The sequence below is a fragment of the Heterodontus francisci genome, chromosome 34 (genome assembly GCF_036365525.1).
Source record: "Heterodontus francisci isolate sHetFra1 chromosome 34, sHetFra1.hap1, whole genome shotgun sequence".
Taxonomy (NCBI): Eukaryota; Metazoa; Chordata; class Chondrichthyes; order Heterodontiformes; family Heterodontidae; genus Heterodontus; species Heterodontus francisci.
The window spans coordinates 43,504,296-43,648,474 of NC_090404.1; the positions used below are offsets into that span (position 1 = coordinate 43,504,296).

General features: G+C 42.6%; 1 long non-coding RNA gene and 1 gene segment (V, D, J or C); one reads left to right on the forward strand and one right to left on the reverse strand.

Moving 5' to 3' along the window:
• The first annotated feature begins 30,172 nt into the window (after positions 1-30,172).
• Positions 30,173-49,440, forward strand: LOC137349422 (Ig heavy chain C region-like). The segment is given in 8 exon segments: positions 30,173-30,295; positions 30,436-30,727; positions 32,053-32,099; positions 40,503-40,817; positions 43,180-43,482; positions 43,558-43,875; positions 48,004-48,324; positions 48,723-49,440. Coding segments are annotated over 8 exon segments (2,022 nt in total).
• LOC137349423 (uncharacterized) lies at positions 38,501-67,953 on the reverse strand. The gene is made up of 3 exons (XR_010969396.1): positions 67,785-67,953; positions 60,321-60,409; positions 38,501-38,579 (listed from the first exon to the last, which is right to left on the reverse strand). It is a non-coding gene; the product is annotated as an uncharacterized lncRNA (long non-coding RNA).
• Between the last annotated feature and the right edge of the window lie 76,226 nt (positions 67,954-144,179).

The window sequence follows — 144,179 nt, forward strand, 5'->3', positions numbered from 1 at the left end:
TGAACTGCCTGTAATGCATTTTATATCCTTTCTTAAATAAGGAGACCAAAACTGAACGCAATACTCCGATGTCCTCCAACCAATACCCCATACAACTGTAGCAAAACATCTCTATCTTTATATTCCACCCACCTCCCCCCCCCCCCCCTTGCACTAAACAACAGCATTCAATTTGCCTTCCTAATCATTTGCTGTCTCTGCATATCAACCATTTGTGATTCATATGCCAGGACACCCAGATCCCTCTGTACCTCAGAGTTCTGCAATATCTCTCTATTTAAATAATATGCTGCTTTATTATTCTTCCTGCCAAAGTGGATAAGTTCACATTTTCCCACATTACTCTACGTTTGCTAATTTTTTGCCCACTCACTTCACCTATCTATATTCCCTTGCAGACTCAAGTCCTCTTCACAACTGATTTTCCAACCTATTATTGTGTTATGAGCAAATTTAGCAACCATACATTCGATCCCTTCATCCAAGTCATGGATATAAATGGTAAATAGTTGAGGTTCCAGGCCTGTCGCTTTTGCCACATGCTGGAGAGCATTGTTTTCATTATCAATAACATTCACACTGTTCTCAAGACAAATAACCACTGCATGAATCTATCCCTTATACCAATGCAGGTAGGCAATCCATACGAATTAGTACTAATCCCATTCATCCATTACCTGCTTTTTCACAACCATAGAATTATACAGCACAAAAAGAGGCCTATCAGCCCATGATAGCTATGCCAGCTTTCTGCGAGAGCTAACCAGTTATCCTCACTCAATTGCTCTTTCCCCATAGCCCTGCAAATATTTCCTTTTAAGCGATTTCCAATTTCCTTTTGAATGCTCCTATTGAATATGTTTGAGCCGCATGTCAAGCAGCACAAACTAAATCATAACAGCTCACTGTGTAAAAAGGTTCTCCTCACCTCTCCCTTCAATCTTTTCCATTTATCTTAAATCTGTGTCCTTTGGTTTCCGACCCTCTTGCCAGTGGAAACTGTTTATACCTACCTACTTTACTAAAAACCCTATTCATTTTAAACACCTGTATTAAATCTCCACTAACCGTTTTTCTAAGAAAAATCCCAGCTTCTCTATTCTCTTTACATAACTGAATTCCCTCATCCCTGGCAAATTTCCGTGGCATCATCTTCATCCTTTCTAAAGTGCAGCACCAGGAATTGAAAACAAGACTCCAGCGAAAGCCTAATCACTAACTTATAAAGATTTAGCAGAACTTGTTTGTATCTGTACTCTATGCCTTTATTAATAAAAGCATCTCGTTTGCTTTATGAATGGCCTTCTCAACTTGTCCTACCCTTTACAAAATTGTGTGTGTGAACCTCCAGGTCTCTTGTCCTTGTTCCCTCTTTAAAATTCATCTCCTAACGTTATGACAACAATCTCCAAAACACCCCCAGCAGTGTCGCACAACAGTGTTTCTATCATTTATCGATTTGCCATTATTAACCATATATCAGCCTTCGTGGAGATGTCAGTCCTGATATCTTTGCACTGCACCTTTCGTTGTTTCCTGTTAGCTTTTCATCTCCATCAACCCTCTCCAAGTTTGCATGGTTGAGAAGTAAGTTGATCAGATATATCAATTTTAGCTGCAGCTGTTTGAACTGCTCAACATGGGCCGGGTTCACCCCCAATTTACATAATGTCATGTTTTGATGCCTGCAGGAAATCAGAATTGAGAAGTTAGTTAGAAGTACTTCCTCACCTAAAAAAAAATCCGAACAGAGATCTGTACACCAATCAATATTCAGCTAAAGTGAGAACAGTTGATCGACAGACGACAAGATTTATTAATATGTAGCGTTACAGGTGTGTCTTTAAGTACAAATACTTATTCAGGATCTAACTTTTAGATGGAAAACATTATTAGTTTGCTGCAGAATAACGCTCAGCTCGTAGAATGCCAGTCACTGAGCCATAACTGAGCATTGGTCCCATACCAGCCATCTGTAGCATTTGGGTAGATTGTGACCTAGAGCCGAATAATACCAGTAACTGGTGCCAATAAACTTTGGAAATGTTGGTGCATGGCGGGCTGTCTGATTTATGTGAAATGCTTTGAGCTATTTATCAAACTTGCTATTACTTTAATAGTCATCAGTCCGTATTCTCTACCATTAAAACTGATAGATCCACTTTAACTGCTTGCTGAGTAAACTTCTAATTGGTTTAACTTCGAAATATGTTATTCACTTTTCTCAACCATTGTCCAAGAAGAAATAGCAGAAATGAAACGTGTAACAAACGACAATTCTAACTTTTGTCCGACTTTATTCGACCTTAACATCTAATACTTTGAGAACAAATTCTGGCTGAGAGGTTTTGAGAGGAATTGAAACACGGGGATCTGAATTTGGATCTTGCAGTCTCAGCTTTAACTTGGAATGTGTAATCTCCAAACAGGTCAAAGTCGGACTTACTATAAACCCAGTGATAAGGACAGAAAATAGAACAGCTTGAGATATATGACATCATCTTATTCCGTGCCTATTGCAAGTCGATTAATTCATTGTGGAGATTGTTCTGAACGATGACTGATGTGAGGAAAAGATTATTATTACTAGTTGGTGATATGGAAATGGGAAGGTAAAGGTGATCACACACAACGACTCAGTTAGTTCCTTGTTTTAGTTCCCTTATGATACGGAAATTTCAGGTTATAAGTGACACGGGGGCGAACCCCGCCTGTGTGCTGCGGTGAAAACCGTCAACATTGATTGGCTCAACTCAAGCCAGTATTTGCTTGTTAAAAACCATTAGGATCGAAACTACTTCGATGCTATTTGTGTATCTCAATTTATTCTGCTATATTATAAAGCATATATATATATATATATATATATATATATATATATGAACCCATGAAAATGGAGAAATAAGTGTCATTATCCGTAAAATAAAGAACTTGCATTTCCATGGCACCTTTCACCACCCCATGACATATCAAAGTGCTTCACAAGCAATGAATAACCATGTTGATATATATTGTTTAAGGTTAAGAGGTTACATGGTGGCTCACTTGGACTTGCATTCCCTCATTTACATTCCCGGAGCAACATTCAGAAATCAAAAGTAATCGGTGTAACTTGACCACTCTAATGAATATTTCTGAAGTAAAGGTCCTTATCTTTAGCCATGAGGCCAGCGCCCTTGCACCAGGTTCCCTGCTTGGCTCATGCATGGAAACTGATTAGTTGTAGTAGGGATCCAAGAACTGGGAGAGGCCACATGGAACCCCAGTCCAGCCAGGGTTAGAGTGCTGTGGTGCATGTGGGAAAACTCTGCATAAATATTGCTTTGGACTGATGTGACTGTTGACACTGGTGTTCGGGGTGAACGCTGCAAGGAATGGTCCTAACTATGGTAGTTAATGTGTGTCAATTTAATGTTAGTGCCAGTGTGATCAGAAAACTGAGGGGATTAACAATACTGAGCATGAGCCTGCAGAATGTGTCAGTGATACTGACTGTGGGATTAGTCATGAGAGTGTAAATGTTAATGTAATAAGTAAAAGTGATAGAGGAAGTTTATCCTCTAAGTCATCCTTGGAAATCTCAACAGTCTCTGGTAAGTTTGAAAGATTTTGCTTCCACTTCCCTGTCAGAAGACGATTCCAAAGATTGGTCATTCTTTCTGTATAGAAGCTCAATCTTACATCAGTCCTGAACGTCCCTTTTCCAGTGTGTACCTGCATCTTATGTACCTGCAATCACAGTTGAACTTGAATTCGAGCTTGTATTTAACCTTTCCTATTCCACTTATACATTCTCCTCTTTCAAAGACCAAATAATCCAAGACTTCCTGACCTTTGCTCATAAGCTAGCCCTCTGAGGGTAGCGATGCTCTCAGAGACCCGTCCTTGCTCTAGTCCCAGGGCTTGGCTCTTTCTATTGCTCAACTGGGGCCAAAACTGAAATCTATATCCATGGCAGGGCCTGAAGGTTCACTATGTCACGTCAACGTGATAGTCTTTGAACTGTGCCTTTGAACTGAGGTAGCGATGCAGCTGAGCATCCAGTCTCCTTCTTAAAAATGGCTCTGTTATCTACTATGGTTCCAGGGTCATTGTTAATCTTTAGCAGCTGCCTGCTGTGGGAACGAGAGTCCGCACTGCCTGAATATCTCAATGTTCTGAGTGACCCGTAGGACTGGCACACAATGAGTTAAAACAGTTTGCTGCTGAACACAGAACTGCAAGGCTGAATATCGGATTGTCAGCCATGTATACATTGTCTGAAAGGAAGCACTCAACAATATCTTTAAGGATCTAGAATATACCTATGAGAAATGGCTCTGAGCTAATTAATGTCACATCAACATGATAAAGGGTCAGTCAGAAGGGATTGAGCACAAAATCTATTTTCGTCTGTACATGTATCTTTGTTTAACTTTGTTTCTATCACCTGCATTAGAACTGATGCTAATCAGACTGTTCTGATGGAAGATCATCGATGTGAAACGTTCACTCACTTTCTCTCTCCACAGATGTTGCCTGACCTGCTGAGTATTTCCAGCATTCTTTCTTTTTAATTAGCAATTAAGGCTTTAGTGTTACAATATCTACTGCTGTGGACTCAGATATTTGTGGAAGATGTTGAGACCAGGGATAACGAAGAGCAGCTCGCAGCAGCCAGGAATCACGATCCAGATAACAGAATATTAAACTGCAGCATGCGAAATTGACAAGAGACCCAACAGGCAGATGAATTAGAGAGACCCCTACCACCCACACGCTGTGAAGTGGATGGAAGGACAGCAGGAGTTGGTATTAGCTTGGCCAGTGGAGACTGACACTGATGATGTCTAGTGGTGTTCGGAAGTTTCTCCAGGAACAAAGGTTGATAAGGGGACTTTGGGACAGGACGCATGGCTGCGGATTTCTTCTGCACCCGCTTTAAGTTCCCTGAATTCGGGTTCCAAATTCAAGTGGTTCGAGTGGCGAGGTTTGATATGGACGAGGAACAATCCGGTGCCTTTTCAGCTCCTCAGAGACTTGCCACCCCACGACAGTTCACCCAACCCCAAGGTAATGCGGGGAGAGGGAGGAACATGTGTGGGCGAACAAGGCAACAGCAAGGACATAAAACTTCCATTCTTTATAGTGGTTGGGAAGGGAATGCTAACTTTGGTGGTTTGGGGGATTCCTTTCATAACAAAATGAGGGAGAGAGTTACAGGACATGACAAGAAGAAAAGAGATCATGCAGGAGGACATGCAATTAAAATATTAACAGAGTTTATATCAGACTTTTCCGAAAAAAAGAAACCTTGGCTGCACACTTGGGGCATAAGAAAAGAGCAATAGAAAAGAATTGGGCATTGAAAAAAAAACACAGCAAGTGCTAAAGGTGCCGTGAGGAAGAAATAGGCAGCAGGATTCTGTGGTTTTATCTTTTCTTTAAATAAGTGGTTTCAATTTTGCTTTTAGTTTCTTAGAATATGTATTTGTATGGAGAGGTTTCCTGACCTGCAAATGAAAGTCTTACAAGTGTCTTTGTTGTAACTCCTTCTTGATGTCAACACCACCCACTGTTCTGTTCACAGAGCGAAAATGCCTTCAATACATTGTCATCTTGTTTTTAAAGTTGGAAGCATTAAGAATTTTAATTTACTTCCTTCCTGTAAGTGTGCTTGATAATCGCTTGCTCCATCGATGTAGATGCATGTACATTATTTGTAAGATACTCGAGTCATGCATTTGGAATGATAGGGCTTGAGACTTAGGAATAGCCATAAAATTTAGTAATTTGAGTCTGTAACCCATTATAGGGATCAACATTTCTAAGTTGCATGGAAATATGAAAGTATGAATTTGATTGTTCAACATGCTTATTTCAATAAAAGATTGTCTATCCAGAATTGTGGAGAATTTTGGATTACATTTTAAGCTAAAAATGCTGCAGTGAATTTATTTGACTGACCTTTACCGTTTGCACGATAGAAAATATGGGATTTTAAGAATGGTTTCAAAACTTGCAGAATGGGTTTGAGATGTTGAAGTATTGCAAAAGGCAATTATAGTGGTTGCCGAGGATGAACTGTCAGGACCCGATTTTAACTCACTCAAAATCGGGCCTGGGAGCCCCCGGCTGGGTCTCCAGTGATCCCTTGACATTTTATTGTATATTATTAAACCTCTCCCATATACCATAGAAAAGTATTCAGAACTTTACAGGAGGCAACAGGCCTGGGTGAGGACGCAGACTGCAAATTTGAGATTTTGAATTAGTAGCACAGATCAGGAATTGAAAATTGGTTTAAGTGAATAAAGGATAAACTAATCTGTGATGGAATCAGGGAGAAAATGAAAAGATTATGTTCCCTTTCTCCTGCTACAAGATACAGGAGTTTTTGTAGGAGTCCTACAGCCTATGTTTATTTTAAAAAGCCTGTAGGAACGTTTGGAACCCACAAGCTTTGGGAAGCTCCGCCCTCTTTAACCCTTTTTCTAAGAATGTTGAGGTTTCATTTCACTGTGAAAGCTAACGTTTTCTTCAGTTATATTCAGCATTTCACTGTCATTTGGAAATCAATGCAAGGAAAGAAAAAAATGACATAATTTACTTTTATTTTAAGCACGTGATTTTATCTTTTATGTAATGTGTTTCCTTAATAAAATATCCATTTGGATTAAATTGGAACGATTGAGGATTAATTAACCTGTTAAATTGTGGAAACCATATTTTTATTGTGGCCACTGTGTTATTCTGGTTGTTTTAAATTGTGTGGTAGGCTTCCTGCATTACAAGAGGAACTACACTTCAAAAAGTACTTCATTGACTGTAAAGTGCTTTGAGACTTCTGGTGGTCGTGAAAGACGCAACATAAATACAAGTTTTTTTTTCATTCTGAATATGACACTGTCACTTAAACAATTGCCATTTCTTTGTGAATTCCTGGCTAATGCTAAGGAGTCAGTGATCTGAGGTGATTCTGATTGTTAAATTATCTTCGTAGTTCTGGAATGTGTGAAGAGGAAAAGGGAACAGGTGGGGATGTTACTGCTATTGAGCAGTATGATAACCATCTGAAGACATCTTGTAGTTGGATTGACTACAGAATTGTTTTACAGAATACTTAAATTAGGTAGTGGGCTTGTTAATGATTCATACTGATTTAAACTGATTTATAGTTCCTAGGGATGGATAAAAATGTAATATTTAAATAAAAGAAGCTGGAATTTATTTTTATATGTAATTACATCAGGATCTTTGTGAAAGCTGTAAAGCCAAAAAGCCATTGTACAAGTAAAAGATTTTGCATTTTATTTGGCATTTAAAAATACTTGAAAGCTACGAGAAACTGTGTAATACAAGCTGGCATTGATTAATGATGCAAAATATATACAGAAAATGCTGGAACTATTCAGCAGATTCAGCATATGTGGAGAGAGAAACAGAGTTTTGAAAACAGAGGGCAGCATGTTGAAATGTCAAGTCTGTTCCTCTCCCCACAGACGCTGTCAGAGATGCTGAGTATTGTCTGCATTTTTTGTTTTTATTTCAGATTTCCAGCACCCATACTATTTTGCGTTTGTATTGTTGATAGATGATGTCTAAGTTTGTCTTTCTTTGAAATGCAAAGAAGTTAACTTCACAAGCATTTGTTTATTTTTATTCTTTTGCTTACCAGTTTTACTTGATTTGCATTTAATTCACCATAATTGAATGTAACTTTATATGGGGATTAGGTGTTGTGTATATATAGTGTTCCAGTTAAGTGGGCGATGGAGTGGCTTGTTCCCACTGTTCACCTCCCAACTGACCACCGCAAGTGTTTTTATTACCGAAGTAAGGCTCACAGGTCTATAATTACCAGGGCTGTCTCTACTCCCCTTCTTGAACAAGGGGACAACATTTGCTATCCTCCAGTCTTCCGGCACTATTCCTGTCGACAATGACGACATAAAGATCAAGGACAAAGGCTCTGCAATCTCCTCCCTAGCTTCCCAGAGAATCCTAGGATAAATCCCATCTGGCCCAGGGGACTTATCTATTTTCACACTTTCCAAAATTGCTAACACCTCCTCCTTGTGAACCTCAATCCCATCTAGCCTCGTAGCCTGAATCTCAGTATTCTCAACAACATTTTCTTTCTCTACTGTAAATACTGACGCAAGATATTCATTTAACACTTCCCCTATCTCCTCTGATTCCACACACAACTTCCCACTATTATCCTTGATTGGCCCTAATCTAACTCTAGTCATTCTTTTATTCCTGATATACCTATAGAAAGCCTTAGGGTTTTCCCTGATCCGATCCACCAGTGACTTCTCGTGTCCTCTCCTTGCTCTTCTTAGCTCTCCCTTTAGATCCTTCCTGGCTATCTTGTAGCTCTCAAGCGCCCTAACTGAGCCTTCACGTCTCATCCTAACATAAGCCTTCTTCTTCCTCTTGACAAGCGCTTCAACTTCTTTAGTAAACCACGGCTCCCTCGCACGACAACTTCCTCCCTGCCTCACAGGTACATACTTATCAAGGACACGCAGTAGCTGCTCCTTGAATAAGCTCCACATTTCGATTGTTCCCATCCCCTGCAGTTTCCTTTCCCATCCTACGCATCCTAAATCTTGCCTAATCGTATCATAATTTCCTTTCCCCCAGTTATAATTCTTGCCCTGTGGTATATACCTGTCCCTGCCCATCGCTAAGGTAAACCTAACCGAATTGTGATCACTGTCACCAAAGTGCTCACCTACATCTAAATCTAACACCTGGCCGGCTTCATTTCCCAGTACCAAATCCAATGTGGCATCGCCCCTGGTTGGCCTGTCTACATACTGTGTCAGAAAACCCTCCTGCACACACTGGACAAAAACTGACCCATCTAAAGTACTCGAACTATAGTATTTCCAGTCGATATTTGGAAAGTTAAAGTCCCCCATAACAACTACCCTGTTACTCTCACCCCTGTCGAGAATCATCTTCGCTATCCTTTCCTCTACATCTCTGGAACTATTCGGAGGTCTATAAAAGACTCCCAACAGGGTAAGCTCACCTCTCCTGTTTCTAACCTCAGCCCATACTACCTCAGTAGACGAGTCCTCAAACGTCCTTTCTGTCGCTGTAATACTCTCCTTGATTAACAATGCCACACCCCCCCCCCCCCTTTTACCATCTTCTCTGTTCTTACTGAAACATCTAAATCCCGGAATCTGCAACATCCATTCCTGCCCCTGCTCTACCCATGTCTCCGAAATGGCCACTACATCGAGATACCAGGTACCAACCCATGCTGCAAGCTCACCCACCTTATTCCGGATGCTCCTGGCGTTGAAATAGACACACTTTAAACCAGGTTCTTGCTTGCCAGTGCCCTCTTGCGTCCTTGTAACCATATCCCTGACCTCACTACTCTCAACATCCTGTACACTGGCACTACAATTTGGGTTCCCATTCCCCTGCTGAATTAGTTTAAACCCCCCCGAAGAGCACTAGCAAACCTTCCCCCCCCCCCCCGCCCCCCAGGATATTGGTACCCCTCTGGTTCAGGTGAAGACCATCCTGTTTGTAGAGGTCCCACCTACCCCAGAAAGAGCCCCAATTATCCAGGAAACCAAATCCCTCCCTCCTGCACCATCCCTGCAGCCACGTGTTCAACTCCTCTCTCTCCCTATTCCTCGCTTCGCTATCACGTGGCACGGGCAACAACCCAGAGATAACAACTCTGTTTGTTCTTGCTCTAAGCTTCCACCCTAGCTCCCTAGTTCATGATACACTTGTTGAATCTTCTTGAAGGAAAGTATCTTTAAAGTTACAGGCTTGGGTGTTTGTAGTTTTCTGGTGGTTTAGACTTTAGGCTGGATGTGCTGGCCACTTTCAGTTCTCTGCTGCAACCAGTTGAAGAGCAGAATTCGCAGTCGGGCTCTTTCCTTGTTTTTTGCTGGTCATCTTTTCACAGACCTTGGCCGAACTGCTTTTCTGTGATGTTCTCATGATCTCTCACCCTTCGCCCTCCACAGAGCCACCTTTCCAAGGTACGAATCTCTCACATTAACCTCGGTTCGAAGACTCATGACTCCCTCCCCGCTGTGACCACACAATGCGCCAGTATGTGGCGACTTCATACCTTTTTCGTTTCAGAAGAACCCATTCAATTCAAGAATGTCACTTGATGTTTTTGGGACACCTCTTAGCCTGGAATGTATTCTTTTGTCCTTAACAAACAGTGAGGGCTTGAATAACCAGGCCAAGTCAGCTGACCTTCGGCGGCCATTTTGCAGTGCATTGTCCACTTATTAAAAGAAAAGCCATTTTTTATAACTTTTCAATTTGATTCTGTATTTTCATCGTTGCAATTCTCGTGAAAGTTGCAATAGTTTAAGTACTTGTAACGGTTTTGGTGGCACTAATGACCAGATACAATAAGTATATGCGTCTGCAAGTTGACTATTATTGCGATAATAAATCCTTTCTAATTATGCGGTGTGGTTATTTGCAATTATATCTGCACAAAGTGGTCATAGACCAACAGAATTTAAAATGGTATCTGGGGAACCCGAGTGTGCAGCAACCCTAATTGTGCCATTTGGAAGAAAGGAATGTGGAAGTAGAGAACAGTGTTTCAACCGTTGAGTATTTGAATCAAGCAATTATCAACATCACACATGAGGATGTCTATACAACTTTAAATCAGATTGGACATGTCAGCTGGTCAGAGTCTTTGTTCGGATGCAAACCGACAGCTACAACTGTGATGAACATAATAACACAACGGGTGCTGTTTCAGTCAATTATGTTTGTAATTTTAATTTACTACAAATGACGTGTTTGAAAACATGGATGACAACTGGCTAATCATTTTGAACGGGCCAAAATGACAGTATAAATGTTACCCAGATAATTGCTGCTGGAAAGGTCGGAAAAGAATTGGCAGAGTATGAGAACGAGAATGAGAACGAGCTATTTGAATAGCTTCATGTCCTGTACAGCGTGTAGGACGATCACACATTTAAGTAAAACCATCGCACATTGAGCTAAACAACGTTCTGCTGAACATGGCACTGAAAGGCTGAATATGAGATTGTAAGCCTTGTACTGTATAAGGGGGCGCAGAGAACGGACATCTCCCACAAATAAAGGGGATAATGCAATGTCTGAAAGTAAGCACTCAGAATTTATGTAATCATCTGCAGCATGCTATCTGATCACTGATGCCTATGAGAAAAAGCACTGAGCTAATTAAGACAATGTAACTATGATACTGGGATAGTTGAAAGGAATTGAATTAAGTGTGAGTAAATCACTGCAGGGGCCATTCTACTGGGATGGTGAAGTGTGATGTCTCAATAACGACTTGATCTTTCACTTGTATAACTACAAGTGTGGGTCCACTTTTCTGTTAGCGAGTTGCTGTCTATCAAGTCCGTATCTACTACAGTTTACTTTCAGTGTCAATTATGTGTATTGCATTTCATATGTTGTAATCCTGTCCACGATAATATATTATTTAAAATATTCGTGTAACCCACGGGTTGTGCATTTAGATTGTTCCTTTAATCTGCAATTTGGAAGTTATATTATTTTCTGAATTGGGACCATGTGTAAAATGTAACAATACCTGACTCCCAGCCTTAGGGCACTCCACTCATCTTCTAGACCTTAAATCAGACACAAACTCGCACCAGCTACTTACCCTCTGTCAACAAATTGCTTCCTCATCTTCTGGTTTACCGATGACAACAACGGAAAATAAAGCTGAGACAGATGTTAAACAGGCTGCCGGATTGTTACTACCCAAGCTTCAATCAACAATAATGGGGAAAAAACCCTTCCCTTGGTGTTTTAATTCAGTGCCACAGCCTTTGCTGTGGACTTCATGGAAAGCTCTGCGGACGTCGAGTATAGTATAGTATTAGTATATTTAGCAGATTTAATTCCATTGAATGCATTGCAGTAAATACTAGGTGCTGTGTATAATGAGCGGTCAGTCCAATAGTGCCCGTTTCGTGCCACATCCTGACATGAACTCCTACCTCCCAGAGTGTCACCAGAACAGTTTTCTGAAATGTCGAGGACAGGGCGCAGGCCATATTAGATTTAGTGATGAACAACAAGCCAAAATTAACTAAGAAACGGTCATTGGAAATCTTATCAATGGCTTTAGTGACCACAATACGATAGCTTTTGATATTAAGTTTCAGGAGAAAGATGTGGCATAAACCAAGGTTTTAACTTTAAGTCAGTCTGAAATCAGAGGAATGTGGAGGGCTAAGCTCTTAATGGGCAAACCTGCAGAAAAAATGGGAAGCATTCAGACAAAGATTTAGAACAATAAAAGATCAATATATACCCCGAATGAGCAACCTTCCACTTACATTGTGTAATAATCATGGCCAACATATGAGTTAAGACACAGTATAAAAGTAAAGGAAGCTGTGAACACAAATGTCAAGAGAAATGGCAATCAGGAGGATTGGATGGAATATAGAAAACAACACAAGGACACAAAGAAAATATTAAAAGCCGCAAGATGGAAATACGAAAACACTTGCAAATTTTATATAGGCAAATAAAAATGCTTGTCTTTATAAATATGTTAAGTGTAAGGGAGTGGCTGAGTGAGATATGGACTAATTAAAGACAGACACAGGTGATTCTGTAATAGACAAGAAGGTAAGGATCTATTTATTAAACAAGTACATTGTGACAGTTTTCATGGTCGAGGAAGAGGGTAAAATACCAGCGAGAGAAGGGAACGAAAATAAATCAAGTGAGAACTTTACTACATTCAGTAATGGTCAAATGATGGTAATTGTGAAAATAATGGAACTTAAGATAAATACATCTCCGACACCTGAAGTTTTCCATCCCAGTGTATTAAAATAAGTAGCTGAGAACATTGCAGAGGGTCAGATACATCTTCTCAAAGTTATCATCATCTAGGAATTGTGCCGTTAGACAGGAAAATTGCAAATTTCACTCTGTTAAGAGTGTCAGCCTCAGTTGGTAGCACTCTCATCACCCAGAGTTGAACATAGAAATCTAGGCTGACACGCCAGTGCAGTACTGAGGGAGTGCTACACTGTTGGAGGTGCTTTATTTGGATGAAATATTAAACCAAGGCCCTGTCTGTCCTTTCAGGTGGATGTGAAAGATGCCAGGACATGATTTCTAAGATGTACAGCAGGGAAGTTATCCCCTGTGTCCTGGCCAATATTTGTCCTTCATTCATCACAAAATGTAGACAACCTGATCATTATCACATTGCTGTTTGTGGGAGCTCGCTGTATGCAAACTGTCTGCTACTTTCCCAACATTGCAACACAGCAACAGTTCTCCATTGGCTGTTGAGGCGTCCTGAGGTGGTGAAAGGTTCTCGATAAATTCAAGTCTGTCTGTCTGTCTTTCACTCACTCACTCACTCACTCATCTCGAGCCGTGGTGCAAAACGGGCGATTTGAATGGCTGTTCCTTGCATGCAACACCTAAAATTCAGTTCCATTGACTGGCTGGTATAGCTCCGGTATTGCGCTACAACCCGCTATAAAATTCTACCACTAAGTATCTACAGGCCTGTCAGATATCCGTTACTTTTGTGGAAGCTGCAACAATTTATTATCAGGGCCAGAATGACTGAATACCTGAACAAATAGCAGCTCATCAGAGAGGGAACCAACTTGGCTTTATCAAGGTTAAGTCTTGTCTGAATAATTTATTTTATTTTATTTAGAGATACAGCACTGAAAAAGGCCCTTCGGCCCACCTAGTCTGTGCCTACCAACATCCACCCATTTATACTAATCCTACATTAATCACATATCCCCAATCACATCTCCAGTATTCTCCTACCACTTACCTGCACTAGGAGCAATTTACAATGGCCAATTTACTTATCAACCTGCAAGTGGGAGGAAAACAGAGCACCCGGCAAAAATCCCACGCGGCCACAGAAAGAACTTGCAAACTCCGCATAAGCAGTACCCAGAACTGAACCCAGGTCGCTGGAGCTGTGAGACTGCAGCGCTAACCGCTGCGCCACTGTGCCAACCAGCTGATATCCTGTCTAGTTGATATTTTTTGATAAGGCGGATAAGGGAAATGTCTATGGATATTACCTGAATGGATTTCCCGTAAGCATTCGAGAAGGTTCTGCATATGGAATTGGAGTAGCCTTTTGACATAGATTGAAAATTAGTTTCCTCATTTCGCCTCTCGTTCTTTTGTCAATCATCTGATATATTTCCCATGGTTACTGATCGTTTTAACATTGGAAACACTTTCTTCTTATTTACTCTACCAAAACCTTTCATGATTTTGAACACTCTAACAAATCGCCTCTTCACCTTTTCTGCTGCAGACAGAACAATTCGACGTTTCCAATGCCTCAACATTACTGCAATCTCTCATGCATGGTATTGTACTGTCTACAAGGCGTTGACATCCTTCCTAAAATGTGGTGACCACAATTGAACAGAATAGTCCAGCTGAGGCCTAACCAGTAATTTATAAATGTTTTGCACAACTTCCTTGACTTCTATTCTATTCTTCCATTAATAAAGCCAAGACCAGATATACATTTTAACATTTTTAACATGTCCTGCCTACCTTCAAAGATTTGTTTAGATACAACCCCAGGTCTCTTTGTACCTTCTCCCTTTTAATATTGTACCATTAATTGCATATGACCTCTCATTCTTTCTATCACTTTGTGTCACTTTATACTCTTCTGCATTAAATTTCATCTGTCATGTCTCTGCCAATTTCACCAGTCTGTTTATGTTCTTTTGATTTCCACTATTATCCTACTCATTGTTTGCTGCATTCCAAGTTTCATTTCATCTTGAAAATTACACCCTGGAAAACACCAAATATTATATTATATGTGTGTGATATATATATATCTATATATACTTCCTAATATCGATTCCTTCTTCCAGTATATATATAGAAAAACAGCCATTCACCGATACCCTCTGCTTTCTGCCACTTCACAAAATCTGTACCCATGCTGCCACTATCTCTTTAATCCAGGAGTTTCAATTTTGCTAACAAATCTCTTATGTGGTAATTTGTCAAACATCTTTTGAAAGCAAATATACACAAAATGAACCACAGTACCCTCATCAACGTCTCTGTTACTTCATCAAATAACTCAATTCTGTCAATGAAACACGATTTGTCTTTAACAGATCGTTGCTGCCTTTAATTTACTAGACTATAACTTTCAAATATGAATTAGGTTTGTCCTGGATAATTGTCTGTAAAGGTTTTTCCACTACCGATGTTACACTGAAGGGCCTGTTGTTGCTGGGTTTATCCCTCTCCCCTTTCTTTAAACAGGAGTATAACATTTGCAACACTCCAATCCTCTGGCACTACCGCAATATCCAAAAGTATAGGAAGATTGTGGCCAGAGCTTCCACAATTTCCAACCCAAGATGCATTCTCATCCGGATAGAGTGACTTTTATACTTCGAGGATTGCCACCATGTAAAGTACATCCCCCTTATCTAATATTTCCTATCCAACATCACTACTGCCTCCTCCCTTATAGATTGACAGGTTCTTCTCTATTGAAGACAATTGCAAAGTATTCATTAATTACCTTAACCATGCCCTCTGCCTCTCTAACCAGCCTCACCATTCCTTTGACTATCATTTGACTGTTTGGGTTTATAAAAGATATTTGGGTCCCCTTTTATGTTAATCGCTAATGATACTGGCCTGCCTTTCTCCCCTTTTTAGATTCCCCTGTAATTTCTATATTCAGCTTCATTCCCCACTTACTTTGAACATTACATTTGCCACAAGTGCTCGTTTTCTGTCTCATTTTAACCTCTATATCTTTGTTCATCCAGAGGACTCCAATTTTTTTTCCACTTCCTTTCTCCCTAATGGAATATACCAACTCTTTGAAGGCCTCTCATTGTTCAATTGCTGTTTTGCCTGCTCGCTTTTAATTCAGATCAACAAAGGGCCGCTTTTCAATTCATTGAAATTAGCCCACCTCCAGTTGAGTATTTTATACTTTATTATTCATTGTCCTTTTCCACAAATATTCTAAACCTTATGATATTGTGACCACTGATCCACTACTGCTCTCCCACTGAAACATGCTCCACTTGCCCCATTTCTTGTCAAAGAACCAGTTGCAACGCTGCTTCTTCCTTGTTGAGTTGAAAATACAGTAATCAAGAAAGTTCTCTTGCACACATTTCATAAATTCCTCGCCCTCTTTATCCGTTATATTGTTACTATCCCAGTCTATATTAGGCGATTTAACGACCTCTTGCTCTCCATTCAGTAGTACTTGCATGGTTTTGTAATTGCCTGAAAATTTGCTCTGAATGTTGGAAAGCATGGAAAATTAGGAACTGTAGAGATTTGGGAGTCAAGCATAGAATTAAAACAAAAGTTATTAGACAGGTGGAGAAAACACTTAAACTAGTTAATAGAACATTGGCCATTTCTCAACAGGGCTGAAATATAAAGGGGTGGGGAGAAGACATTATTCCTTAGTTTTACAGACCCTTGCAGGAAGTATTGGTGCACCGGGGAGAATAGCTATAGTAAGCGTTTAAAATACATATCCACATATTACTACTCATTGTGTAATGGCTAAACTATGTCAGACCTGGGGTATTGGAGACAATAGTCTCCAAGTGGGACCAGTAGGAAAATATTAGTCGATTATTTAGCATCATGATACGTTAACAGTCTTAGAAGGAAGATGCAAGCACTGTTGTTTTGATAAAACCAGGGCATGATGGGATACGTGGCAATGTTTATGGAAAGCTGCACAACTTAGAAGTCTAATTGCCTTTACATCTGTGTAAACATAGCGTCCTTGAGACAAAGCAGGAGACACAGGATATTATAGACAATGAAATACCAAGCCTCAAGAATGGGGAGGAGGCAACGGGGGATGATTGGTAAGAAAATATACTTAGTTTATTGATCAAGCTGCAGCTTTGGAATGTGTTGGGGGCAGGGGGTGGGGGCGGTATGTGGACAAATGAGTAATGGTTATTGTACTCTGTAAATTTGTATTACAGACTCTGTTTCATTGAGAAGCCTCTGGATGTTTCACCTGACACTTCTCCCTTACTCCCTTTATTTATTTTAATCCTGTGGACTTGAGACATGTTATTTTCTCCACAGTAATTTGGGGCAGTCGGCAGGATCCCCAAGGCTCAGTCATGGTGCCCGGTCGAATGTTGGCCTCAGAGAGTGGGTGAGTATATTTACTTTACCACCCATTCGATAGGGAGGTCGGCGTTCGGGATAGGAGGCTAGCGGGCCAATTTGAGGATCCGAACCAAAGGATAGGCCCATGGGTGGAGTAACCTAAGGCAGCGCAGCGCCATTATCGTGATACGTCGGGTAAACGAGGAGGTAATATCGTTCTCGGGGTTAACCAAGTGAAGGGTAGTGAGGGGTCCGCACCCACACAAAATAGTAAGTAAGAACCTTCAGAGAGCAAATGAGAGGTCCGTTTCCCACGTAGGAACGATCGTACGGGAGCGAGAGGTCCATACCCACACAAATAGTAACAATAGTCAGACTATAAAACATCAGCCATGGCAAATAAGGATCCAGAGTAGGAACCTAAAGGGTCGCTCACCGAATTTCTGGCAGCCAAAAACAAGGAGAACTTTAGATAAAATGAGCAGGAAGGTTGGGATCCCTCGAGGACCCTGATAAGTGGAAAGAATGGTGGAAAGAACAGACAAAACGCAATAAGTATATTATGCAAGTGCTATCTTACCACGTGTCAGTCTGGAAAGTCTGAATTAGCTCGGCTAGCTCAGGAAAAGAGACAGGTCACACGTGTTAGAAGGGTGAGAGCTGAGGTGGGAAAGTGAAAGGTATCAGGCTGAGGTAGGAGGGACAATTTAAGCTGGATGTTTTAGTGAAATTTAAAAGTCATCAAAAAGAAGTTATTGTTTCTTTGTTCGATTCTGCATGAATGCTGGAAGCTTCCAATGTCTGTGTAGTTGTGTGATGTGGAGCTGACGTCGTTAACTCTTTGTTGTCCAGCTTAAGTGTTGAAAGTATAAGTCTGTTACTTGTTCTCTTGTTTTATTATTGCAGATGTATATTTTTGTGGGAACCTTGAGTCATGTTTTAGGTGTAAACTAGTTGATGTGTGTTTTCCATCGGCTGGGAACTGGGAATTTAATGCAGATTTTTGGTACTTTGAATTCATAACCCATTACAGGAATCAATTTTTCTAAGTTGTTTGGAATTGAATAGTGTGAAGGTGATTGTTGAGTGTGTTCGGTTTCAAGTTAAGACTGTGCACCCGGAAATGGGCTATAAAAATTTAATTATATTTTAAATTAAAGTTTTTATTTTTATTTTAAAAGTTGGTTTTGCAGCTGTGAAAAGGCAATGAACAATTTTCTAAGAGATAAGCTTCAGTCTTGAATGTCTGAAGATGTCTGGCAGATATCCAATTTGAAGTTTAAAACACTATTTTAATTGGATCTAACATCAGTGATTGAGAAAATATTGGAACAAAATTCTGAGGGACAGGATTAATCTCCACTTGGAGAGGTAGAGATTAATCAGGGATAGACAGTATGACTTTGTCAGGGGGAGATCGTGTCCAACTAACTTGATTGATTTTTTTGAGGCGGTGGCTAGATGTGTAGATGAGAGTAAGGCAGTTGATGTAGTCTACATGGACTTCAGTAAGGCTTTTGATAAGGTTCGCATGGGAGATTGGTTAAGAATGTAACAACCCATGGGATCCAGGGCAATTTCGTAAACTGGATCAAAAATTAGCTGAGTGGCAGGAGGCAGAGGGTAATGGTCGAAGGGTGTTTTTGCGAGTGGAAGGCTGTGACCAGTGGTGTCCCACAGGGATCACTGCTGGGACCCTTACTGTTTGCAGTGTACATTAATGATTTAGACGTGAATATAGGAGGCAAGATAAGTAAGTTCGCAGATGACACGAAAATTGGTGGTGTCATAAATAGTGGGAAGGAAAGCCTTAGATTACAGGACGATATTGATGGCAGGAGCAGTGGCAAATAGAATTTAATCCTGAGAAATGTGAGCTGATGCATTTTGGGAGGACGAACAAGGCAAGGGAATATATAATGGATGGTAAGACCCCCGGAAGTACAGAAGGCCAGAGGGAACTTGGCGTAATTGTCCAAAGATCACTGAAGGCAGCAGCACAGGTAGATAAGATGGTTAGGAAGGCATATGGGATACTTGCCTTTATCAGCCGAGGCATAAAATATAAGAGCAGGGAGGTTATGATGGAGCTGTATAAAACACTAGTTAGGCCACAGCTGGTGTATTGTGTACAGTTCTGGGCACCACGCTGTAGAAAGGATGTGATTGCACTGGAGAGGGTGCAGATGAGGTTCACCAGGATGCTGCCTGGGCTGGAGCATTTCAGCTATGAAGAGAGACTGAAATGGCTAGGGTTGTTTTCCTGAGAGCAGAGAAGGTTGAGTGGGGACAGGATTGAGAGATACAAAATTATGAGGGGCATTGATAGGTTAGATAGGAAGGGACTTCTTCCCTTAGTCAATAACCAGGGGACATAGATTTAAAGTAAGAGGCAGGAGGTTTAGAGGGGATTTGAGGAAAACAATTTTCACCCAGAGGGTGGTTGGAATCTCGAAAGCACTGCCTGAGGTGGTAGAGGCAGGAATCCTCACAACCTTTAAGAAGTATTTAGACGAGCACTTGAAACGCGATAATATGCGAGGATACGGACCAAGTGCTGGAAAATGGGATTAGAATAGTTTGGCGCTTGATGGCCAGCACGGACACGATGGGCCGAAGGGCCTGATTCTGTGCTGCATAACTCTATGAGTGTATGACTCTATGGACGGAATTTTAAAATCGGTTCTTGTTTTATTTTGCAATTTAAATTAAAGGCATGCCTTAGTGACTGTTTTTAAGTAACAAATGTCATGAACTGGATATTGGTTTAAGGGAGAGAAGGATAAACAAAGGAGATATGGGAAAGATTCTGTCTGTTTAAAGTTTGTTTAAGTAGCTGGTGTTAAATCTTTTGTTTTAAGAATGTGAAATTTTAAAAGAGCACGTATTTTATGTGTAGTTAATGAGCATTGGTTTGAATTAAGTTGTAATTATGAAGGTTAATGGACCTGTTATGTTGGGAAGACTGGAATTCCATTAATGGCCTTCCAGAGATAAAGCTCGCTCATAAATAACATTGGCAGTTTTGACTTTAAATTGTTTAGTGCTGCGAATTGGAATTTGGAATCATCTTTGTTGCATTAAAAATTGCATGAGGTAGGAGCCTCTTACAAAATGTTAAAAGTTGGGAAACAATTGGAGTTTAATCTAAAACGCTGTCTTCCCTGACAGAGATGTTTTGAAGTTTAATGGGAAAATCAAATTTAGACAAACTAAAAAAAAAACAACATAAAAAAACATTCTAGTCAGTTTCTCTGAATATAGAGAAATATTCTAGGGAACAAATCAATGGAATGAAGAAAAACTTGTCACCCAAGCAACACTGTTATTTGACTTTGGAATAACTCTGAGATGCAAAATGTTACTGTCATTTAGAAAGTTACTTTTAAGAAACTAAAATGTCATCTAAGATAAAGAACAAACAAATAGACGAAGGACACAAAGGAAAAGGCAACTGTGCACTTTGTCATGAGCACACAAGGCCAAGAGGGTGGGTGCATGGTGCTAGCAGTCATGAGGAAAGATAAATGATCTCAGAAGGTCGGCAGTAAATAATTTGGGGTTGTTTTATCATTTTAGAGAACTGTCTTGAGCAGACATAGACAGGAGTCAGAGAAGGGTTAGGAGAAGTTAAATTGGAAGCACCACAGTAAATTAAAATGCTGTCAGAAAAGATGAAAAGGAAGGAAATTTGTGTGTGCATAAGTTTCTGTTCGTGTATTATATTAGTGTACTGTGATTTCCTTGTCGGCCTGTGTTAGCTTTGTCTGTGTCATCAAACTAATGGTTTATTAACCCTCAGTGGCCTGGTCTACATGATGTTCTAAAGTTTTGATATCTCCATAAGTTGATGACAAGCTGTAAAAGTACACACTTTGTTTTGGCAAGGGGAGTGAGAGAAGGTTTACATTAAGGTGAGGGGGGGGGAGGGGGGGTTCACAATAGGTAATGATACTCGGAACTGTCAATTCGATTTTTCCTGTGGTTGAAAACTCGACCACCCTTTCCTTCCCCCATGCCTGTGAGAGGCTGCTGTTTGAAGTTTAGCAGATTTAAATGAAGGACCAAGACTACTGATGCATTTTATTTCCTTTCTTTTATTTCTTACATCTTAAGTTAAGATGTATGAGTATTACACAAATTGTGTGGATAATGTATGTGTGTAAGTCTTGATATGCTTTCTTCCCTCAAGGGTGCTTGTGCAAAAGGAGTGTCAGCACATTTTTTGAAAAGAAGGATGTCACAATGAGGAATATGAGTTGGATAAAAGGAAGGTGTCAACAAACTAAATGTTTAAGTTATAAGATTCGATTTGAGATTTCTGGCCAAGAATCATATCCCGACTGTATTTTGATAAATGCGGGAATTTTAATTCAGATATAAATTCACGCATGTGAGAATAGGGTAATGTTTAATGTCGGATACTGATAATTGGGAAATGTCTTATTTGTCTGAAAAGTATGAGCTTAGACTACTCCATAGCGCATGGTTTGTTCCGTCTTCATAGGTAAAGGGCTGGTGACATCATCACTGGTCCATCCCAGAACATTCGCCCCACCCACTTTCAGACCATCAGAAAGTTAACCCTTTCCACCAGCAGTTTAAGCTGACCATACAACTTTCAAAATCTATTGCAACAGCATTGCTGACAGCTTCAGGAATTTGATTAGATATCTGCAATGAATTGAAGATGATGAATTAAATTACATTAATTTGAGTTGGCATTCTAACCTGAAATTTAAAGAGATTCCAGGAAAACAATAAAACCACACACAGTCTTGGTGGTTTCTGCTTGGACTACATATGAAAACAACATCACTGTGTGTCAGCTCGGAGGTTTGGTACAGGTATATCCTGAATAGAATACTCTTAAAGTGATGGGATCGATATTTTATTTTCCAGGAATGCCGCACAGGATGACACCACTCCCAGGGTCTCAAGTCAAACCACATGACTGACATTCTGTTTCTGCCAACAGGAGGGTCAGCAGCAGATCTCTCAACTATTTTGTTTCAGGTAAACCTCCAGAGCAATGGCAGCCCGGTGGGTAGCAGTAAAGGTGATCATCCTCCTGGTAACAGTGGCAACATGGGAGGCACCCACCATAAATATCCACAGAAGCACTTGCCTGCATTCAGGACAGTACTCAAAACTACTGAAAGGAGGGAGCAACTCGAGGGTGTCCAACACCGTAGTGAACATCACGGCAGGATGGACTAATCTGCCTCCATTTGTTTGTGAACTCAAAAGGAAGGACCTGTGACATGTTGGCTCAGGACCTGGTAGTTAACGTTGTTTCAGATATTGAGGATATAAGATTTGGTACCCCCATCCCCCACCCCACCCCGCCACATACATCAGGCTATGAATAGATTAGATCTTATCAATATACATGAGAAAAGACAGCAGCTGGTAGTCACTTATAAACACTTGATATCCTTGTATATTAAGCGGCATTTTAATTCATCTTTCCATTATTGTCACCACAACATACCCCCAATACTGCTATTTATGCTTGTAGCTCACTAACCTTATTCACCACACTTTGTGCATTGTAATCCTGTCACTGCATTCTTCATCGTCCTTTTCATTCTGCTCCCATCCAATACAGAACGATACTCTTCCCTGCTACTGTCTAACACTCTCACAATATGCACCTTAGTCTTCTTTTCTGTTGCTTTATTTTGGTGCCCATTCCCCTGCCAATCCAGTTTAAACCCTCGCCAATGACACAAATGAATCTCCCCGTGAGGATGTAGGTCCCAGTCCTGTTGTGGTGCGACCTTTCCCTTTGAATAGGAATAGTAAGTAATATTCACGACACACAAATGCCAGGCAATGACGATCGACAATACGAGAGATTCAAACCATCTCTACTTCTTATCCAACAGAATTACCATCGCTGAATCCTTCAGTATCAACATCCTGGGGCTACCATAGATCACAAACTGATCTAGACCAGCCACATACATACTGTGGCTACAAGAGAAGGTCAGAGGCTGGGAATTCTGTGGCATGTGACCCACCTCCTGACTCCCCAAAGCCTGTCCAATATCGAAAAGGCACAAGTCAGGAGTGTGATGGAATAATCTCCATTTCCTTGGATGCGTGCATTTCCAACAACACTCAGGAAGCTCAACACCATCCAGGACGAAGCAGCCTGCTTGATCGGCACCCCATCAACCACATTCAACATTTACTCGCTCCACCATCAACATACAGTAACAGCAGTGTGGACTATATACAACAGGCACTGCAGCAACTCACCAAGTCTCCTTCGACAGCACCTTCCAAACCCACGACCTCTACAAACTAGAAAGACAAGGACATCAGACGTGTGGGAGCACCACCACCTGCAAGTTCCTCTCCAAGCTACACACCATTCTGATTTGGAAATATTACGCTGTTCTTTCTCTGTTACTGGTTCGAAATCCTGGAAATCCCTCCCTAACAGCACGGTGGGTGTACTTGCACCAGATGAACAGCAGAAATTCAAGAATGCAGCTCACCATCACCTCTCAAAGGAAATAAGGGATGGTCGATAAATGCTGGCCTTGCCAGCAATGCCAACAACCCATGAGACAAGTAAAAAAAAAAATCTGTGTCCCCTACTCCTTGTGCCATCAGATATGGGAATAGCTTTTCTCTTTCTGCACTATCCAAACCGATCAAAATCTTATCCACCGCTGTCAGATCTCCTATCAATCTCCTTTGCTCCAATGAGCACAACTCCAGCTTTTTTAAAAATTCATTCACGGGATGTGGGCATCGCTGGCTCGACCAACATTTTTTGCCCATCCCTATTTGCCCTTGAGAAACTGAGTGGCTTGCTGGGCCATTTCAGAGGGCATTTTAAGAGTCAATAACATTGCTGTGGGTCCAGAGTGACATGTCGGCCAAACCGGATAAGGACGGCAGATTTCCTTCCCTAAAGGACGTTAGTGAACCAGATGGGTTTTTGCAACAATCGACAATGGTTTCATGGTCACCATTAGACTAGTTATTTTTTTAATTCCAGATATTTTTATTAATTAAATTCAAATCTCACCATTTGCCATGGTGGGAATTGAACTCATGACCCCAGAGCAATAAATTGGGCCTCTGGCTACTAGTCCAATGACATTACCACGACACCACCACCTACCACTTCACCAACCTAACCTTGTCGTTAAGTTCCCTCTTCCCTAAAACTATTCTGATAAATCTCATCTGCACCCTCTCAAGGACTCGAACATCCTTCCTAAAGTGTGGTGACCAGAACTGGATATAATTCTCTCGTTGTGGCCTAGCCAGAAGTTTATAAAAGTTCAACATAATCACCATGCTTTTATACTCAATGTTTCTATTTATGAAACTCTAAATCCCATTGGCTTTACTAATCACCCTCTCAATACATCCTACCACCTGCAAAGATCGATACACCTGTACCCCCATGTCACTGCCCACTAGTGAAGTCTGTGCCATTTAGTCATATTGCCTCTCCTATGCCTTTTTTCCAAAATGCATCACATCACATCTCTGTATTAAATTCCATCTGCCACTTGTCTGTCCATTCTGCCCTCCTATTGATGTTCTGTTGCAGTTGATTGTCATCATGTTCATTGTCTGTCACATTTCCACGTTTTGTAGCATCAGCAAATGTAGAAAGTTTTACTCTGTATTCTAATTCCCAAGCCATTTACGTATATAAATAACAGTGCTGCTGGCTCTGAACCTTGGAGAACACCACTGCCTACCATCCACAACTCGATTTTTTCTGTCCTTGAGGCAATTTTTGATTCAAGCTGACACTGACCCTTCTATTCCATGAGCCTTAGTTTTGGTAACCAGCCTTTTATGTGGTAATTTATAAAAGGCTTTCTTAAAATCCCCATATAGACAATATGCATTGCTTTCCCTTCATTAACCTTCTCAGTTACGTCATCAAAATATACAATTAGATTAGTAAAGTACGATCTGCCTTTTACAAATCTAATGGACGGGAATCTGTTTGCAGCTGGTGAGATTGAAATGCACTAAAGAGTTGTAAAACCAGCTCCAACCAGCAGCTCCGGGTAATATATAACTACAGCCCAATGCAAAGCCAGGGTTTAACGACAACTGCTTTAAATGTGGAACACCCATCCTCTTTAGCCTAACATTGCAAAGTATCTGTGCAGAGAATGGAGCTCACGCAATGTTGCTTTGCCCCTGATCTTTGAGCTAAGGTGCAGGTGGCAATGTCTCTGACTCAGCCAGCTCAACATCAGCCCACCCGTGGTAATCTGACACTGCTACCTGTCGTATAACTGCACTCATTGACTCATCTCCGAGTTTTACTTCCTGAAAGTTATATGAGAATCTCAGACTATAAATAGCCGGGGACAAACCCGACCTTTGATGTTGCACTCCCACGCTAACAGATGGTTAATAATTTGCACTAGTATTGAAGATAGGAGCATAGGAAATGCGTCGCAGTGACATTCCTCTTTCCATTTCTTAATTGGAATGCTCACAAAAGTAAAATAAATTAAATAATGTCTGAATTAAATCAGCAAAAGTGGAAATGCTTCCAAATGCTCGAAATGCTAATTCACGAACTTCATTAACACTAATATCAGGCGGTGATGTCAGGCAGAATGAATGCTTTTGGTAACAGACATCGAAATCAGACTGAATTAATATCAGTAATAATCAAATGGGAAATAACTGTCACACTGTGAATTCTACCTTGATCGATTAACACTTGCATGCTGCCAGGTTAAGTAAATGACCAAGATTAGGAATGACAATCCCTACTGGTTAACACCACTTTTGATTTCTTGGTCATTCCCTTGGTGTGAATTCTATCACTGGACCCACATTCCAGCAAATATCGATCACAAATACATTTGTTTGAGAAGATTATCGGCAAATGTGCATCAAAGCATTTCCAGACAGTGGTTTAATGCCCATTAATTTCTGGGAAAAATAACGCGAAAAGGAGCGTAATTTCACGGTTTTCATTCGAAGAGCATGGGCACAGGGCAGCAGCAGAAAATGCACTTTTGACTTTTGCAGAGAGACCAATATTTGTAGGGTAACTTTTCAAAATAGGCACTGAGGGCTGATAGACTTGCCTACCATGAAGGGTTCAGAGAGAACTCGCCTCTGCCCTCAAGGGAAAGTTACACATATGCCTTCCAACGGGAACGTGGTTTGGTCCTTTTCAGGATGTAGTGCATGTTGCTTCAGTCAGAGCGATTGCAGCTGAGTCATTGTGTATTATCCATGAAGATAAACCAGGAGTATGAACTCCAACAGATGGTTGGAGAGCGCTTGATCAGATAAACACAACTAACAGCTGCTGGAAGACCTTTCGGATACGAAGATCACCTGCCCCATTAATCGTAAGGCACATAGTCGGATGAGTAATTCCCCTTCACCAGCAGGGATCCATAATCTGCTAGGTCATGTCACTGTTACACAAAGACAGCCAAAGTCTCAATGCGAAGTAACGAAATTCGATGATGACATCGAATGAGGAGAATTATGGAATTCGCTAACACAATCAAAGTATTACACAGAGAGCTCTCCCGCTATGAGTCATAGTCATTTACGACCATAATGAGGTCATTCTTCCCATAGAGTCCATGCCAGATTTCTGCAGATCAATCCAGTCATTCCCAGTCCCCTTGTAGACAAGCTTGGGTTGTTAGATTTTAGTTTAACCTGACCATTTTTATCCTGTATCCACTGGAATGATTAACAAGGTCAAGGAAGCCATTTTGTAATTAACACGTGACTAAAGAAGCTACCTTGTGCTCAGTGCTAACATTTGTATCCTGTACTGATTATTAAATTGCTACTCATCATGAAACCAATGATTATTAAAGTGATGAATCTTGATTGAGTTATAATTAATGAATCAATCATCATTTTAGAAAGACTGGGTTTTTATTTCAAGTGTGTTAAATCTAGTTACTATGAGTTTCTGTCTCTGTGTGGGAAAAAGCAGTTTCAGCTAAATGTATTCAAACAATGGACCTTTCCAGATCCCCGATAAAGTCCACTGGATGGCACATCAAGGCCTTCAATTGTCTGGCTTTAATCAATAGAAAACGTGTTTAATATCAGAATCAGATTTTATATTAAATCATTTCATTCCACTCATGTCCGAGATTCTGAGACCAGGTGGCTGTTAGGAGAAGGCATCAATAAGAAACAATTAAATTTGCCTAGCAACAGCTAGAGCCAATTATTGTTTTACACGAGCCTGACTCTGAGATGACCTGCTGACCACACGGGGGTTAAAAACAGGGGTCTTGTAAGGTTTCGTTGCGCAGAAACACTAGAAAACTTTGGAGATAGAGGCATAAATAATCAGCTAAGTTCTCCATCTGAAGAGGGATCTAGATGAATGAAGAGGACTGCATCACTTTACAACAAAACTCGACCAGTCCGTGCAACTGCTACAGCTGTAAAGTTATATTCCCAAGTTTGTTAAGTACTATTTCACCTCCAATCATTAAGTACTATTTTACTGTCAATAGAATTTCTGGACTTAATAATCAAGTATCCTGTTGCTTTAACTGGTAAAGGTATTTCCCGAAAAGATTGTCCACAATGGTCTTTCCAGACTTGAGAGAAATTTACATCCTCTGCAATGCCCAGGCCCTGCAAGTTTATTTCCTTCAAGTGACCATACAATTTCCTTCTGAAGTTATTGATTGTCTCAGCTTCAACCACCGCCGTGGGCAGTGAGTTCCAGGTCATTATCGCTCACTACGTAAAAGCCTTTTCCTCAGATTCTCCCTTCAACTCTTGCCCAAAATCTTCACTCCATGCCCTTTAGTTCTTTTATCATCAATTAATGGGAACAGTTGTTCCTTGTCTAACTTATGTAAGCTTGTCATAATCTTGTCCACTTCTATCAAATCTCTCCTCAATCTCCTTTGCTCCAAGGAGAACGACCCCAGTTTTTCCAACCTCACCTTTTAGCAGAATTTCATCACCTCTGGAAACATTTTGCGAAATCGCCTCCACACCCTTTCAAGGACCTTCGCAGCCCAGTTGTCGCCAAATCCGGAACTTTATAACGGCTCAGCATAACTTCCCTGTTTTTGTACTCTATAGCTCTATTTATGAAGCCCAAAATCCCACAAACTTTACTAACCACTTTCTCAATGTGTCCTGCTCCCTTAAAACGCTTTAGAACTATGCCAATAAGTCGATATTGTTTCATCCTATTTCTCCTGCCAAAATGCACAACCTCACACTTGTCCGTATTAAATTCCATCTGCCACTTATCTGCCCATTCTAGCAGCCCAGCTATGTCCTGTGTAGTTGATTGTTATCATCCTCACTGTTTTCCACTCCTCCAGGTTTGGTGTCATTAGCATCTTAAAAATATTCTACTTTGTATTTCCTGATCCAAGTTATTTATAGATAGCAAAAATAAAACAGTGGCCTTAACACTGACCCTTGGGGACACCATTAGCTCAACCAGTCTGAATCGTCCTTTACCCCCGGGCATGTAAATATTTCGAATCACATTTACCTGCTTTAATTCCACATCCCTTCAACCCCTTTCCTTTATGCAGTTATTCAATCTAATCGTGAATGTTGGCATAGTATCTGCTTCAATCACTAATCCAGGAAGTAAATTACACAGCCTGACAACCCTCTGTGTGAAGAAGTCTCTTCTGCCCTCAGTTTGAAATCCCTTACATATAATATCCTGCTTCTAGATTCCTCAGCGACTGAAATCAGTCTGCTTCTATGTAACCTGTCCCATCTCCCCTATCCCATTTCTTCCTAATTTTAATCATGTCTATTATATGGACACATATTCGAAGTTGTTCAAACAAAAAAGGCTCCATTTTCAAGTATTTGCATTTCCTCATATCAGGCAACATCCTAGTACAACTTTGAAACCTCATTATCCATAATATACGGTTCGTCAGAATACTGCACATAATACTCTAATTGAAATATATGAAGATTTTATATAGGTTCATCATTATCTCTCGTTTTCTCTGTCTGTACCACTTATGATAAAACGTTGGGTCACATTAGCGTTTTAGAGCCTTAGTAACCTGAGGTGCTTCCTTTAATTTCCACTAAACCTTTTTCCTAAAATCACTCTGCCATTCCACAACACCAAGCTTACTTCAATTCAGAAGATAATTACCGTTTTATTTTACAAAAATGCATCAAATCATATTTACTGATATTGACTTCAATTTGCCGATTCACCATTTTATCACTATCCCTTTGTTCTTCTAAATAATTATTTTGGCATTATATTTAAATTTCTTAACACTCTCTTTCGGCCTTGATCTAAATCATTGATGTAAGTGTTCCAAGAACATGAATCCTGTGGGATACCACTGCCCACTTCCCACCACTGTTAACATAATGAGTTCTCTGTTTTCACTCTTCTAGTCAATTTCAATCCAGTTTACTCTCCTCTCAATTCTAAACTTCTTAATCTTTACGTAATGTCAGCTGCAGTAACTTTTCAAAGACTTTCTTAAAATCTACATACATTGCAAACTATGTTATGAAATGTCGAGAGATGACAACACAAATCAAAGCTGCTGGTATGTTTCTATTAATGCAGCGGAAGCCAAACTTGGGGCTCATGGTTACCACGGGGTCGCGGCTCCATTTGCCACAGCAAAGGAATTAGAGTTTTCAGTCGTAATTATTTGAAAGAGCGGTTTTTACTGCATTCGCTGTGTCAAGCTGATATACATGCATGGATGCTGTTACTATTATAGTATTAACATATCACCATTTCTTTAAACTGAGTAAGGATGGAAATGCGATCAGCTTGAATGCAAACAAACCCAACACAGCTAACGTGAAGTCTGTTCTGTATAACTCTACTGAACTGTTCATGTTAATTGGATGCAGATTTTCCAGTGTGACTACGGATGTGGGAAACAAAATGCAACAGCCCATGGTGAGTTATACTCACTGCTCATGGTCTCTCAAGCCGCCCTATGCAAATCAGCCGAGTCTCCACAGGTTTATAAGGTCGGTGTTCAGACACACACCGTTACACAGAACAGTCAGTGCTGAGGTCTGGAGCTCACTTTGTTTAAATTGTTCCCTGCTGGTGAACAAACCATGAATATTGTTTGGGTTTCGGTCCTTTTAACCTGGTTACCAAGTAAGTGCTGTTTATTAAAGAGATTAAATGTTAATTGCATAAAACTGCGTGGCTGTGTGACATTGTGGAAATTGTCTTACCTTTAAACTCTTGTATTGTTTCAGACAAGCGATGTACTAAATATATTTTTCTCCATTCAGATGCCTTCACTACAAGAGTGGACCAAACACCAAGAACGGCAACGAGAGAGACAGGCGAATCCCTGAGCATTAACTGCGTCCTCACTGATACTAGCCATATTTTGTTCGGCACAAAATGGTTCTGGAATAATCCGGGTTCAACAGATTGGGAAAGCATAACGATTGGCGGACGATATGTTGAATCAGTCAACAACCAAGCAAAGTCATTTTCTCTGCAAATCAAGGACCTGACAGTTGAAGACAGTGGCACCTATTACTGCAAAGCGCAAACCATAGGAAGACGCAAACCACAGTTATGTGTCTGAGCTTTCACCAATACAAAAACATTTTCCAATCTCCAAGGGAAGAAAATACGAATTGTTTCGCTCTTTTCACTGAAACTTAATTTGCAGCATTGATTCTGAGACTGGAGATGATTTGCAAATAGCTGGTGACAGACCGCGCAGCAAAGACCCCCAAACGGGACAGTTGGATATGCAGAGCCGCTGTTGAACTTACATTTATGCAAGTAAACCTGTTTTTGCACTGAGCTGTACCACTGTGTCGATACTTCAGTAACCACAGCAATCGAAGAGCTGGTTCCTGTCATACACAAACTATGAAAACACTATTTTCATTGGAACAAGGGCAATATTTCTCTGATGCTGAAGTATGAAGAGTAGATACTCAGTATTTTGGAGGGATAACACTCTTCATTCTCAGAAAACCTTGGCAAAATGTATTATTTCGGGAATCCGGATTGCAGCATGCATCTCGACCTGAGTCACTTGTATTGATGTACATGAGACCTTTTTGCACTGATCTCTGTGACAGTGTGACTTGGTGAACACCACAGTAATGAATCTTGAATTCCCGCAATACATAAACTGTCCCCACTCTTCTTATTAAGAAGGAAATGCAAATTACCCTCTGAATGGCCAAGAAACCTCACGGTTAAATATTCCTTGTCTCTGTCAGACACTGGCTTGTATATTAAAGCCTTTTCTTTATTCATTGAGGTGATTATTTTATAATTGTTATCATATATTGATAATAGAGCATTGATGTTTCTCCAGGATTTGTATGAGTGGCTGAGAGTTATAAACGTCTAATGGGATTCCAATATAGAGGCAATGATTTAAATCATATTTACTGCATCTTTCAACCAGTACCTTGGAATATCTGAAGGATTTTCTGTGATGTTTGCAACATTGGATTTCTTGTGCTGGTGTGAAATGATGTGTAGCTGCGATGACACAGTGATTCAGGCAACAGCACAAACCTCTCAGACAGTTATTTCCTTGACTATTAGTGAATGTGGCTGCATAATGCGATTTCTTCCTCATCGTTGCTACTACACAGAGTTTGAAATCAATTTTAGGTCGACCTTTGTTTGAAATCTATCCTCATTCTCCGATGTTAAATCAGCGGATTGTTTTTTTCAGAGCTACAGGAGTTTGCATTGCACATAGAAAATAGCTGGATGGATAGCAACTGACAGGAAAATGAAGATTTATTGATCACTAATATATTCGAATGATCCTTTTGATCGGTGTTACTTTGTTATATTTATTAACGGACATTTGGTTCATTGACCCTTTTTGAACAGGGCTGACTGGGAGCTGACTGACTGTGTAGCTCCAGTGACTACGACGGAGCTGGCACCGTGCTGACTGTGAACTCTGGTAAGTCACCTCTCTTGCTACTTTATCACTAAAATCTTTTCGATAGAGGATTAGAAAATTCAGTGCTCTCGTTCAAAATCGCCTGAACATGAAACGCAATAGCTATAGTTTTTCAACTGACTCGGTTAGGTTAGCTCTCAGTTAATTTGGCTTAAAATTATAATATATTTTTCAAAAGCGATTTTACCCAAGAATAAATTGAACATGGATTTAATTCTGTAATTTACCTCTCATGTATGACTTTAGGTACTGATTTGAATAGATGATGTTAGTTTTAACAGATAAAGCTGACCGAGTCTTCTGAAGTTACTTCCTTACAGAGCTGTCCCTGTATATCCTTAATGTAAACTATTTCTGATTCATAAATTAATGCAATTCTGGGGCGAGAGAAATTTTCTCCAAGCAAGGAGTGGATGAAATTGTATAAACTGCTGTTTACGAATTCCGTGCCGCTTCTAAAAACCTTTTTGTATAAAAGAGTATCTGTTCAGTTAATATCGGCACACAACCTGCAAGTACGAATTCTGACATTTGTGACTCTGGATTAAAGGCGCACATGTCAGCGACCTAGAAAGTGACCCATTGTCGGGACGAAATTGATCTCATCCTGTCGCGCAAAACGGGGGATAGTGAATGGACAGCCTGTTAAACAAGGCGGCAGCTATTTTCACTCATTGACTTGGAAAACGTTGCCAAGGTTTTAATTTCAAACTAAGAAAAGTATCAACGAAACTATCGAGCTTCCAAAAGAGCTTGAACTGTGAACCACAGTGGAAAGTCTGAGACCTGGTGAAAAACCAACTGCCGATTCACGATGAGCCGCTGTTGCGCTACTGATGTAGACAATTTCACCCCCGAGACTGTTATTCTGTTGGAATCCTGTGTACATGGAAACCACTTCCCTGGACACCCATGTTTCAGCTAATAGGAGGGCTCTGTGTATAAGACTACAGTAGGTTACTGTGTAAAAAGTAGGTTCTCTTTTAAAATATGTGTTTGGAAATGAAATAAGTGGTCTCTTTATTTACTGCTTTAAGGAGAATAGTGACGTCTTGATTTACTTACTTATTTTAAATTTGAGGAAGCAGTCTATTTATTTGGAATCTGAGTGCTCCATATTCATGTTGGGCGGTGATGTAAAACGAGTGGGATCGGATCGGCCGCCCGTTCTATGCAGCGCTTGATATTAAATTCCATTGTCAACAATGGAACTGAATATCAGGCGCCGCCTTTAACAGGCGCCTGATCCGATAAAGCCTGTTCTGCGCCATCACCTGAGAAGAATTTCTAGCCCATTGTATTTGAAGGTGAACAGTGAGATACAGATTAGACTAGAAACATTGCTAAGGTGCAGCTTTTATCGCAGAGTTAGAACATGTCACTTATCAAAAGGAAAATCTCTCTAAGAAGGCAGGAGAGTGGATGGTGAGAAAAGCCGATTGGGTCCATTTCACGCCTCGATACATGATGTTCCACAATGGAATTACCTCCCAAAACAACCGATACCTCCCAGTTTAAATAAAAAGCAAAAAACTGTCAGCTTTCCGATGTGATATTCCAGGACCAACCACCTAATTCTGTCCGCTACATTAATTCAGAGGTTAATCTGTTTATTTAAAAGTGGTTGCAGAATACTGAACTTAGGAAAATCAAGCGTTAAGCGTGGTTCCCTGAGATGAACAATGGTGATATTTCGAACTAATTTCATTCTTTGCCTCCTCGGCCTGAATACAACAAGTAAAGCAATGGTATTAATATCTGTCAATGGTATTCACATTCACACTATCATAGGCAAATCATTTTATGTGATCTTCCAACTTGCCCAATGATTAAGAATTTACTACTTGCGTTGTTGGTGTTGGTCATTTTCCAGCTAATTAATTTGTTTATTTCCACTTTGTCATTTTATTACTTGCTCTTTGATTGTTTTAAAAAGATGTATATATTTTTCAACCAGTCTTTTGTAAAAGAAAATCACATATGATTGGAGATTTATCGATTTTTCCGTGATTTTATTTTTCGCTGCCAATATTTTCTAGACTCCTGAACGAGCCCCGCCCAACTCTGCCTATGTTGTGTGCCTTGAATATTTAAATTATATCTGCTTGTTTGTATATTTCACCCTAACACAGCAGAGCACAAAATCTCTCTGGCTCACAGCACATATTGTAAATTCCATTGGGTGCTTCGGAATGTTTTGAACATATTTGTTTTACCGATTGCCAAATCCTCGAATTCTGCCGTGATTTTACTGAACTAGTCCCAGCCTTCCACTGTCCCACAGACCAGTTTGCTCTGTGTCTCACTTTTCTTCATTCAAATGAACGGGAACATCGCACTCCCAGTACCCGCTTTTCAGTCCATTGAAACTTATGGCGTTGGGATTGTGCAAATTCCAGATCTGTGCTAGAAGTGCATAATCGTAAATCATGCCCCATAGTTAATTTCTTGGCCACCTGTAACAGACTGATGCAGAATCCATCTTTTCCCATTGATCCAGTTCTGAGGAAAGTTTCACAATTTATTTTCACTTCAACACTTCCTATAGTTCCAAAATAAGTTTTATTCACAATTTCTTGAAACCCACATTGTTAGAATTCTCAACTATAACAATATTTATTCAGCAATAGTCAAATTATAAACAGATCCCTCAAATCAGCAATAAGGGCTTTAATTTATGTCGTGACTTTAATTTAATTCGAGACACAGGGTTCAGTACTGAGGGAGGATTTAGAAGTAGGAAAAAGCGAGATGAAGACAAGTAGAAAAATTTTAAATTGGAAACATAGGGAAGTAATGAATATCAGCGAGGACAGGACTGATGGTTGATTGGAACTTGGTGCAGCTGGTGACTGTTGGGTAAACTGATGTTTCTGCATTGCAGGAAATAAAGCTGATAAAGGCATGCAGGAAGGGATCAGTTGCAAATTGTCTGTGGTAGTATTGCGGGCAGGTGATGATAGAGACTGAAGTGGGCGTTCATTGTGTTGAGAGAATAGGGGGTGAAAGGATATGAGGTTCTGGTATGAAGAGGATGTAGAGACTGTGAACAGTCTGCTTGTGCCGAAGACAGTGGTCAGGTAGGCCGATAGAACCAGTGGTTAGGTAACAGAGTTAACGACAGGGCCAATTAACAGAGCTAAATCTAACCTAAACAGTTTGTTTAATAGTGTGTCACATTTATATTGAGAAGAAACAATCCCAAACTAGCGTAATAAAGAGATTATCAGTTCCAACCTTGCTTTTACATTATTCCTAGTATATTCACTGAAACGGTCAGAAGTGACATCAAATTAACACTTTGTAATTTTATAATGTTTTCCTCATTTGACAGAAGATTCTGATTTACTGCTGATGAATGAATTAACAATTCATAAATGGCCACTCTTCTCGGTCACGTTTCTCCATATTGGTTCGTTCTGAACCATCCTGTTGTACTATGTATACCTTGCATCATTGTCTTTGTCGATAACCTGCAAGCTTGCAATGACTGAATGTTAGATGTGAGGATTCCGAAAATCTAACGATTAGTATTGGAGATTAGTTTGAACAGAAGTAGATATTGGATTGTAATCAAAAATTGGTCGGTAAAACAGTAAGCATAACAGGAAGTCTTCAAAGATGGGATGTTTCGGCAATAGGGTTGGTGCATTTCCAAGAGAGGCAAGGGAAGAGCATCCAAAGATAGAGCTCCATGAAAGAGTAAAGCTGCAGTGTTAAAATGATACTAAACCGGAAGCTTATGATAATTCAGTAGAGAAGCAAGCTGAGTATAGGAAGTGCAGGGAGAACTGAAAAAGGGAATGGAGGTGAAAAGAAAGAGTATAAGATTAACAGCTAAAATAAAAGGGAACTCAAAAGTCTTTTATAAACTTATGAATAGTAAAATGATTGTCAAATGAAGGGTGGAACTGATTAGGGACCAAAACATATATTTTTGTGGAGTTAGAGGGCTTGGCTGAGGTACTAAATAAATAATTGCCATTTATCTTTACTAAAAATGAGGATGCTGCCAATGTCATAGCAAATGAGGAGGTAGTAGGGAAAATAGGTTAAAATAGATAAAGATGTGATAATTAAAATGTTGGCAAAGCTTCAAGTAAAAAGTCACCTGGACGGAATCCAATGCATCCTAACTTGTTACGGGAAATAAGGGTGAGCATAGCCGAGGTTCTGGCCGCAATATTCCATTCCTCCTCAGATATTGGAATGGTCCCATAGGACTGGAGAACATAAAATGTTAGACCTTTGTCCGAAATGTGAAGAGTTATAAACCCGACGACTGCAGCCAGTCAGCCTAATGTAGGTGATTGAGAAATTTTTAGAGGCAATAATGTGAGGCAAAATAAATTGACACTTGGGAAAATAAGGGTTAATAATTGATAGCATCTCAGATTTGTTAAAGACAAATCGTGCTTAACTAATTTGGTTCAGTTCATTGATGGTGTATTGGAAAATGTTGATGAGGGTAGTGTGAATGATGTTGATGTAAATTGAAATTCAAAAGTTGTTTTGATAAAGTACCACATAATAGACTTGTTAACAAATTTTAAGTCCATGGGATTTTGGGGGCAGTGACTGCGTTGGTACGAGATTAGCCAAGAAACACAAAGCGGGGAGTAGTTGTATACAATTATCTTTCGAACTGAAAACTAGCATACAGTGGTGCCACCCAGCATTATTAATACTACTGCTCTTTTGGATATAAATTAATGACCTGGACTAGAGGATACAGGGCTAATTTCAAAGTTTGGAGATGACTTGAAACTTGCTATTGTAGAAAACAGTGACGAAAATATAGACTGATTGATCAAAAAGGCAGACACATGGCAGGTACAATTGAATGAAGAGACGTGTTAAGTGCTGCATTTTGGTAGAAAGAATGAGGAGAGACAATATAAACTAAATGATACAATTTTTAGGGGGTGCAGGAACGGAGAGACCTGGGTCTGCATGTACACAAATAGTTGAAGGTGGCATTTATCATCAGAGATATAGATTACAAATGCATGGAAGCTATGCTGGATCTTAAAAGTTAATGGTTAGGCCCCAACTGGAATTATGTGACCATTTTATGAACCGCACTTAAGGAAGGATATTAAACCCTTAGGAAGGGTGCAAAGGAAATTTACAACAATGGAACCAGTGATGTTAGTTATGAGGAAGCTTTATTGAAACTGGGATTGTTCCTCTTGGAGCAGGGCATGTTAAGGCAAGATGTAATGGAGATGCTAAAATCCCGAAGTGTTTTGATAGAATAGTTCCGGACAAACTGTTTTCAGTGGCAGAGACGTCAGGAACACGTGGACACAGAGTGAAGAAAAGGAACTGGAGGAGAGATAGAGAGCTTTTTATGCATTGAGTTGTTACGATCTGAAATGCACTGCCTGAAAGCCTAGTGGAAGCTGATTCAATTGCAACTTCCAAAGGTAAATTGGATAAAAACGTAAAGGGAGAAAATTGCAGAGCTGTGGAGGAAAAGCAGGGAGGACTAATTGGACAGTTCCTTCAAAGAGCCAGGCACAGGCACTATCATGGAATAATCTCCTTCTGTGTTGTATCATTTGGTGTCTCTATGATTACAGATGCTCTAAGTTTTATAATGTTGCTTCTTATCTGGCTGCCAATGGTGGGACGATGGAAATCAGAGATGGGCAAGAGACCAGGATTGTAGAAGGACAGAGATCGCGGAGGGTTTTAATGTTGGAGAAGGTTTCAGAGACGGTCATGAGAATTTGACCACAAGGATGATAATTTTAAATTCGAAGTGTTGTACAACTGGAAGCAAATGTATGTCACTAAGCACAGGAGTGATGCATGAACAGGACTTGGTGCGAGTTAGTATCCAGGCAACAGAACTTTGGATCAGCTCAATTTTATGGAGGATGAAAGGTGGGGGGCCGGCTTGGAGAGATTGGAATAGGCGAGGCTGCAGATAGGCGGAGGCAGGGGCGGAGGCAGGAAATCTTACAGATGTGGACGTAAACGGCGTTTGCAGTGATGAGGATATGGGATCAGAAGTTTATCTCAGGGTCAAATCTGACATCCAGGTTAAGAACAGACTGGTTCCACCTCAGACAGTGACGGCAAAAGACTGAAGTCAGTTCGGGAGCAAGTGAAATTTGGGAACTTTTCATGAGAACAAACTATAACAGACATACAAATTATGAGAGCAAAATACTGTGGATGCTGGAAATCTGAAATAAAAACAAGAAATGCTGGAAACACTCAGCAGGTCTGGCAGCATCTGTGGAGACAGAAGCTGAGTTAACGTTTCAGGTCAGTGACTCTTCTTCGGAACCCAGTCTTTGGCTGTTGGAGGAAACTGGAACACCCAACTGAAACCCACACGGTCACAGGGAGAACTTGTAAACTCCACCCAGGCAGTACCCAGAACTAAACCCAGGTCGCTGGAGCTGTGAGGCTGCGATGCTAACCATTGCGCTGCTGCGCCACCCGCTCTGTTTCAAAAACAATTCCCTGTAAAGTTAAGAAATCAAATTGCTCCATAAGCACACAAATCAAAACAGATGATTGGTAACAAACAACAACAACAACAACTTGCATTTATATAGCTCTTTTTAATGTAACAGAATGTACAAGGCACCTCACAAAAACGTTATAAACCAAAATTTGACAACGACCCACATAAGGTGATATTACAGTGCATGGCCAAAAGCTTGGTCAAGGAGAAAGGTTTTAAGGAGTATCTGAAAGAAATAAAGAGAGGTAAAGAGGCAGAGAAAATTAGGAGGGAATTCAGAAAGGCAGCTGAAGGCATGGACACCAACTGTGGAACAATTAAGATCGGCGCTGCTCAAGAGGCCAGAATTAGATGAACGCAGATACCTCAGAGTGTTATGGAAATGGAGGAGATTAGAGAGGTAAGGATGGGCGAGGCCATGAGGGACTTGAAGGCAGTGATGAGAATTTTCAAATCAAAGCGTTGGTTGATCGAGGCACAATGTAGGTCAGCCAGCACAATGATGGTGTGTGAACAGGACTTGGTGTGATTAAGAAACGGTCAGCAGAGTTTTGGATGACCTTACTTTTAGGGAGAATGGGCAGGAGTGCATTTCAACGGTCGAGACTATAAGGTAACATAGGCATGAAGGACGTTTTCAGCAGCAGAAGAGCTGAGGCAGGGGCGAAGTCATGTCACGTTATGGAGGTGGAAATAGGCGGTTTTAGTGATGGAGAGTACAGATATGTGGTCAGAAGCTGATCTACCAGTCAAATATAACAACAAAGTGGCAAACAGCTTGGTTTACCTTCAGACGGTTGCAAGGGAGAGAAATGAAGTCAGCAGCGAGGGAATGGACTTTACAGCAGGAACTGAAGACAATGGCTTTTGTCTTCCCAATATTTAGTTGGAGTAAATTTCTGCTTATTTACTATTGGATGTTGAACTAACAGTCTGACAACTTAGAGACAGTGAAGGAGTCAAGAGAAGTGGTGGTGAGGGGGAGCTGGGTATCGTTAGCACACATGTAAAAACTATTGTGTCGCTGAAGGGCTGCATGTAGATAAGAAATACGAGGAGGAATGGGGGAAATAATAAAGGATATACATTCAATATCTGACCATCACTGCACCCACATCAAGGGTGAGGATAATTTTGCCCCAGCGCATTGATCATTCTTTATTCAGAAATTAACAACTTATAAAAATAAATGAACGTTCATTCAATATCTAAACTCCTTTCTCCCAACACGTCCACTGTGATATCCCTACATTTCTTCCCAATTTCAATAGCCACAGCCACACCAACAGAAAATTGCAATGTGATAAACACAGAGGCATTGGATAAGTCGCAATGGCCCCTGGAAACCTCCTTTATCAGACTGGGGCCTTGGACTTGTCCTATCCCATAATATGTTTTCACGAACAAGCAATCCCTGTATAACACAACTCATAGAACAGCAATATATTGTGATCTTGAATGTAAATGGATCAGTGACATTTCAGAAGCAGTATTTTTTTTTTTTAAAGTAATCTCTTATATGCCATCTATTTGTATTAAACTTTGCTCAGGCAGTGCTTGCGAACCAATCATATTATCTTAAGAATCAATAGCTGGCCTCTAATTTTGAAAATATTTCACAGCAATACTAAGGAAAATAAAACAAATGACAATTAACCAGAGACCGTGATTTCAATAAATAAATGAAGATTTGAATTTCTATCGGGTCTTTCACGTGCTCAGTACGTCCAAAGGCTTTTTGAAGAGTAGTCACTATTGGAATGTATGAAACGTGCACAGCAAGATCCCACAAATAGCAATGTGATAATGACGAGATCATTAGTTTTAGGTGTTGGGTGAAGGATAAATGATGGCCGGGACATGAGGGAAATGGTCTTTTCATATTTATAGAAGGGAGTAAAATATCCTTGTAATTCTAGGACCTGCTCCACCAACCATCAGTCTCCTCTACTCTGCAAGTGACGAACAGAGAATAAAGGGGTTGGTACAACTGTTTTGCCTCATCAGTGAATACAAACCAGAAAGCATTACAGTGAGCTGGGAGAAGAATGGAAACTCCATACAGTCTGGCTTTACCACCACATCCCCAACTAAAACATCGAATGGAGATTTTAGCTCCACAAGCATCCTTAAAGTGCCCCTGCAGGAATGGAGTAGCGGTTCTGTGTACAGCTGCCAAGTATCCCATTCTGCAACCAACAGTGTACAGCGGAAAGACATTAGATCAAAATCAGGTGAGGAAATGAAACCAATTCAGAAGCTTGCACGAATGAAGTATTCCCACTTTCTTTATCAATATTGGATTAGTTGGGATGTTTTTGTGACAATTTATCGATGAGGATTAAACATTCCTGAACTGGTCCAGTGAATGACATCTGCACCAGTTCATGGTGTACTGGAATTCTAAAAATTGTTGGGAATGTTTCAGCAGCAACGTCCGAGCGACCTGAAGCTGCTCTTTCAAAGAGCCAGCACAGGCACGATGGACCGAATGGCCTCCTTCTGTGTTATATCATTCCCTATTTGAGCGGCAATGACTGAGGTACTGGATGGTGCTCACTGTGAGGCTAGTATTGCAAAAGGCACTAAGATGTCTTGACATGAATATGAAGATGTGGCCAATGTAATGCATCGAACATAATCTTTTATGATATTAGGAATAATTTATAAAGATCGTCTCACATCCCATTTAATTAGTTCACCAAATCAATCCAGGTGAAACAGGACAGAAATACAGATCAAAAGTGTATCTTCAGAAAATAATGGATCAAATTTCACAGTACGGTTCAGTTACTCGTTACATTTCTGAGGATTTATTATATCTGCTGCTGCATTCGGTACAAAATTGTGTAAATAAAATGAAATAGGTGAGAGTGGGACAGAGAAAGTAAGAACAGTGAGTGAGAGAGGGATAGTCATTGAGAGAGAACTGCTACTAAATTAAAGAGACAGATATGATCAGAAAACCGAAATAAAACAACAAACGGTTCTTTCTTTTAAATATTTTATTTAAAACGACATGGGTAAGAGCCATGGAAATACGACTATTTGGACAACAATTCTAGGGAGTCATCAAACACGATCGGCCCAATTTATTTGTCTATTTCTCTCTTTCTTTCCCTCTCCATCTCCCTCAGCTTTTCTCTCTGTGTCTGTCACTCTCCCACTTTAGAACCCACTGTCTCTCTCGCACACTCCGTTTCCATGTCGCTGCATGTTTTTTAAAAAATCTCTGTTGGTGTCTGGCTCTTGGACTCCCTTTATCTCTTTCTCTCCCCTCTCTCTTTATCTCTCTGCCTCTCACTCTTTCTCTGACGGTCTCTCCATCCCACTCTTTCTGCTGTTATCTCTCTCTCTGCTGCTCTGTCCCTGCCTGTCTCTCCCTATCGATTTATCTCTCTCTTGTCCTGTTCCTGATGCTCATTATCTCTGTGTTGTTCTCTGTTTTTTCTGTTTGTCTCTTTGTATCCAGTTCTCTTTTTGTCTCTCTCCCTGTCATTCAGTATAAATTATTTTTTCAAATTAGTGATTCACTCAAACTGCACGAAAACAACAGAATGATATTTTAAATTCAATAATAATCAGTAAAAATATGTTCATCAACTATCAGTTGTCACTGAAATTAAATGCTTCCTAAACAAAGAGATTGGTCAACATAAAATTTGCAGATGACACTAAGGTCGGTGGAGTTGTAGATAGTGCCGAAGGATGTTGGAGGGCACAGAGGGAAATAGATAGGCTGCAGAGCTGGGCTGAGAGATGGCAAATGGAGTTTAATGCGGAAAAGTGTGAGGTGATTTACTTTGGAAGGAGTAACAGGAATGCAGAGTACTGGGCTAATGGGAAGATTCTTGGTAGTGTAGATGAACAGAGAGATCTTGGTGTCCAGGTGCATAAATCCCTGAAGGTTGCTAACCAGGTTAATAGGGCTGTTAAGAAGGCATATGGTGTGTTAGCTTTTATTAGTAGGGGGGTCGAGTTTCGGAGCCACGAGGTCATGCTGCAGCTGTACAAAACTCTGGTGAGACCGCACCTGGAGTATTGCGTGCAGTTCTGGTCACTGCATTATCGGAAGGATGTGGAAGCTATGGAAAGGGTGCAGAGGAGATTTACTAGGATGTTGCCTGGTATGGAGGGAAGGTCTTACGAGGAAAGGCTGAGGGACTTGAGGTTGTTTTCGTTGGAGAGAAGGAGGAGGAGAGGTGACTTAATAGAGACATATAAGATAATCAGAGGGTTAGATAGGGTGGATAGTGAGCGTCTTTTTCCTCGGATGGTGATGGCAAACACGAGGGGACATAGCTTCAAGTTGAGGGGTGATAGATATAGGACAGATGTGAGAGGTAGTTTCTTTACTCAGAGAGTAGTAAGGGCGTGGAACGCCCTGCCTGCAGCAGTAGTAGATTCGCCAACTTTAAGGGCATTTAAGTGGCCATTGGATAGGCATATGGATGAAAATGGAATAGTGTAGGTCAGATGGTTTCACAGGTCGGCGCAACATCGAGGGCCGAAGGGCCTGTACTGCGCTGTAATGTTCTAAATTCTAAATTCTAAACGCATTGTCCTGTTTCTGTATCTCTGGTTTCTCAGTGACAGAAATCACAGTATTTCTCAGAGATCCCTCCATTGAAGACATCTGGATCAATAAGACTGCCACCCTGGTGTGTGAAGTGGTCTCTACAGATCCCACTGAGATTGCGATCTCTTGGACAGTTGATGGTAAGATGAGGATTGAAGGAGTTCAAATCGAAGCAATTACAAAGGATGGAAACCAGTACCTGACAATCAGCCGCTTGACAAGCAGCGTGGAAGAATGGGATAGCGGGGTTGAATACTCATGCTTAGCACATGGGGACCAATCATCAAATCCGGTAACAAAACAAACAAGAAGGACAAAAGGTGGGTAAAAATATATCGCCCTGTTTTTAAATGACTGTGGAAGGAAGACTAACCCTGGTTGAAATTCTGTTACAGTCGAGCCAATACAGCCAAAGGTCCGCCTCCTGCCTCCATCACCAGAGGAGATTCAAAATACCAGCACCGCCATTCTCACATGCTTGATAAGAGGATTCTATCCTGATAAAATCACCGTTTCCTGGGAGAAGGACGGAGTTGCTTTAAACTCGAACGTCACCAGTTTCCCCACTGCTCTTGAACAGGACCAGAGCTTCAGCACAAGCAGCCTTCTCATTTTACCTGCAGCTGAATGGAAAAAGGGAGAAACATACACCTGTTCCGCCTTACATTCACCTTCAGACTCGACCGTGAAGAGGGCCATCAGCAAACCGAAAGGTAAGGGTAGTTACACAATATATACTCACACAATCAGTGCTTTGCACTTCATCTAAAGGCAACATCAAACAACAGGGGCACTAGTGATCAGATACCTCTAGTTGGAGGAACAGCAAAATGTGTGGATAACAATTAATGCAGCCTTAACTCACAGGCCGCACGGAGACAATAAACTGATCAGCACTCAGTGTGTGCGCCGCCAGAAACATGTGAGGACCCAATGGTAAGAATGAAGGAGGAGAAGAATTTCTCCAACTTCACTGTACGGTTCACTGGTGATTGTGGGCGATCATTAAACAGCAATAAACAGTAGATAAACATGCATAGAGTTCCATAATGTGGGGAGAAGACTTTGGGTGCTGTTTACTTCGTTCTGTACTGCTGGATTTAAGTCCGATACAACACTGAGTGCCGGCAGTCAGTTAAAAGCCAAAAACAGCCAGTTATCAGGCGACACAGCCAATTTAGTCAGTAGCTTTTTGCATTTCAATTACTCATATCTTCTGCACCGCCAGGGTTAGAGGTCATAAAAGGAGTCTAATAACGTCATCATGAACAGAATCCAATGCTGTGACCTTTTGTTTTGATGAGTGTAAACTAAACTGTTTTCATTTCTGATTGTTTTTATTCCAATCAAATTACAAATAGTGAGGTATATTGGAACCCACTACATTCTGGCTACGGGACTGCAACTGACCTGCAGCACCAGTCAGTCTGATGCGTGAACGTCTGCAGCATGAGAACGGGAACAATTTGTCCCAATTAAATTCCAGTCAGAGGAATTCCTGATCTGTGGAATAAATTATTGTAAATATTATTAGCACAATAATAGTCCCACCACCTTCGTGTGAAGGATGAAGAAGCAATAAACTTCCCTGGATCTGGGGTTGGATACCCGTTTCTTGCTGAGTTCGTTGATTTCACCTGATGGTGCTCGGGGCCTGAAATGGGTCTTAGTGTCCCTAGATTCACGAAACAGCAATAGTGCGTGGTTCCACTCCTGACCGATGGTAAGTGCATGTGTGCTATTTCTGGGAAGAAGAAGAGAGGACATTGGCTGCAATGTCCTCACGGTACAACAACCTGCTGATATTTACTGTGTTTCGGGTCTCATGAACAATAGATCATTGGCTCAGGTACCAGAGGGTGGCCAATAGATCTCGTACAGCAGTGAGTACAGGAGAGGATAGAATCAGGCAAATATTGTTATCAGACGCAGTCATAAACACTAACAAACAAGTTTCTGGCATTGGTGAGGACCCCTACACTGTAATAGTCAGCTATGCAGACCAAACACGCCCTATGTCCTGCCACCAGACCTCGCTGAGTTGACGAATCTCAACTGCTGGCTTTTTGGCAGACGCAATAGCCTAGATACATCCGGGTTAGTGAGGCGAACACCATTGTTTCCTCTTACATAGGGTTATATAGAATATACAGCACAGAAACAGTCCATTAGGCCCAATAAGTCCAGGCAAGCGTTTATGCTTCACTCAAGTCTTCCTTCAGTATTTCCCTATCTAACTCTTTGAACATAATGCTCCATTGCTATCTCCTTCATATGCTTGGCTAGACTCCAGTTAAATACAATTATACTGTTCACTTCAACCACTCCTTGTTGTCAGGAGTTCCCTATTTTCACCTTTCTCGAGATAAAGAAGCTTGTTCCGAATGCCCTATTGAATTTCTTGGTGACTACCTTATGATAATGGCCACTAGCTTTGCTCTTTCCCAAGTGAAAAACTTCACTGTGTCTACTCGACCAAACCTTTCATAATGAAAAAAAAACTCTATTGGAGAACCCCTCAGCCTTCTCTTTTCAGCAGAAAAGACACCTAGCCTGTTCAATCTCTCCTGAAATGTATTCCCCCGTATTGATGTTGTCATCCTTGTAAATAATGTTTGCGCCCTCTCTAATGCCTCTGCATTATTTTTTCAATATATGACAAGCATACTGTGCGCAGTAATCCAGGTGTAGTCAAATCAAGGTTCGATGCAGTTTTAGTGTAACTTTCAATTCTAGTTTTTTTTATGACCTTGTTAATCTGCGTTTCTAGTTGTAATGATTTATGTATCTGTAATCCCAGATCCATTTTCTCCTCTTCCACATTTATATTCTTATTTTCTAAGTAATATGCCACCTCTTTAACTTTCTTGGTGAAATGCAATACTCTGCATTTATTTATGTTAAATTCATTTGCCAATTATTTCTCCATACTGCAAGTATCTTCATATCTTCTTGCAATTTGTTGCAGTCCTCCTCAACATTGGCTATTCGCCTGAATTTGGTGTAATCCACAAATTTAGAAATTGGATTTCTCATTTTACCATCCCAAACATTAATGGTCCTCCGATCTGAGGAGGTCAGGTGGAGTTCGATGTGTTTGCACCTCTGGCGAGTGCAGGACTGGACGGGGCTCTGATGTTGCTGCTGTAGGATAGGCTGTTGGCATTCACATTTTCTGCTGATCTACTCAGAGTGTCCAATCGGTAGAGGTACTCAAGGCAAGCGATTCAGTGGAGCCTGTACTGGAGTAACAATGACAGCAGGCATTTATATAGCACTTTTAAACGCCTCGTGCCTCTTCACAGAAATCGATAGGAAGTGAATCTAAATATGCACGCTGTCTTTGTTTTAGAATGCTGAGGTGATGATTTGAGTGTTGAAATCAGCCCAAGTCCCACACATGACATTTCTGCTTGTCGTTGCCTCAACATATCTCAGGGTTGAAACTCAGTTTGCTGTTTAAACCAATGGAGATGATTCATTTTATTGCAATCAGTCATCTGACATTCTCACTTTTTTGTGCCTTCCTTTTTCCTTTTTCTGCCAAAAATAGCAACTTTTTGAAATGAAAGTAAGATCAAATCCCTTCAGATAAATGGGTTCTTGTAACATACACCATGAAATATTCTTCTTTCATTTTATGAAGGGATGTTAACTTAATGGGATGAAATCAGGGATCCCAGTGAGTAGACAAATACATGTTTACATCTGCCAATCTGGAAGGAGAGCCAATGGGAATGATGAGAATCAAGAAACAGTTTGCACAGCACTCCCTTCTGAAACATCATTGAGAGAAATTCACCAATTTTAGTGTAGATTAGAAAAAAAAAGTAACAATGTTGGACATGCGCAATAAATATGTAACTTTAGTCCCTTGTAGAGATCTTGAGAATTTCAGAGATGACATCCTCGCCAAATATAATGACGGTGGTTTCGATAATGTTCAGAGAAACAAATTTAACTTTTAGTGAAAACAAAGGAGAATGCTTATTCTTTTAGATTTCATGCCATGTATAAAGAAAGTAATGATTCTTACGGGCAGAGTGACCATTTTACTTTAAAAACTGAAGACATGTTTTCCAAAATCTTTAGCATTTATCTTAATTTTGTAAAGGTCGGATACTAGAGAAAACCTTTCCACCGTCACTGATGTCAATATCGTGTACCTCTGGGCCAGGTATATCATCGTAAAATTATAGACTTCCTCACTTTACACACTTAAATAATGGTGTCTTTAATCTCAACCTTCCAGCAATGCTTCTTCCTAGATCAGAGTGGTAGTTTTTACGTTTTCCTAAATACATTGTAGCTTTTAAGTGACCAGCGAAATCGGTGTCAAATTATGTAGAACATCTGCTTGTTGGTTTTGAGGCCACGCTTCCATTCATTGCTCAGGCAGAGACAAGTTCATTTCAACCCAAATGCTTGGACTGAAAAAGAGGAGAATTTTAGTCACTTTATAGGAGGTATATTTGAACCCACCACATTCAGGACACAGGGCTGCAATTGACCTCTAGCATCAGTCAGTCAGTCTGATGGGTGAACGTTTGCAGCATGAGAGCGGGGACTATTAGTCCCAATTAAATCCCAGTCAGAGGAATTCCCGATCTGTGGAATAAATAATCAGAAATATTTTTGCGGACATCATCCAGGGAAGCCAGGAGATGAAAGCAACAAGACCAGAAGGGCGCTGCATCTTATTAGCTAAACAGAAACAATCTGAGAAAATTCCTAACCTACTCCAGTAAGTAGAATTATTTTACATCTCTTGGAGTATGTTGTTGTTGTTACCCTTGAATTCAACATGACAGCTTGAAATAACCATTCCCTCTTCTTTCAAGATGATTGTCATGAGGCAGACATTTCTGTCAATATATTGAACCCCCGCTTTGAAGAGATTTGGACTCAACGAACGGCGACCATTGTTTGTGAAATCCTTTACAGCGACTTAGAAAGCGTCATCGTGTCCTGGCAAGTGGATGGGAGTGGGAAAACGGAAGGAGTCGAGACTCAGAGTCCCGAGTGGAATGGAAGCAAATTCGCCATCGTTAGTAAACTGAAAGTCACTGCGGCAGAGTGGGACAGTGGGGTGGAATACGTCTGCTTCATAGAGGACAGCGAATTACCAACACCAGTGAAAACTTCCACCAGGAAAGTAAAGGGTAAGCACAGATAATACTCAGTCAGATGATAAATTATGTTAACAAATCACCCAGTTTCTTCATTAAATGTTCCTATGTCATCTGGGACCTGGGAAGTCACCAGACGGGTAAAAAATAGTATGAAAAAATAGAAGCGGTTTGACACTGTTGCATCCTAAGAGCGTCAGTGCTTTTTGATTGTCTCCAACTCTTTGCAATCTAACGTCAGACCACATTGAAAAACCACCAAAATAAAGAAAATTAATGGCACCCATGAACAAGAAGAGAAATATGTAAACTCTCACAGTTCGGAAACTATTCCAAATGCCCGAATGCACATTATTTCTAGAAAAGGGGAACATAAAGTGAAGACTGGAGAAGAAACAAACTCAGTTTAACCAATATTTCTCTCTTTACAGTTGGTGAAATGCATCCTCCTAAAGTCTACGTTCTACTTCCATCAGCGGAAGAGATAGACACTGAGCAGACGGCTACTCTGGTGTGTCTGGTCACTGGATTTTATCCTGCTGAGATTTACATCGCTTGGATGGCCAATGACACCCTTTTGGATTCAGGTTCTCCTAGCCAAGCAGAGATCGAGAAGAGAAATGATTCCAGCTCCATTGCCAGCAGATTGAAACTCACTGCGGTGGAGTGGAACAGCGGCACCACTTACACCTGTTTAGTGGGACACCCGTCCCTCCAAAGGGATTTACGCAGAAGCATAAATAAATCTTATGGTAAACCTACTTCAGTTAATGTTTCACTTGTCCTATCTGACAGTGTTAAATCATGTACATAACCCAGTGTGGGTGACTATCTGTTTCCCATAGATGTGTTACTGTTGTGATGTTCATAACTGTTTGAGTATCTGAGTCAGCGAATCTCCTGTTTATCAAATGTCACTGTCACCCTCTATGTCTACGAATAATTGTTGAGATATTTCACGAATATATGGAACCATATCAGTCAATGAAGGATAGTTATGGTTAGAATCCGATAACCCTGGATAACCTTAACACAGCTGAAATCGTTTTGAAGATCCCTTGAAGGGTTCAGTGATGTTATTGGATGAATAGGAAATTGTGCTTTCGTCTGTATGTGGGTCTGCTAATTGCAATAAATGTAGAATGAAAACCTGCTGGCTCCCCTATTTGTCGTTTGTGTGCGTGTTACTTTCACGATCTTCATTTTAAACTTGATCCAAATATGTATGATATACATTGTCTAATCTTCCAGCTGTGCAACACGTTTCCATTCCCCCATTTTTAGAGATACAAAGGGTGCTTTCAAACAGATTACACTACTCCTTACCGTGTTTGCAGCTTCAAGAGCTCTTGTGGTTTACATTTGGCCAATGATGTATCTAGTTGTAAATCGGTATGAGTAAAAGTAGAACAACATCCAGTCACTATTTAGTACGACAATAATTTACCAAAACTAGTGATTGCCTGTATTCACTCTTACTTATCTAGTCATAGCTAGATCTTCAGTGAGATCTCCACCAGCTCCCGCACCAGTATATCTGGAGTTCCATAAGGATCTATCCCTGGTCCTCTCCTATTGCTCACATACATGCTGTCTCTGGGTGACATCATCCAAAATCAGAGCCCACATGTACGCTGCTGACACCCAGCTCTATCTCACCATCACCTCTTCCGATCAATCCGCTGACTCTGATTAGTTTTTATTATTTGATGGGACATGAGCGTCAATGTGAAGACCAGCATTAGTTGACTTTGAGTTGGTGTTGATGAGCTGCCTTCATGAGCCACTGCAGTCCATCTGCTGTAGATACACCCACAATGCTGTTAGGAAGGGAGTTCCAGGATTTTGACCCAGTGACAGTGAAGGAACAGCGTTATAGTTCCAGGTCAAGATGGTGTGTGGCTTGGTGGGGAACTTGCAACAGGTGGTGTTCCCATGCATCTGCTGCCTTTGTCCTTTTAGGTGATAGAGGCTGTTGGTTTGGAAAGCTATTGTTTGAGGAGCTTTGGTGAGCGGCTGCAGTGCACCTTGTGTATTATACACGCTGCTGTCACTCTGTGTCAGTGGTGGAGGGAGTGAATGTTTGTGTTTTGGGTACCAAGCAAGGGGACAGCTTTATCCTGGATGCTGTCGAGCTTTTTGCATGTTGTTGAAGGTGCACCCATCCAGGCAAGTGGAGACTATTCCACCACACTCCTGTAGACAGACATTCGGGAGGCAGAAGTTGTTACTCACTGCAGAGTTCCCAGCATCTGACCTGTTCCTGGAGCCATAGTATTTATGTGACCGCTCCAGTTCATTTTCTGGTCAATGGTAACCCCCAAGATGTTGATGGCAATGCTATTGTTGTATTGAACTATTAATCTGTGCAGTTTCAAAAGTTTTTGTTTCCAAGGTATGACTTGACATTGGAATATCCTCAGCACTTTAGTGTCATTTGAGCTCATTGTCAGCTGGTGGGCTTCTGAATCACAATATTGTGGGTAGAAATTCGCCTCAAGTGACGGCGCCACCGCCTGAGAGGGATTTCAACTCCAGTGGGTTCAAGCTCCTCTGCCTGACTTCGGTTTCTAATCCAGGCTGACAATTCCACGCAACAGCGGGTGCGGTTTTCCAGATAAGATGCTGCTCCGTGGCCTCGTCTGGTTGTTCGGGTAGATGTTAAAGATACCCTGGGTGTATTGAAGGATTAGCGAGCTCTGCTGGCGGCTCCCAGAGCAACACTTATTAGACTAACTTCCCATTGACCACATTGCTGCTTTTTGGGCGTGGTTCTGGGTTAATTGACTGTGATGTAGTTTATCAAACATTAAAAAAGTAATTATTTGGCCGTACAGCTTTGTGACCTCTGGAAGCCGTGAAAGGCTATGTATGAAGTGGAATCTACTTTTCTTCTCATAATGGTCAGTTGAAGTGCAGCACAGGATCCGACAGTTTATCGAATGGGAAGCTAACCTGTATTCACAGCGAATTGCAGCCTGCAGTGAGACAGCTGATCCGATCATTGTTGGTGTTGCATTTTCTTCTCAAGGGGAAATCAGACCGTTCTTTAACGTAAAGCACTTTGCCTAATTACTGTGACTAGCCAGCCGAGTCAGAAGCTGCAACAGCTGTTTCATACGATCCATACAGGATTGTATCTGTATGAGTGGCGGAACCACTGTTCAGATGTGTAGTATCGGTCTAAGAAGGAGGCTGTCTCGCTGATTTGGGAACCGCTGTTCTATGGGTTGTGGTTAAGTCGCCATGTTGGAGGCTGCCTGATTGAGTGGAAGAACCGCTGTTCTTTGAGGTCCAGCGTCTCTCCACTCTGGAGAATGTCTCGGTGAAGGGGGGGCCGGCGGTAGGGTGGGGGGAGCGCTGTTCTATGAGATGTGGTAACTATCCATGCAGGCGTGTGCCTCAGTGAGTGAGGCAACCGTTGTTCGATGAGATGTGGTATCTCTCCTTCCTGGAGTGTGTCTTAGTGAGTGGGGGAACGTCTGTTCAATGGAATGTGGTAACTATCCATGCTGGAGGGTGTCACGGTGAGTGAGGGATCACTTGTTCCTTGGCGTGTGGTATTTCTCCCTGCTGTAGGATATTTTGACGACTGGGGGAACTACTGTTCTATGAGGTTTGTTATGTATCCATGCTGGAGTATGTCTCAGTGAGTGAAGCAACTGATGTTTGATGGGGGATGGTATCCATCTATGCTAAAGAATGATTCAGTGAGTGGGGAAACCACTGTCCTATAGGGTGCGGTGTCTCTCTCTCTCTCTCTGTTGAAGGGTGTCTCAGTGAGTGGGATAATCCATGTTCTATACCTATTCATGCTGGAGGGTGTGGTGGTGAGTGGGATAATCCATGCTATATGGGATGCGATATCTATCCATGTTGGAGGATGGCCCTTTGAGTGGGGGAGTCTCTGTACAGTGGGGGGCGATATCTATCTGTGCAGGAAGACGTCTCGATGAGTAGGGGAGCCGATATTCTATGGGCTGAATTTCTGTCCATGTTAGAGTGTGTCTTAGTGAGTGGGAGACCTCTGGTCTCTGGGATGCGGTATCTATCCGTGCTGAAGATGTCTTGGTGAATAGGGAAACATCTGGAATGTGTCTCAGTGCGTGGATTCGCCGCTTTTCTACGGGGTCTGGTATCTATCCAACTGGAGGATGCTTCTGTGAGTAGAGGAATCTATGTGCTATGGGTTGTGGTATCTATCCTTGAAGGAAAATGTCTCGTTGAGTGGAGGAACAGCTGTTCAATGGGGAGTTATGTCTCGCCACGCTGGAGGGTGTCTCAGTGAGTGGAGGATGCGCTGTTCTATGGGGTGAAGTATCTACCACGCTGGAGGTTGCCTCGGTGAGGTGGTGAGCAGTGTATCTTACTCTGCCATCGATGCATGATGGATGCTGTTCATTCAGCTTGTGGTCAGATGCACTAATTTAGTCAGCAAATTGGTATCTGTGTTTCTCATGATGCCAATTTGTGAGTGGACCCCGCTTCATTCATCAGAGTTGGTTCACGTCCGGTTGTACAGTGTTAACAGGCTGTGTTTCACTTTGTTATCAAGCTATCTCTGGGTCACCTAATCCCACAATATCTCATCAGCTAAGGAAGTGCATATGGACACGTATAACCAACCCATGTTCAGCTCTCGCTTTCACATTGTAAAATTAGGAGGAATTTGCTTAGGGTGTTGAATTTATCCCCTAGTCAGCTGTTGTTAAGAAGATATGACCTGTCTGTTCAATCTAGAATAAAACTTCAGACTGTAACCCAGGATTTGAGATCTTTGAATTTATAAAATGACAACATTTACTCTATGTCAGGTCAGTGATTCCTGTGGTTATGATAATTTTGGACTCAGGCTCCAACTGTCTGAACGTAATGCAAATATAAAGGTCCCCCTCTAATCACTACAAATATCCCCCCCTCCCCACTAACTCCCCCCACAGCCACACACCCCTCACCCCCCACCCACCACACACACAAAGAAGCCTCGGCTAGGATTACCATAACCTCTTACTACATAAGCCAAGACTTGACTTGAAATACACTGCTGTTCAATAAATGATATTAGATAAGTCCAGCAACAACAGGCTAGTCATTTTAACTGTAATGGTGGGAATGCTTTTTAGAAACGCTGATCCAGGACAGAATTAACAGTCACTTGGACAAATGTGGAATATTTAAGGAAAGACAGCAAGGATTTGTTAAGGGGAAATCGTGTTTGACTAACTTGATTGAGTTTTTGATGAGGTAGCAGAGAGGGTTGATGAAGGTAATGCATCTGATGTGATGTATATAGAATTCCAAAAGGCGTTTCTTAAAATGCTACATTAGATGCTTTTCCACAAAGTTGAAACCCATGGAATAATAGGGATAGTGGTAGCATGGATACAAAGTTGGCTGAATTATAGGAATCAGAGAATAGTGGTGAATGGTTCGTTTTCAGATTGTAAGAGCATATAAAGTGAAGTTCTCCAGGGGGTCAGTACTAGGACCACTGCTTTACTTGATAGATATTAATGACCATGACTATGGTATGCCGGACACAATCTTAAAATTTGCGAATGAGACAAAACTGGGCAATATTGTGAATTGTAAGAAAGATGGTGATAGACTTCAACAGCGAATAGACAGCCTATTGTAATGGGCGGAGAAGTGGCAGATTAAACATAATTCAGAGATGTGAAGTGATAAATTTTGCTTGGAAAAACGAGGAAAGCCAATGGAAACTAAAGGGTAAAATTCTAAAGGGGATGCAGGATGAGAGAGACCTGGGGGTATACGTGCACAATTCGTTGAAGGTGGCAGAGCAGGTTGAGAAAGTGCATAAAGAAAGGCAGACGGGATCCTCGGCCTTATAAATAAAGGCACAGAGTATGAAAGAAAGGAAGTTATGGTGAACCTTTATAAAACACTGTTTCGATCTCAATTGGAGTATTGCGCCAAATTCTGGGCACCACAGTTTAGGAAGGAAGTGAAGACATTAGAAAAGATGTGGAAAACATTTATGAGAATGGTTCCAGAGAGGCAAAACCTTTTTTATGCAGCGAGTGGTTATGATCTGGTATGTATTCCCTGAGAGTGTGGTGGAAACACATTCAATCCAAAAGGATTCAAAACTGTCCTCACAATTGGATAAGCACCGGAAGAGAAAAAGGAAATGCAGTGCTATAGGAACAAGCAGGGGAGTGGGACTAGGTGAGTTGCTCTGGCAGCGATCCAGCATGGATACTGCAGTCTGAATGATCTCCTTCAGTGCTGCAAGGATTCTATGATTTGATGGTTCTATGATTGTCAGTAGTAGGGAATTGTTAACTTCAGTTTTATCGCTGAATCCAAGACAGAAAGCATAAAGTAAGCAGACATTTTGTGTTTCTGTTCCAGAATATTGGAGACATCTTATAGGAATATACGATATGATGTGCTATTGATTCCACAATACAATACCAGCCGAGTAAATAGATAATTGTAACAGTAATATATCAAATCTTGAGTATGAAACCTAAGAGTATGGCAGCACCAGCCTGGTAAATAACAACTAAATCTATTAACAGTGAGGTGGGTCTAACCTTATTGTGCAGATGGTAATGTAAAATAATGAATTGAAATCCGAAAACAGAACTTGTCTTTATCTAAAATAAAAGCATAATATTGTAGATGCTGGAAATCTGAAATAAAAACAGAAAGTGCTGGAAATACTCAACAGGTTAGACAGTATCTGTGGAGACAGAAGCAGAGTTAAAGTTTCAGGTCAGTGACCTTTCATCAAAACTGGCAAAGGTTAGAAAAGAATTATGTTTTAACTGAGTGAAGGAGGGGGTGGGGAGGGTATGGTGGTGGGGTAGTGGGGAAGAGAACAAAAGGAAAGGTCTGTGAAAGGGCAGAGGGCAGGAGAGGTTAAATAACAAAGCTGTCCTGGGATATAGGCAGAGTGTGTTAATGCTTGTAATTAAAGACGAAGCATCAGTGTGGAGAGAGTGTGAACGGCAGAAAAAATGAAGCTTGTCTGTATCTACTTTGCTGCAAAATGTTGATAGATTTCAGCTTTCGAGCATAAACTGCGCTGATCAGGCAAAGATGCATCTTAAGCCAAAATATCAGCCCGCTTCAGTTTTCCTGCTGATTTTGGAACTGAATTTCGCATGTGAACTGCAAGGGATTTAATTCTATAATCAGGACACACTTCTGTTCAAAAGTTGCCGAGTTTATTTCTTTTAAGTAGATTTTCATTAATTATTGTCATTATCAGCTGCCAAAAGACAAATTAATTTTAATCACACGCTCTTATCAGTGTCATAAAGCATTTTTTCCCTACTGGAACATGAAAAGCATGGATATATAACGTCTTTAATCAATCCTCTCTCCTGTATACTCTGCCTGACCTCTACTATCACCACACAATACATGCCTTTCTCCATTGTTCAGAAATTCACTTTAACGGGCATCGGGCTGGTTGACATTTGAGCTACTTTCTCATATACAGTCATTCAGCTTCTGATGCATTATTTACCTCGTGGTTACCGGTTTTCAGGTTAGTTCAGTTCTTTGTATGTATTCTGTTTTCACCATGAACACATTTATACCAATATCCATCTATTTATTCTAGAAACTCCTCAAATAATGGAAAATCCAGAAGACCTCGAGGTAGAGGAAGAAAGATTAGAAAATTTCGATGAGGATGCAAACTCTGCTGCAACAGTGATCGCTTTTGTCATCCTGTTTATCCTCAGTGTATTGTACAGCACATTTGCAACCGTCCTTAAGGTAATAACAAATTTCAATAGCACTGTGACATTGTGCAAATTGACTAGGAAGTTGGGTTTATACCTTGGATGTAGCTAAGGTGAAAATAATGAACTAAATATTCCAAAAGAATAATAATTCCTCCTGTCCCACAGTATAAGATTGGACTTCATCAGTCCTTTCCATGTGATTAACTGGCACATTTACTAAACTTCCTGAATAAGATGACTTGGCCGAGGAATACATGCAGACGAGAATTAATATAACATATAGGAAGCAGCAGACATCAATAATGGAAAGAATTACTTTACAAGTAGATTGTCGGTCATTAGAAGCAAAACAACAGGAAAAATATTTACTAAATGTTTATGAGTAACAAGCCAGAAATAGTTAGCGAACCATCCCGAGAATAATGAACATAATAGTTTTGAGACAGAGAGAGAGAAAGGATGACCACAAGCAAAGGTTTGCAAGTAAAGCTGGATCACCATGAAGAGAGGTGGAAAGCATTGATTTCAGAATGATGGGATGTTGATAACTGTGAAGTGATGAAGAAAGCATTGACCATGGAAGGCAGGAGAAAATTGCAGTTGTTAAATCGATGAAAAAACGGTGCAATTTATTCAAGAAGTTGATCAGCGAACACAAAATACTCAATCACAGAAAGAGAAATTCTGAATGGGGGATCACATTACCTTGAAAGACAACAATTCGTGCCAGTATCAAACCAAAATATGGAAGGTTAAGGCATAAAGATTGTCAGGTTTGACAGCCGGCAGCATTATAAAACCAGCAAAAAAAAGATATAATGAAATTATAAAATGCAATGTGTGGTAGGAAACAATTGCTGGGGATGTGAAGGATGATATCAAATGTTTTATAGTTACATAAAGAAAAATGAGTAAGTTAAAAGTGCATGTGAGGTTGTTACACAGGAACATGGGAAACATTGGCCATGGAAGGATAGGAGAAAATTGCAGCAGTTAAATCGACGAACCTGCTCCGCAACTGAGTTAGATAATGGCTGGTCCGTATCTTAACTAGATACATACAACTTCGTTGCATGTCTTTTAATAATCTTACCTAACATAAAGGTATCAACCTTGGGTTTTGAATTTTTTTAAATTGGCTCCCAACCTCAACAGCTTTTAGGGAAAATAATTCCAGATTTCCACTACCATTTGTTTGAAGAAATATTTCCTGGCATTATCCCCGAACGGTCTCACGCTAATTTTAATATTATTCCTGCCTTGTTCTGGACTCCCTCATCAGAGGATAGAATTTCTCTCTATGTAGTATGTAGCCGAATAAATTCTTCAGTCATACTCAACAGCTCAATGAGATGAAAGCAAAATACTGCAGATGCTGGAAATCTGAAATAAAAACAAGAAATGCTGGTAATACTCCGCAGGTCTGGCAGCTTCTGTGGAGAGAGCAGCAGAGAGAAGCTTCTCTCTCTACAGATGCTGCCAGACCCGCTGAGTATTTCTAGCATTCCTTGTTCTTAGCTCAAATAGATGACCACTTAATCTTTTCTATTTCAGAAAACACAATCCGAATCTATGCAACCTGTCCTCATAATTGCAATGCTTTCAGCCCCAGTACGGACAATCAATGCTGCACCCTCTTCAAAACCAATATATCTCTCCTGAGGGTCTGTGCCCATAACTGAGTGTAATAATTATAGAGTTATAGAGTCATTTACAGCAGAGAAGGAGACCATTCAGCCTATTGAGCCAATGCCGGTTCTCCATGGATCTATGTGTCCCACTTCCCAGCTCAATCCCCATAGCCCTGTAAGACTATTTCTCTCAGGTGGCCATCTAACTTCTTCTTGAAGTCATGGATCATCTCCCCTTTCACCACCCTCTGAGCAGCAAGTTCTACTTCATTACCACCCGCTGCGTTAAAAATTATATATTCCCCTGCATCGTTTGCCAAAAACTGTCTCCCCATCTGTGTCAGAGCTTTATACAAATACAGAAGAACTTCCACCCCTTTGAATTCCAGCCCCCTTGAGATAGAAGCCAACACTCTATTACCTTTTTAATCATTGTTCATACCTGTCCGCAAGTATGTCGTGATTTCTACAATTGGATGCCTACATTTCTCTGCTCCTCCACAATTCCCAGATTCTCATCATGTTTGAAAAATCTGGTCTGTCTTCCTCAACTCCAAACTAAATGCCTCACACTTCCCCACACGGAATTTCATTTACCACTGTTTTGGCTAATCATTTAATCCACTGAAGTCCCTTTGCAATGTCCTGTTCCCATCTACACTATTTACCGCTCTACTTAGTGTCGTTAGTAAACTTGGATCTCCTGCTCTCTTTTCATCTACATCGTTGATAAATATACTGAAAAACTGATCGACCCGTACAGATCCCCTAGGAACTTCACTTGTCACATTCTTCAAATGGAACATATTCCTGTTATCAACTACTCTTTGTCTCTGACATCGTCACCAATTCCCTACCTAAATCAATAGGTTACATTCAATTCTATGCGGCCTCAATTGCATTTAAAATAGAGTGTGGGTCCACATCAGTGGAGGATAAGGACAATGATAAACAACAACAAAAGTAACATTTTGCTACTGCCTTCAAAAACAAATGGACCATATGTTATCTAAACTGCTTGGAGCATTATAGTGTAGGATTTATAGCATTCTAGGAGATTGCTTTTCATGGAAAAAGAACATGATCAAAGTCAAACTATTAGAATTGGAACCAGTCAGAACCTCCTGATGAAGACAGGATTCATACTAGCTCATTGCCCAATTAATCCTGCCCTCTTAAATTGAGGCTTAACTCGTAGATTACATTTGGGTTTAACTCTGTGGAAAGCCATTGCAGTGACACTACTTTTGACAGAGAGTCAGAAAATGCACCTAAAACTAAACAAGCTGCAATTCATCAAAATGTAAACAATTAAAGTAAAATGTGAATGATAGCGTGTCTTTTCTTTCTTTTTCTGTCTCCCTCTCTCTATACATGCATCTACCTAACTCTATTTCTTACATACGCAAACGTATAGAATTCCCATGGCATTACAGAAGGAAAATCGAGAGTAAGTGTTGTCTTCATGGGTAGAGAGTTGGAGATAATTAGACAAGGGTGCGAGACTGTAATTCAGTTCCTCTTCCAATGTCAGTCATTCTGCCCTTAATTTCCTACTGTCATCATCAATTCTTCATTCCTTATTTCAAATATAGAGTGTAAATCTGCATTATCACGCTGTCTTTACACATATCAGCCATTAATAATACTACAATGCCTTTGAGCATCTCTCCAGTCCTTTGATCGCACTACAGGGAACGTTCTTTACTTCAACCAACTGCACTTTTCTACTCCCGCAATTCCGGCATGTTTTACAATTTAGCTGTCATATCGCTCATTTTAATTCAAAGTATTATCTAAAACATAGGACATGGTACATAACATTAAGTCGGAAATGCATACACTTACTCACCACGTGAGAACAATACCTCTAAACACTTCACCGGAAGGCTTGGAAACTTAGAGACGATACTAGATTCGTTCTGAGTTCCGCAACAATTCACATGAACAGCTGTATTTTACTGGAAGTTGTATCTATGTATGACAGGTAACAAATGATTCCCTTGTAATTTAAACACTCACGGAGATACACGACTAGTGAGGTTTTCAGGACTCAGGGCTTGTGGTCAATCATTTTTAGAGGGTAGCTGTGAAAGTTCAGAAATATCCTCCCATTTCACAACAGTAGCCAATCATTTTGCTTTCGGTTGCATGCTTTTGACTATTCAGTGTAATTACACCTTAGCTGTCTCACTCTGGTACTCACTGGTTTAACATTCTGTTTTTTTTTTCACTGCAGGTGCACTAGCGGCTGCTTTGCCAGAAGGCACTTCCGGTTTGTATTCAAGGCTTGTGTGGGAACTTTCATCAGATGCTGAGGACAGACAGGACTGAATTGCTTCACTTTCTCACTGTTATTGTCTGCTCCACTGCACCACTTCATCTTATATTGTCTCAGCCAAACCATGAAAACTGTTTGCTTCATTTTCTACCAATACCTCATGCCTTAACTCTTGCTTCATTATGCAGTAGTGTTAAATAGAATTCCTCATAACTGCAACAAACCAGTGAACTGGGAAAATCCCGCAGATTCAATTAAACTAAACTGAGGAGAAATTATTATTATGTGTTAGCAGCATCTTGAAATAGTGGGAGTGTTTCCTCTGTCTGTTATTAGCTAAATATGTGATCACGATGTCACTGGGAATAGTAAACAGATAAACGTTCCTACCACGTTTGTGAGCTTGTAGACACACTGCCATGGGTGCAGATCTTCCCCGTTAATCTTGGATTGCACTGTACAGAGGGTCCAGGGATTCCCTATGGGCAAGAACAAAAAACGCATTGAAATAATCCGAAAATCACGTGGTTGTACAGATTGCAAACAAAATCTGTAGAAAGAGTAAGAATTGCTCTGGTCGCTGTTTGCATTGATAACCCAGCTGTATTTGTGAAAATTTCCTCTGCTCAGCATTTCTTGCGGAATCAGGAAGCGATCGTAGCTGAATGTGGTAATGATTTTGTTACTGATCCATAACAGAGGAAATCTCCAAGAGTATCTTTACGTTCTCTCTACATATGGCGCACAGAGGAGCACAGTGGTACATCGTCCTTTACCAATGTAAAACAAGGAAGATCTGCATTGATTTCTGACATAGTCTCAGAGCCTTATATCCATGTAGAACCCCAATGGAAACTAAAGAACACCGTGACTGCCCTTTAACACATGTCAGGAAAAGTGTTGTAAATCTGATGCCTTTTTTCAACCCATGGTTAAGAATTCCTCAGGAGGTTTGTTCCCGCGAGATCATATCTGCCTGCAAATCAATGTCTCTGAGGCCCTATTTCTGACATTTTAAGAAATGGTCCATTCACGATCTGCCAAGACATACTAAGCAGGGACAACCAACATCAGAGCCTGTACAACGTCACTACCCAGAGCTAAAAGATGGAGTCTCCCTTCTATAATAATTCAGATAAAAATCCTGGATTACCTTGATTATCTCCAGAATTGCTACATAAATTGAATGAAAATGCGATTTTAGAATCCATTTTGTTTTTAATGTAATATAGGGACATAAGGAACAGGAATAGGCCATTCAGTAACTTGCGCCTGCTCAGCCATCCAATTAGATCATGGCTGATCTGTCCCCGAACTCCATTGCCTTGCCTTGGTTTAAGATCCTTTGGTACCTTTCCTGACAGTATTTGCACCGGTTTGCTGAATTGAATTTTAAGAAATAATGGGGACTTGTGTCTAATTCCTAATTTTTTGGAAATTGAATGGTCTTATGCTAATTTTATGCTCATATTTGAATGTTACTACTGTGTTATCGTTCATTCATTACTTTTCGACTCTGTAAATGCAAAGCTTTAGAATATAATAAAATACATTGCTGCATTCTGTTATTCAATTTTTTTAAATAAATGCCCTCAGTTTAAAACTAGCACTTTTTATACCCTTTATTCACCTTTTAGTTTGATGATTAAGTTAGTGAAACTCATCTATAAGTATCATAAACGCTACACCTGAAAATAGAGCCACCTGGGTATTAAAATTAATCGAATAGCCAGCTTACCGAATCCCAGTTATTTACTGCTGATATTATGACCAGACAATCCGGAGGATTGAGTGTGTTACTGGAGCGTGAGAAATAATCAGGACAATTAACCCAATCTCACTATTAACGGAATAAGAATTAATACAACAAGATCCATGTATCTAAGACATTGAGTATTCAGTCTTAGCATCAGTTTCTGGTGATTATTATGATGAATTGATTCATTCATTAACAACACAGAAATCTAATTAACAATTCACCGAAATGACTCTTTCAATACAACACAGCTGCTGAACTAACAACTGGAAATTGCTGCTTGTGATGTTCCCCTACACGGATTAGTGCCTCTCTGTGGCTCTCCCTTATTACATTATTTGAAATTTGAAGCCATTTAATGAAAAACTGTCGTGTCTCCATTGATACAATATTCAAAGGCTATTGCACCAAGGTATTGCTGCACTAATATCACAATCAGCAACTTCCAGTGGCACAGCATTAAAATGATCAGAAAGATTAAGCACGTAAACTTTTCTTGGTATTATTTCATTGTTTCATACCTTCTCATGGTGCCCCATTATCCCTGTTTTATGGCAAGAGTTGACATGTTTATTTGAAATGTTTTCCCTAATTTACAACAGCACCTTTCATTTATATAGCCCTGCTACGTTGTAAAATGTCCCAAGTCGCTTCATAGGAGCGTGATGAAACAGATATTGACACCAAGCCACATAAGGGGATTTTAAGGTATAAAATAAAGTAAATACTCGCTAATAGTTCATTAAACAGCTGATCAAAGTTGCACCCTGCTTGGACCTTCTACAACTTTGCAGGGGAATCTTTGATGGAACCTCCAAAGTTATGGCGACGGAGCCAGGCGATCCTGTAATGAAATTCCCTGCAGACAGAGTCTTCACCATTTTGCAGGAATTTTATTTGAGTGTTACACGGGCGGAAGCACAGTCCTGCTGAAAATAAATAGGTTCACATGCGTTCTAAAACTGGAATTTTCCACACGCTGAGAAATCACCGGGAAGTTACTATCCCTCAGTGCATCAAAAAGCAGAGGAAAGCAAGCAAAAGCGTGACATTAAGTCCGATAGCCTGAAGGCATGTAAGTGAAGTCTAGGAGCAGGGGGATGGGATCCAATAAAAATTGTTGCCAATTGCTGTTATTGTCAGAACACATTAACCTGCAGCAGGCTTCACCAACCTGCTTCTTCCCATTCATATAATCTGAAACAACGCCAGCGAATTCACCCTGAGTAATATCTGCGCTAGTTTGGGCAGGTGTCAAGTATCTGTTTCAAATGGAAGGGTTAACAGAACAACAACATACTACTGAAAAGGAACTCATGAGAACTTCCTGAACAATTCCGTAACACAATTTTAACCCTTGACCTTTAAAAAAACCAGAAACTAAAGCCAATTTACCAGCTGACAGAATGATTTGTCACAATGTCACCAGAGCTCAGTTTGTGATCTCCCTTAATGGTGTATTTGTGCCAAGAACCTTCATTTTCTCTGACTGTATAAAGCTCCATCTAGTGACCAATTGCTGCTATTGGAGTAAGATCAGAGCAGAGGAACATCCAGGTCCAATGCAGGCAGTTCCTCCATTCAATTAGATCATGACTAATCTCTGTCCCGCCTGCATTTATCCACCTTAGATCTATATCTCTTGATACCCTCACCTGCCAAATACCTATCGAACTCAGTCTTGAAAATTTTAATTTTCAGGATCCATTAACTTTTGATGGTGGGCTCCAGATTTCCAGGACCTTATGCAGAAGAAACCACTTCCTAATTTCACTCCTGAATGATCTACTCTCGACATGGGCGAGAGTAACAGGGTAGTTGTTACGGGGGACTTTAACTTCCCAAATATTGACTGGAAATACAATAGTTCGAGTACTTCAGATGGGACAGTTTTTGTCCAGTGTGTGCAGGAGGGTTTTCTGACACAGTATGTAGACAGGTCAATCAGAGGCGATGCCACATTGGATTTGGTACTGGGTAATGAACCCGGCCAGGTGTTAGATTTAAATGTAGGTGAGCACTTTGGTGATAGTGATCACAATTCGGTTAGGTTTACCTTAGCGATGGGCAGGGACAGGTATATACCGCAGGGCAAGAATTATAGCTGGGGGAAAGGAAATTATGATGCGATTAGGCAAGATTTAGGATGCGTAGGATGGGGAAGGAAACTGCAGGGGATGGGAACAATCGAAATGTGGAGCTTATTCAAGGAGCAGCTACTGCGTGTCCTTGATAAGTATATACCTGTGAGGCAGGGAGGAAGTTGTTGAGCGAGGGAGCCGTGGTTTACTAAAGAAGTTGAAGCGCTTGTCAAGAGGAAGAAGGCTGCTTATGTTAGGATGAGACGTGAAGGCTCAGTTAGGGCGCTTGAGAGTTACAAGCTAGCCAGGAAGGATCTAAAGGGAGAGCTAAGAAGAGCAAGGAGAGGACACGAGAAGTCATTGGCGGATAGGATCAGGGAAAACCCTAAGGCTTTCTATAGGTATATCAGGAATAAAAGAATGACTAGAGTTAGATTAGGGCCAATCAAGGATAGTAGTGGGAAGTTGTGTGTGGAATCAGAGGAGATAAGGGAAGCGTTAAATGAATATTTTGCGTCAGTATTTACAGTAGAGAAAGAAAATGTCGAGGAGAATACTGAGATTCAGACTACTAGGCTAGATGGGATTGAGGTTCACAAGGAGGAGGTGTTATCAATTTTGGAAAGTGTGAAAATATATAAGTCCCCTGGGCCAGATGGGATTTATCCTAGGATTCTCTGGGAAGCTAGGGAGGAGATTGCAGAGCCTTTGTCCTTGATCTTTATGTCGTCATTGTCGACAGGAATAGTGCCAGAAGACTGGAGGATAGCAAATGTTGTCCTCTTGTTCAAGAAGGGGAGTAGAGACAGCCCTGGTAATTATAGACCTGTGGGTAAAATGTTGGAAAAGGTTATAAGAGACAGGATTTATAATCATCTTGAAAAGAATAAGTTCATTAGCGATAGTCAGCACGGTTTTGTGACGGGTAGGTCGTGCCTCATAAACCTTATTGAGTTTATCGAGAAGGTGACCAAACAGGTGGATGAGGGTAAAGCAGTGGATGTGGTGTATATGGATTTCAGTAAGGCGTTTGATAAGGTTCCCCACGGTAGGCTATTGCAGAAAATACGGAAGTATGGGGTTGAAGGTGATTTAGAGCTTTGGATCAGAAATTGTCTAGCTGAAAGAAGACAGAGGGTGGTGGTTGATGGCAAATGTTCATCTTGGAGTTTAGTTACTCGTGGTGTACCGCAAGGCTCTGTTTTGGGGCCACTGCTGTTTGTCATTTGTATAAATGACCTGGAAGAGGGTGTAGAAGGGTGGGTTAGTAAATTTGCGGATGACACTAAGGTCGGTGGAGTTGTGGATAGTGCCGAAGGATGTTGTAGGGTACAGAGGGACATAGATAGGCTGCAGAGCTGGGCTGAGAGATGGCAAATGGAGTTTAATGCGGAAAAGTGTGAGGTGATTCACTTTGGCAGGATTAACAGGAATGCAGAGTACTGGGCTAATGGGAAGATTCTTGGTAGTGTAGATGAACAGAGAGATCTTGGTGTCCAGGTGCATAAATCCCTGAAGGTTGCTACCCAGGTTAATAGGGCTGTTAAGAAGGCATATGGTGTGTTAGCTTTTATTAGTAGGGGGATCGTGTTTCGGAGCCACGAGGTCATGCTGCAGCTGTACTAAACTCTGGTGAGACCGCACCTGGAGTATTGCGTGCAGTTCTGGTCATCACATTATAGGAAGGATGTGGAAGCTATGGAAAAGGTGCAGAGGAGATTTACTAGGATGTTGCCTGGTATGGAGGGAAGTTCTTACGAGAAAGGCTGAGGGACTTGAGGTTGCTTTCGTTGGAGAGAAGGAGGAGGAGAGGTGACTTAATAGAGACATATAAGATAATCAGAGGGTTAGATAGGGTGGATAGTGAGAGTCTTTTTCCTCGGATGGTGATGGCAAACACGAGGGGACATAGCTTTAAGTTGAGGGGTGATAGATATAGGACAGATGTCAGAGGTAGTTTCTTTACTCAGAGAGCAGTAGGGGCGTGGAACGCCCAGCATGCAGCAGTATTAGACTCGCCAACTTTAAGGGCATTTAACTGGTCATTGGAGATACATATGAATGAAAATGGAATAGTGTAGGTCAGATGGTTTCACAGGTCGGCGCAACATCGAGGGCCGAAAGGCCTGTACTGCACTGTAATGTTCTAATTCTAATTCTAATTCTAATTGTATGTTTGTGTCTCTTTGTTCGAGAATATTCCAAGCAAACTAAATAGTTTCTCCATCTCTAGCCTGTTTTATCATTTTAATCACTTCCATTAGATCACTGCTCTTCCTTCTAAACTTAAAGGAATACAACCGAAGCTTGAGCAATCTGCTCTTGCAACTTAATTCTTTAAACATTTTGTTAAATCTTCACAATACACACCCAAGGTCAATGGAGGTATGGTGCTCAGAAATGAACACAGTATTTCACATGGGGTCTGAGCAAGACCCGATACAACTGAAACAGAACTTCCTCTCCTTTTTATTTCAGCTTCATTCATCTAAAGGCCAACAATCATTTTAGTTTATTGTATACTTATTGTGTTTGCCCACTAATCTTTATAGAGTTGTGCACATGGTCACCTCAAATTCTTTGCTCAGGTTCAGTTCCTCACCTGTCACTTTTGGCTTTCTCAAAGAACAAAGAACAAAGAACAGTACAGCACAGGAACAGGCCATTCGGCCCTCCAAGCCTGCGCCGATCTTGATGCCTGCAGAAACTAAAACCTTCTGCACTTCCGGGGTACGTATCCCGCTATTCCTATCCTATTCATCTATTTGACAAGGTGCCTCTTAAACGTCTCTATGGTACCTACTTCCACCACCTCCCCTGGCAACAAGTTCCAGGCACTCACCACCCTCTGTGTAAAGAACTTGCCTCGCACATCCGCTCTAAACTTTGCCCCTCTCACCTTAAATCAATGTCCCCTAGTAACTGACTCTTCCACTAAGGGAAAAATCTTCTGACTATCCACTCTGTCCATGCCGCTTATAACTTTGTAAACCTCTATCATGTCGCCCCTCCACCTCCGTCGTTCCAGTGAAAACAATCCGAGTTTATCCAACCTCTCCTCATAGCTAATGCCCTCCAGACCAGGCAACATCCTGGCAAACCTCTTCTGTACCCTCTCCAAAGCCTCCACGTCCTTCTGGTAGTGTGGCGACCAGAATTGCACGCAATATTCTAAGTGTGGCCAAACTAAAGTTCTGTACAGCTGCAGCATGACTTGCCTATTTTTATACTCTATGCCCCTACCGATGAAGGCAAGCATGCCATATGCCTTCTTGACTACCTTATCCACCTGCGTTGCCACTTTCAGTGACCTGTGGACCTATATGCCCAGATCTCTCTGCCTGTCAATACTCCTCAGGGTTCTGCCATTTACTGTATACTTCCCACCTGCATTAGACCTTCCAAAATGCATTACCTCCCATTCTCAAATCTGTTTTTATTCAGCAAGGAAATTATATTAGGTGTGACAGTTCTCACAGCAGCAAGAAGGTTTCATTTCTTGACTGGGATCCAAACCTGGACCACAGCACTGAGAGAGCTGAGTCCTAATCACTAGACCGCCGGGGAATCTCGCTTCCTCACAACACTGTGGGTGTACAGACACTAGATGGTCCACAGTGGTTCAAGCAGGTGGCTCACCACTACTTTGTAACGGGCAATTATGGATGGTCAATAAATAGTGGCCTTACCAGTGACACCCACATCCCATCAAAGAATTAAAAAATTCCACCGTGGACGCTTCCTCATATTGAGTTTCATTTGCCACAGTTTTGTCCACTGTCTCGGACTGTCTCTGCCCCTTTATAGCCTCCTGCTTCCATCTGTCAAACATACTGAGCCTTCTAACTCACGCATGAATTAGTAAACAAAATAATGATGTTAAAACATATTTTATTTCACACGGGTCTGACAATGTAATGGCGCGCCAGAGCTTTGCAGCAACCACACGGTGGCACTTAATCCCCGCATGTGCATCTCCCTCTTTCAATAATAATAATAATAATAGAAAAATCTTACCTTGAACTTTCCACGATATTCTATATTTTGGTGATTTCGGGTCTTCTCACAAGTCCTGTCTCTGTGTTTCTCTTGCAGTCTATTATTCCTGCTCTCACTTTGATTGCACCTTTACTTCTTCGTTCTTCAGTTCATGGGGATCATGAAAATGATTGATCAGTATGTTTAATTAGTACCTATAAAATGGAACCGAATATCACAGTTACTTCTGGCTCCCTGAATATGGTCCCACTTGCCGTGAATGTAACTGCTTCAATCTGCTGACAACACAAGGCACTGAATTCTTTATATACTCCCAGGAAAGACCCAAGAATTATTCTGTGAAGTCAACTTCAAGAAATGGCATAACCACAGAATCACAGAATAGTTACAGCTCAGAGGGAGGCCATTCAGCCCATTGTGTCTGCACCAGCTCTCCGTAAGAACAATTCAGTTAGTGCCATTCCCCCACCGTCTCCCTGTAATCCTTTACATTCTTCCTTTTCATATAACAGTCTAATTCCCCTTTAAATGCTTCAATTAAACCTGCCTCCACCACACTGTCAACCGGCACTTGCCAGAACTTAACCACTCGCTGCTTGACAAAGTTTTTCCTCATGTCACTTTCGTTTCTCTTACCAAATACTTGAACTCTGTGCCCTTTCGTTCTCGATCTTTTAACGAGTGGGAACAGTTTCTCTCCATCTAAAATGTCCAAATCCTTCATAATTTTGAATACCTCTATCAAATCACCTCTCAACCTTCTCTCCTCAAAGGAAAACAGTCCTAATCTCTCTGATCTATCTTCATAACTGAACTTCTTCATCCCTGGAACCATTCTCGTGAATCTTTTCTCTACTCTCTTCAATGCCCTCACGTCTCTTTTAAAGTAAGACTCCCAGAATTGGACACAATCCAGCAGAGGCCGAACTAGTGTCTTTTATAAGTTCAACATAATTTCCTTGCTCTGGTACTCTATGTCCCTATAAATAAAGCCCAGGATACGGAATCATCTATCAACCGCTCTCTCAACCTGTACTGCCACCTTCAATGACTTTTGCACATTGCAAGTAACATTGATAAACTGCCAAGCAACACCCGCTCGATCCAAGTAAAATGCAACAACAAAATAAATTACATAATATTCCAGCTTCGAGCTCCCCACCTGAACTTTTCATCGAAGGATTTTCCTCACCAGACCACAGAGCAAGCTACAGTCAGTTCAATAAGGGAACGGATGTCGTGTGTGCAAGTTAATGTTGCTTATGCTTGTATCCGTTTCCTGATTGGTTCTCTTGGCTAAACAAACAGATCACCATGGAGATATTTCTCCAGCTGTGGCTCTTTCCTGCCCTGTTCCTGTGGATTTACATAAGAAATCAGGGGCAATTAAAGGCCACGTGGTCCTTTGCAGATCATCACTTCTGTGCTCAAGTCATCCAGTCCTGGCTACATTTTAAATGCTTTCAGTTTCTTTCACTCCACTGTCTTGCGGACAGAATGTTATACATTAAATCAAATGAGGTTGATTTTTTTTCTGTACCTCGTGAGTGTAAAGCATCCCCTGGCCTTCCATTACTGTTTTCACCCAATTTTGAAATCATTTGAATTAATGGACCAAAAATCAGGCCAGCCTTGCTTTTTAACCTCCTTGCCTGACTTTCCTTCATACCGACGTTAGACAGACGAAAAACTCTCCAAGCTACTTCCATTGGCCTCGCAATTGCACAGTGGAATAATTGCAGTCAAGGTCTAAAATGCCCGTGTGAAATTCCTTCAGACACTAACACAGAGGAGACAATCCTCATTTACTCAAATAACTGAAATGATTGTATGTGATACCGGCAGAGGAATTATAATTGCATTCCCATGCGTTGCTGTTGCTCCCACCTTCAACTGAAACTATAAACCATTTCCTTTAATTATGCAATGTCTCCTTCAACATATTGGAGAGAGGAACATCTTTCATCCACCATCACTATGATCTGTAATCAATTAATTGTTTTTAAATTATATTAGAGGCAGCGATTTTGTATGAATTTTGTTCCACATCGAAATGCAATTGTTTCACAAGGTAATTGCAAAACCCCACTGCATGTCTTAGATTTAATTAGCCAGAAATTACATTCATCATCTTCAACGTGGGTCTGTACTTACCTTGGAGTCATTTGCTGAGCTCAGCTTGTTCTGTAATATTTAATATTACACATGATTGAATAAGATGCTTGTTAACATTTTCCCCCTGGACATGTAAGCCTGAACGTTTAACTATCTCAACTCCTTTAAATTTCTCATCATGCAGATCCTTCCTTAAGCTCAGTGATCAAAACTGCATCCAAAACTTCCTGGATCTGAGGAATTCATTCAACAATCTCAGCAGACCCTTATTTACATCCACTGCTCTTGCGATGTGTCCTAACATTTTATTTGCCTTTATTAATTCATCACATAACAATCTCAAAATTAGCAGTGATGCTTCTATCCTTATTCCGAGTTCTCATTCCAAGGGGCAATTTTCAAGCCTCTTCATTGTGCTTTGGTGTCCTTCACTTTCGAACATAGAACATAGAACAGTACAGCACAGAACAGGCCCTTCGGCCCACGATGTTGTGCCGACCCTTTAACCTACTCTAAGATCAAACAACTTACATACCTTTCATTCTACTATCATCCATGTACCTATCCAAGAGTCGCTTAATTGTCCCTAATGTATCTGCTTCTACTACAACCGCTGGCAGTGCATTCCACACACTCACCACTTTCTGTATAAAGAACCTACCTCTGACATCTCCCCTAAACCTTCCTCCAATCACCTTAAAATTATGGCCCCTGGTGATAGCCCTTTCCGCCCTGGGAAAAAGTCTCTGGCTATCCACTCTATCTATGCCTCTCATCGTCTTATACACCTCTATCAAGTCACCTCTCATCCTTCTTCGCTCCAATGAGAAAAGCCCTAGATCCCTCAACCTTTCTTCATAAGACATGCCCTCCAGTCCAGGCAGCATCCTGGTAAATCTCCTCTGCACCCTCTCTAAAGCTTCCACATCCTTCCTATAATGAGGCGACCAGAACTGAACACAATATTCCAAGTGTGGTCTAACCAGGGCTTTATAGAGCTGAATCATAACCTCATGGCTCTTAAACTCAATCCCCCTGTTAATGAAAGCCAACACACCATACGCCTTCTTAACAACCCTATCAACCTGGGTGGCAACTTTGAGTGATCTATGGACGTGGACTCCAAGATCCCTCTGTTCCTCCACACTGCCAAGAATCCTGTCTTTAAGCCTGTATTCTGCATTTAAATTCGACATTCCAAAATGAATCACTTCACATTTTTACAGGTTGAACTGCATCTGCCACATCTCAGCCCAGCTCTGCATCCTGTCAATGTCCCGTTGCAACCTACAACAGCCCTCCACACTATCCACAACTCCAGCAACCTTTGTGTCATCGGCAAACTTACGAACCCAGCCTTCCACTTCCTCATCCAAGTCATTTATAAAAATCACAAAGAGCAGAGGTCCTAGAGAAGATCCCTGTGGAGCACTACTTGTCACCGAGCTCCAGGTTGAATACTTTCCATCTACTACCACCCTCCGTCTTCTATGGGCCAGCCAATTCTGTATCCAGACAGCCAAATTTCCCTGTATCCCATGCCTCCTTACTTTCTGAATAAGCCTACCATGGGGAACCTTATCAAACGCCGTGCTAAAATCCATATACACCACATCCACTGCTCTTCCTTCATCAATGTGTTTTGTCACATCCTCAATGAATTCAATAAGGCTTTTGAGACATGACCTGCCCCTCACAAAGCCATGCTGAATGTCTCTAATCAAACTATGCTTTTCCAAATAATCATAAATCCTGTCTCTCAAAATCCTCTCCAATAACTTGCCCACCACCGACGTAAGACTACTGGTCTGTAATTCCCAGGGTTATCCCTATTCCTTTCTTGAACAAGGGAATAACATTTGCCTCCCTCCAATCACCTGGTACCACTCCAGTGGACAGTGAGGACGCAAAGATCATCGCCAAACGCGCGGCAATCTCTTCCCTCACTTCCCGTTATAACCTAGGGTATATCCCATCTGGTCCCAGGGACTTATCTATCCTCATGTCTTTCAAAATTTCTAGCACACCCTCCTTCTTAACATCAACCTGTTCGAACATATCAGCCTGTTTCACGCTGTCCTCACAAACGACCAGGTCCCTCTCACTAGTGAATACTGAAGCAAAGTATTCATTAAGTACTTCCCCTCCCTCCTCCGACTCCAGGCACAAGTTCCCTCCACTATCCCTGATCGGCCCTACCCTCACACTGGCCATCCTCTTGTTCCTCACATAAATGCAGAACGCCTTGGGATTTTCCTTAATCCTACCCGCCAAGACTTTTTCATGTCCCCTTCTAGATCTCCTAAGTCCATTCTTCAGTTCCTTCCTGGTTACCTTGTAACCCTCTGGAGCCCTGTCTGATCCTTGCTTCCTCAACCTTAAGTAAGCTTCCTTCTTCCTCTTGACTAGCTGTTCCACATCTCTTGTCATCCAAGGTTCCTTCATCCTAACATCCCTTCATTGCCTCATCAGGACAAACCTATCCATCAGTCGCAGCAAGTGCTCCCTAAAAAACCTCCACATTTCTGTCGTGCATTTCCCTGAGAACATCTGTTCCCAATTTAAGCTCCCCAGTTCCTGCCTAATAGCATTGTAATTCCCCCTCTCTCAATTAAATATTTTCCCATCCCGTCTGCTCCTCTCCCTCTCCATGACTATAGTAAAGGTCAGGGAGTTGTGATCACTATCACTGAAATGCTCTCCCACTGAGAGATCTGCCACCTGGCCTGGTTTGTTGCTGAGCACCAAGTCCAACATAGCCTCCCCTCTAGTCGGCCTATCTACATATTGATTCAGGAAACCTTCCTGGACACACCTGACAATATCTGCTCCATCCAAACTATTTTCACTAAGGAGGTTCCAAGCAATATTAGGGAAGTTGAAGTCACCCATGACAACAATCCTGTTACTTCTGCACCTTTCCAAAATCTGCCTCCAAATCTGTTCCTCCGTGTCTCTGTTGCTATTGGGGGGTCTAAAGAAAATTCCCAATAAAGCGACTGCTCCTTTCCTTTTCTGACTTCCACCCATACTGACTCAGTAGATAAACCCTCCTCGACGACCTCCCTTTCTGCAGCTGTGATACTATCCCTGATTAGCAATGCCACTCCCCCACCTCTTTTGCCTCCCTCCCTATTCCCTTTGAAACATCTAAACCCCGGAACATCCAACATCCATACCTGCCCCTGTGATATCCAAGTCTCCATAATGGCCGCATCATCGTAGTTCCAAGTACTGATCCATGCTCTAAGTTCATCACCCTTATTCCTGACACTTCTTGCGTTAAAATAGACACACTTCAACCCATCATACTGGCTGCAACTTTGCCCTGTCAACTGTCAAATCTTCCTCACAGACTCTCTGCACTCTGTATCTGTCAGTTCAACAGCTACCCCATCCACTGTTCCGTCGCTCCATGTCCCATCCCCCTGCCAAAATAGTTTAAACCCTCCCCAAGAGCTCCAGCAAACCTCCCACCCAGGATATTGGTGCCCCTCCAGTTCAGATGCAACCCGTCCTTCTTGTACAGGTCCCACCTTCCCCAGAAGGTATCCCAATGATCCACATAGCTGAATCCCTCCCTCCTACACCAGCTCTGTAGCCAAGTGTTCAGCTGCACTCGCTCTCTTTTTCTAGCCTCACTAGCTCGTGGCACCGGTATCAATCCTGAGAATACTACTCTGCCCGTCCTGCTTTATAGCTTCCAACTTAACTCCCTATATTCGCTTTTCAGGTCCTCATCCCTTTTCCTAGCTATGCCATTGGTACCGATGTGTACCATGACTTCTGGCTGCTCGCCCTTCCCCTTAAGAATCCTGTAGACTCGATCCGAGACATCCCTGGCCCTGGCACCCGGGAGGCAACATACCATCCGGGAGTCTCATTCGTGACCACAGAATCTCCTGTCTGTTCTTCTAACCATTGAATCTCCTATCACTATCGCTCCCCTATTCTCCCCCCTTCCCTTCTGAGCCACAGAGCCAGGTTCAGTGCCAGAGACCTGACCGCTGTGGCTTTCCCCTGGTTGGTCCCGCCCCCAACAGTATCCAAAATGGTATACTTATTATTGAGTGGAATGGCCACAGGGGCTCCCTGCACTGTGCGCCTATTCCCTTTCCCTCCCCTGACGGTCACCCAGCTACCTTTATCCTGCAACCTAGGTGTCACTACTTCCCTATAACTGTTCTCTCTCACCCCCTCAGCCTCCTGAATGATCCGAAGTTCATCCAGCTCCAGCTCCAGTTCCCTAACGCGGTCTGTGAGGAACTGGAGTTGGGTGCACTTCTCGCAGGTGAAGTCAGCAGGGATACAAGTGATGACCCTTACCTCCCACATCCTGCAAGTGGAGCATGCAACTGCCCTCGCTTCCATCCTCTCTGCTGTAAATTGACAACGGAGATTTTTTTAAAAATGAAGGAAAACCTTACCTTACCAAACCCTCCACACAAGAGTCCTTTTTTTTTTGGTTAGAGGAGGATGGGTGGGAGACACTACACGTGCAGTGTTTCGGGTTTAGCCACTGCCCGAATATATAAGCTCACTTACCCAGCAGTCCCCATGTCCGCGTCCGCCCAATCACGAGGTAACTACTTTATAGCTCAACTTACCTTCCCGGCTGCCCCCTGGCTCGTGCTCTCACCACTCCCACTGCACAAATACCACAAAATGAAATACTTCACATTTGTTCTGGTAAATATACCACAGTCTAAGAAGCAATAATAAATTTCACCAAGGTAATGATTACTTCATGGTTAAAGTACCGTGTGCAGTTTTAGGCACTTCTATAGATACGATATTACAGAGATAGACAGCAGGCAAAGTAGATACATTAGATCAGTCCCTGGAATGGGAACTAATTCTTTATCAAGGAGGTTTTTTTTTCCAGTGGAGCAGAAAAGTCTAAGAGGAGATTTACAGAACATTTTACAATCATGAACGATTTTGTTAGCGTCAAGGGCGCAATCTATGTCCTATGCTTTGGGATTCAATAACAAGGGATCATCAATTTAAGATCATTATTACGTGAGACAGGAGAGAGGTTAGGAGAAATTTTGTGCAGATGGTTGTTGGAACACGCTTTTTACAGGAGATTTTATTGTGTCAGAGACCAGTCCATGCTTTATGGGGAAACATGACTCCTATTAGACAGAGTGGAAGGAACAGGCTACGGGGAAGAGCTGGATTGGCTTGTGATTAATATGCAGTTTGAGGAAGACAGTAGGCCGGTGGATATGTTTTGAGTTAATACAGGACTATGGAGAGAGAGGGTACTTGCACTCGTTTGGAATTGATACAGGTCTGGTGGAGAAAACGCGAAAGTATAGTTAGTTTTGGACTGCTAACGAACTATGAGGCGTGAGCAGGGAAATGGGATCAATTTGTAATTCATAGTTCCGTACGGGGAGAGTGTGAGATAGAGGGATTAGTTTGGGATTGTGATATAGCTATGGGGAAGAGAGCTGGCCAGTGGGATTAGTTTTGGATTGATACACGGTAATGCGAACAGCGCGGCACAGTGGAATGAGTTTTGCATTGATACAGAGCTATGTGAAAGAGAGCAAGCAGTCAAATTAATTTTGGATTGCATGACTGTGGAGAAAACGGTGTATTGGTGTTAATTTGAGATTTAGGAAAAGCAATGAGGAAATAAATTGTATGTGGGATTAGTTTGCAATTGATGCCAATCTATGGAGAGAGAATGAGGCAGTAGGATTTTATGATTAATAATGGACTACGGGGGGAGCTAGAAATGATGTAGGTTTAGTTTGGATTTATTCAGAAATACTTGACGAGAGCAGGTCAGTGGGATTAGTATGCAATTGATGTAGAGCCATGCGGAGAGCGCTGTGCTGTGAGATTAGTATCAGATTGATATCAAACTATGGTGTAAAGGTGTGACTGTGGGACTCGTTTGTTATTAATACGTAGCTACAGGAGGGTGCAGAGCATGTGAATATATTTAGTTTTGGATTGATACAGGACAACGGAGAGAACAAGTCAGTGCGATGAGTACAGGATTGATAGAGGGCTGTGGGGTTAATTTTGGTCTGGATTGTTGCATAAGGACATAGGAGCAGAAGTAAGCTATTCAGCCCATCAAGCCTGTGCTGCTATTTACTGAGATCATGGATGATTTGCATCTTAATTCCATCCATCCACTTTGGCTCAATTTGTTTTGCAAAGTTTTGCATAAATGAATATATCTACCGATTTCAGATTTCAAATTATTAATTGAGTGAGCATCTTTTTTTTTGTGGGAGAGAATTCTACACTTCTAACACGCTTTGTGTGAAGTGTTTTCTCACCTCTCTTCTGAATGACCTGTCTCTGAATTTTAAGATCCTGTCCCGTGTCGGAGACGTTCCTTCTGATGGAAATAGTTTTCTTCTACAACACTACCACTTCCTTTCAAAATACCAAAAAAAATCGCCACGTAAACTTTTATATTCAAGAGATTAAACACCTGATTTATTTAATTTCTTCATATAATGTAATCCTTGGAGCGTTGGTAAACGTTCTTGTGAATTTGTGCTTTACATCTTCAAAGGTCAGTATATTCTTTCTAAGTTGTGGTGCCAACGTCTGTACGCAGTGTTCCAGATGTATTGTAAACAGGGATTTATAACGCTGTAACAAAAAGTCCTATCCTTTATTTTCTAGCCCTCTAGTTAAAATATATATCATCCCATTAGCTTTTATGATTATTTTTGTACGTGACTACTATATGTAAGTGGACTGTGCATGCAAACCTTTAAAACTCAATAGACCTGCAATATTCCGAGATAAATAGGACTCAAATCTATCCGTCTTTGTTTGGAAATGAATGAACTCCCAGGTGCCTGTGTTGAACCCCATCTGCCACAGTTTCACTCTCTCACTGAACTTATCAATGTCTATATGTAACTGTATGCTCCTGTCTACACCACGTACTATATCACCAAACTTGGTGTCATCGTAAAACTTCCATATATGACTCTCACTTGTTTTATCCACATCATTAATAAATATAATGAACAGTTGAGGCCCCAGACAGAGACTTGTGGGATCTCATTGTCAGTTCTTTCCAATGAGAGGTGATACCCAGTGTCCCTACTTTCTGTGCTCCGCTTCCTAACTAACCTCCTAACCACATCGCCTTCCATTCCCTGTGCTTTATTTTGTATCCAACAGTCTCTTATGTGCAAGCTTATCAAATGTCTTATGGAAGTTGATAGTAACTACAATCCATAGCTGTTCTCCTGTTAATACTTTAGTTCTTATAATTAGGTTCGTTATATATCGCCTACCTTTCACAGGCTTTTTTCTAATCAGCTCAAATTTCTCTATGACCTCAATCACTCTCCGAAATTATAGATGCGAATACCTTCCCACAATAGGTCTCTTTCTCTCACCTTTCAAAAATAATGGACATTATTTGCAATTTTCCAATTTAAATGGACAATTCCTGAATCAAGAGAGTTTTGGAAGGTTATAGTTGAAGCACCTATAATAATTTAAAACCATGGGATTAAAAACCATTCGGTCCTTGGGGATTTGTCAGTCTTTAACACTTTTTTGGGGAAACACTTTCAACTTGCTTACGTTAAATTTCATGAGTCCCATTCCCTTATTTATTATTAATGTCCCTGGAATGTCAGTTATATTATCCTTTTCCTGTTCTGTGAGGCTGTAAAAAGCAATTATTCAACAGGTATGCACTACCCTTATTTTCAGTTGCAATATTTATCCTGTTTTTTGAAACGCCCACATTTTTCACTGAAGAAATGTATGCAGTGTGGCTTTCAGGATTGCTACTATGACAATTGTTTTTCTTGTTTGTTGATAGCTCATAAGTCCTAAGTTAGGTACGAGCCAAAACAAAGCAAGGACACTAAAACCGAAACGATTCTCTAACAATGTAGAAAAAAAACATTTTCCAGGTCCCTTGGAAAAAATATGGATGTGTGCTTAAGGTTTATAATGTACTGAAGTTACTCAAAATTAGACAAGAGATTACTGGAAAAGGAACAGGTGCAGTTTGATAAGCACAATGAATTCAATAGCCACCTTTCCTTTGTATGACAGACAAAAGCAATGCATGCTTACATTCAAGTGAATCCTACCTGTTAACAACACTTTGCTTGGAAATTGCTTTCATGCTGAAATTTTTTTTAAAAAGCAATTGAATCATCGACTGACTTCCACTACTCAATTGAACAATAAGAAGATTGATTATAGTAACATTGTGATATATAAGAGATCGAGACTTGATTATTGGGGGTCTAATTTGGAAACTTGACGACTAGGTGAAACTTGACAACATGGTAAATAGTGAGCATGGTGGTAGCAGACTTGAGTAGTGCCGAGACAGATTGGTGAAAGGAGCAGGTGCATGGGAGATGCAGTTTAATGCAGATAAATGTGAAGTTCTACAGTTTCGGAGTAGCCACATGGAGAGGCAGTAGAATCTGAATTTTGCTATTTTGAGAGGGGTGCAGGATCAGATGTACAAAGAACAAAGAACAGTACAGCACAGGAACAGGCCATTCGGCCCTCCAAGCCTGCGCTGATCTTGATGCCTGCCTAAACTAAAACCTTCTGCACTTCCAGGGCCCATATCCCTCGTTTCCCTTCCTATTCATATATTTGTCAAGATGTCTCTTAAACATCGCTATCGTATCTGTTTCCACCACCTCCCCTGGCAGCAAGTTCCAGGCACTCACCACCCTCTGTGGAAAGAGCTTGCCTCGCACATCCTGTCTAAACTTTGCCCCTCTCACCTTAAACCTATGTCCCCTAGTAACTGACTCTTCCACCCTGGGAAAAAGCTTCTGAATATCCACTCTGTCCATGCCGCTCATAACTTTGTAAACCTCTATCATGTTGCCCCTCCACCTCCGTCGTTCCAGTGAAAACAATCCGGGTTTCTCCAACCTCTCCTCATAGCTAATGCCATCCAGACCAGGCACCATCCTGGTAAACCTCCTCTGTACCGTCTCCAAAGCCTCCACGTCCTTCTGGTAGTGTGGCGATCAGAATTGCACGCAATATTCTAAGTGTGGCCTAACTAAGGTTCTGCACAGCTGCAACATGACTTGCCTATTTTTATACTCTATGCCCCGACCGATTAAGGCAAGCATGCCGTATGCCTTCTTGACTACCTTATCCACCTGCGTTGCCACTTTCAGTGACCTGTGGACCTGTACGCCCAGATCTCTCTGTCTGTCAATACTCCTAAGGGTTCTGCCATTTACTGTATACCTCCCACCTGCATTAGACCTTCCAAAATGCATTACCTCACATTTGTCTGGATTAAACTCCATCTGCCATTTCTCTACCCTAGTCGCCAACCGATCTATATTCTGCTGTATCCTCTGACAATCCTCATCATTATCCGCAACTCCACCAACCTTTGTGTCATCCGCAAACTTACTAATCAGACCAGCTACATTTTCCTCCAAATCATTTATATATACTACAAACAGCAAAGGTCCCAGCACTGATCCCTGCGGAATACCACTAGTCACATCCCTCCATTCAGAAAAACACCAAGCCACTGTTACCCTCTGTCTTCTATGAACGAGCCAGTTCTGTTACCATCTCGTCAGCTCATCTCTGATCCCGTGTGACTTCACCTTTTGCACCAGTCTGCCATGCGGGACCTTGTCAAAGGCTTTACTAAAGTCCATATAGATGACATCCACTGCCCATCCTTCATCAATCATCTTCGTCACTTCCTCAAAAAACTCAATCAAATTAGTAAGACACGACCTCCCCTTCACAAAACCATTCTGTGTCTCGGTAATAAGCTCTTTAGTTTCCAAATGGGAGTAAATCCTGTCCCGAATAATCCTCTCTAATAGTTTCCCTACCACTGACGAAAGGCTCACCGGCCTATAATTTCCTGGATTATCCTTGCCACCCTTCTTAAACAAAGGCACAACATTGGCTATTCTCCAGTCTTCTGGAACCTCACCTGTAGCCAATAGGGATGCAAAGATTTCTGTCAAGGCCCCAGCAATTTCTTCCCTTGCCTCCCTCAGTATTCTAGGGTAGATCCCATCAGGCCCTGGGGACTTATCTAGCTTAATGCTTTGCAAGACACCCAACACCTCTTCCTTTTTGATAATGATATGACTGAGACTCTCTGCACTCCCTTCCCTGGGCTCATCATCCACCAAGTCCTTCTCTTTGGTGAATACTGATGCAAAGTACTCATTTAGCACCTCGCCCATTTTCTTTGGCTCCATGCATAGATTCCCATCTCTGTCCTTGAGCGGATTACCCTCTTGCTCTTTATATATGTATAAAAAGCCTTCGGATTTTCCTTAATCCTGTTTACCAATGACTTTTCATGACCCCTTTTCGCCCTCCTAACTCCTTGCTTAAGTTCCTTCCTACTTTCTTTATATTCCTCAAGTGCTTCATCTGTTCCTAGCCTTCCAGCCCTTACAAATGTTTCCTTTTTCTTTTTGACTAGGCTCACAATATCCCGTGTTATCCAAGCTTCCCAAAACTTGCCAAACTTGTCTTTCTTCCTCACAGCAACACGCGTGTCCTGGATTCTAATCAGCTGACGTTTGAAAGACTCCCACATGTCAGATGTTGATTTACCCTCACACAGCCGCTCCCAATCGAAATTCTTCAGTTCCTGCCTAATATTGTTATAATTAGCCTTCCCCCAATTTAGCCCCTTCACCCGAGGACTACTCTTATCCTTATCCACTAGCACCTTAAAACTTGTGGAATTATGGTCACTGCTCCAGAAATGCTCCCCCACTGAAACTTTGACCACCTGGCCGGGCTCATTCCCCAATACCAGATCCAGAATGGCCCCATCCCTCGTTGGACTGTGCATATAGTGTTTCAAGAAGCCCTCCTGGATGCTCCTCACAAATTCTGCCCCATCCAAGCCCCTAGCACTAAGTGAGTCCAGTCAATATTGGCGAAGTTAAAATCACCCACCACCACAACTCTGTTCCCTTTACATCTTTCCAAAATCTGTCTACATATCTGCTCCTCTACCTCCTGCTGGCTGTTGGGAGGCCTGTAGTAAACCCCCAACATCGTGACTGCACCCTGCATATTGCTGAGCTCCACCCATATTGCCTCGCTGCATGACCCCTCTGAGGTGTCCTCCCGCAGTACAGCTGTGATATTCTCCTTAACCAGTCATGCAACTCCCCCACCCCTTTTACATCCCTCTCTATCCCGCCTGAAACTTCTAAAGCCTGGAACATCTAGATGCCAATCCTGCCCTTCCCTCAACCAGGTCTCTGTAATAGCAACATCATATTTCCAAGTACTAATCCAAGCTGTAAGTTCATCTGCCTTACCCGTTATTCTTCTCGCATTGAAACAAATGCACTTCAGACCACCAGTCCCGCTGTGCTCAGCAACATCTCCCTGCCTGCTCTTCCTCTTAGTCCGACTGGCCTTATTTACTATGTCCTCCTCATTTACTTCACTCGCTGTCCTACTGCTCTGGTTCCCACCCCCCTGCCACACTAGTTTAAACCCTCCCGAATGACGCTAGCAAACCTTGCAGCCAGGATATTAGTGCCCCTCCAGTTTAGATGCAACCCGTCCTTCTTGTACAGGTCCCATCTATCCCTGAAGAGAGCCCAATGGTCCAGATATCTGAAACCCTCCCTTCTGCACCAGCTGCTCAGCCACGTGTTTAGCTACACTATCTTCCTATTTCTAGCCTCACTGGCACGTGGCACAGGGAGTAATCCAGAGATCTCAACCCTAGAGGTTCTGTTTTTAAACTTACTACCTAACTCCCTAAACTCCCCCTGCAGGACCTCATCACTCTTCCTGCCTATGTCATTGGTACCGATGTGTACCACAACCTCTGGCTGTTCACCCTCCCCCTTCAGAATGCCCCCTTTCCGTTCAGAGGCATCCTTGACCCTGGCACCAGGGAGGCAACATACCGTCCTGGTGTCTCTTTCACGTCCACAGAAGCGCCTAAGTGTGCCCCTGACTATAGAGTCCGCTTTTACTATTGCTCTTCTGCGCTTTGTCCCTCCCTGCTGAACAACAGTGCCAGCCGTGGTGCCACTGCTCTGGCTGCTGCTGTTTTCCCCTGATAGGCCATCCCCCCAACAGTATCCAAAACGGTATACTTGTTAGACAGGGGGATAGCCAGAGGGGATACCTGCACTGACTGCCTGCCCCTTCCAGCGGTCACCCATCTATCTGCCTGCACTTTGGGTGTAACCACTTCTCTAAAACTCCTGTTTATGACGCTTTCCACCACCTGCATGCTCCTAAGTGCATCCAGTTGCCGCTCCAACCGATCCATGCGGTCTGTGCGGAGCTGCAACTGAGTACACTTCCTGCAGATGTGGTCGCCCAGAACGCTGGAATCGTCACGGACTTCCCACATCTCACAGGTGAAGCATTTCACCCCTCTAACTGGCATTTCTAACCCTAATTAGTTAATTAATAAAAAATAAATAAATATTTATTAAATCCTTACTAAATTATGATACACTTAACTATATGGTCCCTAGTGCTAGATTTCTACAATGAATACAAAATGCAAACTAAATACAGTGATCTCCTCCCTCTGGTGTCGTTACTCTACTTATTAATTAGTTAATTAGTGTTTAAATCAATTTTTATCAGTTTTATTTTCAAATTCTATCCTATCTATGCCTCTCATGATTTTATATACCTCTATCACGTCCCCTCTCAGCCTTCTTCGCTCCAGGGAAAACAGACCCAGCCTATCTAATCTCTCTTTATAACTCAAGCCCTCGGTATACACATTTACAAATCTTTGTAGGCGGCAGGCAATGTTGGCAAAGTGGTTAAGAAAGTGAATAGGATACTTGGCATTGTTAATATAGATATTGAAATCAGAAACAAGGCAATCATATTACACGTTTCTAAATATTTAGTTAGGCCTCAGCTGGCGTATTGAGTACAATTCTCCGCATGGCACTGTTGGTAGGATGTCAAGGCCTTGGAGAGAGTAGAGAGGAGGTTTACCAGGATGATGCCAGGGATGAGGGAGTTTAGTTATGTGGGGAAATTGTAAAAGCTGTGATTGTTCACCGAGAGAGGAGAAGATTAAGGGGAGATGTAATATAGATATCCAAAATTATGAAGGTTTTGATCGAGCACATAGCGAAAAACTCCTTTCACCATCAAGAGGTTCAGTAATCAAAAGTCATAACATCAATGTTAAAGGAGTACAGAAAAGATGTGATTAAGCTGGAGAGGGTGCAAAAAAGATTCACAAGGATGTTGCCTGGTTTGGAGGGCTTGCGTTATAAAGAGAGATTAGATAGGCTGGGTCTGTTTTCCCTGGAGCGAAGAAGGCTGAGAGGGGACGTGATAGAGGTATATAAAATCATGAGAGGCATAGATAGGGTAGATAGCCAGAGTCTGTTTCCCATGGTAGGGGTGACTAAAACTGGAGGGCATAGATTTAAGGTGAGAGGGAGGAGGGTTAAAGGGGATCAAAGGAGTAGATTTTTCACACAAAGAATAGTGGGTATCTGGAATGAGCTGCCTGAGGAGGTGGTGGAGGCAGGAACAGTAGCAACATTTAAGAGGCATCTGGACAGGTACTTGAATGAGCAAGGCACAGAGGGATATGGAATTAATGCAGGCAGGTGAGATTAGTATAGACCGGCATTATGGTCTGCATGGACGCGTTGAGCTGAAGGGCCTGTTTCTGTGCTGTACGACTCTTTGACTCAATGACTCTAAAAGGGGGACTGAGAAGAAATTTCTTCGTACTGAGGGTTAAGGTCTGGAATGCCCGACCTGAAAGAGTAGTGGAAGCAAATTCCACAAGAAAGTTAAAAGGCAATTGGGCATGTACTTGAAGATGACTAATTTTTAGGGTTAGGGAGACAAAGCTGGAATGTGGGATTCCACCGGACGACTGTTTCTAATCTGGTATAGGCATGAAGGGCCGAAAGGCCGAAACTGTGCTGTAATTTCTATTATTCGAGGATTCTATTCTACCGTTGACTACTCCTCTTCTTCTGATATAATTGTTAAACCTTTCTGTGTGCATATCTGTAACCCTCACAACTTTCTTTTGTATTCCCTTCCTGTTGTTCTGTTTTTTTACTTCCTTTTCAGTTCTTTATATCTCGCCCAGTCCCCTTGAATTTTATTGTTCTTTTCATCTTGCAGGCTCTTTATCGGATTGATATAGGGCATTGATGGAAGATTGGTCAGCAGGAGAAGTTTTGGATTGATACAGGGATATGGGGTGAAAGTGAGGAGTTCAGTTACAGTTGGATTGCTACAGGGCAACGAGAAAGTAACCGGTCATTGGGAGAAGATTGGTATTGATGCAGGGCTCTGGGGAAAGCATAATTCAGTGGGATTAGTTTGGGATTGATGTGGGAATTTGGGGTGAATGTGGCACAGTGTGGCTCATGCCAAATTGATACAGGGCTGTTAGAAAATCGCGCGACCGTGGGAGAAGTTTGAGATTGATATAGGGCTTGGGGAGAGAGTGAGGCAATGAGAGTGATTTGGAGTATGGAGGGGACGGAAAGTGGCTTTATTTTGGGATTGTTATTGGGCTATAGGGGTTGCGGTGCCATAGGATTTGTTTATAAATGGCGACGAGCTCTTAGGAAGATCGTGGTTAGTAAGAATTGTTCTAGATTGACACAGGACTATGGAGTGAGAGCATAGAAGTGATATTGGTATGGGATCGATACAGAGCCACAGTGGCAACGCATCCAGTTTTGGATATACAGAGGGCTAAAGGGATGCAGCGTGCCTCTGTTATTTGTTTAGGATTGACACAGAAATATGGCAAGATGGTGACAGCAAATTTAGTTTAACTTTGATAGAGGACTATGAGGCGACAGAAGGTCAGTGGAATTGGCTTAGGATTGATTCCAGGCTTTGAGGAGAATGTAGGCAGTGTGATACATACTGGATTGTGGACAGTAAGCAGTGCAGTGGGGTTAGGTTAGGCCTCCCATTGGGCTATGGAAAGAGAGAGAGAGAGAGTGGTTATAAGATTAGTTTTTGGTTGAAACATGGCAATGGGAGAGATCTTGGTAATCTGTTTAGTTTGGTTCAGAACGGGACTATGGGTTTCTGTGTTGTTGATGCTGGACCATGAAGAAAGAATAGATCGTGGGATAGGATTGTGATTAATGCAGGATAATAGGGAGAGAGCGAGGCAGTGGCAATAGTTTGGGGAATGATACAGGACTATGCTAAATACTGGGACAGTGGGAACAGTAACAGGATGGTACAGGGCTATACAGTAAGTGCAGGGCACTTAGTATAATTTTGGATTCATGCAACGTTATGGGGAGAGGGTGGGGTAGGGGGATTGGTTTGGATTAATACAGATCTATAGTTATAACGGGGGGGCAGTGAATGTAGTTGAAGATAGGTGCAGGGCTATAATATAGTAAGAGTGGGGCACTGAGTCTGGTTCTAGATTCATACAGGACTATGGGGAAAGTTTGGGGCAGTGGGATTAATTTGGACTGATACAGGCCTATCGGGTAAGACCGGGGCAGTGGATTTAGTTTAGAATTGGTACGAGTCTATTGGGAGAGTGCATGTCAGTGGAATAGAATGGGATTTGGTACCGAACTATGGAGTAAAACTGCGGCAGGGTGATTAGTTTCGGATTGTTGCAGAGCTGTGGAAGAGAGATAGCCTGCAGGATTAGTTTTGAGTTGATACATAGGGACATTGGAACAAGAGTCATTCAGCCTCTCGATCCCTTTCCACACTTCAATGAGATACTGGCTGATATATAACTAAACTCTGCACACCTGCCTTGGTTACATATCCTTTTATAACATCGCTAGAAAAAAAAATCAATCGGTTTCTGTATAAAATTATTAATTGAGCGAGCATGCGTTGTTGCTTGTGCGAGGGAGTTCCACACTTCTACTATATCTTGCATAAAGAAGTGTTTCCTAACTGCTCCTCTGAACAGATAGTGAATAGAGGAGGCTCCACCACAAATAACTGTGCAGAACCACTATCACTTCCCTACGTTGCATGTGCAGACATGTTATCTCTACTTTCTGTCTTCTACAACCTAACTAAGCTCCGAAACAGGTCAATAATTTCCCTTCAATTCCATGCACATTAACTTTAGCTCACAGTCGTTCTTGAGGAACTTATCAAATACATTGTGGAAGTCCATATAAGTAACATTCATAGACACGCCCTTACCCAATCCTTTAGTTGTTTCTTCAAATTTCAATTAGGCTCGTTAAACATGACTTATCTTTTGCAAATCCGTATTAGCTCCTTAGAATCAGTTTAACCTCCTTTGAGTTCTCAGTCACTCTTTCCTTCATTATAGAATACAGTAACTTCCCCACAGTAGATATTAAATGCAAAGATCTATAATTTACTGGTTTATCGCTCGCTCATATTCTGAAATAATAATTAAGCTTCAATTGCCCTACCTAAGGGAACAATTCTTCAATCGAGATAGCTTTGGAATTTTATGACCAACGAATTTTCAATTGTACCATCTTGACCTCCGGGTCTTGGAACTTGAGCAGCAGCTAGCGACACTGCGGTGCATTTGCAAGGATGAGAGCTACCTGTATAGCACGTTGATAGATCTTGTCACCCCGCAGCTTAAGAATATGCAGGAAGACAGTGAATGGGTGATCACCAGGCAGTCAAAAATAAGGAGGCAAGTGGTACAGGCGTCCCCTTACTGCATCTCACTCTCCAACAGCTATTCCGTTCTTAATACTGAGGAAAGTGATGCTTCACCTGGGGACTGCAGCCAGAGCCAGGTCCATGGCACCTCGGGTAGCTCAGCTGCACCGGGGTGGGGTGGTGGGGGTTACAGGAAAGACTGGAAGAGCTACAGTGATAGGTGCTGCAATAGCCAGAGGATCAAGCAGACGTTTCTGTGGACGCAGACATGAATGCAGGATGGTGTGCTGCCTCCCTGGTGCCAGGGTCAAGGATGCCACTGAGCAGCTGCATAGCATCGTGAAGGAGAAGGGTGAACAGCCAGCAGTCGTGGTCCATATCGGAACCAACGACATAGGTAGAAAGAGGGATGTGGTCCTGCAGTCAGAATTTAGGGAGCTAGGTAAGAAATTAGCAAGCAGGACCTCAAAAGTGGTATGCTCCAGATTACTCCCAGTGCCACACGCAAGTGAGTATAGAAATAGAAGGGTAAGACAAATTAATGCGTGACTGGAAAGATGGTGCATGAGGGAGGGCTTCAGATTCCTGGGATATTGGGACCGGCTCTAGGGGAGATGTACAGGCTGGATGGACTGCACCTGAACAGAGCCTGGACTGAGTTCCTTGTGGGACGATTTGCTAGTGCTGTTGGGGAGGGATTAAACTAGTTTGGCAGAGAGAAGGGGACATGAGGGTAGACTCAGTTTTGACCAAATCGGAAATGAAAATGGAAAGCAGAAAATAAATGGATGAGTCGGGAAGACAGTGGAAGCAAAGGTTAGAAAATAAGAATAAAGAGTTTGGCAGTGCTCAAGGGTATCCATTTCAATGCAAGGAGTATAGCAAATAAATCAGATAAACTGAGGGCAAATATAAACACGTGGCTACAGAAACGTGGCTTAAGGAGAGACAGGAATGGCAGCTCAATGTTCCTGGTTACAGGGTTTTCAGACGCAACAGGGAGGGAGATAAGAAAGGAGAGGGAGGGTCAATTTTGGAAAAATAATCTATTACAGCTGTGAGAAGGGATGATGTGTTGGAAGATTCATCAGATGAGGCCATATGGATTGAACTAAGGAACGAAACTGGGCAATCACACTGCTGGGACTGTATTAAAGACCTCTAAACATTCAAAGGGAGATAGAAGAGCAGATATGTAGGCAAACCTCTGATACACGAACAATAGAGCAGTAATAGTTGTGGATTTTAACAACCCCAATATTAACTGCGATAGTTTTAATGTGAAAGGAATTGAGGGAGCAGAATTCTTGATGTGATTCAGGAGAATCTTTTTGCCCAGTATGTAGCAAGTCCAACAAGAGAGAGTGCAGTTTTAGATTTAGTTTTAGGAAATGAAGATGGGCAAGTGGAAGGAGTGACAGTGGGAGAGCATTTTGGTGGTAGTGATCATAATTCAGTCAATTTTAACATTATTAGGGAAAAGGATAGGGATAGAACAGGAGTTAGACTTCTCAAAGTGAGAGGGGAAAAGTTTAGGGGGGTTATGCGTGGAAAGTTCTTTACACAGAGGGTGGTGGGTGCCTGGAATGCGTTGCCAGCAGAGGTGGTAGACGCGGGCATGATAGCGTCTTTTAAGATGTATCTGGACAGATACATGAATGGGCAGGAAACAAGGAGATACAGACCCTTAGAAAATAGGTGACATGTTTAGATAGAGGATCTGGATCGGCGCAGGCTTGGAGGGCCGAAGGGCCTGTTCCTGTGCTGTAATTTTCTTTGTTCTTTGTTCAATTGGGGCAAAGCCAATTTTACGAAACTGAGGAGTGATTTAGAGAAAATCGACTGGAAAAACCTACTTGGAACTAAATCAGTGTCAGATCAGTGCAAAGCATTCAAAGAGGAAATTCAAGGGGTTCAGAGTAAACATGTTCCCACAAAGAAAAAGGGTAAGGCGGCCAAACCTAGAGCCCCATGGATATCAAGGGTCCTACAGGGTTAAGGCAAAAAAGGAAAACTTAAGTCCGAAACTGAGAACGCAATACGAAGGAAGCCGAGAGGAGTATAGAAAGTGGGGAGGTGAAATCAAAAAGGAAATTAGGAAAGCAAAGAAAGGGCATGAAATAATATTGGCAAGCAAAATCAAGGTGCACCCAAAGATGTTTTATCAATACATTAAGAGGAAGAGGATAACTAAGGAGAGAGTGGGGCCCATTAAAGACCAACATGGCAACCTATGTATAAGGGTGGAAGATGTTGGTATTCTTATTAATGAATACTTTGCGTCTGTCTTCACAAAAGAGGGGATAATGCAGATATTGTAGTTAAGGAAGAGGGATGTGAAGTATTGGATGTGATAAAAGTAGGGAAAGAGGAAGTATTCATGGGATTAGCATCCTTGAAAGTGTAGACCCAGTAAAAACACTATAGCAAAAACACATAAGAACTTCGTTAAAAACAAAAGGGCTAGTCACACAACAATGAACAGTGTGTTGAAGCACAGGGAGGATGAGTAGAAAGGGGCACATCACACAGATAGCTGAGGAATCGTAGATAGCATAGAAAAGGTATTGAGGAGGATCCCAGAAACCGTCCTTGAACGTAGCAGACATAGGGAGTCATCGTGGACACCAGATATGATTAAACTCACAACAGACAATGGGAAACTGAAGTTTTGAACAGGTTCTCACTGAGCCAAATAAGGAATTATCATTATGTCATTATACCAGACCGCAATGAGTAAGTTAGAGGGGCCGGTCTTAGAAACAAGATTTAATCCCTGTCTGAAACTGAGGAAGGTACGAGAACCCCCGGGGAAGAACACTCGAGAAGATATCCTGAGCCAGGGGCTGAGAGAACAGAAGAGCAGCTACAAGTCCGAGACTGTTCATCCTGTGTCTTGACGGGTAGTATACTGTGCAAGTAGTGAGAGCTTGTACTTTGATGAGTTTTGATACTGTACAAGTAGTGAAAGCTTGTACTTGATGATTTAGTGTGTGAATAAAATATCGATATACCTTTCACCAATCGGATTCCGCAGATTCTTTAAAGGTAGAGTGCGTGTTAGGCACAACAAAAGTTGAAAAATCACTGGGGCCGGATATAATGCACCCAAAGCTGTTAAAGAAGCAAGAGAGGTTTGGCAGACGGTCTGACCATCATTTTCCAATCCTCACTGGATACAATGGGATACCAGATAATTGGAGAACTGCTAAGGTTGTATCTCTGTTTAAAAATGGAGTGAGGGATAGACTGAATAATTACAGGCCAGTTAGTCTAACCTCAGTAGTGAACAATTTTTTGGATAACCTGTCACTTAGAAAGGCATAGGATAATCAAGGATAGTCAGCATGGAGTTGTTAAGGGAAGATATTGTCTTTTTTGATCGAATTTTTTCAAGACATAACAAGGAAGAATGATAAGCGTAGTACAGTTGATGTGGTCTAACATGGATTTTAGCAAGGCGTTTGACAAGGTCCCACATGGCAGATTGGTTATAAAAAACATGGGATCCAGGGAAATGCAGCAAGGTGGATGCAAAATTGGCTCAGTGGCAGGAACCAAAGGGTAATATTTGACGGGTGTTTTAGCGCCTGGTGGGCTGTTTCCAGTGGCGTTCCGCAGTGTTCAGTATTGGATCCCCTGCTTTTTGTGGTATGCAGTAACTATTTGGACGTAAATATAGGGGTCATGATCACGAAGTTTGGAGATGAAACAAAGATTGGCCGATAGATAGATAGCGAGGAAGCTGTTGGCTGCAGGAAGATATTGACGGTCTGGTCAGATGGGCAGAAAAGTGGCAAATGGAAATCAAACTGGAGAAGTGTGAGGTGATGCATTTGGGCAGGTCAACCAAGGCAAAGGAACACACGATTAATGGGAAAATACTGAGAAGTGTAGTGGAAGTGGGAACTTAACGTGACTGTCCACAGATCCCTGAAGGTAGCAAGACTGGTCGATAGGGTGGTTAAGAAGGCATATGGAATCCTTTCCTTTTTTTAGCCGAGGTATAGAATATAAGATCAGGGAGGTTATGCTGGAACTGTATAACTCATTGATTAGGCCACAACTTGAGCACAGGGGCGGCACAGTGGCGCAGTGGTTAGCACCGCAGCCTCACAGCTCCAGGGACACGGGTTCAATTCCAGGTACTGCCTGTGAGGAGTTTGCAAGTTCTCCCTGTGTCTGCGTGGGTTTCCTCCGGGTGCTCCGGTTTCCTCCCACATGCCAAAGACTTGCAGGTTGATAGGTTAATTGGCCATTATAAATTGCCCCTTGTATAGGTAGGTGGTAGGGAAATATATAGGGACAGGTGGGGATGTGGTAGGAATATGGGCTTAGTGTAGGATTAGTATAAATGGGTGGTTGATGGTCGGCACTGACTCGGTGGGCCGAAGGGCCTGTTTCAGTGCTGTATCTCTAAAACTAAAAATAAACTAAAAAAACTCAAGTGCCGTAATCGGCAGGGCTTCAGATCAAATGCTGGAAGGTGGGTTTAATATGGGTGGATCGTTCTTCGGCCAGCACAGACACGATGGGCCAAGTGGCCTCTTTCTGTGCCTTAAACTTTCTATGATTCTACGATTCTCTTCTGCCTTTTAAGAATCATGTGTTGGAAACAATCAGGTCTTTCGAGCCATATTGTTTTTCAAATACTGTTTGCTTGCTTACATTAACTTTAGTGACTTCTAGCCCATGATTCATTATTAATGCTCCTGGAATGTCAAGACTGCGAGAAAGATTGGAACGGTGGATCAGTTTGTGATTTATACAGGACTATGGGGAGAGAGTAGGGCAGCACGATTAGTGATGGATACAAACATACGAATTAGGAGCAGGAGTAGGCCACTCGACCCCTCGAGCCTGCTTTGCCATTCGATAGGTTCATGGCTGAACTGATTGCTCCACATTTCCACCTTCCCCCGATAACCATCCACCCCCTTGCTTATCAAGAATCTTACAAATATTCAAAGACTTTGCTTCCAGTACCTTTTGCGGAAGATAATTCCAAAGACTCACGACCCTCTGATTGAGCGTGGCAGTCAGATTAGTATGGGGTTGATACCAAACTATGGGAAAAGAACATGACAGTGGGATTAGCTTGTCATTGTTGCAGATCTAAGGGGTAGAGTGTGGTCATATTTTTCGTTTTAGATTCATTCATGGCTATGGGGCGAGAGATGGGCAGTGGATTACTTTGGGATTATTACAGAGCTGCAGGTAGAGAACTGGGGGTGGGATTTGTTTTTGATAGATGCTGCAATGGGAATTGCGTGGATTAGTGGGATTATTTTAGGAATGAGAACAAGCGGCATTCAGTTTGGAGTTGATACAAGACTACGAGGAGAGTCAGGGCCTGTGGGAGTACCTTTGGATTGATAAAGCACAATGGAAAGAGAATGGACCAATAGCGTTAGTTCTGGGTTTAAACACGACTATGGGGATTACGTAAAACAGTGAGATTCGTTGTAGATTCAAACAGCACAAGGGAAGAGAGTGGAAAGGTGCAATTAGATTGTATTTGGTGCAGGGTTATAGATAAGGATCGGGGAGATATAACATTTTGGGATTGTTATATGTCTCTGGAGAAAGTGGAGTAGTGGGATTATTTTAGGAATTTAACAGGGCTATGGGGATAGATTGGGGCTGTAGCTTTAGCTTTGAATTTACATAGGTCGATGGAGAGCGGCTGGAGCAGTGCAAATAGTTTGGTATTAACATCAGGCCATGAGATGAGAGCCGGATGGTGGGTTTAGCATTTAATATATGGCCATGGTAAGACAGCGGGTAATGGGGGTAATTTTCAGTTGAAACAGGGCTATGGGAGAGTATGAGGCCGTGCTTTTTTACATTGATATCGAGCTGCAGGCATGGAGTAATGCAGTGGGATTGGTGGGTTTCGATTAGTATTGATTCAGGGCTGGGAGAGAGTGAGGCAGTGGGATTAATTTGTGATTGTTGCCGGAATATGGAGAGGGAGTGAGGCCTTGGGTTTAGGTTGGGGTTGTTACAGGGCTAAAGGGAGACAGCAGACCAGTGGGATTGTATTGGAATTGTCACAGGCTATGGGAGAGAGCGGGGCAGTGGGACATATTTGGGATTAATGCAGGGCTATGGGGAGGGAGCAGGGCAGAGTGTAATGCACAAATATTTTTCGTTGTAGAGAATAACAGAAATAACACTTCTGGGCACCGTTGTGTTTCAGTGCTGGTTAGTGCTAATTAATGACTTCTCAGTCAGTTTCCTGTGAGTAGCCATGGAAACCGTTCACCGCCGCTATCAGCAGCAGACAGATTTCCTGGGCTTTCGACGGCTTTCTCAAAATCTCAGTATCAAAAAGGAAACGATAAAACATTCTCGGCAATTCCTTGGCATTTAACGGTCACAATGAGAACAACAACAGCGGGTCAATAAAAGGTTTCATAAAATCTGTCCTGAGGAATGTGGATGATGTGAACATAACTATGTATTATTACAAGATAGGTGGACTATATTCATTCCGATTGCGCTGTGCTATCCCCAATACAGTCTGATGCTGCATCTGGTACAGTCTGACTTTCCCTTTCCTAACTCATTGCTCCCTGGTCTAGTTGACTATCTTTACTCAGCATGGATTGTACTCTACACTGGGGAGAACAAAGGCACATCAGGCCACTGCTCGGCCCAACACATTCCTTCTGTCTGAAAATGTCACCCTGACTAACTGACTGTACCCTATATTAGTGGAGTCACAAAGACAGGCGTGTTCAAGATTGGAGTCTCATCATAATATTCAATTCAACCCACAGGGCAGGAGATCACACACTGCCTAAACTTTAAAGGAATTTATTTATTTGTGATTTAATAATCCAGATGATTTCTTCCCATTAGAAGGCACAATGTGTTTTTTTTTACAGTTCCTCGAATCAATGCTACATCTTTTATAATCAAAAACAATTATTTTTATTATTATTGGTAATATTATTATAATATTTCCTATTATTGGTGCACAACACCAACCCAGGTCACAACAGGGAGGAACCGTAGCTCCACGGGCAATTTTATCTGCTTTAAACTTTACAAAGTAACATTTCATAATTAGCAGCAGTCAGACTGTGATTATCTATCCAGTGCACAAACATATGGAAGTTTTTTTTTTTTTACCGTGTTTCTTGTTTTTCAGGACCGTAGTCATGGATCACTCACGGTTGCCCCACCTTTCCTGAGTGAATGGAGTGACGGTAGAACCTTTGGCTGGTGAAGACAAGCTGCTCTTTGTTTCCACCTGCTGGCACTGCCCTGTGATTCCAGTTGGAACAGATTGAAGCGCCTCGGCGGCTCTGACTGCGGTGCAGTAATCCAGAGGCCCAGACCAATGCCCGAGGCAATGGGCTCAAATCCCAGCACGGCAGTTGGCGGAATTTAAATTCAATTAATTAATAAATTCAGTTAATTAATTTAAAAAATTTTAATTGAAAGCGAGTCTCAGTAATAGTACCATGAAACTATCATCGATTGTCATAAAAACCCGTTTACTTCACTAATGTTCTTTCGGGTAGGAAATCTGCTGTTCTTACCTAGTCTGGCCTACATATAACTCCAGACCCACAACAATGTGGTTGACTCTTAACTGTCCTCTGAAATGGCCTAGCAACCCACTCAGATGTCAAGGGCAATTAGGGATGGGCAACAAATGGCGGCACAGTGGCGCAGTGGTTAGCACCGCAGTCTCACAGCTCCAGCGACCCGGGTTCAATACTGGGTACTGCATGTGTGGAGTTTGCAAGTTCTCCCTGTGTCTGCGTGGGTTTTCTCCGGGTGCTCCGGTTTCCTCCCACAAGCCAAAAGACTTGCAGGTTGGTAGGTAAATTGGCCATTATAAATTGCCACTAGTATAGATAGGTGGTAGGGAAATGTAGGGACAGGTGCGGATGTGGTAGGAATATGGGATTAGTGTAGGATTAGTATAAATGGGTGCTTGATGGTCGGCACAGACTCGGTGGGCCGAAGGGCCTGTTTCAGTGCTGTATCTCTAAATCATAGTAAGTTTATGGCACAGAAAGAGGCCACTTGTCCCATGCTGTCCTTTCCAACGACACCCATTTCCTATAAAAGAATATCACCAATCAGGAGGGAAGAATAGGCAATTCCTGAGTCCCTGACTCTTTGAGGCTTGTGAAAACGTCCCCCAGCAGGGTAAGATACCTTTAGCCAAAGACGAAAAGCAATAAGGGGACATTTGATAGGAACACACGCTATTACACTATTTACAGCACAGAAACAGGCCATCTGAGCCAACAAGTCGATGCCGGTGTTTATGCTCCCAAAGAGCTTCATCCTACTTCATCTCAGCCTTTCAACATATCCTTCTATTCCTTTTTCCCTCCTGTAATTGTCTAGCTTCCTCTGAAATTCACCTGTGTTATTCACCTTAATTACCCCTTGTGGTAGCAAGTTCCACATTCTCACCAATCTCTGAGTGTAGAGGTTCTCCTGAACTTGCTATTGGCTTCCACACACGTGGAACATTTTCTTTATTTCTACTTTCTCAAACCCCTCATAATAGGTCACCTCACATCATTCTCTTTACTAAAAAAAGTGTCCCACCCTTTTCATATTTGGTGTAAGATGGTGGTGAGTTTTAACAGTTGCCTTCAGTAACAGTAGAATAGAGGAAGAAAAATAAATACATAATCTGATGCAATGACTTCCAGGGCATATTGTAAAGTCAACGTGTACGACGTAGGAAATGGATTCTAACGAGGAGAAAGAGCTTTGCACCCAAATAGCAACTTGTCACGACCTCTGCACATCCCTGTACCTTCGCTGTGTCCACTTCTGTCATGACCATCATGCGGATTAAAACAAATTAGTTAGATGTTGTTCTCTTTGATGATGGAAATCTCAGGAGTGACTTGAACCATCTATTCAGCAGCTTAGATTGAAAAGATTGGAAATCACATCGAATTTCATTGCTGCTAACAACGGAAGGTCTCTGCTATTTTTGAGAATGGCAATTTTATGCAGACTCCTCGTGCTGTTAGTTACCGAGTTGTCCACTACAATGTTTTGCTGCACAGAATTAAGCGACCGAGTTTTGCTCTGATCCTCTGGTTGTGGGACCACATAGCTGTGTTTCTTGCTGCTTTTTGTCTTTAACATGCAGGTAACATTGTTCGATACTTTCAGTAAGTTTGCATCTCAATTTAAGATGTGCCTGACTCTGTTCCAAGCACGTTCCTCTGCACTTCACACTGACCTCTAGGCTCAGTATGTCGGACCTAGTTTGGTTTGACGTCAATTTCCGCCTAGTATGTCTGCCGGTGGACCCCTTGTTAAATCCACTATATGGAGCAAGTTGCTGTGAAGTCAATAACTGACTGAATTCTTAATTGTATTGGTTATTTAAGTATTGTATTTCTTCCTCTCCTCAAGGTTTTGTCACTATCCGATGTTATTGTTCCATTTTATCATCTGTCTCTCTGAGAGAGTATCACAACCGAATCTACTTCAGCACTGACCCAATATCCACACGTCCAAGTAACTGGTTCATCCAGTCTCTTGTTTAAACACCCACACGACCCTTTCGCTGGTACATTCCATAAGTGCTTTTCCAAACTGCCACTGGGGGCGTTGCTCACTCACTGCTGCTGACTCCGTCCTCCAATAGCCCACTCGGACTGACAGCCCGTTTTCTGATTTGCAATTGTTCCATCATCCTACCCTTATCATCTCCTCATCTTGTAAAGATAAAGTTCAAGGTCTTCCCTGATTTACAACAGTGAATGCAATTCAAAATTAATGTATTCGTTGTGATTAGAAAGGGCGAACATGACTTTGTAAAGTGTCGGTTATATCCAATGAACTTAATGAATTTTTTGAGGAATTACCTGAATTAATAGACACGGGAATATCTATGATTGCAGTTTATATAGTCTTCTAGAAGGCATTCGATACGTTTCAACTTAATAAACTTTTAGCTAAAGTTAAAGCTCAGGGAATTGAGGGTAAATTATTAATCTGGTTACAGGATTGGATAGGCGGTAGCAGGTGGAGAGTAGGGGTAATGGGCATTTATTAAAATTGGAAGGAAGTGTATATGGTGTCCCACAACGAACTGTGCCTGACTCACAACTATCTACTGACGTTAGTAATGTATTGAATAACGCAATCAAAAAGAAAGACTTGCATTCTTATAGCGCCTATCACTACCGTAAGATGTTGCAGAAAAGGGTATATATTTGTGTGGTTTAGAATCTCTTTCTTTTAGTTTCGGTGACTGCAGTGTTGATAGCAACGGAGGTGCGTGAACGGGCTTACAGCTGAGAAGTCAATTTCAGCGTAAGTTTAAAAGTGAATTCCCTTTTGTTTTCGGAGGACCAGGGGACTGCTGGGTAAGGAAAAGGGTATATATTTGTGTGGTTTAGAATCTCTTTCTTTTAGTTTCGGTAACTGCAGCGTTGATAGCAACGGAGGTGCGTGAACGGGCTTACAGCTGAGAAGTCAATTTCAGCGTAAGTTTAAAAGTGAATTCCCTTTTGTTTTCGGAGGACCAGGGGACTGCTGGGTAAGGAAAAAGGTATATATTTGTGTGGTGGCTGTACCCGAGACACTACACGTGTAGTGTCTCCCACCCACCCTCCTCCTCTAACCAAAAAAAAAAGGACTCTGGTGTGTTGATAAGGTAAACTTTTTATTTGGGAAGTTCTGTCCGTTGGATTGCTAACCTAACAAGTTTTGACTTTTTGTTTTTTTGGTTTTTCAGTAGATTTGTTGGGAATTTGGAATAGTGGGAATGGAGATTAAGGCAGTTGTATGTTCCTCCTGCAGAATGTGGGAGGTAAGGGTCGCCAAGAGTGTCCCTGCTGACTGCATCTGTGGGAAGTGCACCCAAGTCCAGCTCCTCGAGAACCGCGTTAGGGAACTGGAGCTGGAGCTGGATGAACTTTGGATCATTCGGGAGGCAGAGGAGGTTATTGAGAGGAGTTATGGGGAGGTAGTCACACCTCAGGTAAAAGAAGTAGGTAGATGGGTTACCGTCAGGGGAAGGAGAGGGAACCAGCAGGCAGTGCAGGGATCCCCTGTGGCTGTTTCCCTCAACAACAGGTATACCGTTTTGGATACTGTTGCGGGGGACGACTTACCAGGGGTAAGCAATGGGGTACAGATATCTGGCACAGAGTCTGTCCCTGTTGCTCAGAAGGGAAGGGGGAAGAGGAGCAGAATATTAGTCATTGGGGACTCCATAGTTAGGGGAACAGATAGGAGGTTCTGTGGGAACGAGAGAGACTCACGGTTGGTATGTTGCCTCCCAGGTGCCAAGGTTCGTGATGTCTCGGATCGTGTTTTTGGGATCCTTAATGGGGAGGGGGAGCAGCCCCAAGTCGTGGTCCACATAGGCACCAACGACATAGGTAGGAAGAGAGATGGGGATTTAAGACAGAAATTTAGGGAGCTAGGGTGGAAGCTTAGAGCAAGAACAAACAGAATTGTTATCTCTGGGTTGTTGCCCGTGCCACGTGATAGCGAAGCGAGGAATAGGGAGAGAGAGGAGTTGAACACGTGGCTGCAGGGATGGTGCAGGAGGGAGGGATTTGGTTTCCTGGATAATTGGGGCTCTTTCTGGGGTAGGTGGGACCTCTACAAACAGGATGGTCTTCACCTGAACCAGAGGGGTACCAATATCCTGGGGGGGAGGTTTGCTAGTGCTCTTCGGGGGGGTTTAAACTAATTCAGCAGGGGAATGGGAACCCAAATTGTAGTGCCAGTGTACAGGATGTTGAGAGTAGTGAGGTCAGGGATATGATTACAAGGAAGCAAGAGGGCGCTGGCAAGCAAGAACCTGGTTTAAAGTGTGTCTATTTCAACGCCAGGAGCATCCGGAATAAGGTGGGTGAGCTTGCAGCATGGGTTGGTACCTGGGATCTCGATGTAGTGGCCATTTCGGAGACATGGGTAGAGCAGGGGCAGGAATGGATGTTGCAGATGTTTCAGTAAGAACAGAGAAGATGGTAAAAGAGGGGGGGTGTGGCATTGTTAATCAAGGAGAGTATTACAGCGACAGAAAAGACGTTTGAGGACTCGTCTACTGAGGTAGTATGGGCCGAGGTTAGAAACAGGAGAGGTGAGGTTACCCTGTTGGGAGTCTTTTATAGACCTCCGAATAGTTCCAGAGATGTAGAGGAAAGGATAGCGAAGATGATTCTCGACAGGGGTGAGAGTAACAGGGTAGTTGTTATGGGGGACTTTAACTTTCCAAATATCGACTGGAAATACTATAGTTCGAGTACTTTAGATGGGTCAGTTTTTGTCCAGTGTGTGCAGGAGGGTTTTCTGACACAGTATGTAGACAGGCCAACCAGGGGCGATGCCACATTGGATTTGGTACTGGGAAATGAACCCGGCCAGGTGTTAGATTTAGATGTAGGTGAGCACTTTGGTGACAGTGATCACAATTCGGTTAGGTTTACCTTAGCGATGGGCAGGGACAGGTATATACCTCAGGGCAAGAATTATAACTGGGGGAAAGGAAATTATGATGCGATTAGGCAAGATTTAGGATGCGTAGGATGGGGAAGGAAACTGCAGGGGATGGGAACAATCGAAATGTGGAGCTTATTCAAGGAGCAGCTACTGCGTGTCCTTGATAAGTATGTACCTGTCAGGCAGGGAGGAAGTTGTCGAGCGAGGGAGCCGTGGTTTACTAAAGAAGTTGAAGCGCTTGTCAAGAGGAAGAAGAAGGCATATGTTAGGATGAGACGTGAAGGCTCAGTTAGGGCGCTTGAGAGCTACAAGCTAGCCAGGAAGGATCTAAAGGGAGAGCTAAGAAGAGCAAGGAGAGGACACGAGAAGTCATTGGTGGATCGGATCAGGGAAAACCCTAAGGCTTTCTATAGGTATATCAGGAATAAAAGAATGACTAGAGTTAGATTAGGGCCAATCAAGGATAGTAGTGGGAAGTTGTGTGTGGAATCAGAGGAGATAGGGGAAGTGTTAAATGAATATTTTGCGTCAGTATTTACAGTAGAGAAAGAAAATGTTGTTGAGAATACTGAGATTCAGGCTACGAGGCTAGATGGGATTGAGGTTCACAAGGAGGAGGTGTTAGCAATTTTGGAAAGTGTGAAAATAGATACGTCCCCTGGGCCAGATGGGATTTATCCTAGGATTCTCTGGGAAGCTAGGGAGGAGATTGCAGAGCCTTTGTCCTTGATCTTTATGTCGTCATTGTCGACAGGAATAGTGCTGGAAGACTGGAGGATTGCAAATGTTGTCCCCTTGTTCAAGAAGGGGAGTAGAGACAGCCCTGGTAATTATAGACCTGTGAGCCTCACTTCGGTTGTGGGTAAAATGTTGGAAAAGGTTATAAGAGACAGGATTTATAATCATCTTGAAAAGAATAATTACATTAGAGATAGTCAGCACGGTTTTGTGACGGGTAGGTCGTGCCTCACAAACCTTATTGAGTTTTTCGAGAAGGTGACCAAACAGGTGGATGAGGGTAAAGCAGTGGATGTGGTGTATATGGATTTCAGTGAGGCGTTTGATAAGGTTCCCCACGGTAGGCTATTGCAGAAAATACGGAAGTATGGGGTTGAAGGTGATTTAGAGCTTTGGATCAGAAATTGGCTAGCTGAAAGAAGACAGAGGGTGGTGGTTGATGGCAAATGTTCATCCTGGAGTTTAGTTACTAGTGGTGTACCGCAAGGATCTGTTTTGGGGCCATTGCTGTTTGTCATTTTTATAAATGACCTGGAAGAGGGTGTAGTAGGGTGGGTTAGTAAATTTGCAGATGACACTAAGGTCGGTGGAGTTGTGGATAGTGCCGAAGGATGTTGTAGGGTACAGAGAGACATAGATAGGCTGCAGAGCTGGGCTGAGAGATGGCAAATGGAGTTTAATGCGGAAAAGTGTGAGGTGATACACTTTGGAAGGAGTAACAGGAATGCAGAGTACTGGGCTAATGGGAAGATTCTTGGTAGTGTAGATGAGCAGAGAGATCTTGGTGTCCAGGTGCATAAATCACTGAAGGTTGCTAACCAGGTTAATAGGGCTGTCAAGAAGGCATATGGTGTGTTAGCTTTTATTAGTAGGGGGGTCGAGTTTCGGAGCCACGAGGTCATGCTGCAGCTGTACAAGACTCTGGTGAGACCGCAGCTGGAGTATTGCGTGCAGTTCTGGTCACCGCATTATAGAAAGGATGTGGAAGCTATGGAAAGGGTGCAGAGGAGATTTACTAGGATGTTGCCTGGTATGGAGGGAAGGTCTTACGAGGAAAGGCTGAGGGACTTGAGGTTGTTTTCGTTGGAGAGAAGGAGGAGGAGAGGTGACTTAATAGAGACATATAAGAGAATCAGAGGGTTAGATAGGGTGGATAGTGAGCGTCTTTTTCCTCGGATGGTGATGGCAAACACGAGGGGACATAGCTTCCAGTTGAGGGGTGATAGATATAGGACAGATGTGAGAGGTAGTTTCTTTACTCAGAGAGTAGTAAGGGCGTGGAATGCCCTGCCTGCAGCAGTCGTAGATTCGCCAACTTTAAGGGCATTTAAGTGGACATTGGATAGACACATGGATGAGAATGGAATAGTGTAGGTCAGATGGTTTCACAGCTCGGCGCAACATCGAGGGCCGAAGGGCCTGTACTGCGCTGTAATATTCTAATTCTAATTCTAATTCTAAAAAAAAAAGAACGTTTTACAACAACGCATTGCTTTTTGAAGTGTAGTTACTGTTGTAATGTAGGAAACTCGGCGACTAAATTGTGCACAACAATCTCCACCAACAGCAATGCGTTAATGACCGGATAACCTGCTCTTGTGTGATGGTGATTGAGCGATAAATATTGGATATGTATAAGGATAAACATTGGCAAGAATCATTGGCAATGGACACCCAAATATTCAAATTTACCAATGATTCAAAGATTGGTGGTAAGGTCGAAGCATAGAATTATAAATAAATATTGACAGCTTGAGTGAATAAACCTATGGCAGATGGATTTCAATGCAGTTGATTGGCGCACCAGACATTTTAACCAAAATAAGAGGTAGATCCGACTATCATTTATATAGTGAAAAGCTAGGAACAGTAGAGGTTAAAAGAGCTTTCGGGGTCCATGTACACAGATCACTAAAATATAATAGTTCAGCACACACAATAACTAAGCAAATAAAACTAATGGAATGTTACCCTTCATAACCAGAGAGCTAGAATATGGGAAGAAGTTTTGATGCAGCTTTAAAAAGGCCTGGTTGGACAACGCCTGGAGGTTTATGGACATTCCTGGGCACTGCATCTTAGTGAGAGTGTATTTGCCTTGGAAAGAGTGAAGTACAGATTCACCAGAATGGGACCATTGCACCACGGCTGAGATTATCAAGAGAGATTACACGAATTGGGCTTGCATTCCTTGGAATATAGAAGATTAAGGGATGAAATGGTCGAGTTTTTTTAGGACTTCGAAAGGAATTCACATGGGTAGCTGAAGAAAACCCCTTTACGCTTGTGGGGGAGTCGAGGAAATTAACTTAAATTCAGAGTCAAGTCATTCAGGAGAGAATTTAGGAAACATATGCAAAGGATGGCAGAAGTGTAGAACATCACCCACTAAAAAAACAACAACAGTGGATTATTTAATAACGTTAAATCTGAGAATGGTAAGCAATTATATGGAGCCAAGGCAGGTAGATGGATTTAAGATACAGATCAACACGATCTCATTGAAAAACAGGCTCGAGGTGATGAATGGCCTCCTTATGTTCCAATTTTCCTAAGTGTTTTGGGAATTTCAGAGGTCATGAAAGACGCTATATAAATGCAAATGGAAATGAGGGAAATAAGCTTGCAGAGCTAGAGGGAGAGAAAGCGGGAGAATGGGACCGACTAGGTTGCTTTACAGAGAGCTGGCATGGAGTTGATAGGCCGATCGGCCTCCTTCTGGGTCGTATTGACACTATGAGTTTCTATAATTCTTTCTTAATTTTGATAAAAAGCCTATGATATTACACCAAGAGAACCATTTTAAAAATTGAGCCACTATGAGTTCAGACCAAATATGATTTTGAAAGAATCACGCACCTGCGCAGTTTGCAGTAAGGTCACAGGATAGTGATCAGGATTAGAAAGCCTGCGTTACTGTCCCTCCTAATCCAAAGTCATCGAGGAGATTGTAGCTTCCAAATGCCAACCCATTGCAGGCCGGGGATTGAAGCTGGGGACCTAGTGGATTTGGTTACCTGTTGGACCAGGACAATACTTTACTATAAACCCTCTCTCCAGCAGAAAGATCGTCACTGATAGAAAAAATAGATTCTGTCCATGGCTTCAATAATAACTTTGCACATTTCACCCAGATTTCTATCATTCTGCTGCTGTTGCTTTCATTACGAAGTTTCCTGTTTTACCTTCTTTACAATGAACTGAGTCCTGATGGTGATACTATCTCGAGGAATTTATGGTCTCTCTAAATGTGTCCCCACTACCTGGCGTCCATGGAAGCAGCCTACCTCCTGGTCATTATCACTGATCTCATAATCTGGTATATTCCTATTCGTTATCTGGCTCTGTTTCAGTTCAGAAGGATCACTAAAGTGTATAATATCCACCCCGTCCTGTTTTACAGAGCCACAGACTTCTGTCTGGTTCGCAGTCACTTTCACCTTTGATCGGTCTGTGGCTATTTGTTGCCGTAAGTTGAAAAATATATTGCACTGAGAATATGGTGTCTGTGGTTCTAGAAACCGTGCATCTGCTGCTCTGTGTAAAGAACACTTTCTAGGACTTTCTGTATGGAAGTTTATACTTGATTAGCAATTTTCCTGTTTTTTGCTCTGTAACCCGATATGTTCTTTATTCACTGGTGCGGACAGTAATTGAAATCCTTCATTATATTTGTATCCCATGTGTTATAATTCTGCGGCTCAATGCTTTACCATCAAACAGATTTTATTGTCAGTAAATGCCACAGGAGACTTTAGCCCCGCAGCAGTGGGGAGAATCCCAGCGACCCAAACAAGGAGAAGTGAAGGAAATCTATCAATTTACTATTTGTTATATCGGGGAATTTTACCCTGCTTTGGGCAGCGTTTCTGTTGCATTCTGTGTGCCAACTATTACATTTGTTAGACGTTATTCCTGTAGCTGTCCCTCAATTTGAACAGGAACTGCAATTTACGCTTCAGCTCCTGAGCTGCAGCACCAACACGTGTATCTATGCAGTGACCCAGACTAAATTCAGAAAGGAGTTGACGAACGTGGTGAAATACCCCTTTACTGCAATGGTTAAATTTATTAAATCATGAGAAAAAAATTCCAAGCTTGAGCGTGTTTACACAGTATTAGGCAGCTTAATCTGAAGACGAAACTTGCCCTTGACTTCCTGAGTCCAGTCTTCTCTCTACATATGTATAATGGACTAGTCTGGCATTCCAACATTGGAGCCAAGATTAAGTGTATTCCACAGATAAGTAGAGACCAGGAGCAAAATTGGACAATGAGGCACAGAGAGAATTAAGTTCAATTTTAAGGTCCTGCATTCGGACCTTATCTTCATATATCTACACTGAATTACTCTGTCCACATTTATCATGGGAAACGCCTATGTAAAATTGGAATGTTGGACTTACACCCTCCTGCCTCGGATGGACGAATGCTTTGAGAATGGAACGCTGCCAGAGCAGGTGGATCAGCAGGTGAGAGAGAGAAACGGCAGGGGGCGGGATGGGGCGTCGCCGAGAAAAATGTGACAGGAGGCTGGGAAGGAGGGCAAGGAGAGGGAAGGAGGAAAAATGTCCAGGCCGTGGTCTGCAGAGCAGCTCTGTGATGTCACAAAACACAGGCAGAGCGTCATGAAAGTTTCATTTCTTTAATGCATTACTGATACTGCAGTACACGCCAACTAACCTAGGAAATACACAACCTAAGCACTATCCATTATGGCCTATGTTTAACGTGGAGATCTTCCAGACACTGAGGACAAATTGGCTTCAAAATATGTGGAGTGTGTGTGCTTGGATCACTTTCTAGCCCGTACATCATCACATTATTAAGATAGTTTTACATGAAGACAGGTTAAATGTGTAATATCAGGTTGATGAGGAAACGGGGAGCAGGAAGGATCGGAAAGAGGGAAGGGGAGGATAGAGAAAATGAAATGGAGTTGTAGAAAAACAGGCGACGATTAAGAATCTGGGATTTGTGAAAGTGAAGAAGTTTAAGGGAGATGAAAGGGAATGGAAGGAGGATGGGGAAGAGAATCAATGTGTGGTGGATGAAGAGAGTTGTGGATGAGATTGAAAGATGAGTGGAATCGAGAAGACAGATGAAGAGGAGCTCGGGAGCAGGCAGTGTTTTGCCCAGGGACGCTCAAAGCCTTTAGTTCATTCAATCCACATGCATTTGGTTCAATTCCAAAGTTATTTTAAGCCAGCTGAAAGTGCACAAACAGTTCTTGAAGAGTGTAATTGAATTTATTTTTATTTACAACGACTTTGTAAAGTAGACCTACATCGACAACCAATGCCTATAATGTTGGAAGGAGCCAATGGGACGAGGCGATATTCAGTGATTTAAATCCCGTTCTGCAAGACAATTTATCCTATTAATACACCTCCTCCCAGCAGTTAAAATACAATATGTATGAAGAGTCTATTACTTTACTTAAGATGAAACAACAAAGATTGGCCAATAAATGCCCAATTTAGACCCTATACTTGGAGCTTGGATTTTAATTCACCTCAGGTAAATTGGACGATTTACAATCGTTTATGACGAATATGGTACCATAGTGGTTATGTTGTTACACTCGTAATTCAGAGCTTCGGACTAATAATCTGGAGACGTGCGTTCAAAACCCAACATGGCAGTTGGGAAATTTATATTCAGCTAATTACAGAAACCTGGAATAAAAAGCTTGTCTCAGTAATGTTAAACATGAAACTACCGGCTTGTCATAAAATTCCATCCAGTTCACTGATGTCTTTCAGAAAAGGAAACCTGCAGTCTTTAGCTAGTCTTGTCTCTGTGACTCCAGCCTCTCAGCAATGCAGTTGTCTCTTAATCGCCCTCTGCAGGTAAGTCACACAGTTAACCAGAAGGCAGACAATCGCCACCGTTTCAAGGGAACTATTGATGGCAATGAATGCTGGTCTTTCCCGACGCCGGCATACCATGATTGAATGAAATAAAAAGACAAAGGGGAGCATTTTGAATGCTGATTATAGTTGTGACCTGGCTGCTGGGATAGTAAATGAAGTGCAATCTTAAACAGATGAGCCGCACATTTATCCTGTGTTGAACATATTTGAAATGCCATTTCAGTCTTTTAATTGCTTATCTTGGTAATATATATGTGATATATTTGAAAATCAAAATGCTTCTTAAATATTGATTATTTTGAACATTTTTAAAGAACCTGAGTGCGATGCCAGATCAGCCCGTTGTAATATGGAAGTGCGGTAGGAAAGTTCTTTTGGTCCTTGATTAGAAAACCAGTAATAGTTCATTCAAATTCCACTTCAATAAACCTATAAATTTGTAGCGACCATTGAACACACTCCTCCCCAACATTAAGTGGCAAAGTGTCATCATCCCACAACCAGGTGTTTCAGCCATGATGGCGATGCAGTCATCTATAATATGTTCATGGATGGCAATCACATTGTTGACAAGTGAACAGGCATTCTAGATAGAGATGCGGAGAGTTGTGATGACAGCTGATGCACTGGCAGAGTCCACAGGATCCGCAGCACAGGGGTGAGTTCAATAGGAAGCATGTTGGCAAAATAAGGCCCCAGTGGGCGCACTGGGTGGGAAGTTGGGCAAGAGAGCAGGATGGGCAATTGGGGTTGCTGTTCATAATGAGCCAGCGCTGAGTTCTTCCATGAACACTTCAGAGGATGCCAAGAAAAAAACAGCGGGAAGCTGTAGCCTTATCTAAGAGGGAGCCCAGGCTGGGACGGTGGAAAGAGAACAGGAATGCTGAGGAATAATGAAAGGTTTGATAGGGAATTGGGGGGTTGAGTACCTGTGAGTGGAGAAATGAAAGAGTGCATGAGGATAGAAGAGAATGGTCTAGTTGGGGTAAACTGAAAAAGCTTTTTTTTAAAGAAAGAACATAAGTGGAAATAGATAGATGGACTTGGGTATGAAGCAATAGCTGACAGGCCCACACAAACAGACTCAAGGAGTGCTCAATTTATATTGGACTGGTTACATAAAAATAGGGTACATAAATACCTGATAGTGAACGTGTAATCGGAAATAGAGAGGAGATAATAGGTCATAATCCAGAATTATGTCAGAGGTCCCATGATGGGATAACATTAATATAGTTAATGTGGAGTCAGCATGGGACATTTATAAAACTTGTCCGAGTTCAGATACAGGTGTAACAAGTTAAGTCCTGATGTTATTTGAGGATGTAGTTACAGAAGACGCACAGAGATATTTTCTCAAGAATCAAGACCCACGCGATATACAGCATCAGTTGCAGAATTAGAAAGATGATGACAAAGTTGAAGGATATCATCAAATTCAAAAGCAGAAGATGTTAGTTATTCCTTACAGGGAAGTGATTTTCGGTCAAGGAAAAGAATGAAGCTGAAACACGATTATAACCAGTGGCCAATCACAGGTTGAGCAGGAGACTGAAGTCCCTCAGTCGCAGCAGTGGTGGGGGAAAGGGCGTAAACTCATCAACATTACTATAAAATATCACAAAAGATCCTCCGCTGGCACAGACACCGGAAAATGGTTGGCACATTTGGAGAGACCCCACCTTCCTCTAAACAGGATCACAATCATGTTCACTGTAAGGAAGAGGAAAACAGAACTTACATTTCAGACTGAGAGCAACTGCAGAAGTTTGATAGAATTCCAGATGAAATATGCAGCATACTTATTGAATCCAGAGACAGAATCCAATTACTTTGCCAAAGACAAATCTTTCTGCGGGAGAGAGAGGGTTGAGAATAAAGAACCGTCCTGGTGCAGCAGGAAACTAAATCCAGCATCTGGTCCCAGTTTCATTCACAGGCATCTACCTGATTGGCAGTTGGAAGCTGCATCCTTAATGGCCTTGAGGGACACCACTGTAAACTTGCTTCCTACAGGAGAAAAACCTTACACCACCACTACCACCCTCTCCATTATTTCAGCGATGAACGTCATCAATTTTGTCTGATACAATTTCTCTTTTTCAAAAGCTTGTTGCCTGTCACTTATTAATGCACGTTCTTCCAAATTGCAATTAATTGTGTTCCGGATTTTGTTCACCAGAAATTTTCCTACCACTGATATTAAGCTGAGTTGCCTCTGTTACCGTCTTTATATGTCTCCCCTTTTTTGAAAAGCAGTGAAACACTTGCAATCCTTCAGTCTTCTGGAACAGTGGTGGATAAGGTTTTAAAAACAATAATCAGGGGCAAAAAATCAAAAGGCACTTGGAGAGTTTTGCGTTAATTGAGGCAGATCATGCTTGACTAAGCTAATTGATTTTTTGATGACGTAACAGAGAAGGTTGGTAAAGGGATTGTGGTGGATGTTGCTGATATAGATTTGAAGAAAACGTTTGATATAGTACCACATAAATGGCTAGTTACCAACATTAAGGCTCATGGAATAGGTGGGTGAGTGTCCAATTGAATTTAAAAAATAACTTAAGGACAGAAAACAGCTACTCATTAAAATTGTTGCTTTTGGACTGGAGAATGGTAGACGGTGGTGTTCCCTAAGGGTCAGTGCTGGGGTCGTTGTTTCTTGATATATACAAATGACTTGGATCTTGGACTGCAAAGTCGAATCTCAAAATTTGCCAATTATACCAAACTTGGAGGTGGAGCAAACAGTGAGGATGATATGAAATGGCTGCACAAGCCATAGATAGGCCAGCAGAATAGGCAGAGAGGTGGCAGATGTAATTTAATACTGACAAGTATGAAGTGATGCATTTTACAGAAGTAATAACGAGATACAGTATAGACTTAATGGCACAGTTCTAAACAGTGTGCACGTACAGAGGGACCAGAGGGTACACGTAGATCGATCTTTGATGGTGGAAGATTAGAGTGAAAGAGTAGATAGAGAAGCATTTGGGACCTTGGCCTTTATAAATAGAGACATTGAGTATAAAAGCAACAAGGTTATGCTGAACTTTATAAAGCTCTGGTTAGGCCGCAAATGGCTATTTCATCTAGTTCTGATCACCACATTTCAGGAAGGATGTGACAGTCCTTGAGAGGGTGCAAAGGAGATTTACCAGTGTTTCCAGGGATGGGGGATTTTAGTTACAAGGTTAGGTTGGAAAAATTAATGTTGTTTTCCCTGGAGCAAAGGATAAATAGCACTTTGGTCTTTCTCATCTCTCTTCACTGACAGCAAAGACCCCGTGTGGGTTAATCCTGAGGCCTGTAAGAAATGTGTCCCAGCCGCTCTCTCCCATGTTCAGAGCTCTTGGGCACAGAACAGAATGCTCCTTTACAACTGTGTTTAGAGTCAGGAAGAACAACAGTGAATGCTGGAAACGTGCTGTCAAATCAGAGATTGGTGTAAAACTGGGATCTCTTCCTGACTGAAAGTGAAACGGCAGGTTTATGTTTTCAGTCTGAAAATGACTACAAAACTTTCATGTGTTTGTGTGATAGTCCTGAGTCTACCAATTTAAGACAGGTGTTAACTTATTTAAAATATATCTGTTTAAAATAAATTGGATAAAGTCTGCATTAAAATAGCAGACGGAAGAGTTCACAGGAACCTGTTAACTGCTGGTACAATTATACAACAGACATTCAATCTCCAGATAAAGAAGGAACTGTAGCGTGTTTCCAGGAATTCGCTGTTTTATTGATGTGTGAGTGTTAGACACCAGGATTAACTATAACTACACAACCTGGAATATCCATGGGGATGAGATCCTGACAGTTACTCTGTGATCACTCCTGCTGTAGAATTCCACCACTGACCCCGCTGAAGGTTGCAGGCTCAGGGAGTGGGGCCTCCAGGAATGGACTGTGAGAAAGCTGGGTTTCAGTATCCTGACAGATACATGGTGAGGAACCAGAGGAATCCTTCCTAGGGAACTGTCTGGGGTTTTACCTGTCAGTGTGGGTCTAGGGGTGAATGATGCCTCATTCCCCGAACTGTCTTACATTGAACCCAGTTTGGAACAAGATGAATTCAGTTTCCAGGAGATTAGGGACAAATATCACCCACCATTCAGGGAGACGGAAACAGCCATTAGAGAAGCTGAGAGATCTTTGGAAAAGAAGATGGTGCACCATTATGGTGAAAATAGTGAAATCCTTTCCAGCTACGTCAGGAGTCAGAGACATAGTCATATAGAGTTACAGAGAATTACAGTGAGTATATAGAGTCACATCGAATTGACAGCAGTGGTTCTCAAAGATTTTTGGTTGAAGGATCCCTTTTCAAATGGATTAGTAATCACAGACACCTCCCCACCTAAATTATACCATATCTCCTTGTACATTTACATTTCTGAATGTAAAGTTCATCAGTATCCTGTTAAAGGGACTTGCAGGAAAGTTTACCAGGGCTGTCTGATATAGTGAACATTGCTGTGATTGGTGATGTGGAAACTTTTATACTCCCTTCAGCTGAAAGGTAACCCGACAGGAAATATCCACTGAGTCTCATTGTAAAATTAATTAAATAATGAAAATGCTACATTTGAGTTTAATTCGGTTTTACATCACCTCCCAGTGGGCCTGCTGGGTCAGGACCTGTCCAGTTCTACCAGCCCTGATAACATGGACCATCTCAACATCCATGTGTGAGAAAGACAATCCCAGATCTGGTTTTCTCCAAATTAAATGTCATGTTTCATCAATGGGCTTCATTTCACTCCTGGGAGTGGTTTATTTCTTGAGGTTAAGCTTATCAAAAAAAAAAAACAACACACAATGTGTCCACCCATCATTCTCCCAGACGCACCATCACCTCACAGTCAGGATCATGTGTCTATGAAGGGGAGGTTGTTGTCCTGTCTGGACCACCCTGAATGCATTTGCTCCACATCTATCAGGAATAGAAGCTCCCGGAATTATGAGAGGAGCCTCAGGGCATCAATCTCTGTGATTCTGTAAAATCGAGGAACACATGAGTGGGAGGAGGCCATTCAGCCCCTCGAGCCTGTTCTGCCATTCAATTACATCATGATTGATCTGTATCTCAGCTACATTTGCCCAGTTTAGTTCCATATCCCTTAATAACATTAAGCAACAAAAATAAATCAATCTCAAGCTTTAACATTCATTCTATCGGTCTGTCTATCACTGTCCATCGCTCACTCTCTCTCTCTCTGTCTATCGCTCACCCTGTTCCTCTCTGTCTCACACATTCTAACTCTCACTTACTCTGTCAGTCTCTCCCTGTCTTTCACTCTCTCTGTGTCTCTATCTCTCATACTCTTTCTGTCTCTCTGTCTATCTCGCTTCTTCTCATTTTCTATTCTGTTGACATTGATTCTCCGTCTCAGACACAGAGTAGCTGCCACTCCAAGATCAACACAACACCCAGGACTGTGACCTTATACAGAACACAATTGGACCAATGTTCCCAGTCATTTCCAATCAGGGTCCGTGAAGCTGACGGTGGATAAGATCAACATTAACCAGAGTGGAAGGAAATCGGACTCATCCTGGTGTGAGTCAGCTACTGACTTAAAGCCCAACTGATCTTCCATTTGTGTGATATCACTGTCTCTTTACTGTATTAGAGAAGGCTGGCTTGAGTGCAGCAGAAATGTTGATTTATCCAGATATGTATAAAATTGTCCCAATATAAATCTCAATTTAATTTTGAACATGTGAATTAAATGATTGGAACCAATTTCCTATAGGTTTCGCAGTGGGTTTATAATGTTGGCTCCTTCACAGAGTCTCATCGACCTAAAGGCTCCTGTTAAATACATTTCCTGCCAAGATTAACATTTAAAACCAGGTTTGCAGGTGTCACAGAGTGATCCAGCACTGAAACAGGCCCTTTGGCCCACCAAGTCTGTGCCAACAAACAACCACCAATTTATACTAATCCTACATTAGTCCCATATTCCCTACCTTCCCCTACCACCTACCTACAAGGGGCAATTTACAATGGCCAATTTACCTATCAACCTGTGGGAGGAAACAAGAGCACCCGACAGAAACCCAGGCGGTCACAGGGAGAACTTGAAAACTCCACACAGGTAGTACCCAGAACCGAACCTGGGTCACTGGAGTGCTAACCACTATGCCACTGTGCCGCCCTTTGAGATGTGATCCTCTATTCACCTATTGAAGGTGAGAGAGATGCTGTGGGAAACACATTAAGTTCAGTGGCTGAAAGTGATGAACAGATTAGGTTTTGCCAGGGTTTGAAAGTTGCAGCTATGTGGAAAGATTGGATTGGATAGGGTTGTTTTCCTTAGAAAAGAGGAAGCTAAGGGTGACTTAATTGAGGTGTACAAAATTATGAGGGCCCTAGATGGAGTAGACGGGAAGGATCTGTTTCCCCCGAGTGGAGAGGTTAATTACCAGGGGCACAGATTTAAGGTGATTGGCAGAAGGATTAGAAGGGACATAAGGAAAAGTTTTTTCACCCAGAGGGTGGTGGGTGTATGGAATACACTGCCAGGAGCGGTGGTGGAGGCAGAAACCCTCAATTCTTTTAAAAAGTACCTGGACTTGCAGCTAAAGTGCTGTAACCTGTAAGGCTCCGGACCTGGTCCTGGAAGGTGGGATTAGATTGGGCGGTTAGTTTTTTGGCTGCTGCAGACACGAAATTACCTCCTTCTGTGCCGTAATTTTTCTATGGTTCTATTTAGTGATCCTGGGCATGTTACCAATACCTTCCCTGGATACCAAAGTTAGAAGAGGCTCTCTGGAAGGGATGGGGGGCTGGGACCTGTCTGTGAGAGTAACCGAAGATATAAGAACTGAACTAATCTACAGTGAGAAAGGAGAAAATACACAAAATTTAAACAGTTAGTAACAGGACATCAATCAGTCTCTTCTCCTGGGAATTTAAAGACCAGATAAAGTGTGTATTTGAAACAACATTGATTCATTTGACAGATATCAGAATGTTAAACTCCAGCCCAGATATAGAGTTATTATCAGCAGGGCAATTAACTCCGACTATCAGAATGAACAATTGTTCAGTCCTAGATGTGATTAACAGCAGCAATAACAGCAGAATCCAACCTGAGCAGTCACTTGTGAACTCGCTGGCAAATCAGTGTTTATTCACCACTTGTCTGGATGAGTGCAGCTCCAACAACATTCATGAAACTCGACACCATCCAGGACAAAGTAGCACGCTTGATTGCCACTACCTCCACCACATTAAGCATCGACTTCCTCCACCACCAGCACACGGTAGCAACAGTGTGAACCTTCTACAAGGTGCACTGTAGCAACTTGCTAAGTTCCTTCGACAGCACCTTCCAAACCTGCAACCTCTGCTACCTAGAATGACAAGGGTAGCAGACGAATGCGAACACCATCAACTGCAAGTCCCCTTTCAAGCCACTCAACACCCTGACTTAAAACCATATCACTGTTCCGTCACTGTCACTGTGTCAAAATCCTGGAACTCCCTTCCAAACAGCACTGTGGGTATCCTGCAACGATAAACAAGGTGGCTCAGCACCACCATCTCAAAGGCAATTAAGGATCGACAATAAATGCAAGTGATGTCCACATTATTAATAGGTCTGGAAATCTAGTGTCAGCAACTTTAATACTAATATAAGTTGTTCTGATTCTCTGTCGTTTACTGTATCTTATATTGATCCATCAATCAGAGTAAACATGCAAGTCCCGTGTGTCCACAGTCACTTACACAAGGTCAGCCCACTGGATGGAACCTCGGGGACCCTGAGTTTGTTCTCCAGTGTCTCCAGTCCAGACTGCCCCCTTACATCAGTATCCCCTCACTTTTATACCCTGTAGTGATCCAGTTCTGGCACCTGACTCTTCTTTGTCTTCTCTGCTGGGTTTTGTCAGGAAGTAAGGAAAAAATGGCAGGAATTTCTCTAATCTGTGATTTACAAGGACACATTCCCTGGTTTCCAGCAGTTACTTTTCTTCAGTAATTTCCTCATTAATGTTAATTCTGTTATTTCTTACAGTTTCACAATTATAGATATTAGCATCACATATTATAATCTAATTATTCTATTCCTCACTCTGGTTTAAGCTTATATTGTGTTCAATAACAGACAAACCCTGCCCTTTCTCCTAATCTGATTAGAGTTTCCAATGAGCTGATTCTGTGGAATGGAATATCTTGTTTGTGTTGCCATGGTGACCTGTCTGCAGTGACGTGCCTGTTTGAGTTTCTAAATCAGATTAAACGTCTCCATTCTGGAATACACATAATATCAGACATTTAATGTCAATGCATTTAGCCATGTTAGGTTAATATCTCTAAATCCTACAAGGGATTCAGAGACACAAACCTTTAAAAGTGGGAGGACAAGTTAATAACGTGGTTCAAAAGCACACAGGATCCTAGTTTTATAATTCGGGGTATAGAGTACAAAAGGAAAGCGGTCACGTAAACCTGTACAAATCATTGGTTAGGCTGCAGTTAGAATATTGGTTAAAGTTTTGGAATCTCACACCAGGAAAGATGTCAGGGCCATGGAGAGGTTGCAGAAGAGATTCACTGAGATATCACCAGCGAAGAGAGGCTTCAGTTATCAGGAGAGATGAGAGAAACTAGTGTTCTTTTCAATAGAACAAAGGGTCATTGGACATCTGAGGAATGGCTTCAAAATTTTATCTGGTAAATGAAGAAAAATACAGCCAGGGCAGGTAGAGCACGGGTTAGATGCAAAGTAAAGCTCCCTCTACACTGCCCCATCAACACTCCCAAGGCAGCTACAGAACGGGTTAGATACAGAGTAAAGCTGGCTTAACACTGTCCCATCAAACACTCCCAGAGCAGGCACAGCACTGGGGTTGGCTGCTGCCTGATTGGGACACCTGAGTGCATCAATGAGGTGCAGTTAACAGTGTTGCAGTGAGTTGCTGCTGGAGAAGGAGAGCTGAGGAGAGAGCTGCAACATTTTTGGACATTTGCTGCAGAGGAGGAAAAGACTTTGGAAAAATAAGGCTCTATTTGGAGGTGGGTGGTCGAGCACCAGATTTTTGTTTGATTTGGACTGTTGCAGGAGGTGGAATAGGCCAGAACAAGAAGGGGTGGGGACTGTACAATTCTGCAGGGAGCTGTGCAATTGCATTGAATACACAATGAAGCTCCCTCCCCACCCCAATTGCCCAGCCTGGGTCAGCTGACGATGCCTGGCTAAAGAGACAGAAGGATATAGCTCGTGCCTGGGCAGTTTTCGGCTGACCCAGGTGAAGATGCCTCCCATAACCAGGAGAACCAGAAGACCGGAAGACCAATAGTGTTAGTCAGGACTGTTCAGAGTGCGCTGTGTACCACCCTCAAAGCAAAAATCATCACTTACAGCCTGTCTTTTCCCTTTCCTGTGTACCCTCAGCCTCTTCCATAACCTACTATTTGTTTCTACGTTATTTCTTGCAATCTTTTGTTTGGTTGTTTTTGCAAGCCTACAACTTGGGGTGGGTTTTGCTCCTGAACCCATGGTGAGGCCATCATCACTAGTGGTGGGGCCCTGTCATACCTGTACAGCCGTAGCCTCTGCAGTCTTCCATATAGTCCCGTCACCTTTTAAATTAATAACGTCTAGCCACGGGGTAGAGCTATCCCCACCCAATATGTCTATAGAGGCTTGTGTAAAGGCAATGGCTGAGATTGTCAGCCCCTCGGCCACTGTGGCAGCATCGAAGATGTACAGGAGAGCTGTGTTTTTTTTCTGAACACCAAGGGGACAGTGTCCCTGGCTCTGAGCAGGGGGCCCACCATGGGCGGGACTCTCCTGCCAGTGGACCCCCTGGGGGCCACTGCACAGTGAGTAATACTATCCAACGTCCCACCCTTTATTCCCAGTGAGTTCCTCCTCCCCCACCTGCACCATCTGGGGGAGGTGAGGTCGGGAATCACCAAGTGTCCTGCTCGGTCTTCGGGAAATCAACCTCCAACATGTGTAGTCCTTCTGCCACCAACTATTTATCAAGCTGGCGTGGGAGGAGGTGTCAGAGGGCCACTTGAATGTGGAGTTTCAGGGGGTGGCCTACTGTGTCTTCTGGACCTCGGAAGGGGCATGGTGCCATGCCTGCAAGGCGGGGTGGGGATAATTCGTAAAAACAGCCCCAACATCCTGGCCGCCAATTCTATCTCAGCAAATAAGGGTGGTGCCGCTGCACCTCCCCCAATTCGCCCAGACACCAGCAACAACCATGTGTATGCGCCCAGGCTCGGCGTGTTGCAAGCGTGCTTCTTTAAAGAAGTGTCCAGTCTCTTGAGCTCTATCGATAGTGGTGATGCATCATCCTCAGGGGGATTTTAACTGTACCCTCGAGGTGAGAGGTCTCCAGCGTGGCCAAGCATCAGTGGAGAAGTTGGGGGAACTGATCAGCTACCTCAACTTAGTGGACCTCTGGTGGAATTTCCATCCCGACTCCAGCACCTTCACCTGGCGGTCAAACCGACCGCCTCTACATTTCGCAGGCATACATCTTCTGCATCTCGACAGCTTCCATGTAGCTGGTGCCGTGCCCAGACCACTACCTGGAGTGCGCGGTGTTCACTCCACTCCGTACATAGGCGGGGTCTGCATACTGGCACTTTGACAACCGGCTGCTGGAGGACAAGCGATTCCAGGACTCATTCCATTGATTCTGAACAAACTGGAGAAGGAAGCAGGGACGCTTCCCCTCCTTGAGGCTATGCTGGGACATGGACAAGTCTCACCTCCGTGTCTTCTGTCAGGAGTATGCGAAGGGGTCGCAGGAAGCTGAGATCGGGCACCTAAAGAGGGACGTGCTCAACTTGGGAGTCCTGATTTGGTCAGGCCATCATGGACCCAGCCCTGTGGCAGGCGTACAAAGAGAAGGAAGGTGCGCTGAGGGACATGTCGCTCAGAGGGTCCCGATGCACGTTGGTGAGGTCATGGATCCAGATCCTGGAAGATTTGGAATGCGCCTCACCCTTCTTCTACTCGCTGGAAACATGGCGGGGGTTGGGGGGGGGGGTCCGCCCTGATTGCATGCCCCTCTTCTGCGGTTACGTTCAAGCCTGAGTGTCCCTGGAGAAGGAGCATGCAGTGTCCGTCAGTTCGCTTGAGGGCTTCCGTGACCGGTGGGCACCGCAGAGTCTGGAGAGTATTGTCGATGCAGATGATGCCATTTTAATTTGTGTTTTTGTTTTATTTATCTGTTTTTAATAAAGTTACATTGAAACATAGAAAATAGGAGCAGGAATAGGCCATTCGGCCCTTCGAGCCTGCTCCACCATTCATTATGAACATCGCTGATCATCCAACTCAGTAACCTGTTCCTGCTATTGCCCCATATCATTTGATCCCTTTAGAACCAAGAACTATATCAAACTCCTTCTTGAAAACATACAATGTTTTGGCCTCAACTGCTTTCTTTGGCAGCGAATTCCACAGGCTCACCACGCTCTGGATGAAGAAATTTCTCCTCATCTCAGTCCTGATTTTAAAACAAAATGTATATAAAGGGGGTCTGAGAAATAAAGGCCCCCTCAACAAAAATATATAAAAGAGACCTGAATAAAACATGGAATAAAAGCAAAATACTGCGGATGCTGGAAATCTGAAACAAAATCCGAAGAAGGGACACTGGCCCGAAACGTTAACTCTGCTTCTCTTTCCACAGATGCTGCCAGACCTGCTGAGTGATTCCAGCATTTCCTGCTTTTGTTGTTGAATAAAATATGGGTAGGTACAGAGCAAAGCTCCCTCGACACTATCCCATCAAATACTCCCACAGCAGGTACAGCACGGAGCTAGATATAGAGTAAAGCTCCCTCTACAATGTCCCATCAAACACTCCCAGGACTGGTACGGGTGTGTTACCGATACCTTCCCTGGATACCAAGGTTGGAAGAGGAACTCTGGGGAGTTCAGACTTATCCATGAGAATTACAAAGATATGAGACCTGAAATAAAAGTGAGATCTAGACTAATGACGAGGTGTTAGTCGTAGCTCAGTGGTTACTTTCTCATTTGAGTCCGTGGGTTGTGGGTTCAAATCCACCTCCAGAGACTGGAGCATAAAATCAAGACTGACCTTCCTCTGCAGTACTGAGGGAGTGCTGCACTGTCAGAGATGTCCCGTCTTTCAGATGACACCTTCAACTGAAGTGTATAAAAGATCCATTGACGTTATCCTGAGGAGCAGGGGATATCTCCCCAGAGTCTTGGCTAATATTTATCACCTAATCAACATCACTAATACAGATTATCTGGACATTATCACATTGCTGTCTGTGGGAGCTTGCTGTGTGCAAATGATCTGTCACATTTCCTGCATTACAACAGTGGTTGCAGTACAATAGAATTTCATTGGCTGTAAAGTGCTTGGAGACATCCTGATGTCATGAAAGACCCTAAAAAATACAAGACTTTCTTCAAGAAGGAGAAAAGGCCAAGAAATGGAACAGTTGAGAACAGGATATCATTTACTCTCCTCTTATCCTGGAGGAAACAAATACTCAACACACTGTGAGTTGGAAACAAAGCTGATTTCATTGACTTTGATCCAGAGAATAAAACCTCAGCCCAGCTAAAGGGTTATTAACAGCAGCAGAAACAAATTTAAACTATCAAAATGAACATGGTTCAGTTCTGGATGTGATTACCAGTAGCAATAACAGCAGAATCTAACCCCTGCAGTCACTTGTGAACTCGCTGGTGTGTTAGCAGGTTGGATGACTGAGTGAATCCCTTCCCACACACAGAGCAGGTGAACGGCCTCTCCCCAGTATGAACGTGTTTGTGTCTCAGCAGGTTCGATGACTGAGTGAATCCCTTCCCACACAGAGAGCAGGTGAACGGTCTCTCCCCAGTGTGAACTCGCTGGTGTCTCAGCAGCGTGGACGACTGAGTGAATCCCTTTCCACACTCTGAGCAGGTGAACGGCCTCTCCCCAGTGTGAACTAGCTGGTGTCTCAGCAGGTTGCATAACTGATTGAATCCCTCCCCACACACTGAGCAGGGGAACGGCCTCTCCCCGGTATGAATTCGCTGGTGTGTCAGCAGAGTGGAAGAGCAAGTGAATCCCTTCATGCACACGGAGCAGCTGAACAGCCTCTCTCCAGTGTGAACTCGCTGGTGTTTCAGCAAGTTGGATGACTTCGTGAATTCCTCCCCGCACACAGAACAGGTGAACGGCCTCTTCCCACTGTGAGTGCGTTGGTGTGCGAGCAGGTCATTTTTGCTTTTAAAGTTCTTCTCGCATTCAGAACATGTAAAACATCTCTCGATGCAGTGAACCAATTGGTGTTTCAGGAGATGGTTTGAATGAGTGAATCCCTTCCCACACACGGAGCAGGTGTACGGCCTGTCCCCAGTGTGTGCGTGTTGATGAATTTCTAGCCAGGATGGGTAATTAAATCCCTTCCCACAGTCGCCACAATTACATGGTTTCTCTATGGTACGGGTGTCCTTGTGTCTCTCCAGGTTGGATGATCAGTTGAAGCCTCATCCACACATAGAACACGTGTACAGCTTCTCCCCGCTGTGAATGGTGTGATGTTTTTTCAGGCTGTGTAACTGATGAAAGCTCTTTCCACAGTCAGTCACTGGAACACTCTCACTCGGGTGCGTGTGTGTCTAGGTGCTTTTCCAGTCACACTGATATTTGAAAACTTTTCCCGCAGACAGAACAGACAAACATTTCTCCTTCCACATTCAAAGGCCGACGATATTCAGGTCCTGATGAATCGAGTCAGATCTTGATGTGAGGATTGGTTTGTGTTTCCCGTCTGCAAATCCTCCCGTTCTGATCTCCTGTAAAAGGATTTTACAAAAGTTAACACTGTCTGTCCAGAAACATTTTTTCTCTCTTGTTCCCCATATAGAATGGAATCATAGATTGGTTACAGCACAGAAAGAGGCCATTCAGCCCATCGTGACTGTGCCAGCTCTCTGCAAGAGCAACTCATTTCATCCCACTCCCTTTTCTCTGCTGCCCCAAAAATGTCTTCTCTTCCGAGAATTATCCAGTTCTCTTTTGAAGGCCTCAACTGAATCGATCTCACCACACTCTCAGGCAGTGCATTCCAGATCCTAACCACTCGCTGTGTACAAAGATTTTTCCTCATGTTGCCATTGTTTCTTTTAAAAATTACCTCCGATTCTGGATCATGATCTGGAACATGTGGTCCAATCAAACTAAAAGAAGCCAAACACACACTGGGCTCCTGTAGTCATTGATATGGGACTTTCTGACACTCGGGGGATCCTGGGTAATTAATCTGCCATTGATAGCTCCAATTGCTGAATGGATGATTCTTTACATGTCATCCCATTGAGATTGGGGCTGGAGAGGCAATGAACAAAATTATTACATAAATTATAGAGATACCCGAGTGCCCGGTTATTAACAATGGTTGAAATACAATCGGACTTCTGTTCATTACCCACATTTGGACTCAGGAATTAGAGGAGGTTTTCACAATTTGCAGAAGACACCAAACTGGGTGGCAGAACTAATAATGTGGAGAAGTGCACTGAAATCCAGGAAGACATAAACAGGCTGGCAGACTGGACAGATAAATGGGAAATGAAATTCAACATAGTGAACTGTGAGCTGGTTCATTTTGGGAGGAGGAATAAGGAGGCCAGTTATTGGTTAGAATGTAAGAAATTAAATGGAGCAGAGGAGCAAAGAGATCTGGGAACAGAGTCACATAAATCACTAAAAGGAGCAACACAAGTCAATAAGAAAGCAAAGAAAGAGCTGATGTTCTTTTCGAGAGGAATACAATGTAACAGCAGGGAGGGAATGTTAAATTTATAGAGAACCTCACTTAGAAGGACTGTGAGCAGTTCTGGTCTCCAGATTAAAAAAGGATATTGAAGAATGTGCAGAATAGATTTACAAAGATGTCACCAGAGAGGATATTACTATGCAGCAAGATTGAGTAGGCTGGGGCTCCTTTCTCTGGAAAAGAGAAGACTAGGAGGAGATCTGATAGAGGTCTTTAAAATTATCAGTCAGTCAGAACAAGGGGGCAGCAATATAAGACAGACATTAACAGGTCAAATAGAGAACTTAGGAGGAATTTCTCTACTCAGAGACTGGTGAGAATGTGGAACTCGCGGCCATGTGGAGTGGTTGAAGCTGAGAGCAATGATGTGTTTAATGAGAAGCTCAAAACATTTATGAGGAAGAAGAGAATACAGGGATATGGGGGAAGGGTGGGACAAGGTAATTAGATTGGGAGGAGGCTCATGCTAACTATAAACATCAGCACAGACTAGTGGGACCAAAACTGCCTGTTTCTGGGCTGTTATTCTGTGTATGTACAGCATGGGTGGATTAATGCACAGGTTCACTGGGCCCAGGGGTGGATTAATGCTCGGGGTCAAAGGGCCAAGGGGTGGATTAATGCTCGGGTTTACAAGGCCCGGGGTGGATTAATGCTCGGGTTTACAGGGACCAGGGGTGGATTAATGCTCGGGTTTACAGGGCCCAGTGTGGATTAATGCTCGGGTTTACAGGACCCACGGGTGGATTAATGCTCGGGTTTACAGGACCCAGGGGTGGATTGATGCTCGGGTTTACAGGGCCCAGGGGTGGATTAATCTTCAACTTTACAGGGCCCAGTGTGGATTAATACTCGGGTTTACAGGGCCCAGGGGTGGATTAATCTTCAGGTTTACAGGGCCCAGGGGTGGATTAATGCTTGGGTTTACAAGACCCAGGGGTGGATTAATGCTCGGGTTTATAGGGCCCAGTGGTGGATTAATGCTCGTGTTTACAGAGCCCAGGTGTGGATTAATGCTCGGGTTTTCAGGGCCCAGGGGCGGATTAATACTCGGGTTTTCAGGGCCCAGGAGTGGATTAAGCTCGGGTTTACAGGGTCCAGGGGTGGATTAATGCTCAAGTTTACAGGGCCTAGGGGTGGATTAATGCTCAGGTTTACAGGGCCCAGGGGTGGATTAATGCTCGGGTTTACAAGGCCCAGGGGTGGATTAATGCTCGGGTTTACAGGGCCCAGGGGTGGATTAATGTCCAGGTTTACAGGACCCAGGGGTGGATTAATGTCCAGGTTTACAAGGCCCAGGGGTGGATTAATGCTCGGGTTTACAGGGCCCAGGGGTGGATTAATGTCCAGGTTTACAGGACCCAGGGGTGGATTAATGTCCAGGTTTACAAGGCCCAGGGGTGGATTAATGTCCAGGTTTACAGGACCACGGGGTGGATTAATGCTCGGGTTTACAGGGCCCGGGGTGAATTAATGCTCATATTTACAAGACCTTGGTATCAATTAATGTTCAGGAATGTTCTTAATGTTCTTTGCTTATCTCAGTGCTTTTCCAGTCACACTGATACCTGAAATCTTCTCCCACAGACAGAACAGGCAAACCTTTTTTTCATGTTTCAAAGGCCGATGATATTCAGGTTCTGACGAATGGAATCAAATCTTTACGTCATGTTTGGTCTGTGTTTCGCCAACTGCAGATCCTCACCTTCTCATTGCCTGTAAAAGGAATTTACAAAAGGCATCACTGTCATTCCAGGATAGAAATTCGCAATATTCTCTCCTCCTGCTTCCTGGCCCGGGATGGTCGCTCATGTGCTCTGCTGTGTACTGTCCTGAGGATACTTTTCTTAAAACCCACCTCTCTGATCAAACTTTTGGTCATCTCCCCTAATATCTGCTTATGTGGCTCAGTGTCAAATGTTGCTTTATAACACTCCTGTTGATTTCATTTCATCAAAGGTGCGACATAAATACAAGTTATGTTAACTTGGACATATAGCACCATTCCTTCATCATCACTGGGTGAAAATCCTGTAACTCCTTCCCTAACACCATTGTGGGAGCACCTTCACCACACAGACTGCAGTGGTTCAGGAAGAAGGCCCACCATCACCTTCTCAACGGGCAACAGGAGATTGATAAAATACACTCTTTTGCTATGACACCCATATCCAAGGAATGAAGTAAAAAAAACTGTATATGTAAAACGGATGAAAAACCTCTACAGAAATACTTATTAAAACAATACTCTTTCACATTGAATGGTTGGTTTCCATTTAGAAAACTCATCTAAACTGGAATCAACCTCCTTTGACTTTTTTTTATTCATTCATGGGATGTGGATGTCAGTGGCCAGCCAGCATTTATTGCCCATCCTTAATTGCCCTTGAGAAGATGGTGGTGAGTTGCCTTCTTGAACCGCTGCAGTCCATGTGGGGTAGGTACACCCACAGTGCTGTTAGGAAAGGAGTTCCAGGATTTTGCCCAGCGTCAGTGAAGGAACGGCGATATAGTTCCAAGTCAGGATCGTGTGTGACTTGGAGGGGAACTTGCAGGTGATGGTGTTCCCATGCATTTGCTGCCCTTGTCCTTCTAGTTGGTCGAGGTTGTGGGTTCGGAAGGTGCTGTCTCAGGAGCCTTGGTGCGTTACTGCAGTGCATCTTGTAAATGGTACAAACTGCTACCACTGTGCGCGTAATGGAGGGAGTGAATGTTTCTGGATTAGATGCCAATCAAGTGGGCTACTTTGTCCTGGATGGTGTTGAGCTTTTTGAGTGTTGTTGAAGCTGCACCCATCTAAGCAAGTGGAGAGTATTCTGTCACACTCCTGACTTGTGCCTTGTAGATGGTGGACTGGCTTTGGGGAGTCAGGAGGTGAGATACTCGTTCCAGGTTTCCTAGCCTCTGACCTGCTCTTGTAGCCACAATATTTATATGCTACTCCAATTCAGTTTCTCGTCAATGATAGCCCCCAGGATGTTGATAGTGGGGGATTCAGCGATCATAATGCCATTGAACATCAAGGGGTGATGGTTAGATTCTCTTTTGTTTGAGATGGTCATTGCCTGACACTTGTGTGGTGTGAATGCTACTTGTCACTTAACAGCCCAAGCCTGGATATTGTCCAGGTCTTGCTGCATTTCTACACTGACTGCTTCAGTATCTGAGGAGTCGCGAATGGTGCTGAACATTGTGCAGTCATCAGTGAACATCCCCACTTCTGACCTTATGGTGGAAGGAAGGTCATTGATAAAGTAGCTGAAGATGGTTGGGTCTAGGACACTACCCTGAGGAACACCTGCAGTGATGTCCTGGAGCTGACATGATTGACCTCCAACAACCATCTTCCTTTGCGTTAGGTATGACTCCAACTAGCAGAGAGTTTTCCCCGATTCCCATTGACTTCATTTTTTTCTAGGCTCCTTGATGCCATACTTGGTCAAATGCTGCCTTGACATAAAGGGCAGTCACTCTCACCTCAGACAGTCTCACATTGGAAATTTTTGGGCCCGACTGGGCGCAACTGTACCCGGGGTTAAAGCCAGCAGCTTCTCCTGCATCTCAACAGTGATGCAACAATAAAGACCTATACAGGAGGTCAGGGACCAACCTCCACATCCAACACCCACCCCCATACAAACTGGCTCTAACTGGTCCGAAATAAAAACAAAGTGCTGAAAATACTCAGCAGGTCTCTCTGTGGAGAGAGAAGCAGAGTTAACGTTTCAGGCCAGTGACCTTTCATCAGAATAGATGCTGCCAGATCTGCTAAGTATTTCCAGCACATTGTTTTTATTTCAGATTTCCAGCATTCGCAGTATTTTGCTTTCATTTATCTTAATTGGTCTGTCTGTGTTTCTCGACTGAGGAGGTCATGTCTGACTAACTTGAATGAATTTTGTGAAGAAGTAACAAGGAGGATTGATGAGGTTAGTGCAGTTCATGTGGTCTGTATGTATTTTAGCAAGGCTTTTGACAAGGTCCCACATGGCAGACTGGTTAAAAAAAAGAGTCTGAGAGATCCAGGGAAATGCAGCAAGCTGGAAACAAAATTGGCTCAGTGGCAGGAAGCAAAGGGTAATTGTTGACAGCTGTTTTTGTAACTGGAGGGCTGTTTCCAGTGGCGTTCCTCAGGGCTCAGTACTGGGTCCCCTGCTTTTTGTGGTATATATTATTGGACGTAAATGTAGGGGGAAATGATCAAGAAATTTGCAGACGACACAAAAATTGTCCATGTGGTTGATTGCGAGGAGGACAGTTGCAGACTGCAGGAAGATATCAATGGACTGGTCAGGTGGGAAGAAAAGTGCCAAATGGAATTTAACCCAGAGAAGTGTGAGGTGATGCGCTTGGTAAGGTCAAAGAAGGCAAAGAGATGAACAATTAATGGGAGAATACTGAGAAGTGTAGAGGATGTAAAGGACATGGTTGAGGGAGGGGCAGGACTGGCAGCTCAATATTCCAGGGTACAGAATCGTCAGGTGTGACAGGGGAGGGTGTAAAAGAGGAGGTGGCAATGCACTGTTGATCAAGGAATCAATTACTGCAGTAAGGAGGGATGATATCTTTAGAAGGTTCCTCAAATGAGGCCATATGGGTAGAACGTAAAAACAAAAAAGGGGCAATCAGTTGGCTGGGAGTGTACTACAGGCCTCCAAACAGTCAGGGAGAGATAGAGGAGCAGATCTATCGGCAAATCTCAGAGAAGTGTAAAAATAATAGGGTAATAATAGTAGGGGATTTCAACTTCCCCAATATTAACTGGAATAGTCTTAGTGCAAAAGGCTTAAAGGGATCGGAATTCTTAAAATGCATCGAGAGCTTTTTGAGCCAGCACGTATAAAGTCCTACAAGAGAAACATAGAAAACAGGAGCAGGAGAAGGCCATTTGGCCCTTTGAGCCTGCTCCAGCATTCGTTATGATCATAGCTGATCATCCAACTCAGTAACCTGTTCCGACTTTCGCCCAATACCCTTTGATCCCTGCAGACCCGAGAACGATATCTAACTCCTTTTTGAAAACATTCAATGTTTTGGCCTCAACTGCTTTCTGTGGTAATGAATTCCACAGGCTGACCACTCTGGTCGAAGAATTTTCTCCTCATCTCAGTCCTGAAAAGGTTTACTGCGTATCCTTGGACGACGACCCCTAATTCTGGACTCCCCCATCATCGGGAACATCCTTCCTGCATCTACCAGGGCAGATGGGGCAGTACCGGATCTAATCCTAGGGAATGAAGCTGGACAAGTGGTAGAAGTGTCAGTGGGGGAGTATTTCAGGGATAGTGATCATAACTCTAAGATTTAAGGTAGTTATGGAAAAGGACAAAGACGGGCCGGAAATAAAGGTACTGAATTGGGGGAAGACCGATTTCAATATGATAAAACAGGATCTGACCAAAGTGGATTGATTGCAGCTACCTGTAGGAAAGTCGACATCAGACCAGTAGGATCAAAGAGGGAATAGTGAGTGTTCAGAGACAACATGTACCCGATAAGGTGAAGGGTAGGACTAACAAGTCCAGGGAACCTGCACAGTTTAGGGTGACACAGTGGTTAGCACCGCAGCCTCACAGCTCCAGCGATGCGGGTTCGGTTCTGGGTACTGCCTCAGCGGAATTTGTAAATTCTCCCTGTGACCGCGTGGGTTTCCGCCGGGTGCTCTGGTTTCCTCCCACAGCCAAAGACTTGCAGGTTGATAGGTAAATTGTCCATTATAAATTGCCCCTAGTGTAGGTAGGTGGTGGGGATGTGGTAGGAAATATGGTATTAATGGTATAATCCCATATACCAGAATAAATGGGTGGTTGTTGGTCGGCATAGACTCGATGGGCCGAAGGGCCTGTTTCAGTGCTGTATCTCTCCATGACTCTATAACCCTGGATGTCAACAGATATAGAGGAGTGGATAAGGGAAAAAAATAGGAGGTATACAGCAGATTCGGACTGCTGAAAACAGTGGAGGCACCGGAGAAGTAGAGGAAAGTGGAGACAGGTACTTCAAAAAGTAATTAGAAGAGCAAAGAGGGGGAATGAAAAAACACTGGCAGGAAAGATAAAGGAAAATCCTAAGCCATTTTATCACTTATATTAAGGGCAAGAGGATAAGCAGGGAAAGGGTAGGGACCAAAGTGGTAATCTGTGTGTGGAGCCTGAGGATATAGGTGAGGTTTTAAATAATTACTTGTCATCTGTGTTCACTATGGAGAAGGACAATGTAGGTGTAGAGATCAGGGAGGGGGATTGAACTATACATGAACATAGTAGTATTGAAAGGGAGGAAGTATTAGCTGTTTTAGCGGGCTTAAAAGTGGATAAATCCCCGAGCCCAGATGAGATGTATCCCAGGCTGTTATGTGAGGCAACGGAGGAGATAGCATGGGCTCTGACACAAATTTTCAGATCCTCTCTGGCCACAGGAGAGGTACCAGAAGACTGGAGGACAGCGAATGTGGTACCATTATTCAAGAAGGATAGCAGGGATGAACCAGGTAATTACAGGCCAGTGAGTCTAACATCAGTGGTAGGGAAACTATTGGAAAACATTCTGAGGGACAGGATTACACTCCACTTGGAGAGGCAGGGATTAATCAGGGATAGTCAGCATGGCTTTGTCAGGGGGAAATCGTGTCTAACTAACTTCATTGAATTTTTCAAGGAGGTGACTAGCTGTGTAGATGAGGGTAAAGCAGTTCATGTAGTCCACATGGACTTCAGTAAGGCTTTTGATAAGGTCCCGCATGGGAGATTGGTTAAGAAAGTAAAAGCCCATGGGATCCAGGGTAATTTGGCAAATTGGATCCAAAATTGGTTTAGTGGCAGGAGGCAGAGGGTGATGGTTGAGCATTGTTTTTGCGAGTGGAAGCCTGTGACCAGTGGTGTACCGCAGGGATCGGTGCTGTGACCCTTGCTGTTTGTAGCAAACATTAATGATTTAGACGTGAATATAGGAGGCATGATCAATAAGTTCACAGATGACATGAAAATTGATGGTGTCGTAAATAGTGAGGAGGAAAGCCTTAGATTACAGGACGATATAGATGGGCTGGTAAGATGGGCAGAGCAGTGGCAAATGGAATTTAATCCTGAGAAGTGTGAGGTGATGCATTTTGGGAGAACTAACAAGGCAAGGGAATATGCAATGGATGGTAGGACCCTAGGAAGTACAGAAGGTCAGAGGGACCTTGGTGTACTTGTCCATAGATCACTGACGGCAGTAGCACAGGTAGATAAGGTAGTTAGGAAGGCATATGGGATACTTGCCTTTATTAACCGAGGCATAGAATATAAGAGCAGGGAGGTTATGATGGAGCTGTATAAAACGCTATTTAGGCCACAGCTGGAGTACTGTGCACAGTTCTGGGCACCACACTATAGAAAGGATGTGATTGCACTGGACAGGGTGCAGAGGAGATTCACCAGGATGTTGCCTGGGCTGGAGCATTTCAGCTACGAAGAGAGATTGAAAATGCTAGGTTTGTTTTCCTTAGAGCAGAGAAGGCTGAGGGGCGACATTATTGAGGTATACAAAATTATGAGGGGGCATTGATAGGTTAGATAGGAAGAATCTTTTTCCCTTAGCAGAGGGGCATAGATTTAAGATAAGGGGCAAGAGGTTTAGAGGGGATTTGAGGATTTTTTTTTAACCCAGAGGGTGGTTGGAATGTGGAAGGCACTGTCTGAGGAGGTGGTAGAGGCAGGAACCATCATAACATTTAAGAAGTATTTAGATGAGCACTTAAAATGCCATAGCATACAAGACTATGGGCCAAGTGCTGGAAAATGGGATTAGAATAGGTAGGTGCTTGATGGCCAGCACAGACACGATGGGCCAAAGGGCCTGTTTCTGTGCTGTATGTGCTATGACCTTGGAGTGAATGTCCACAGATCCATCAAAGTAGCTGGACAGGTCAATAAGGTGGTTAAGATGGCATATGGAATCCTTTCCTTGATTAGCCGAGGTATAGAACATAAGAGTTATGCTTGAACTATAAAAAACACTAGTTAGACCACAAGTTGAGAACTGTGTGCAGTTCTGGTCACCTCATTACAGAAAGGATATAACTGCACTGGAGCGGATATAGAGGAGAATTACGAGGATGTTGCCAAGACTGAAAAAATGCAGCCATGAGAAAAGATTGGACAGGCTGAGGTTGTTCTCCTTGGAGCAGAGGAGGCTGAGGGGAGATCTGATTGAAATGTACAAAATTTTGAGGAGGCCTGGTTAGAGTGGAGGTGAAAGGTCTATTTACCTTAGCAAAGAAGTCAGTGACTTGGGGGGCATAGATTTCAAATGATTGGTAGAAGGATTAGAGGGGAGATAAGGATTTATTTTTCACCCAGAGGGTGGTGGGGTCTGGAACTCACTGCATGAAAGAGTGGTAGAGGCAGAAAACCTCATCTCATTTCAAGGTATCTGGATGTGCATCTGAAGTGCCATAATCTGTAGGACTACAGACCGAATGCTGGAAAATGGGATTCGCCTGGGCGGGTCTTATTTTTCTGGCCAAACAGCCTCTTTCTGTACCTCAGACATTCGACCATTCTCTGAGCAACTCCTGCAATAAAACGATAGCGAAATACTGCAAATGCAGGAAATCTGAAATAAAAGAAGAAAATGCTGGAAATACCCAGAGCAAAGAGCATCTGTAGAGAGAGAAACAGAGTTAACATTTCAGGTGCATCGAGCCACCGGATTCTGCAGCCTGGAACACGGAGTGGCAGCAGGAGGAAGAATTAAAGACTGGCTCAGGTCTGCAAATGAAACCTGACCCGGGCCTGACTGAACCACATCCGATCCCGAGCCATCCAGAGTCCTTCCATTTTTTTCACTCACTCGACCCAACCCAATCGACCTTCCGTTTTTTCACTTTGTGGCTGATCTGCACAAAGCTTAAAAAAACTGTTACAAAACCACCACAAAATTACATCAACATTGGAGCCACTAACCTTAGGTTGTGATAGGGCGCGTCCGAGACGGTCTGACAAGACTCGAGCCCGAATTCCAGACCCGGAAGTGCGACTCAACCCGACCCGAATCCGACATGTCGTCAGGTCCGGGACGGGGAGCCGGCCTTTAGGAAGAATGAGGAGAGACAATATAGTCCAACACTCACAGCAACCTACAATCCACCGACATTACCGGGATAGGGAGACAGAGTTTAGAAACACTCAGCAACACGACTCCAGTAAAAGATCCCAGGAGGAAAAGGGGGAGCCCTGATATCCCCCACCCCAGGCCTGTCAGTCAAACCCCCCACTCCTCCCAGTCCACAGCTCAGCCTAGCAGCTTCCTGCACCTTGAGCCAGCCCTGCCCAGGTGTGGCCCAATCCAAGGGGAGTCTTTGTGGAACCAGGGAGTGGGGGAGGGGGGACCTCCTGCCCTGCGCTGTGTCCCAAATGGTTCCTCCCTCCCCTCCCCCAGGCCCCTTTATAACTGAGCTCAGTTTCCTTTAAACTTTTCTCCTTTGATGTTACACTTTATTCATCTTTATTTCCTCCAAAAGAGCTGGAAATCTGGCGGCCGTTAACCCCGGGCCTGTCACCGGGAGAAGCCCCGCTCGGTACAAACGCTGGACCTGGAGCTTCTTATTGAGGGTGCTGAGGCCTACACCGGGTGTTTCTGAAGCCTCCCCACCGGCTCCATTCCTCCCGACGCCAATTACTTAACTACACTCACCTGAAACACTGTGGCACAAAGCTCCTGCGCACTCGGTACCTTAAGCTCTCACCAGCGACCTCAGACCTGACAACTCACAATGTCCGGTTGATTGGTGGCAGCTCTAAACCAATAGGAAGAGGGGCGGCCCCTCGCTCACTCCGATTGGTTGGAGGTCCCACAGCCAGTCCGATCATCCAGTCCTGCCCGCTCTCTTCCTATTGGTTCGCAGTCGCCGTCAATCAGCCAGGTGGGCGGGCGGTGTGAGTGGAGCCGGGAGATAAACTAAACAGCGAGATCACAACAAACAACAAGATCAATCCCCAGCCGCAGTTTCCAGTGCTTCTCTCCGGCCCGAATCTCAACAAAGAGCCGAGAGCAGAGACTGTCCCAAAATCCAGGAGAGACAGGGAGCGTCTCTAAATGGAGGATAAATGGAGACTAGTCAGGGAACGTCTCTAAATGGAGGAAAAATGGAGACTAGTCCGGGAGCGTCTGTAAATGGAGGATAAATGGAGACTAGTCAGGGAGCGTCTCTAAATGGAGGAAAAATGGAGACTGGTCAGGGAGCGTCTCTAAATGGAGGAAAAATGGAGACTGGTCAGGGAGCGTCTCTAAATGGAGGAGAACGAGGGACTGGTCAGTGTGCGTCTCTAAATGGTGAATACATGGGGATTGGTCAGGGAGCGTCTCTAAATGGAGGAGAAATGGGGGCTGGTCAGTGAGCGTCACTAAATGGATGCATGGGGATTGGTCAGGGAGCGTCTCGAAATGGAGGAGAAAGTGGGAACTGGTCAGGGAGCGTCTCTAAATGGAGGAGAACTGGAGACTAGTCAGAGCATCATAGTGGCGCAGTGGTTAGCACGGCAGCCTCACAGCTCCAGCGACCCGGGTTCAATTCTGGGTACTGCCTGTGTGGAATTTGCAAGTTCTCCCTGTGTCTGCGTGGCATTTCTCTGGGTGCTCCGGTTTCCTCCCAGAAGCCAAAAGACTTGCAGGTTGGTAGGTAAATTGGCCATTATAAATTGCCACTAGTATAGGGACAGGTGGAGATGTGGAAGGAATATGGGATTAGTGTCTTCTTCTTCTTTGGCCTCCTCATCTCGAGAGACAATGGATACGTGCCTGGAGGTGGTCAGTGGTGTGTGAAGCAGCGCCTGGAGTGGCTATAAAGGCTAATTCTGGAGTGACAGGCTCTTCCACAGGTGCTGCAGAAAAATTTGTTTGTCGGGGCTATTACACAGTTGGCTCTCCCCTTGCGCCTCTGTCTTTTTTCCTGCCAACTACTAAGTCTCTTCGACTCGCCACATTTTAGCCCTGTCTTTATGGCTGCCCACCAGCTCTGGCGATCGCTGGCAACTGTCTCCCATGACTTGTGATCAATGTCACAGGATTTCATGTCGCGTTTGCAGACGTCTTTATAGCGGAGACATGGACGGCCGGTGGGTCTGATACCAGTGGTGAGCTCGCTGTACAATGTGTCTTTGGAGATCCTGCCATCTTCCATGCGGCTCACATGGCCAAGCCATCTCAAGCGCCGCTGACTGAGTAGTGTGTATAAGCTGGGGATGTTGGCCGCCTCGAGGACTTCTGTGTTGGAGATATGGTCCTGCCAAGTATTCTCTGGAGGCAGCAAAGATGGAATGAATTGAGACGTCGCTCTTGGCTGACATACGTTGTCCAGGCCTCGCTTCCATCGAGCAAGGTACTGAGGACACAGGCTTGATACACTCGGACTCGGTGTGCCATTTTGCCACACTCTCTTGGCCAGTCTGGACATAGCAGTGGAAGCCTTTCCCATGCGCTTGTTGATTTCTGCATCTAGAGACAGGTTACTGGTGATAGTTGAGCCTAGGTAGGTGAACTCTTGGACCAATTCCAGAGCGTGGTCATATTGATGGATGGAGCATTTCTGACTTCCTGCCCCATGACGTTCGTTTTCTTGAGGCTGATGGTTAGGCCAAATTCATTGCAGGCAGCCGCAAACCTATCGATGACAGGCACTCTTCAGTGTGAGGTGTTGAAGTAGCATCGTCAGCAAAGAGGAGTTCCCTGAGGACTTTCCGTACTTTGGACTTCGCTCTTAGATGGGCAAGGTTGAACAACCTGCCCCCTGATCTTGTGTGGAGGAAAATTCCTTCTTCAGAGGACTTGAACGCATGTGAAAGCAGCAGGGAGAAGAAAATCCCAAAAAGGTGGGGTGCGAGAACACAGCCCTGTTTCATGCCACTTAGAATAGGAAAGGGCTCTGATGAGGAGCCACCATGTTGAATTGTGCCTTTCATATTGTCATGGAATGAGGTGATGATACTTCGTAGCTTTGGTGGGCATCCAATCTTTTCTAGTAGTCTGAAGAGACCACGTCTGCTGACGAGGTCAAAGGCTTTGGTGAGATCAATGAAAGCAATGTAGAGGGGCATCTGTTGTTCACGGCATTTCTCCTGTGTCTGACGAACAGAGAACAGCATGTCAACGGTCGATCTCACTGCATGAAAGCCACACTGTGCCTCAGGGTAGACGCGCTCGGCCAGCTTCTGGAGCCTGTTTAGAGCAACTCGAGCAAAGACTTTCCACGCTATTCTGAGCAGGGAGATTCCACGGTAGTTGTTGCGGTCACCACGGTCACCTTTGTCTTTAGAGAGGGTGATGATATTGGAATCGCGCGTGTCCTGGGGTACTGCTCCCTCGTCCCAGCACAGGCATAGCAGCTCATGTAGTGCTGAGAGTATAGCAGGCTTGGCACTCTTGATTATTTCAGGGGTAATGCTGTCCTTCCCAGGGGCTTTCCCGCTGGCTAGAGAATCAATGGCATCACTGAGTGCCGATTTTGTTGGCTGTATGTCCAGCTCATCCATGACTGGTAGAGGCTGGGCTTGGTACAAGTAGTGTAGGATTATTTTTAATGGGTGGTTGATGGTCGGCACAGACTCAGTGGGCCGAAGGGCCTGTTTCAGTGCTGTATCTCTAAACTAAACTGAACTAAACTAAATAGAGATCCATCTGTGAGCATCACTAAATGGAGGAGAAAGAAGGACTGGTCAGTGTGCGTCTCTAAATGGTGAATACATGGGGATTGGTCAGGGAGCGTCTCTAAATGGAGGACAACTGGAGACTGGTCAGTGCATCAGTAAATGGGGGGATATGGGGACTAGTCAGGGAACGTCTCCAGATGGACGAGAAATGGGGACTGGATGGTGGGGAAGCTTCAGAGACACACAGTATCGGCCGGAAATCCATTTAAAAAAACTCCAGGTACCACATTTGCAGCTGCTGGTTTTCTCCCGATAACAGGCCCGGTTTAACGGCCGCAAGCTTCCCTGCTCTTTTGGAGGATACTAGCATTAATAAACTGTAAGGTCAAACACTATATTGCCTTTGCTCAGGACTATTTGCAGCAGGGAGCAGGGCGTATATGCAGCCATCCTGGGCTAGGAAGCAGGAGGAGAGAATATTGTGAATTTCTATCCTGAACTAACAGTGATGGCTTTTGTAAACTCCTTTTACAGAGGCTTAGAAGAGTAGGATTTATACACAGCAAACTCAAACCAAGAGAAATGTTCGTCTCTTTTGAATTTCTATCCTGGACTGACAGTGATGGCTTTTATAAGCTCCTTTTACAGGGGCTCAGCAGGGGAGGGTTTACAGATGGGAAACTGAAACCAAACACCAAATCAAGATCTGACAGAGTCACTCGATTCATCAGGACCTGAAGAACATCAGGCTTTGAATGTGGAAGGAGAAATTGTTGTTCGTTCTGTCTGTAGGGAATGATTTCAAACATCAGTATAACTGGAAAAGCACTGAGACACACACACACCCAAGTGAGAATTTTCCAGTGCACTGACTGTGGAAACCAGTTACACAGCCTGAAAAAAATCGCACATTCATCGCGAGGAGAAACTGCACACATGTTCTGTGTGTGGATCAGACTTGAACTGATCACCCAACCTGGAGAGACACAAGGACACTCGCACCACGGAGAAACATTGGAAATGTGGGGACTGTGGGAGGGATTCAATTCCCCATCCCGGCTAGAAACTCATCAACACAGTCACACTAGGGAGAGGTCATTCACCTGGTATGTATGTGGGTAGGGATTGACATGTTCATCCAACCTCTCTTTACATCAGTGAGTTCATACTGGGGAGCTACCATTTAAATGTTCTGAGTGTGAGAAAAGCTTTAAACACACAAGGGGTCCACAGACACACCAATGCACTCACGCTGGGGAGAGGCCGTTTAAATGTTCGGACTGTGAGCAGAGATTTAAAAGTATACGGGATCTACAGACACACCAGCGAACTCACACTGGGGAGAGGCTGTTCACCTGCTCCGTGTATGGGAAGAGATTTGCTCACTAATCTGCCCTGCAGAGACACCAGCGAGTTCACACTGGGAAGACACCATTTACCTGCTCCATGTGTGGGAAGGGATTCACTCAGTCATCCCGCTTCAATGAACGCCAACGTATTCACATTTATAACAGACCTTTTCACTGTTCTGACTGAGACGAGATTTAAAAGTAAAAAGGATTTACTGACACACCAATGAGCTCAAACTGGGAAGAGGCCGTTCACCAGCTCAGTGTGTGGGAAGGGATTCACTCAGTCATCCCACCTGCTGGGACACCAGTGATTTCACATATAACTGTAGAGGGTGGATTCTGCTGTTAATTACATCCGGAACTGAACCATGACTGGAAGCTTGTGTCCAGTGGGGTTCCACAGGGCTCAGTACCAGGTCCCTTGTTTTTTGTGGTACAGTAAAAGCTTTGTTATCCATCATGTGCTGGACCTGAGAGGTGCCGGATAATCAAATTCCGGTTAATCAAGAGTCATGTTACCAAGGCAATACAATGTAATCGTTTTAATTTTAATAGAAATGATTACATGAAAGAAGAAGCTGTGCAATGCAGAAATCATGAGGCAATAATGGTGCACAGAATTCTTGAGGAACAGTAAACGTAATGTATAAATTACACTAAAACATTAGATGTAGAAGGTGATGGGACTGAATCTCGACTGAGCCTCGGGCAAACCCTGGAAGCTTTCTTGAAAAGATTTCAGATATCAGTTTGCCTACTTGCCTCATGTCTTTTTTGCATGAAAGTAGAACAAAATATGTAGCTGCATAAACTCGTGTGCAGAATAACAAGTCTGGCTTTCAGCAAATTTGATTCATGTATCAAATGCTGATGCAGCATTAGCCCAAGTTATTTTCTGTTCCTCATTAGAATCTTCTGCCGAGTCTTCTTCAGGTTCCTTCGACTTCTCAGGATTCCGGACACTGTTATTTCCACATCACTAACAACATGTGTCACTTCAACCTCCTTGTCAGCTTCAACCCAATCTTCGACATCATTTTCACTAAGCTGCTTGATTGAGTTTGTTGAAGGAACATCCCTCAGCATGTCGAGAATTTGTGATTTTTTTATATATATGTTGAACATTAAAGCCTCCAAATTCCTCTTCATCAGAAGACACTTCTGCAAACATAACACTGGGCCACAGTTTTCTCCGAGCTCTCTTAATGTTTCACCTTTAACTGAGTTCCATGTACAAACCACATTGGAAATTACATCTTTAATGTTCTAATTTGATTGAAAGTTTTGGATTGTGCTTTAATGATTGATTAACTTTCTTAGGAAGTCTCTCCTGTAAAAACATTTCATATTCTGGATGATATCCTGGACCATTGGTTGAATCAATGAGGCAACATTGGCAGACAGGAAGATGGTAAATATATTACAGGCACTAAGTTCGATTCACGAGTGTGCGCTCGACAGTTGTCGAATAAAAGAATAGTTTTGTTATCTTCAGGTTTTCTTATTTTTCTAAAATGTTCTTTCACTGAAGGTATAAAAACATAGTGAAGCCAATCATTAAAAGTTTATTTGTCCATCCATGCATCACTTTATACTTTGTAATCAACAGGTAAATGTTTTACACCTTTAAATACTCTAGGACGATTATATATACCCATCGCCAAAAGCTTCACTCAGTCCGTTCCTGTGGCATTTGCTCATGCAATCACAGTTATTCTGGCTTTATTTTGCTTCAAACCTGCAGCACTGGATTCAGTCGCACCAGCTAGGGTAGAATTAGACAAACAGCACCAAAAATAGGTATGTTTTATCTCTGTTATAAATGTGTTCTGGGGATAGATCATTTTCAGCAATTAATTTGTTGAAGAAATCACAATATTTTTCTGCAGCCTCATGGTCAGCTGATTTTTGTTACCAGTTACATCCAGCCTTCTTATGCCATTCTGCTGTTCAATGCAAGAAAGCCATCTATTGGAAAATGCACATGGTTCAGTCAATTCCAATTGCTTATGAAAGTCTTTTGCCTTTGCAATGAGCATTGGGCCTGAGACTGGGGCGTTTCAATGTAAATCATGCCTACAATACATTGTCTGGCTGCTCTCATTTAGGTTGATGTAGAGGACGGTGTTGTGCAACAGCTATATTAGTCTCAGAACGTGCAACGAATTTCAACAACTGGTCTTTTTGACCTTTGATGTCATATATAGTTGATGAACTAACATTATATTCATTCATTAACACATTACAATTTCCACTTTTTTCAAGAAACCTGCAAATATCTATTTTCTGCTGTAGCATCAACACAACCTTTTCCCACTTTCCCCCTTTTCCTGTCAATACATATTGGATGCTATAATGGGTGGATGGGGAAATAAATCACCAAACTGCAGAAGCACAGTGACACAACAAGATGAACTGCCAGCAGCGTCACTAAGATGACTATCAGCAGCATCACTAACTGCAGGACAGTAATACCCAGAACAATCAACTGCACTTGAAAAAACTCAGTATTGGGAGACGAGCCTCCGAGGTTTTCAGAAATTCCAGATAATAGAACTTTTGACTTGGTAAATTGCCGGATAACAACATTTTTACTGTGTACACCAATGCTTTACACATTAGAGTCATAGAGTTATACAGCACAGAAACAGGCCCTTCAGCCCATCATGTCTGTGCTGGCCATCAAGCACCTATCTATTCCAATCCCATTTTCCAGCACTTGGCCCATAGTCTTGTATGCTATGGCATTTCAAGTGCTCATCTAAATGTCTTAAAGGTTGTGAGGGTTCCTGCCTCCACCACTCCTTCAGGTAGTGTGTTCTAGATTCCAACCACCCTCTGGGTGATATTTTTCCCCTCAAATCCCCTTGAAGTCTCCTGCCCCTTACTTTAGATATATACCTCCTGGTTATTGACACGTCCACTAAGGGGAAAAAGTTTCTTCAATCTAACCTATCAATGCCCCTCATAATTTTATAGACCTCAATCATGTCCCCCCTCAGCCTTCTCTGCTCTAAGTAAAGCAACCATAGCCTATTCAGACTCTCTTCATAACTGAAATGCTCCAGCCCAGGCAACATCCTGGGGAATCCCCTCTGCACCCTCTCCAGTGCAGTCACATCCTTCCTGTAGTGTGGTGACCAGAACTGTACACAGTACTCCAGTCTAACTAGTGTTTTATACAGCTCCATCATAACCTCCCTGCTCTTATATTCTATGCCTCGGCTAATAAAGGCAAGTATCCTTTCTGCCTTCCTAACTACCTTATCTACCCGTGCTACTGCCGTCAGTGATCTATGGACAAGTACACCAAGGTCCCTCTGACCCTCTGTACTTCCTAGGGTCCTACCATCCATTGTATATTCCCTTCCCTTGTTAGTCCTCCCAAAATGCATCACCTCACAATTCTCAGGATTAAATTCCATTTGCCACTGCACCACCCATCTTACCAGCCCATCTATGTTGTCCTGTCATCTAAGGCTTTCCTCCTCACTATTTACGATACCACCAATTTTTGTGTCACCTGCGAACTTACTGATCATACATCCTACATTCATGTCTAAATCATTAATGTACACTCCAAACAGCAAGGGTCGCAGCACCGATCCCTGTGGTATACCACTGGGCACAGGGCTCCACTCGCGAAAACAACACTCGACCATTACTCTCTGCCTCCTGCCACTAAGCCAATTTTGGATCCAATTTGCCAAATTGCCCTGGATCCCATGGGCTCTTATCTTCTTAACCAATCTCCCATGCAGGACCTTATCAAAACCTTACCAAAGCCCATGCACACTACATTAACTGCCTTACCCTCATCTACACATCTAGTTGCCTCCTTGAAAAATTCAATCAAGTTATTTAGACACGATCTCCCCCTGACAAAACCATGCTGACTATCCCTGATTAATCCCTGCCTCTCCAAGTGGAGAGTAATCCTGACCCTCAGAATCTTTTCAAATATTTTACCTACCACTGATGTTAGACTCACTGGCCTGTGAATACCTGATTTATCCCTGCTACCCTTCTTGAATAATGGTACCACATTCGTTGTCCTCCAGTCCTCTGGTACCTCTCCTGTGGCCAGAGAGGATTTGAAAATTTCAGTCAGAGCCCCTGCTATCTCCTCCGTTGCCTCACATAACAGCCTGGGATACATCTCATCTGGGACTGGGGATTTATCCACTTTTAAGCCCGATAAAACAGCTAATATCTCCTCTCTTTCAATGCTAATTTCTTCGAGTACATCACAGTCCCCCTCCCTGATCTCTACACCTGCATCGTCCTTCTCGATAGTGAACACAGATGAAAAGTAATCATTTAAAACCTCACCTATGTCCTCCAACTCCACACACAGATTGGCACTTTGGTCCCTAATGGGCCCCACTCTTTCCCTGGTTATCCTCTTGCCCTTAATATACTAATAAAATGCCTTGGGATTTTCCTTTGTCTTGCCTGCCAGTGTTTTTTCATACCCCTTCTTCGCTCTCCTATTTACTTTTTTTACGTACCCCCGCTACACTTTTATACTGTTCTTGGGCCTCCGCTGTTTTCAGTGCTTTGAATCTGCCATAGGCCTCTTTTTTCCCTTATCCAATCTTCTATATCCCTTGACTTCCAGGGTTCCCTGGACTTGTTGGTCCTACCCTTCACCTTTATGGGAACATGTTGGCTCTGAAGTCTCACTATTTCCTTTTTTAATGACTCACACTGGTCTGATGTAGACTTTCCTTCAAGTAGCTGCTCCCAGTCCACTTTGGCCAGATCCTGTTTTATCATATTGAAATCGGCCTTCCCCCAATTCAGTACCGTCATTTCTGGTCCACCATTGTCCTTTTCCACAACTACCTTAAATCGTACATTGTTATGGTCACTATCCCAGAAATGTTCCCCCACTGACATCTCTTCCACTTCTCCAGCTTCATTCGCTAGGATTAGGTCCAGTACCACCCCTTCTCTTGTAGGACTTTCTCCATGCTGGCTCCAAAAGCTCTCCTGAATGCACTTGAAGAATTCCGACCCATTTAAGCCTTTTGCACTAAGACTATCCCAGTTGATATTAGGTAAGTTGAAATCCCCTACTATTATTACCCTATCATTTTTACACCTCTCTGAGATTTGCCTACTATCTGCTCCTCTATCTCTCCCTAACTGTTTGGAGGCCTGTGGCACTTTCCCAGCTAAGTGATTGCCCCCTTTTTGTTTTTAGGTTCCACCCATATGGCCTCATTTGAGGAACCTTCTAAGATATCATCCCACGTAACTGCAGTAATTGACTCCTTGATCAACGGTGCATTGCCACCTCCTCTTTTATACCCTCCCCTGTCATGCCTGAAGATTCTATGCTCAGCAGTATTGAGTTGCCAGACCTGCTCCTCCCTCAACCATGTCTCTGTGATAGCAATAATATCATATTCCCATGTGCTAATCAATGCCCTCAATTCATCTGCTTTATGCGTCAGACTCCTTGCTTTAAAATAGATGCAATGCAGCCTTGCATTATTCGCCTGTGCCTTAACATGTAGGGAACGTGATTAAGAAGTTTACAGATGAGACAAATAGAGGCTGTGTGATTTCCAGTGAGGAAGAAAGCAATAGACTGCAGGAAGATATCAATGGACTGGTCAGGTGGCCAGAAAATGGCAAATGGAGTTCAATGCAGAGAAGTGTGAGGTAATATGTTTGGGGAGGACAAACAAAGCAAGAGAATACACAATAAATGGTAGAATACTGGGGTGTGTAGTGGAACTGAGGGACCTTGGAGTGCATGTCCACAAATGTGAACAATTCTAAAGGGGGTGCAGGAGCAGAGGGAGCTAGGTGTATATGTGCATATGTCATTAAAGGTGTCAGGACAGGTTGAGAGAGGGGTTAAAAAAGCATACAATATCCTGGGCTTTATTAATAGGGACATAAGAGTACAAGAGCAAGGAGGTTATGTTAAACTTGTATAAGACCTCAGCTGGAGTATTGCATAAAGTTCTGAACACCAGACTTTGGGAAAGATATGCGGCACTGGAGAAAGTATGGAAAAGATTTATGAAAATGGTTCCAGAGATGAGAATGTTTTCCTTGGAGAAGAGAAGGGGTCATGACAGAACAGTTAGAGATAAACTGTTCCCACTCGTGAAAGGATTCAGCATGAGTGGGCACAAATTCAAAGTAATTGATAACAGCAGCAGAAGTGACATGAGGAAAAACTTTTTCACACAGCAAGTGGTTACAATTTGGAATGCACTGCCTGAGAGTGTGGTGGAGGCAGGTTCAATTGAACAATTCAAAAGGGAATTAGACTATTATATGAACAGGAAGAATATGAAGGGTTATGGGGAGAAGGCAGGGGAATGGCATTCAGTGAATTGCTCTTTCTGAAAGCCAGTGCAGGCATGATGGACCGAATGGCCTCCTTGTGAGCTGTAACAATTCTGTGATTCTGTGAAATGACAAATGGAATTCAATGTGGAAAAGTGTGAGGTAATGCATTTTGTGAGGCCAAAAAAAGGCAATGAAATCCACTATAAATGGTAGGATACTGAGAAGTGTCGAGGACCAGAGGGGCCTTGGAGTGCATGTCCCCAAATTCCTGAAGGTGACTGGACAGGTAGGTAAGGTGGTTAAAAAGGCAAATGCGAAGCTTACTTTTATTGGGATAGGATATAAGAGCTGGGAGGATTGACTGGAATTGTATAATACTGGTTAGGCCACTGCTGGAATACTGTGTGCAGTTCTGGTCACCGCATTACATGAAGTACACGATTGCATTGGAGAGGGGACAGAGGATATTTACAAGGATGTTGCCAGGATTGGAGAATTTTAGCTGTGAGGAAAGATTGGTTATGCCAGGATTGTTTTTCTTTGGAACAGAGTAGTCTGGGGTGTATAAAATTATGAGGGGCTGAGCTAGAGTGGATAGGAAGGAGATATTTCCATTATCAAAGAGGTCAATAACCAGGGGACATAGATTTAATGTAATTGGAGAAGGATTGGAAGACAGTTGAGAAATCTTTTCACCCAGAGGGTTGGGGAGTTGGTGTCTGGAACTCACTGCCTGAAAGGGTGATAGAGGCAGCAACCCTCATCACATTTAAAAAGTACTTGGATGTGCAGCTGAAGAGCCGTAACCGATGAGGCTACAGACCAAGAGCTGGAAAATGTGATTAGGCTGGATAATACTTAACAGCCAGCGTGAACATGATGGCCTGAATGGCCTCCTTCTGCACTATAACTTTTCTAAGTTTCTATTCTGACATTTGGGGTTTGTTTCTGCTGATGTGAATAATCCCTGTAACTTGGCTGGAGTTTAAAATTCTGGATAAATGTAAAAAAATATAGGTTTCTTTTAAACACACTGTTGTAGATTTGTTGTCTTTCCCACCTGAGTGTTTAGCTTCACCTGGCTGGAGCTCAGAAAAGACAATCTGGGGGAGGATCGTACGGCAGGAACAGAACTTCAACCTGAACACAGTCCTTCAGGATCACACTGAGAGGGACAAATGGCAATTTGGACTTTCCTGTCTCTCTTCACTGACAGCAAAGTCCCCTTGTGGGTTAACCCTGAAGCCTGTAAGAAATGTGTCCCAGCCGCTCTCTTCCATGTTCAGAGCTCTTGGGCACCGAACAGAAGGCTCCTTTACAACTGTGTTTAGAGTCAGGAAGAACAACAGTGAATGCTGGAAACGTGCTGTCTAATCAGAGATTGGTGTAAAACTGGGATCTGTTCCTGACTGAAAGTGTTTAAGTTTCCAGTCTGAAAATGACTAATAATTATTCTACAAAACGTTAATGTGTTTCTGTGACAGTCCCGAGTCTACCATTTTAAAGCAGGTGTTAACTCTTAAAAATATATCTGTTTAAAATAAATTGGTTAAAGTCTGCAATAAAATAGCAGATGGAGGAGCTCACAGGAGCCTGTTAACTGCTGGTACAATTATATAACAGACATTCAATCTCCAGATAAAGAAGGAACTGTAGCGTATTTCCATGAATTCCCTGTTTCATTGATGTTTGAGTGTTAGACAACAGGATAACTAAAAATACATGATCCGGAATATCCAGGATAACTAAAAATACATGATCCAGAATATCCAGGATATCTAAAAATACATGATCCAGAATATCCAGGATATCTAAAAATACATGATCCAGAATATCCAGGATAACTAAAAAATACATGATCCAGAATATCCAGGATATCTAAAAATACATGATCCAGAATATCCAGGATATCTAAAAATACATGATCCAGAATATCCAGGATATCTAAAAATACATGATCCAGAATATCCAGGATAACTAAAAATACATGATCCAGAATATCCAGGATATCTAAAAATACATGATCCAGAATATCCAGGATATCTAAAAATACATGATCCAGAATATCCAGGATATCTAAAAATACATGATCCAGAATATCCAGGATAACTATAAATACAAGATCCAGAATATCCAGGATATCTAAAAATACATGATCCAGAATATCCAGGATATCTAAAAATACATGATCCAGAATATCCAGGATAATTAAAAATACAAGATCCAGAATATCCAGGATATCTAAAAATACATGATCCAGAATATCCAGGATATCTAAAAATACATGATCCAGAATATCCAGGATAACTAAAACTACATGATCCAGAATATCCAGGATATCTAAAAATACATGATCCAGAATATCCAGGATAACTATAAATACATGATCCAGAATATCCAGGATATCTAAAAATACATGATCCAGAATATCCAGGATAACTATAAATACATGATCCAGAATATCCAGGATATCTAAAAATACATGATCCAGAATATCCAGGATATCTAAAAATACATGATCCAGAATATCCAGGATAACTATAAATACATGATCCAGAATATCCAGGATATCTAAAAATACATGATCCAGAATATCCAGGATATCTAAAAATACATGATCCAGAATAACCAGGATAACTGAAAATACATGATCCAGAATATCCAGGATAACTATAAATACATGATCCAGAATATCCAGGATATCTAAAAATACATGATCCAGAATATCCAGGATAACTATAAATACATGATCCAGAATATCCAGGATATCTAAAAATACATGATCCAGAATATCCAGGATAACTATAAATACATGATCCAGAATATCCAGGATATCTAAAAATACATGATCCAGAATATCCAGGATATCTAAAAATACATGATCCAGAATATCCAGGATATCTAAAAATACATGATCCAGAATATCCAGGATAACTATAAATCCATGATCCAGAATATCCAGGATATCTAAAAATACATGATACAGAATATCCAGGATATCTAAAAATACATGATCCAGAATAACCAGGATAACTAAAAATACATGATCCAGAATATCCAGGATAACTATAAATACATGATCCAGAATATCCAGGATATCTAAAAATACATGATCCAGAATATCCAGGATATCTAAAAATACATGATCCAGAATATCCAGGATATCTAAAAATACATGATCCAGAATATCCAGGATAACTATAAATACAAGATCCAGAATATCCAGGATATCTAAAAATACATGATCCAAAATATCCAGGATATCTAAAAATACATGATCCAGAATATCCAGGATAATTAAAAATACAAGATCCAGAATATCCAGGATATCTAAAAATACATGATCCAGAATATCCAGGATATCTAAAAATACATGATCCAGAATATCCAGGATAACTAAAACTACATGATCCAGAATATCCAGGATATCTAAAAATACATGATCCAGAATATCCAGGATATCTAAAAATACAAGATCCAGAATATCCAGGATAACTATAAATACATGATCCAGAATA